The sequence below is a fragment of the Notothenia rossii genome (genome assembly GCF_949606895.1).
Source record: "Notothenia rossii genome assembly, chromosome: 9".
In the NCBI taxonomy this organism is placed as follows: Eukaryota; Metazoa; Chordata; class Actinopteri; order Perciformes; family Nototheniidae; genus Notothenia; species Notothenia rossii.
Genome location: NC_136907.1, coordinates 44405495 through 44548231, shown reverse-complemented (window position 1 = coordinate 44548231; position 142737 = coordinate 44405495). Strand labels below are relative to the sequence as shown.

General features: G+C 42.3%; 11 protein-coding genes and 1 long non-coding RNA gene across 30 annotated transcripts in view; 6 read left to right on the top strand and 6 right to left on the bottom strand.

Moving 5' to 3' along the window:
• The first annotated feature begins 4898 nt into the window (after positions 1-4898).
• On the top strand, positions 4899-8382 carry LOC307018903. 7 transcript variants are annotated; one of them, XR_013802528.1, is made up of 4 exons: positions 4899-6130; positions 6526-6581; positions 6682-7238; positions 7418-8382. It is a non-coding gene; the product is annotated as an uncharacterized lncRNA (long non-coding RNA). The 7 variants fall into 7 exon arrangements; XR_013802529.1 differs by having other exon boundaries at positions 6664-7238; XR_013802530.1 differs by having other exon boundaries at positions 6521-6581.
• Positions 8383-14651: 6269 nt separating this feature from the next.
• On the bottom strand, positions 14652-16430 carry LOC307019880 (general transcription factor II-I repeat domain-containing protein 2-like; the record flags this gene model as incomplete). The annotated part of the gene is made up of 1 exon (XM_079650983.1): positions 14652-16430. One exon carries the CDS (start codon positions 16428-16430, stop codon positions 14652-14654), a length of 1779 nt encoding a protein of 592 aa, XP_079507109.1.
• Positions 16431-17549: 1119 nt separating this feature from the next.
• On the bottom strand, positions 17550-20140 carry LOC307017966 (zinc finger MYM-type protein 1-like). The gene is made up of 2 exons (XM_079647956.1): positions 20073-20140; positions 17550-19832 (listed from the first exon to the last, which is right to left on the bottom strand). The coding sequence occupies exon 2, from the start codon at positions 19738-19740 to the stop codon at positions 17557-17559; it is 2184 nt and encodes a 727-aa protein (XP_079504082.1). The 5' UTR covers positions 19741-19832; positions 20073-20140; the 3' UTR covers positions 17550-17556.
• A 45228-nt stretch (positions 20141-65368) lies between these two features.
• LOC307018744 (uncharacterized protein) lies at positions 65369-72852 on the top strand. Of its 2 annotated transcripts, none has more exons than XM_079649141.1 (7): positions 65369-66298; positions 67820-68014; positions 69379-69539; positions 69944-70742; positions 71004-71071; positions 71573-71616; positions 72500-72852. In XM_079649141.1, the coding sequence occupies exons 4-7, from the start codon at positions 70409-70411 to the stop codon at positions 72549-72551; spliced, it is 498 nt and encodes a 165-aa protein (XP_079505267.1). In that variant the 5' UTR covers positions 65369-66298; positions 67820-68014; positions 69379-69539; positions 69944-70408; the 3' UTR covers positions 72552-72852. The 2 variants fall into 2 exon arrangements, with proteins under 2 accessions (XP_079505267.1, XP_079505266.1); XM_079649140.1 differs by having other exon boundaries at positions 65819-66298; positions 70362-70742; positions 72500-72786.
• Positions 72853-73812: 960 nt separating this feature from the next.
• LOC307018565 (G2/M phase-specific E3 ubiquitin-protein ligase-like) lies at positions 73813-81397 on the top strand. Of its 8 annotated transcripts, none has more exons than XM_079648863.1 (15): positions 73813-73937; positions 75471-75546; positions 75894-76060; positions 76240-76394; positions 76598-77222; positions 77303-77353; positions 77443-77496; positions 77787-77858; positions 78116-78321; positions 78506-78602; positions 78692-78854; positions 79016-79119; positions 79278-79422; positions 80324-80450; positions 80757-81397. In XM_079648863.1, exons 6-15 carry the CDS (start codon positions 77322-77324, stop codon positions 81155-81157), a joined length of 1401 nt encoding a protein of 466 aa, XP_079504989.1. In that variant the 5' UTR covers positions 73813-73937; positions 75471-75546; positions 75894-76060; positions 76240-76394; positions 76598-77222; positions 77303-77321; the 3' UTR covers positions 81158-81397. The 8 variants fall into 8 exon arrangements, with proteins under 8 accessions (XP_079504989.1, XP_079504990.1, XP_079504987.1 ...); XM_079648864.1 differs by having other exon boundaries at positions 75894-76065; XM_079648861.1 differs by having other exon boundaries at positions 75894-76394; positions 76598-76673; positions 76942-77222.
• Positions 81398-81538: 141 nt separating this feature from the next.
• On the bottom strand, positions 81539-85924 carry LOC307018567 (uncharacterized protein). 2 transcript variants are annotated; one of them, XM_079648872.1, is made up of 7 exons: positions 84571-85924; positions 83332-83992; positions 83167-83212; positions 82682-82774; positions 82465-82575; positions 82040-82316; positions 81539-81734 (listed from the first exon to the last, which is right to left on the bottom strand). In XM_079648872.1, exons 5-7 carry the CDS (start codon positions 82527-82529, stop codon positions 81645-81647), a joined length of 432 nt encoding a protein of 143 aa, XP_079504998.1. In that variant the 5' UTR covers positions 82530-82575; positions 82682-82774; positions 83167-83212; positions 83332-83992; positions 84571-85924; the 3' UTR covers positions 81539-81644. The 2 variants fall into 2 exon arrangements, with proteins under 2 accessions (XP_079504998.1, XP_079504997.1); XM_079648871.1 differs by lacking the exons at positions 82682-82774; positions 83167-83212; positions 83332-83992; positions 84571-85924 and having other exon boundaries at positions 82465-82638.
• A 3040-nt stretch (positions 85925-88964) lies between these two features.
• LOC307017962 (uncharacterized protein) lies at positions 88965-98735 on the bottom strand. Of its 4 annotated transcripts, none has more exons than XM_079647950.1 (17): positions 95259-98735; positions 95014-95137; positions 94838-94912; positions 94274-94669; positions 93982-94086; positions 93641-93873; positions 93383-93561; positions 92700-92793; positions 92383-92618; positions 92051-92165; positions 91532-91649; positions 91360-91451; positions 90810-90927; positions 90611-90712; positions 90339-90512; positions 89696-89872; positions 88965-89470 (listed from the first exon to the last, which is right to left on the bottom strand). In XM_079647950.1, exons 1-17 carry the CDS (start codon positions 95325-95327, stop codon positions 89349-89351), a joined length of 2529 nt encoding a protein of 842 aa, XP_079504076.1. In that variant the 5' UTR covers positions 95328-98735; the 3' UTR covers positions 88965-89348. The 4 variants fall into 4 exon arrangements, with proteins under 4 accessions (XP_079504076.1, XP_079504075.1, XP_079504074.1 ...); XM_079647949.1 differs by having other exon boundaries at positions 93641-94086; positions 95259-95517; positions 96294-98735; XM_079647948.1 differs by having other exon boundaries at positions 93641-94086; positions 95259-97544; positions 98072-98735.
• Positions 98736-98955: 220 nt separating this feature from the next.
• LOC307017965 (uncharacterized protein) lies at positions 98956-103828 on the top strand (the record flags this gene model as incomplete). The annotated part of the gene is made up of 4 exons (XM_079647955.1): positions 98956-101978; positions 102159-102252; positions 102383-102477; positions 102810-103828. Exons 1-4 carry the CDS (start codon positions 101786-101788, stop codon positions 103826-103828), a joined length of 1401 nt encoding a protein of 466 aa, XP_079504081.1. The 5' UTR covers positions 98956-101785.
• On the bottom strand, positions 103016-106898 carry LOC307017964 (uncharacterized protein; the record flags this gene model as incomplete). Its single annotated transcript, XM_079647954.1, has 3 exons — positions 103016-105473; positions 105861-106039; positions 106462-106898. The coding sequence occupies 3 exons, from the start codon at positions 106896-106898 to the stop codon at positions 104419-104421; spliced, it is 1671 nt and encodes a 556-aa protein (XP_079504080.1). The 3' UTR covers positions 103016-104418.
• Positions 106899-123916: 17018 nt separating this feature from the next.
• On the top strand, positions 123917-126008 carry LOC307020519 (phosducin-like; the record flags this gene model as incomplete). The annotated part of the gene is made up of 5 exons (XM_079651932.1): positions 123917-123962; positions 124208-124344; positions 124627-124846; positions 125097-125209; positions 125820-126008. 5 exons carry the CDS (start codon positions 123917-123919, stop codon positions 126006-126008), a joined length of 705 nt encoding a protein of 234 aa, XP_079508058.1.
• Positions 126009-128264: 2256 nt separating this feature from the next.
• Positions 128265-142737, top strand: part of LOC307019879 (kinesin-associated protein 3-like) — a 68368-nt gene continuing 53895 nt past the window's right edge. Inside the window, exons 1-3 of the mRNA XM_079650982.1 lie at positions 128265-128423; positions 131562-131693; positions 132178-132335. Of these exons, the coding sequence (XP_079507108.1) occupies positions 128395-128423; positions 131562-131693; positions 132178-132335 (319 nt within the window). The 5' untranslated portion in view covers positions 128265-128394. The remainder of the gene's footprint in view (positions 128424-131561; positions 131694-132177; positions 132336-142737) is intronic.
• Positions 133474-136526, bottom strand: LOC307018283 (uncharacterized protein). Its single transcript, XM_079648445.1, has 2 exons — positions 134490-136526; positions 133474-134081 (listed from the first exon to the last, which is right to left on the bottom strand). The coding sequence occupies exons 1-2, from the start codon at positions 135942-135944 to the stop codon at positions 134061-134063; spliced, it is 1476 nt and encodes a 491-aa protein (XP_079504571.1). The 5' UTR covers positions 135945-136526; the 3' UTR covers positions 133474-134060.

The window sequence follows — 142737 nt, the reverse complement described above, 5'->3', positions numbered from 1 at the left end:
CCGGAGCGCGTGTGAAGTTTGTTACAACCTTTCACGCTTCCGTCCACCGGGGATCAGCCCACTGTCTTTTGTGAACTTTCACCCTCACCCAATCACCTGGCCGAACAGGAGTCTCTTCTGGTGTCTCGTCTGGTATCTCTGTAGTTTTCCTAGCCTGCTGTGTAGACAAAACTTGCATAATATTACTCAGAGTTCTGACATATTCATCCACTTCTATTTGTCTAATATCTAAAACTGGACCACTCCCTCCTTGGAGAAGGCCCGAGCTTCGGCATACCTCTTGTTGACTACATGTTATTATTTATTAACTACAACGTCACTGACATCAACATATCTGTATAATCATGACACTCCCTCCTTTGAGCATAAAATGCTCAATTAATATTGCAATGATTACCCTATTCTGAACAGGACATGTAAAACCCATAACGTTGCATTAAAGAAATATAACTTCTCCGTGTACCCACAAGGGGTACAAAAATATCGTATGATTTATGGTTTTCTGATGGTATAAATGCATATTCACTATAAAAAAAAAAATCAGCAATTAGCACTTCTAATAGTTTACTTGTTTCAATAATGGCTTTTGTAATGGTATTATGCATCATCGTTGCTGCGAAAAACAATACCTCTGGTGTCGCTAATGCGTCTCGATAACTCTAGGATTAGAGGATTGGTTGACACTGCTGAACTAACATATGATAAAATAATCTGTCTCCAAACTGGAGGGAAAATATGAACTATTCTCACAGAGAGTGACCTGCATGAAGGGCTGGTGCCCCTCACTCAAATGAGATATTGCCTTACACACAACACTATAAATCAGTAAAGTTACTCAAGAATAAATAAAGACTGATTCTTGAAACTGTTGTAAAAACCCTACAACTTCTTCATCCAAGCTCTCAATCAGTATTATGTTATTTAATCTGCAGCTCACGCCTTAAAACAGATACTTCAGACCGATTATAAAATTGTGTTTATGAGAAAAATGTAATCTGACTCCATAAATCACATAATTGTTTGATTAAAAACTGCACTTCTGGCTAACAATAAATGAAGTTCCCCTTTAAACACAGCCCCGGTCTTTTGTCGGGGTCCATTTATGTACTGGCTGGAAAATGTTGGGCCAGTCTCCGTCGCTCCGTCACTGTTCTCCCGTTAACAGTCACTCTAGTTCAGCTGGGTTCTTGTTGACTTCTTCACTGGTTTGAGACAAGCGACCCTATCGGACACCTCCCTTTGTCTTTCGGCAATAATGTCATTATGGGCTTCAACTGCCTTTCGTCTCTCTTCAATAATGTCATTGTGGGCTTCATCTGCTTTTCGTCTCTCTTCCATTCCTCTGTTGAGCTGCTCTTCCATTCTTCTGTTGAGTTCCTTTTCCATTCTTCTGCCGAGTTCTTCTATTCTTCTGTTGGATTCTTCCTCTCTTCTGCAGAGTTCTGCTTCCATTCTTCTGCTGAGTTCTTCCATTCTTCTGTTGGTCTCCTCTTCCATTCTTCTGCTGAGTTCTACCACATGTAAGCTGTTTGTCAATCCTTGGCTGGCATCTTCCAGATGGAATACCAGACTTGCAACCATAGCTTTTCTTTTTTCAGCTCTGTTCATAGCAATGTTTTCAGGTCCATACCAAGAGGGTTGTCCGGCTTTGATCCATGCTTGTTGTTCTCGCAGGTATTCTCCATTTTCATGGTCAATTACTGCTTTTCTATGGGCTTTCGTTGGTTCAGGCTGATTATCTGCTGGAAGCAGTCCTCTCGTTTGCCACTGTTCCAACAGTTTCTTATATTGGGTCCATGTCTTCCATCTAAGATTTGGAACTGTTGTAGCATCTGATCTGATTTTTACCCTTTCCTTAATAACTGCAGTTGTGCATGGTTCTGCGTCTGGTCTCAACTTAGTGTCTTTAAGTGACATGTTCTCTTCTTATTCGAATGAAATTATGAAGTTTATCAAGGATTGAAGCACTAATCCTCCGACTAGCACCTTTGTTCCTGATTTTAATATCCTATGTCATCCGATCTTAACTTTAAATCAGGTTGTTTTTTTTTATTTTATTTTTTTTTTATTTTTTTTTTATATTATTAAAATAAATTAAAATATAAAAAATTTGCAAATTCTAAATTGTTTAAAAAATAAAAATTTGTGCAAATTTTAAATTGTTAAAAATAAAAATTGTACAGTGTACAGTATAGTTTTGACTTTGAAATATGAATTTGGTTCAAATTCACAATGTTATGGTGTTTCTGCTATTTGGGTAATAATTCTGTACTACCACCAGAGTGCGCTATTTTAAATTCCAGCTTAATCCACTAGGGAATAGCTGTTTCAAAACTGACTCGTTTTTAACAAGGAGAAACTTAGTTTCCTCAAAAATATCTTTAAAATAGGAATTTACACTATGGTTAAACAACACAACACATAACCGCCAAAACACATTTGCAAAGAAGAATATTCACAATGTTATGGTGTTTCCGCTATTTGGGTAATCATTCTGTACTACCACCAGAGTGCGCTATTTTAAATTCCAGCTTGTTCCACTAGGGAATAGCTGTTTCAAAACTGACTCGTTTTTAACAAGGAGAAACGTAGTTTCCTCAAAAATATCTTTAAAATAGGAATTTACACTATGGTTAAACACACATAACACACATAACCGCCAAAACACATTTGCAAAGAAGAATATTTCAAAAACCGCCAAAACACATTTGCCAGCAGCAATACTTCAAAAACGGCCAAAACACATTTGCCAGCAGCAATACTTCAAATCTTTGGAAATACAACAATCCTTCTCTCTAATATCCAAAAATTGATTCAGCCTTCTAGTTCCAACTGTGACAAGAAGTATTATTCGTTCTTCACAAGATGGAGGTCAGGAAAATGCCTCATTGGAGTGAAACCAGCTGCATAAGAACAAAGAAAGGAGTGCTTTGAATTAGCATTTCACGAAATGGCGATTGCCCTGTCTTTGTTTTTCCACATGTGGGGTGTAAACAAGATGGCACCCGATTATTTCGCACTCTGACCTGTAGACAAAGAGATTTGTCCATGCGGCTCCCAGGTGGGAGTTTAAACAATGGCTAGGTGATCTTTAAACGAACAGTAACAAAGTAAACCACTGGTGTGGTATCATAAACCCTGAAATACAAGCCAAAACAACACTTAGTTTAAAATAACCACATTTCTATCTAGTTTACTATGAAAAAATGGGCTTTATCTTATTGATATCATCACTTAAAGTTAGGAACCCTTACGCACTAGCTATAAACCTGTTCACGTAATATTTGACTTTATAGTCGACTATGGGCTTTATCTTATTGATATCATCACTTAAAGTTAGGAACCCTTACGCACTAGCTATAAACCTGTTCACGTAATATTTGACTTTATAGTCGACTGTTGCTATTTGGACACGCCAAACTGGGACTAATATGGAGACCTATCAGCCACTGATAATAGACCGTCGTCTTATTACTGCACTGCTGCTGTAACTCCGATTACCGTAACCCACCCGCAATATCTTTTTTTTTAAACAGAACAGTTTTAACCACTGATAAAGGCCTAGACCTTAACCAAGCCTTTCTTGAAAAGGACTTTCTTCACTGACTTCGGTCTTAGCCCTTAACTGATTCACTATGCCCCGCTACTTTTCACTTTCTCGGCCCTTAACCGATTCGCTATGTCTCCAGATCTTAACAAAAAGTCGTTAAATGGGCTATATACCCTTACGTCATAGGCTAAATAACTATTAACGTAACAAGAGACACCCATGTGAAAGCAGCAAGTGTTAGAAATTAAAATCAATGTTTTAATGGGGAAATGTAGTTTAAACATGCCGTCAGTTTTAATGCTCTTTTATACTGAAAAACCAGAAATTCTTGTGCACAAGCAGTTAAGCTTTTAAGCTTTTATTCTGAAAATCCTTCATCTCCGGTTAGCATTTAGCATGTGGCTAATATACGATTTCCTGAAGAGGTGAATTTAGTAGCGAAATGATATGGAGTGGTGCAAACCGAAGCCTACTGATTTAACACTACAACTATAGATGTCGAGATACTATCATGCTGAATATTAAATGAAGGTACAGTTTATTTGAATACATTGTTTACAGACGAGAGTAGCATGTGACAACATCCGGAATGACCGGAAACCAAACGAGCCGAGAAGTATTGTTTAGAGTATTGATTACAGCGTTTAGAATGTGTTAAATGAAAAGTGATGAAAGAGAATATGAGGAGAAACGGCGTGTTAAGCATATATTGAATGTGAAAAGAACCTATCCTCTGTTTAAATGCAATAACGGACATTGGAGACGAGGTGAGCCGGCTGGCGGGGAGGAGCCAGCAGAGGATATATATAGCAGCGCCGGGGGAGAGATCCGCTGTCTTCTTGCTCAGGAGAACCGGACCACAGCTGTTTGTCTGACGGAACAATATTCTGTCTGTAACACAACCGCGCCTTTTTTAATTAAAGTATCCCATTTGAATCTTTTCAGAGACTCCATTTAGTCTCATTTTAAAGCTTCTCTCCTGGACGCGAGAATAAAGAACATATTTAACACAAGGCACCTATCCGAAGTACAATGTCCACACACTATATATTTAAAATTCAACACCCACACGTGGTTAATAGCATGCAGGGTTAATGGAACAAAAGAAAGTGTGAACTCACCCTGCTTGTGACAAAACAACGCCTCGTGGTTTTAGAGTGATTATTTTATGAATTTGGGTTGTTTTAACATTAAAATGCACAGCTATTTTCAGGATCAGCCGGCTGCCATCAAACACACAAATCTAACTTTGCCTAGTTTAACTTGTGAAGAATCTTTGTCATAACAGGCATCTTCTTACCGATTGATTTGAGCTCTTGTGTGTCGAATGGCTGCAAGCGTCTCCAGAAAACAGCCGGTTGGTTTTCTCTCCTCGGTCGGCGAGATCACGTCAGGGACCTCACCAGATTGTTAACTGTGTTCGTTATTCTCCCGACCAGGAGAGAAGCTTTAAAATAGGAGACTAAATGGAGTCTCTGTGAAAGTTCAATTGGGTACTTTAATTTAAAAAGGCGCGGTAGTGTTACAGACAGAATATTGTTCAGTCAGACAAACAGCTGTGATCCGCTCCTCGATAGGGAAGACAAGAGCCTGGATCTCTCCTCCGTGGCTGTTTATATATGGTGTGCTGGCTCCTCCCCGCCAGCCGGCTCGCCTCGTCTCCAATGTCCGTTATTGCATTTAAACAGAGGATAGGTTCTTTTCACATTCAATATATGCTTAACACGCCGTTTCTCCTCATATTCTCTTTCATCACTTTTCATTTAACACATTCTAAACGCTGTAATCAATACTCTAAACAATACTTCTCGGCTCGTTTGGTTTCCGGTCATTCCGGATGTTGTCACATGCTACTCTCGTCTGTAAACAATGTATTCAAATAAACTGTACCTTCATTTAATATTCAGCATGGTAGTATCTCGACATCTATAGTTGTAGTGTTAAATCAGTAGGCTTCGGTTTGCACCACTCCATATCATTTCGCTACTAAATTCACCTCTTCAGGAAATCGTATATTAGCCACATGCTAAATGCTAACCGGAGATGAAGGATTTTCAGAATAAAAGCTTAAAAGCTTAACTGCTTGTGCACAAGAATTTCTGGTTTTTCAGTATAAAAGAGGATTAAAACTGACGGCATGTTTAAACTACATTTCCCCATTAAAACATTGATTTTAATTTCTAACACCATGTAACTAAAGATTGTAGTGTTAAATATGTTCTTTATTCTCGCGTCCAGGAGAGAAGCTTTAAAACGAGACTAAATGGAGTCTCTGAAAAGATTCAAATGGGATACTTTAATTAAAAAAGGCGCGGTAGTGTTACAGACAGAATATTGTTCCGGCAGAAAACAGCTTTGATCTGGCTCTCCTGAGCAAGAAGAGAAGGGCCAATCCCCCGTTCGGTGCCGTCAGCGCCGTATAGACTGAGAGTTACGTCATCTCCGTTCACTCCAATGGACCACTTTTTTACAGCAATGGCGGATCGTGGAGCCTCTCAATCGTTCCCCGGAAGTTAGCGCCAAGGCTAGCAGAGCTGTAGAGTTGCAGCATAATAGACCGTTCGTGACGGACTTTTAAAGGTAAGAAGAAGTTTAAAGATTTATATTGCGGATATTATCAGTACATCTGATTCAAATTAACATGTGTATTAAAGGATGTCAGTGGATTATCCCTAAATTAGTAGATTTAGGGAACGTTTACAGATAACAGATAAAGCTAGGATTCCGGATCAAGTTAGCAACCCACGTTGAACAGCCTTTTAATTGTAAATTCCGTTCTCTTAATGTCATTTCGTCCAACGTTGTTGAATTAGAGAAGAGGGGCTTCTAAAAGGGATTGTATGTGGGGGTGGAGGGAGTTAAATATTAGATAAATATAACTTTGGTGCGTGTAAGAGTGAGTGTTTTTAGCAGAGCCATATTGTGTCCTTGTGATTATGTTGATTATTACCTGTCTGTATAATGTTGCAGCTCAGCTGATTTTGGATTGATGGCAAAGGGAGAGGGACTTAAGTGAGAGTGAAAACACAAGGTAAGTTTAATACTACTGTTTTATATAAGTAAGCATACTAAACATGTATTCTATCACTGTATTATATAAGTAATCTTGTTAGTAACCTACTGTATGGCAGGTGGAGGGGCAGTGATGTTACAGGTGGAGGAGCAAAACTGCAAGACTGCAAACTCACAAGACAGAGAAATCAAAGTTTGTTCTCCAGAGAAGAGGTTGATTTCACTTCATTTATTTCATATTTTCTAAAGATTTGGAAATGGCAACAAAAAAAAACTTGAGAGCTGCAACCAAGACAACTGTAACAACATGAGTAGAGAGCGACCAAGGTTTTTCAAGTCCATCTCTTACTCCATTTTGCCAACCCAAACTTCCAGGTACATGACGGGACACCTTGCTTGTTTTTGTTGTTTGCGCTCCTCTGGCTGGGTGCTGGCAGGTGGAGGGCAGTGATGTTGGCAGGTGGAGGGGCATTGATGTTACGGGTGGAGGGGCATTGATGTTAGCTGTTACACACCAGGCTCAAACTTAACACATTGCATCCTTCTTTGCAGTGTCCTTAATCCTGGAAGGGGAATCTGCAATTCCTGCAGAGTTTTGTAACCCGTTGGTCCGCACGCAAAGCGAATTTTTAAAGCCTTCTTAATTGTCTCATTGCTCCATTTCATCCCATTTGTGGTGAGTCTGCCTAATGCCTTAGGTTGGTCTTTTTAAAACGTTTTCTTATATTTGTTGTCCCTAATTTTCATTGTGATCTTGAGAGCTGCATTTTCCTTCCTGATTTTTCTTAGTGCAGACTTTGCTTTTTTGGTGATTCCTTCTTGGCTCTTTAATTTTCTCTTTAATTTTTTTAATAGATCTGTTTGACTGGCTGCTGGTTCGCTCGTATGCTGACTGGCTGCTGGCTGAGTGGGTGGTGTCCACCCTCCCTGTCTCTCCTCACTAGCCATGTCCTCTCTTTCTTCACCCTCACTTTCCTTTCTCTCAGTCTCCTCATCCCTTCTTCCCTCAATCTTTGAGACTAATGTAAGTAGAAGACATGGCACTGTAGATTTTCGAACATTTAAAATATTATACCACTTAAAAATAAGAAATATGACTTTTGTTACTAAGAGTTCATACTTATTATACCTGTGTCACCTTTCACACTATAGCTGTGATCATGAGCTATGGGCTTTGTAGATACAGGTCCCGGGGTGAATCGTGGTGCAGGGGCCCTTCTCTTTTTGACCACAGGGCGATGCACGAAGATGGTGGGTATAGCCTCTGCTCTCAGCCTAGTCTTGCCCTTTTTTGTCTTGACAAACTGGTCTGCATCAAAATGTGCCTGCGGAGTGACTTGAGGTTACTTCACACACAGAACAACTCAGTTTTGTCTGCCCACATACATATTCCATAGTGGTTGAATACACAGTATTAGGAAACACTTTATACTTACTGGACATGTTATACTCATTACATACTGTATATAAAATATGACCAAGAATGTGAGACAACTTTATAGAAATTCATATCACATCTGTTACTGATGCCATTTGTCATACTTTGTTAAACTCACAAATAATAATGTTCCATAACTTCAGTTGGGAACAAAGACCACACCTTATCTCCCCAAGGCAATTTCCCATCCAATAGGTGTGCTATATAGGTGTGTATAACCCTTTCTCCTGTCTGTTACTCCCTCTTTCAGCACAAGAACCAGAGGGGGATTCAATGGAGCCTGAATACCTGCATTGAGAGCCTCACCCTGCACCCTGATTCTCAGCTCTGTGTTTTTCAAGCCTTTCCCTGTTTTTTTGTATTAAACAAAACATTAAGCTTTCCCAATGGTGTGGTTTTCGTTTTGTGAAAAAGTGCAAATGCAGTGTTTGTATATAATATCCTCACATATTTTTTTAAACATATTGATGTAAATACATACACATATCGATTTGTTTTATAAATATTGCAAATCAAAACCTTTATTCACTAATAATTACCAAAAATCGTAGTTCTATCTCCTGTTATCAATGCATTCACATTGCCTGCCATGAACTTCCGGGGAACGAACCTCGTCTGCATGAACCACGTGACGATAACCGTTTTTGGACTTCCGCTGTCGTAACTCTTCTATCTATACGGTGCTGGGTGCCGTTATATATCCTCTGCTGGCTCCTCCCCGCCAGCCGGCTCGCCTCGCCTCTAATGTCCGTTGTTGCATTTAAACAGAGGATTGGTACTTTTCACCTTCAACATATGCTTAACACGCCTTTTCTCCTCATATTCTCTTTCATCACTTTCATGTAACACATTCTAAACGCTGTAATCAATACTCTAAAACATACAGAAAATGCTTCACGGCTGGTTTGGTTTCCGGTCATTCCGGATGTTGTCACATGCTACTCTCGTCTGTAAACAATAGTGTATTCAAATAAACTGTACTTTCATTTAATATTCAGCATGGTAGTATCTCGACATCTATAGTTGTAGTGTTAAATCAGTAGGTTTCGGTTTTCACCACACCACGTCATTTCGCTACTCAATTCACCTCTTTAGGAACTCGTATATTAGCCACATGCTAAATGCTAACCGTAGATGAAGGATTTTCAGAATAAAAGCGTAACTGCTTGTGCACAAGAATTTCTGGTTTTTCAGTATAAAAGAGCGTTTAAACTGACGGTATGTTTAAGCTACATTATAACATCAAAACATTGATTTTAATTTCTAACAGTAGTCAGGGAAATCAGTTTGACATATTGATCTAATAACAAATCCCCTCTGGCTGGCAGAGAACTCTCTGCTCCATACAATGTAAAAAAAAAAACGTCGAAAAACGGACAAAGTGCCGGTAATTTGCTGCCAGGACATTGTCCGTTATTCTACAGACAGTTCCGTCAACCCTTTAACGGATATTTCTGTAGATTTACAAGACTTTGTCTGTACCATATACGGACACTTCTGTCAACCTTATAACGGATATTTCTGTAGATTAACAACACTTTGTCCATAATGTTTACAGACACTTCTGTTAATCCTAATACGGATAATTCCGTATTTTAACAGTCCTTAGTATGTACTATTTACAGACACTTCCGTCAATCCTAATATCTTTTTTTTTTAATCGTGGGATACATTTTTTTTTTTAAATCCTAATATCCTAATCCTAAATAAATAACAATCATTACACTTTCAAGCAAACTGAATAAAGCACAATATATATAAATTGAACAAAATGTATTTATTTTTTTCAATAAAAGTGCATTCATTTCCTTTTTGCTAATGTATAAAGTGCATTTAATGATGAAATGAAAAAACAGAACCTTTCTCCCACTGCTGTTGCACCCTACTGGCTCACCTGTCAGTGAGGAATGAGGAGCCCCCTCCAGGAGGATGTAGCAACTCCGCCCTACACCCCCCACTCAACATTCCCCACTGACAGGCGCTATCCCAACCTGTAGGAGAACATGCAGTGACAAATAAAAAAAAGGAAACTTTTTTTTTTTAAGTGTGTGTGTGTGTTCAGTCCAAAAGTCCAGTCCAAAAAGTTCTGTTTTGAGCTTTGAGGAAAGCTCACATGTGCCAGTCAAATTCCTTCAGCTCAGTCACGAGCTTCGACAGTTTTGGAGGAATGTGGTGCTGTTTCTTCCCCTTCATCTCAGCCTTGGACCCTCGGTCAGGATTCATTCCAAAGAAAACTCTAAGGAAACAGAAATATGTTTAATATATAAAATATATAATTTACATGAGCCGTCAAAAATGGCCGGCGAGTCTGTTGTAAACAGTTCTGTCCGGGAAGATTGTTTCACTGACAGTGGGACATCTGTCTGGTCCTGCTGAACCCGTTCTGGATCACCACTCCTCGGTGGTGGTAATAGGTTTGCATTTGAGAATACAAACATTATGCAACTTTATTATTAATAAAGGTGCATAATGTTTGTATTCTATTATTTTGTGCTGACAAACTAGGCTATATAGTGTATTTAGTGACTTTTGTCATAATCACCACTGTGACATAGCCTACAGCAGGGGTTCCCAAAGTGGGGGTCGCGGGATGATTACAACAACAAAAAAAAGGAAAATTAAAAAAAAAAAATTGTAAAAAAGAATTGATTTTTATTTTTTTATTTTATTTAATTTTTTTTTTATTAATAATAACGTTTGCAGTACTAGCGCAGTGTTTCTCAAACGTTTTCTTCTTTTTTTCTGAAATTAATTAACTAGCACCGCCCCCTGAAGTTATATGAAAGAGCATGGGCCTTCAACAGGAAGATGCAAAATGTGCTGCCTCTGTTATAGGAACATTTATTAAGTATTGAGGGTTTAAGTGATTATATGTTTGATAATAATCATGTGTAAGCAAACAACTTTACACAACACTGGCGATAGTGCTGTCAAACAGGTCTATGAACTCTATGAAAAAGTTGAATCTGCATTTGGGTCCCTGGTTCATCTCTCTCAGCTAAGGGGTCCTTGGACTGAACCACATTGAAGACCCCTGTCAAAGAGCAATGGCTATCTTGGCTCGATTGTAGAGTGTCAATGGGATCAAAACATAGAATATATATTATATTTAATAATCATGATCCCATAAGCATCCTGGAATTGAGCACAACTATGCTAGTAATCTAAGGGAAGATGAGTGGATACCTGTTTACATGCTTTGTCTGGTGGGAAGCCCTCAGTCTCAGAATTTGAATACCGCAGCTTATACATTTCAAAACAATGAGCTGCTTACCTTTGCATGAATTCCAGGGTAAGAGACATCTCCTTTGGATATTAAATGTTAGTAGTAATATTCATCCCGCTTTCGTCTCATTAGTATGCATAAAAAGTGACAGGTCACACCTCCCCCCATTATGCAAATGAGCTAAGTCCCGCCTCCCCTTTGATCGAGGTGTGAGATCTCAAGTAGGTGTGATATCCCAAGTAGGTGTGAGATCCGTCGATAGGAGGGGGGTGATGTTTATTCACAGGTGTGAAAAGCCCCCACTGTTGCGCCTTATGGTGTATAATAAAAAATGTTTCAATCACATTAGTATGCATAAAAAGTGACAGGTGGGCCCGCCCCCCAAGTGTGTGTGTGTGTGTGTGTGTGTGTGTGTGTGTGTGTGTGTGTGTGTGTGTGTGTGTGTGTGTGTGTGTGTGTGTGTGTGTGTGTGTGTGTGTGTGTGTGTGTGTGTGTGTGTGTGTGTGTGTGTGTGTGTGTGTGTGTGTGTGAGAGAGCCTGGCCCTGCCCCCTCCTCCCCCCTTCCTGCCATCTTATCACTAGACAGAGGGGGGAGGGATTTTAAAAACACTTACCTTACACTTGTATTTGTTCTCTCTAAAACACAGTGTCTGTAAAGGTGGGGGAGACCGTCTCCCCCCTTCCTGCCATCTCTCTCTGTTTCTGCTGATGTGTAAAATATACAAAATAACGTTTTATATACTTACTCTCTTGTTAAAAGGTGATGAAGTTTGCAGCGTAAGCCAGCCATCAGTGTTCTAGTTTTAAGGTTTTGCATACCTCAAAGTGTGTCTAAAAGTATCTTGGCAAGAGAAAAAAGCCAAAATCCGCCTAGGCCATTGAAAAGAAACCGAATTCCACGTTTTACAAATGAACAGACACAAATGCAGACTTGACTACTTGGCAGTTGATTAAAGCAGATTTGTCCTTTTTCATCTCTCAAAGGTTTGGGTCCTGTTCAACACTGGGTACAGAAATATATTCAATATACAGTCATTTGTACGTAAAGATTTTTTAAGTTGTAAGCATTTAGAAATATACATTTGATTGCATTTAAAGTGGCTGTAGACAACTTATCATAATGAAGTAGTTGATTGGACAAATTTGTAATGGATGTAGAATAAAGACGACATTAGCATTTAAATTGGCTCCCTATAAGACTCGCTTTCTCTATGAAATGATGTCTGGTTCTGAGTAGTGTTCTCCCTTTCACAATAAAAAGCCCAAACACAATACTTTCTGAATCACTGCAGGAAGTAATGTGCTAAAATGCAAATACAAATAGCTTACAGTAGCTCCCAATTAGTTGAACAATTGGAAAACCGCAAGGACTGTGGAAACACCTACTGGCAAAGGATTGTGGATGCAAATTATACAAAGAGGAAGAAAAAACATTATATCTAAAGCTATATAACACAATCTACGTATTGACAGTATGAGTACAACAAAAACAGTATGCATGTTGATGCAAACGACGATGTTCAGTATACGATCAATCACAATCGAAGGATCCAATATATTTTTAAATGGAGCAGAAATAGCACTAGTCTCCCAGTTCAAGTATCTTGAACAGGGAGTGTCATATTGGACTCGCACTTGACTTTTTAAGAAACATATCCAGAAAGTATCCAATACCATTAAATTCAACTTGCAACATTTTAAACAAATTAGACCTTTTCTTAACTGTCAATGCTGCAAAGTTATACCTCCATATGATTCTATCCCACATTGAATACTGTTTTACAAACTGGTCGTTTGCTTGTGCTACACACCTGAAACCCATAGAACAGCTGTTCAAGAGAGCTATCGAGGTGTTTGACAGAAAGCCACAGTCATACCACCACTGTACCATCCTTGAAAATCACAATTTCTTGAGTTTTTGACAATTTTATGTCTTTTAAAAGTATGTGTTTTTTTAAAATAATATTTTCATGGGCTGGCCCCCCTCCACTTGGGGGAATTCATCCACAGAAAACACACTTGACGCAGCACTAGCTCAGAAACCAGAAGAGACTGTAAAGTCCACCACAGACGGACCACCTTTGGACAAAATGTCCTCTCCATTAAAGGCAGCTCATTGTGGAATAGCCCCCCAACTGAGATACGGGATTGTCCCACTCTCAATAGTTTTAAAGGTCAACTTAAAGAATGGTTGAGCAACAAACAGACGTGTAATCACCGCTAAATAAATGCACTTTAACACAGGGGTATCTCCTCTTGCACTTTTATGTAGCGCTTTTTATCTTATCTTGCACTTTATATATCATAGCTGCTACATTGTACTGCCATGTGGTAAATGCTTGTATGCTGCTCATGCTCTTTCTGCATATCATGTATTTTATTTTTGCTGTATATATATACATTTCATGTTCTTATATGCTGTATGTGACGGGACTACAGATGGAAATTAGCTCAAAGCTAAAATCCGGCTCATTTACACTTGTAAGCATTATTTTTGTTTTAAAGTGTTCATCAATGTGCACTACGGTGGCCCTGAAGAAAATTAAACATTAAAATATGTTATCGATGTCCCCATTCCCAGTTTGTTTTGGGAATAATTGCGATGTTTTCTATGTTTTGGTAGCTCTTAACAAAACAGAATTTTTGTAAAAGACTGCGACTCTAAAAGGCAAGTTTGTGATTTTAACACTGTTTCGATGAAACAATGCAGTCTTGATAACTTGACTTGAATAACATTCCTTTTCTAAATATTTGTTTTTAGATGCTTTACTTTGATTTCTTTCATGTTATTTTAACACAACATTACTTTTTTCCTATTTTTCAACATACTGTGATATTCTGTTTTTGTCTTTCTCTCCTTTTTCCATTATATTTTTGAAAAACTACATAGTGGTTTTTAGCAAAATACAACATGCAACTAATACATTATACAATATTACGACTTTTAGCAATATTTTCAACACAATATACTTGTACCTTTTTTGTGGTTGTAGGGCTTCAAGATATGTTGCATGTCATGCATAAACACGGAGTCATCTTTTCCTTGAAACTGACGTGCTGTCCGTTTTACAAAACAAGTTCTTTTTCTGCTTCTTCATCCTCTGAATTTTCCTCCCCCGTCCCTCTTCCTTCAGCCAGCACAACAAGAATCAAGGTGGATCTGTGAAATGAAACACCTCTTCCCAAAGCGTGACTTCCCTATTGAGAGCATGCGTCTAGGGCACTAGGGTCTAAACCAGGGGTGCTCACACTTTTTCAGGATGAGAGCTACTTATAAAATGATCAAGTCAAAATGATCTACCTACTACAAAAAATGCAAAACATATATTTATTTATAAATATATTGAGGATTCTTTATATCGCATGAGCCAATATTGCACAACACAACACAATTAACTATGTACATTTTTTGTCATTACCCGAGTTTACTCTGATGACTTGCACTGAATTGAATCAGCCAGGGATGCATAATCCGGACGGTAACTGCTGACAGCCAGCCTCAAGCACACTTCCAAATGTTCATCAGTCATGGTGGAACGGTACTTGGACTTGATGATCTTCATGTGGGAAAAGGCTGACTCACATAAATAAGTGGAGCCGAATAATGCTGTCAAGGAGGTAGCACATTTCCTCATGTTGGGGTACTTTACCTCTGTGAGTAAGTTCCAGAACTGTCCATGAGCTCTGGACTTCAGCTCAATGTCAGCTTGTAGTGTCAAAATCTCATCTTCCACTACAGAAGAGTTCAGGTGAAACAGTGTTGCAATTTTTGATGCGAGTGAATCAACCTCAGCATCTTCCCGAAAAGGATAGCACATGAATGTAGCGACTGGCTCGAGCAAAGAAAAGTCTTGAAAGCGTTTGTCAAACTCTGACAGACATTTGTCAATCTGCTCTGTGTAGCGTGCAGTGTCAAGTTGCACACAGGCCTTCCTTTGCATCTCCAGCTCTGACGCCAGGTTCTGGAAGTTTGCCAAATCATGGCGCTGCAGCTTTGAGGAGAGATGTTGCATCTTTCGTTTGAAAGCATTAACCGAGCTGATCATATTGATCACTGTTTTGTCTTTTCCTTGCAGCTGTAGATTAAGGTCATTCAACATGTTGGTCAGATCGGTTAAAAATGCCAAGTCTAACAGCCACTGACCGTCATTTAGTTGCGTGTATTCTGCATGTCCAGCTACACGGAAAAACTCCTTAATCTCCGGACAGAGCTCTCGAAATCTTTGCAGGAATTTCCCTCGACTAAGCCATCTCACGTCAGTGTGTAGCAACAACTCAGAGTGGTCGCAGTCAGCATTCTCCAGATGTGCACGGAATAGCCTTCTTTGAAGAGATCTGGCGCGAATAGAACAGGCGATCTTCGTTGCAACATCCATGATCTCTTTCATGTTGAGCATTTTAGCGCATAACGCTTGTTGGTGGATTATGCAATGGTAATTTAGGAAGTCCGGGAAAGCATCGTCCTGCCTGCACTTTGCAATAAATCCATTCAAGCGGCCAACCATTGCGGGTGCTCCATCCGTGGTGATAGACATCAATTTGTACACTGGGAGCTGAGTTTTCGCGATAAAGTTTTTAAACGACTGAAATATGTCCTCTCCTCGCGTCTGTTCTTTCATGGGCAGTACTGTTAATAGCTCTTCTTTTGTAGTGATATCACTAAACACCATACGAATGAAAATGCACATCTGGGCTGTGTCACTCACGTCCGTTGATTCGTCCAACTGCAGTGAGAAACACTCGCAATCTCCAATGTCCTTCCAAAGTTGCTGGGTTAAATCCTCAGCCATGGCTTCACAGCGCCGTGTAACTGTGCTTCTTGACAGCTGGAGAGCTTTGATCGAAGATAATATTTCTGCCTTATTTTTAAAGTCTCGGAACAATGAGTCAGCTGCTTCAACGAATGCCTCTTTTACCATCTCTCCGTCTTGGAAGGACTTCTTGTTATTGACGATGATGTGACTCACCCGGAACGATGCTTCGGTGGCGGCTTTCGCTTTTGAAGTTTGTTGCGTGAAAAATGACTGCTGTCCGGACAACTGGGATTTCAGTTCCTTCACTTTTCTCTTTCTCAGCTCGCTTTTCGGCGGGAAGTCGGTGTCGTATTTTCCATGAACAGTCCGAAAATGCCGCTCCACATTCCCCTTCTTTGGTATTGCTATGGTAGACTGGCAGATGAGGCAAACGCACTTGGAAAATGTCATCGTGAAAAAAAAGTCCTCCTCCCATTCCGTATGAAAGTTATACGTTTTTTTCTTCTTACTTGGTCCAGCTACCTCACTCATTTTTATACCCTTCCATAGGCTTGAGAGAAAAAACCAAAGGCTGAAAACTGGCCGTAACTCGCTGACAAGCTTGCTAGTTAGTTAGCACTTAGCGCAGTTGTTTGCTCATGCGCAGTGACCTAAGTGTCAGACAAAATTCAGATGTCATCTGACTGGCTGCCCTGTATATCAATCAAAAGACGGGATGGATGATAGGTTGACGTCAATTTTTTTAATGTCACGCGATCTACCAATAATACCTTTGGGATCGACTGGTAGATCGCGATCGACGTTTTGAGCACCCCTGGTCTAAACCAATTGGCCAGATATACTAACATCAGGGCCGGCCCTAGACTTTTGGGGGCCCTAAGCAAGATTTTGTTTGGGGGCCCCCCTCACTCTAGCGCGTTCTCACTACACACAACACGGAACCAACTTTTGTCTTATGATGTTAGTATGAGCACACATATTGTACAAATAAGCATGTAAACACTAAAGTGGGACCTGAGAAGAGCAGCACAGTCTTTAAATTGACTACAAATAACTACCTAGGCTATAACTAATGACTATATAAACTCAGTGAACAGAAATATAGAAACTCCTCAGTCCTCAGTGACATATGTTTTGTTGTTGTGGCTCTGAGTCTGTACTCCAGCACATTAGATTTGAAATGAAACAAGGACTATGAGGTTAAAGTGCATACTGTGACCAAGTATTAAATATGACTACTTTGTTGAAGTGTATGTTAATTTGTCCAATATTACATTTGATCCCCCATTTTAGGGGATCAAAAGTACTCTGACAAATGAACATAAACTTGAATAAAGTAGTCATATCAGATAGCACTGATGAACTGACAGTACAGAATAAAAAGACTGACAAAGTGACCATCACTGTTCAAAGATAGATATTTTTAATAAAAAACACTCAACACTAAATAGAATATATAAATAGATCCAAAAATACCTTTAAAGGATTAAATAATATGTGCAAAACAAACTGCTTAACAATGAAATGAAATGTAAAAAAACAAATGCAAATACAAATGTTCCTCTCGTACGTACAGTTAGAATTGTTCTCTTCTTGCTTTCCTGGAGGCAAAGTCATTGATGACCTGATCATAGGAGATCTGGCTGCCAATCTGGTGGTTTATGCTGATTATTGCCATTCCACTCAGGCGATCCTGGGCCATGGAGGACCTCAAGTATGTTTTTATCAGTTTGAGCTTCGAGAAGCATCTCTCTGCGGACGCCACTGTCACTGGAAGGGTACAGGCTATTCTCCGCGCTATCCAAAGATTTGGATAGATCTCACACAGCTCGTTTTCATTTAAGAAGGTGAGCATCTCCAATGTGGTCATATCTTCTTTGGGAAGCTCTGGAAGGCTTTGCATCTCCATGGCTAGCTCTCTCCAGTCAACGTCTGCCTCTTCGCCACAGGTCAATGTTTTTCCCAGCAGGGCACATTGGTCTGTAAGTGACTCATCATCCAGATTATGGAAGTTGTGAAGCACTCCAAACTTGTCTCTTACTTCCCCCAGGGACTTGAATCTGTCCTCCAAAGACTGGATGCCACAGTCCACCACAACATTAAAGAATCCTGTTTCCAGTCTCGTCATGGCATCAGCCACTGCCTCGTCAGCTGCCTCGTAGGCAAAATGCCTCTTTTTGCTCCGCAGCCTCTTTTCTTGCAGCACTGCCTCAACATTCATATTTCCACAGAGCTCTTTTGCTGTGGCCTGAGCATCTGTGAACCCAGTGGCCCTGTAGGTTACCAGCGATGCTTTGGTTTTGTCTAAGAGACTGACCGCAACATCCAGCTGCATGTTGACAGACTGAAGGAGCTTGCTAACTGTATTGATCTTTGACAGAATATCATACCAGACAACAGTGCAGATTTGGAATCTAAATGATCCAATTTCTTCTGCCAGGGATTGGGCCTCAATTCTGACCATGAGATCATTTGCGTTTTCCCTCACCTCTAGCAAAGCCTCCCTGACCTTATCCGTTTGGTAGCGCAACGGCTCGATGCTATTCACTCTGCTCTCCCACCGCGTCTCACTCCAGGACTTGAGAGTGATGTCCACATGTTTTTTCAGGATGGTCCACCTCTGGGGAGAACCTGAAAACAAGGTGTACAGCTTCTGAACATTACCAAAGAAGCAAGTAGCATCTATTGATCCTTTGGCTGAATCCGCCACCATCAAATTCAGTGTGTGGGCTGCACAAGGAACATACAGAGCTCGAGGATTCTTCTCCAACAGCCCGGCCTGCACCCCTTTATTTCTGCCCTTCATGTTTGCACCATTGTCATAGGATTGTCCTCTGCAGTCCTCAAAGGGGATCTTCAGCTCCTCCAGCCTGTTCAAAATGAGTGTAGACAAACCAAGCCCTGTGGATGCAGGGGCTATGATGAACCCCAGAAAGTGCTCCCTGATCTCAGTCCTTTTCTTCACACTCACTGTTCGAATCACAACAGTCATCTGCTCCTGGTGGCTGACGTCTGGGGTGCAATCCAAAATGATGGCAAAATACTTGGACTCTTTGATTTCAGCCACCATTGCTGCAAGTATTGTGTCACTGATACAGGACATGAGTTCATTTTGGATTGTTTTACCCAAGTATGTAGTGTAATTTCCTCCACTGTCAATGCGTCTGATGTGTTCTTTCAGAACAGGGTCAAACTTGGCAATTAGCTCAACTTCTTTGAGGAAATTCCCGTTGTTGTGGTTATGCAGGGTGTCAACAGTCCCTCTAAGTCCCAGGTTCCTCTCTGCTAGAGATTGGATGATGGAAACCAACCGAATGAGCACCTCTCTCCACCTCTTCTTCTCTGCCTCCAGGAGGTACAACTCTGTTTTGTCTATTGTCTTCCCTTTTCTAAGACGGAGCTCTAGTTCCTTCCAAGTCAACACACTTTTCACATGATCTGGGCTGTTGTCGTGTAGCTTCAGTAATGCGCCAATATTCACCCAGTCCTGTTGTCCCTCTGTTATGAGCTTTAATGATTTCTTGGAAAACAACTTGCAGCAAAAGCAGTAGACTGAATCATTGTTCTTGGAGTATATTAACCAGCTTCGCTTAACTTTCTCACCATTTACAAGTGTTCTAAACATGTAATGATAATGAAAGCTTCTGTTGTTTGGTGTTTTCGGGAATACAAAATCTCTGTCCACCTGTACTGGCCCCCTAATCACCAGATCTGTACGTACGTGATCGTTAAGTACTGATGGCCACCCAGTTGGATCCATTGGTGAACCAGAGAGAAAAGGAGTAGAAGTTACAGAGGTAGGTGTAGTAGGCGTAATGGTACTGCTCTCAACTTCAATGGGTACAGAAATACCTATAGGGAAATTAATTTTAAAAAATAAGTTTTTGTTACTTGACATGTTTACAAGTTGATGTTCCTGGCAATGAACAACACAGTTGAATGATTGAACACAATAGTAATAATAATATTCATAATAATAATAATAATAATAATAATAATAATAATAATAATACCATGATTGATTGGACATATAGTGCTTTGCTTTTCTTGACAAACAAAGTTAAGGTCTCTTTGATGTAGGCCTAAACTTACCAGCATTGTCAGAGGTGGTTTCTTCAGTGATGGAAGTTGATGGAACTGCTATGGAATAAAGAAGTATATCATTGCCTCTCTGAAGAACCAGCACCTTACCGTGGTAGAGAGGTTTGTGTGCCCTGATGAACCTGGGGGCTGTGTTGTCTGGAACCTTGTGTTCCTGGTAGGGTCTCCCATGGCAAATTGGTCTCAGGCAAGGGGCCAGACTAAGATTGGTTCAAAAGACCTCATGAAAGACGACACACGAAGTGAGGATACCCGGCCCGGAGGAAGCCCGGGGTCCCCTTCTGGAGCCAGGCCCAGAAGGAGGACTCGTCGGCGAGCGTCTGGTGGCCGGGCTTGCCACGGAGCCCGGCCGGGCACAGCCCGAAAAGGCGACGTGGGCAACACCTCCGCTTCTCCGTCCCGCGGGCCCACCACCTACGGGAAACAGCGATGGGGTCGGGTGCGCTGCCAGAAGGGTGGCAGTGAAGGCAGAGGGTCTCGACGGACCAGACCCGGGCGACAGAAGCTGGCTTTGGGGACGTGGAACGTCACCTCTCTGGGGGGGAAGGAGTCGGAGCTTGTGCGGGAGGTGGAGCGTTACCAGTTGGATCTGGTTGGGCTCACCTCTACGCACAGCGTCGGCTCTGGAACCTTACTTCTGGATAGGGGTTGGACTCTATTCTTCTCCGGAGTTGCTCAAGGTGTGAGGCGCCGGGCGGGTGTGGGGATACTCACAAGTCCCCGGTTGGGTGCTTCGTTGTTGGAGTCTACCCCAGTGGACGAGAGGGTTGCCTCCCTACGCCTGCGGGTTATGGGGGGGAAAACTCTGACTGTTGTGTGTGCTTATGCACCCAACAGCAGTTCAGAGTATACGGCCTTCTTGGAGACCCTGGAAAGAGTCCTGTATGGGGCTCCTGAAGGGGACTCTTTAATCTTGCTGGGAGACTTCAACGCACATGTGGGCAATGATGGAGACACTTGGAGGGGAGTGATTGGGAGGAACGGCCCCCCTGATCTGAACCGGAGTGGTGGTTTGTTACTGGACTTCTGTGCTAGTCATGGATTGGCCATAACAAACACCATGTTCGAACATAAGGATGCTCATAAGTGTACGTGGTACCAGAGCACCCTAGGCAGAAGGTCCATGATCGATTTGGTTATCGTATCATCGGACCTGAGGCCGTATGTTTTGGACACTCGGGTAAAGAGAGGGGCGGAGTTGTCAACTGATCACCATCTGGTGGTGAGTTGGGTCGAGTGGCGGGGGAAGCCTCTGGATAGACCTGGTAAGCCCAAACGTGTAGTTCGGGTGAACTGGGAACGTCTGGAGGAGGCCCAAGTTCAGGAGGCCTTCAACTCACACCTCCGGCGGAGCTTTTCGGGCATTCCTGTGGAGGTTGGGGACATTGAACCAGAGTGGTCGGTGTTCAAAGCCTCTATTGCCGAAGCCGCGGCGGGGAGCTGTGGTCTCAAGGTCCTAGGTGCCTCAAGGGGCGGTAACCCTCGAACCTCCTGGTGGACACCGGTGGTCAGGGAAGCCGTCCGACTGAAGAAGGAGGCCTTCAGGGATTTGTTATCTCGGGGGACTCCCGAGGCAGTTGCAAGGTACCGACAGGCCCGAAGGGCAGCAGCCTCAGCCGTGGCCGAGGCAAAGCAGCGGGTGTGGGAGAAGTTCGGAGAAGACATGGAAAAAGACTTTCGGGCGGCACCAAAGTTGTTCTGGAAAACTGTCCGACACCTCAGGAGGGGGAAGCAGGGAACCATCCAAGCTGTGTACAGTAAGGATGGGACGTTGTTGACCTCAACTGATGGAGTGTTAGGGCGTTGGAAGGAGCACTTTGAGGAACTCCTGAACCCGACAACTCCGCCCTCTATGTTAGAGGCAGAGCTGGAGTATGAAGGGGGATCGACACCAATCTCCCGGGGGGAGGTCACTGAGGTCGTCAAACAACTTCACAGTGGCAAAGCCCCGGGGGTGGATGAGATCCGCCCAGAAATGCTGAAGGCTCTGGGTGTTGAGGGACTGTCATGGTTGACACGTCTCATCAACGTTGCGTGGAAGTCGGAAACAGTACCGAAGGAGTGGCAGACCGGAGTGGTGGTTCCCCTTTTCAAAAAGGGGGATCAGAGGGTGTGTGCCAATTACCGAGGCATCACACTACTCAGCCTCCCCGGGAAAGTTTACTCTAAGGTACTCGAAAGGAGGGTCAGGCCGATTGTCGAACCTCAGATTGAGGAGGAACAATGCGGATTCCGTCCTGGTCGTGGAACGACGGATCAGCTTTTTACTCTCGCAAGGATCCTGGAGGGGGCCTGGGAGTATGCTTATCCAGTCTACATGTGTTTTGTAGACTTGGAGAAGGCGTATGACCGGGTTCCCAGGGAGTCACTGTGGGAGGTGCTGCGGGAGTATGGGGTGAGGGGGTCTCTACTCAGGGCCATCCAATCTCTGTACTCCCAAAGCGAGAGCTGTGTCCGTGTCCTCGGCAGTAAGTCGGACCCATTTCAGGTGAGGGTTGGCCTCCGCCAGGGCTGCGCTTTGTCACCAATCCTGTTTGTAATATACATGGATCGGATTTCGAGGCGTAGTCGTGGGGGAGGGGGTCTGCAGTTCGGTGGACTAAGGATTGCACCACTGCTTTTTGCAGATGATGTGGTTCTGATGGCTTCATCGGTCTGCGACCTTCAGCACTCACTGGATCGGTTCGCAACCGAGTGTGAAGCGGCTGGGATGAGGATCAGCACCTCCAAATCTGAGGCCATGGTTCTCAGCAGGAAACCGATGGACTGTCCACTCCAAGTAGGGAATGAGTCCTTACCCCAAGTGAAGGAGTTCAAGTATCTCGGGGTCTTGTTCTCGAGTGAGGGAACAATGGAGCGTGAGATGGGTCGGAGAATCGGAGCAGCGGGAGCGGTACTGCAGTCTCTTTACCGCACCGTTGTGACGAAAAGGGAGCTGAGCCAGAAGGCAAAGCTCTCTGTCTACCGGGCCATTTTCGTTCCTACCCTCACCTATGGTCATGAAGGATGGGTCATGACCGAAAGAACGAGATCGCGGGTACAAGCGGCCGAGATGGGTTTTCTCCGCAGGGTGGCTGGTGTCTCCCTTAGGGATAAGGTGAGAAGTTCGGTCATCCGGGAGGGACTCGGAGTTGAACCGCTCCTCCTTCGCGTCGAAAGGAGCCAGTTGAGGTGGTTCGGGCACCTAGTTAGGATGCCACCTGGGCGCCTCCCTAGGGAGGTGTTCCAGGCACGTCCAGCTGGGAAGAGACCAAGGGGTAGACCTAGAACCAGATGGAGGGATTATATCTCTTCTCTGGCCTGGGAGCGCCTTGGGATCCCCCAGTCAGAGCTGGTTGATGTGGCCAGGGAAAAGAAAGTTTGGGGCTCTCTGCTGGAACTGCTACCTCCGCGACCCGACCACGGATAAGCGGGAGAAGATGGATGGATGGATGGATCATTGTTTAATATATGACTATAGGACTGTCTCTAGATCAGCTGTCTTTTCACCACTATGGCGCTGCTTTTGAGATAGCTCCAAAGTGCTGATCCAGAATCAGTCCTTAAAAACAGGTATCATCAAACTCCTGCCCCATGCATGACAGATATTTATTATAAGCAATGAACAGCGAGCTTGCTCAATAGAACTTCGACAAATGGCAATTGTAGCTAGCTCTATGGACTTAATCTATACACTTAACACATCATTTACCAGCATTGTCTGAGGCGGTTTCTTGGATGACATCGGAGTCACTGGTGCCAACAGCTGACCTTGTGGTTTCACATTCACCAACAGCAGCGGTGGAGGTTGATTGACCTGCTATGGAATAAAGAAATATATGATTCGTAATGTAATGACTTAATATTCCAAATTCAGAAAGCTCTCACTTTGGGCCCATTTGAACTCACCAACAGTGTCCTCAGTGGACGTTGTGGTGTGTGCTGGCACCTGCTGTGGGCTTCCAAAGTACTTCAGAAGTGCTCCTGAGGAGAGTATGTTACAGAGTTAAGCTTTATGGAAACAGACTTGAAATGGAACATCAAATGGAACATACTAGCTTTATATAGCTAATTCAATATTCAGCCAATGAATACTTGCATTTACATGAACTTAGAACCCACACAATGATGTTTGGATAGTTCGATAGATAGATAGATAGATAGATAGATAGATAGATAGATAGATAGATAGATAGATAGATAGATAGATAGATAGATAGATAGTACTTTATTAACCCCAGGGGAAATTGGTTTACTTGGTCAAAATATGAAACAAGCACATATACCTAGCTAACATTAGCTACGAGTGTGACTTGCTGCCTGAGCTAAACTTTTCTAAAGTAAATTAATCAGTAACGTTAATAGCATCGCATTATTCTACAGAAAGGCTGAGATAATAATGATAACTTGGCTAGTTAGCTAGCTGTAACGTTAGCTAGAAAGTAAGTAGTAGTAGTAAGTAAGTTAGAATACTCCCAAATCCAAGTTATCCAACTATTGTTAGTGGGACACAGGACAGGAGACAGAGCCATAATATGAAGTTACATACCTTTATTGTCTTGCCTTTTTTCTTCATTAAGTTTTCTATTTTTTCGTTTTTGATCACCAGAGGCGTATGTCCTTTTTTTGCCAGACATCATGCAAACTGAAGGCACCACAGTTGAGCGCTCAGCTTTGCCTGCCTGCTCGCTCAAGTTGTCACAGCGTTACAAATGTGCCACAAAACCAACCAATCGGAGAACTCGAGAAGGTCAATTCTGATTGGCTGGTCGTCTCCAATCATATCTTCTATCTGAGATAGATGAGAGTAACACCTACGCCACGACGATTGTTTTTGTACTCCAAATATTAAGCAAAATATGTCACATTATATAATGACTGTTACAGAGTCATCATTTTGAGAAAAAGGCCTTCAAAGTTTCCTCTTCTCTGGATCGATCTGATTGATTATTAGCGGAGCAAATTATCAAAATAGTACGGAGGGAAGATATTTTCGTTTGGATTACTGGTCTGGGGGACCGCGAGTGTGTGTGTGTGTGTGTGTGTGTGTGTGTGTGTGTGTGTGTGTGTGTGTGTGTGTGTGTGTGTGTGTTTGTGTATTTTTGCATTTGTGTGTATTGTGGGAAAACACTCGAGAAACACCGGCTGTTGTTATGCCTGCTGTGACGTCAAGTTACTCCGTTCTCCGCTTTTAATTATGCCGTTACAAGCTTCAAAGTTGTATTTATCATCTGAATTTGCCGAAACAAGTCTAATATTCTGAAAGCCAATACTTTGTTTATTTGAAATCAGATGAAAACAAACTGTAACGGACCCTGCCGTGTTATCTATGATTACTATACACCTTACATTCATCATTTCAGCGGAGGGAGGGGAAGCGGCGCTGCGGAACAGCAGAGTGGCGAGTGAGAGCTGTCATCCTCCCTTTACAAGCTTCAAATGCCTGTAGCTAATGAGATTGAATCAGTGTTCGAATTACCCATTTGCTTTCGGGGGAGCCCTATTTATTTATTTTATTGCTAATCATATAGGCAGACCTGAAAGATCTATATGTTTCCTGCATTAGGTCAACATTGATCGCCAATAGCTTGTTTGGTAGGACATCTTTTTTTCTCCTCTCCGAAATCTCGATCGCTTTTTCGTTTGCCTGGCCCTTATGGTGATTATAAATCTTTTTCCGCAGGTTATTCTTTTAATCACTGCTGACTTTTCCCTGAATCCTTTCTTGTGAAAGGTGCACTCCGGTGGATTTTTCTGCGAGCGGCAGAGAGATCAATATACTTTTTGCCTCTTTGCAAATCTCATATCCACATTCATCAGAAAAGATGGAGTGAGTCGAATGAAAAGCCATGGATAGCTTTCATTCCACTCACTCCATCTTTTCTGTGTCCAGTTAAAAGGCAGGTCATGGGCATCGTCAGGTTTGCTAGTGCAGGTGGCGCCGGCGGCTTTGGCCGTTGTTGAAGCCTCTTCAGGCTCCGCATCGGCAAGCCTCTCCCTCGGTGTGGAGCTGTCAAACGCGACCCTAACGCCGCTTACAGCCGGCTAGCTAAAAGTTGTTCCGTTCACGTTGTCATTTTTAGAATCCTTCGCTTCTTTGCTTGTGAATCCAAAAGCTGCGAGGCTTGGCTGATTTCGTTTCGCCATATTTTTTATGAACATTTCAAATACGCCGCCGGCATCGCCGCCGTAACCATAGCAACGTAAGTAGCGTAAAGAATGCAGCGCCGCCACGTACAGATGGCAACACCCAGAAATATTCACAAATATAAAACAAATATTCAGAAACTGTAATGAACAATGACTATTATTTATTTCAAGAACTTTTATTTACAGAAACTCAACATTTCTAATCTGTGTGACACAAATATGCAGCTCCCCCTATTTATCTCAAAGTCGGCCTTCAGGGGAGCTCCCTCCCTCTTCGGGGGAGCCAAGCTCCCCCTTGGCTCCCCCCCATTTCGAACACTGGATTGAATATAACAATCAAAAATAACAAAATATACACAGTTAGATCAGATCGCGTTTTAGATGCGACTTTAGAGTAGAGCAACGGTGTACTGAGATAAAAAAAAAAATTAATTTAAAAAAAAAAAAATTTTTTGCTAGGGGGCCCCTCAGTGGCTGCGGGGCCCTAAGCGGCCGCTTATGTCGCTTAATGGGTTGGGCCGGCCCTGACTAACATGCAGAACGTACGGTATGTTTGAAGACTAACCATTTATCCAGTTCAAGCTGTCTTTAAGATGTGACATTGCGCTCTGACTATTTCCCGTAAAATGGTGACAAACTATTACTTATTCTTAAATTTGACCTCTTGCTGCTTGGTTGAAAATGATAGATGAAAAATAACTTTAAAAAAAAAAGACTCAAACAGTGAGGGACATTATACTGGTGAAATAACTCTCAATTCTACAGATGACTCCCCCCATTCAACGCAATAAGTCCCTCCCTCCACTCAGCAAAGCATATAAAACTAAGGATCCCCACTAAGACGACAGTTTGAAAACTAGCCATGGATCTGAGAAAAACCAAGTCTGATGTAGCCTACCCTTATTATCACCAGGATAACGGATATGGGCTTAATGAATGGATGTTACAAAGTAGGGGAGAGGAAGTTCCCGAAGAAGAGCTCTCCTCTATATCATAACCATGTAAGGTCTTTAGGACAAAAGAGGACTATGATAACATGACATATGAAGAATATCTTTCTTTAAAAGATGGTATTATAGATAACCTGAAACAATATACCTCATACCACTCGCCAAGATCGCAAACGACATTTAGCAGATAAGAAAAGCAAAAGTAAAGAAAACCGAAGAAAAAGAAAAAGCTAAATGAAAAGGAGAAGAAAAATGAAAAGCAAACGCAGAATGCGAATGAAAAGAAAAGGGACTATAGGACGGAAAACGAAAAAGACAAAAAGAAGGAAGGTGAAAAGAAAAAGGAACAAAGTGAAGAAATGTCAACTAACTATAGAGGATGGTGTTGTAGACCCATTACCGGATCATAATAATCTTATAGATCAGCTACCGCTAACCGACTGCTGCGAATGTGTTGAACAAATACCAAAAGCAATGGCAGAGCTTTGCTTCAATATAATGAGAGAAAAAGCACGATACTACGGAATTGCCCAAATTGGCGACAGTGCCAGAGCATGTATTAAAAGACTGTTGGAGGATCTCTATTCTAGTATCGGTTGCCATTACATCGAAGGATATGCCAAAACGTGTGACGACATAGACAAAGCTTTTGAAGACAATTATATGGTACCTGTCCTTACAGCTAAACAAATCCTATGCCAGGTATTCAACAGACCACAAGGAGCACAAGAAGCCCTAGAAAGGATTACATTCAGAGCTAATAATGGTGAAACTGAAGAAGAAGCAAAGCAGATTATAATCGTTGCGGGTGAAAGGATAGAGAATTTGCAAGTGATGTTAATGCATTTATCTGATATAAAAAATGCATTTGTTTACTTCCAAGAGACCCCTAAACATCTACTTGGGCAATGTGAATTGAACGATAAACCGATCACTGTAAATGAAACGCGGAGAGAAGCAGCAGTGCAAATCGTTAAGTCTATTACCTTGTATGCACTACGACATTAACTTGGTAAAATGTAATATGTTTTTCTGAAAATGGAGTGAATGTTGTGTTTTCAATTAAACAACCAAAACAAATGAAAATGTGTTTTATTTTTGCTTTCATGTATAGTAATAGTATTGTAAACGAAACATTTAAAGTGGTCCTGGAATCTTCATTTTCCGAAACATTCTGTAACATTACCGAATAAATGAAACAAACACCAGAAGTGTATCATGTGCTCATTGTATGCTCTGTTTGTAGATGTAATGCATCTTTGTATCAAAAACAGCATACACATGAATATTTTGACTGAAGTGAAAAACCTCCATCATGATATTTCCAGTAATCTGGGGAATTCTAAGATGGAGACGGTCCTGGGGATGTTACAATCAGTATAACTATTGAATTTGTGTGTGAAAAAATAAAAATGTAAATAGGAAATAAAAAATAAAAAGTTTTTACACTTTAAAAACTGTTGTCTTCATTATAGCAAGGGGAGCGTGTCTGATACATGTGTATTACATTCCTTCACATGCACTGTTGTCTTCATTATAACAAGGGCAGGGTAACAGGGAAGATGTATGATACAAGTGTATTGAAACGTGCGTATTATACCCCCACAGAAACACAGAAACACGGAAACACAGAAACACAAAAACACAGAAAAAACACTGAAACACTGAAACAACACAGAAACACTGAAATACACAGAAACACTGAAACACAGAGACACAGAACCACAGAGACACAGAAACACAAAAACACAAAACACAAAAACACAGAAACACAGAAAAAACAGAAACACAGAAACACAAAAACACAAAAAGACTGAAACACCGACACACCGAAACACAGAACCACAGAAACACAGAAACACAAAAACACAGAAAAACACTGAAACACTGAAACAACACAGAAACACTGAAAAACACAGAAACACTGAAACACCGACACACAGAAACACAGAAACACAGAACCACAGAACCACAGAAACACAAAAACATAGAAAACACAGAAACACAAAAAAACAAAAACACTGAAACACAGAAAAACCAACACACTGAAACACCGACACACAGAAACACAGAATCACAGAAACACAGAACCACTGAAACACAGAAACACAAAAACACAGAAAACACAGAAACACAGAAACACAAAAAAACTGAAACACAGAAACACAAAAACACAAAAACACAAAAACACTGAAACACCGACACACAGAAACACCGAAAACACTGAAAACACAAAAAACAGGCTTGTGTGCTAGTATGGTTTTTGAATAAACACATCAGTATTTTAAAAAGTCGATGGGCGGCTGATACTATTTGACTTTTTAAAATACTGATAGTATCAGCCTCCCATCGACTTTTTAAAATACTGATGTGTTTATTCAAAAACCATACTAACAAAAAAGCCTGTTTTTTGTGTTTTCAGTGTTTTCCGTGTTTCTGTGTGTCGGTGTTTCAGTGTTTCAGTGTTTTTGTGTTTCAGTGTTTCAGTGTTTTTGTGTTTCTGTGTTTCAGTGTTTTTGTGTTTTTGTGTGCCCTGATGAACCTGGGGGCTGTGTTGTCTGGAACCTTGTGTTCCTGGTAGGGTCTCCCATGGCAAATTGGTCTCAGGCAAGGGGCCAGACTAAGATTGGTTCACAAGACCTCATGAAAGACGACACACGAAGTGAGGATACCCGGCCCGGAGGAAGCCCGGGGTCCCCTTCTTGAGCCAGACCCAGAAGGAGGACTCGTCGGCGAGCGTCTGGTGGCCGGGCTTGCCACGGAGCCCGGCCGGGCACAGCCCGAAAAGGCGACGTGGGCAACACCTCCGCTTCTCCGTCCCGCGGGCCCACCACCTACGGGAAACAGCGATGGGGTCGGGTGCGCTGCCAGAAGGGTGGCAGTGAAGGCAGAGGGTCTCGACGGACCAGACCAGGGCGACAGAAGCTGGCTTTGGGGACGTGGAACGTCACCTCTCTGGGGGGGAAGGAGTTGGAGCTTGTGCGGGAGGTGGAGCGTTACCAGTTGGATCTGGTTGGGCTCACCTCTACGCACAGCGTCGGCTCTGGAACCTTACTTCTGGATAGGGGTTGGACTCTATTCTTCTCCGGAGTTGCTCAAGGTGTGAGGCGCCGGGCGGGTGTGGGGATACTCACAAGTCCCCGGTTGGGTGCTTCGTTGTTGGAGTCTACCCCAGTGGACGAGAGGGTTGCCTCCCTACGCCTGCGGGTTATGGGGGGGAAAACTCTGACTGTTGTGTGTGCTTATGCACCCAACAGCAGTTCAGAGTATACGGCCTTCTTGGAGACCCTGGAAAGAGTCCTGTATGGGGCTCCTGAAGGGGACTCTTTAATCTTGCTGGGAGACTTCAACGCACATGTGGGCAATGATGGAGACACTTGGAGGGGAGTGATTGGGAGGAACGGCCCCCCTGATCTGAACCGGAGTGGTGGTTTGTTACTGGACTTCTGTGCTAGTCATGGATTGGCCATAACAAACACCATGTTCGAACATAAGGATGCTCATAAGTGTACGTGGTACCAGAGCATAGGCAGAAGGTCCATGATCGATTTTGGTATCGTATCATCGGACCTGAGGCCGTATGTTTTGGACACTCGGGTAAAGAGAGGGGCGGAGTTGTCAACTGATCACCATCTGGTGGTGAGTTGGGTCGAGTGGCGGGGGAAGCCTCTGGATAGACCTGGTAAGCACAAACGTGTATTTCGGGTGAACTGGGAACGTCTGGAGGAGGCCCAAGTTCAGGAGGCCTTCAACTCACACCTCCGGCGGAGCTTTTCGGGCATTCCTGTGGAGGTTGGGGACATTGAACCAGAGTGGTCGGTGTTCAGAGCCTCTATTGCCGAAGCCGCGGCGGGGAGCTGTGGTCTCAAGGTCCTAGGTGCCTCAAGGGGCGGTAACCCTCGAACCTCCTGGTGGACACCGGTGGTTAGGGAATGTTCCGGTATTTGGACAAAATTAACATGGGATCACTCCGGTCAATGTACGTACTTCGTCTCACTGGAATATTAATGGCCAGATTGAATACAACATCGACCCAAATTCTCCGGTCAATGACAGGAGAGTTTTGAAAGTGACAAAACACTGTTCCACACATTTAAAAACACTTAATCAATGTTTACCCAGGATCCATGCACCTTTCCTGGCTTGTAAAATGTGGTGATGCGCCCTGGAGGTAGCGGGCAGGCTCTGTGCGTGGTGCTGAACCCCAGCCTGTCTATGTGGAATACAAAAACAAACAAAGACAAACACCTTTAAGGTCAGCAGGGTCGTGAGGTTCTGGTTCTGGCGGTGTGCATGGAGGGATTTGACCTGGCTCCCTGACACAATGCACATAGTCTGGAGCTCGCGGGGGTCCCGCATATGCTTTAATCCCACTTTTGTCCATTTGCCTATCAGTTTGTTAACGAAGTGGACAGAGACTGTTTTTCGCCCCTAAAAGTGACTTTTAATGGTGGTTTTTGCATTTAAATGATGGGTCTTATCATTGTGGAGGGTCCCCGACACAATGCACATAGTCTGGAGCTCGCTGGGGTCCCGAAAATTGCTTTAATCACACTTTTGTCCATTTGCCTATCAGTTTGTTAACGAAGTGGACAGAGGCTGTTTTTTCCCCCTAAAAGTGACTTTTAATGGTGGTTTTTGCATTTAAATGATGGGTCTTATCATTCTCCAGGGTCCCCGACACAATGCAACTAGTCTGGAGCTCGCGGGGGTCCCGCATATGCTTTAATCACACTTTTGTCCATTTGCCTATCAGTTTGTTAACGAAGTGGACAGAGGCTGTTTTTCGCCCCTAAAAGTGACTTTTAATGGTGGTTTTTGCATTTAAATGATGGGTCTTATCATTGTGGAGGGTCCCCGACACAATGCACATAGTCTGGAGCTCGCGGGGGTCCCGCATATGCTTTAATCACACTTTTGTCCATTTGCCTATCAGTTTGTTAACGAAGTGGACAGAGGCTGTTTTTTCCCCCTAAAAGTGACTTTTAATGGTGGTTTTTGCATTTAAATGATGGGTCTTATCATTCTCCAGGGTCCCCGACACAATGCAACTAGTCTGGAGCTCGCGGGGGTCCCGCATATGCTTTAATCACACTTTTGTCCATTTGCCTATCAGTTTGTTAACGAAGTGGACAGAGGCTGTTTTTCGCCCCTAAAAGTGACTTTTAATGGTGGTTTTTGCATTTAAATGATGGGTCTTATCATTGTGGAGGGTCCCCGACACAATGCACATAGTCTGGAGCTCGCGGGGGTCCCGCATATGCTTTAATCACACTTTTGTCCATTTGCCTATCAGTTTGTTAACGAAGTGGACAGAGGCTGTTTTTTGCCCCTAAAAGTGACTTTTAATGGTGGGTTTTGCATTTAAATGATGGGTCTTATCATTGTGGAGGGTCCCCGACACAATGCACATAGTCTGGAGCTCGCGGGGGTCCCGCATATGCTTTAATCACACTTTTGTCCATTTGCCTATCAGTTTGCGAAGTGGACAGAGGCTGTTTCTTCCCCCTAAAAGTGAATTTTAATGGTGGTTTTTGCATTTAAATGATCGGTCTTATCATTCTCCAGGGTCCCCGACACAATGCAACTAGTCTGGAGCTCGCTGGGGTCCCGCATATGCTTTAATCACACTTTTGTCCATTTGCCTATCAGTTTGTTAACGAAGTGGACAGAGGCTGTTTTTTGCCCCTAAAAGTGACTTTTAATGGTGGGTTTTGCATTTAAATGATGGGTCTTATCATTGTGGAGGGTCCCCGACACAATGCACATAGTCTGGAGCTCGCTGGGGTCCCGAAAATTGCTTTAATCACACTTTTGTCCATTTGCCTATCAGTTTGTTAACGAAGTGGACAGAGGCTGTTTTTTCCCCCTAAAAGTGACTTTTAATGGTGGTTTTTGCATTTAAATGATGGGTCTTATCATTCTCCAGGGTCCCCGACACAATGCAACTAGTCTGGAGCTCGCGGGGGTCCCGCATATGCTTTAATCACACTTTTGTCCATTTGCCTATCAGTTTGTTAACGAAGTGGACAGAGGCTGTTTTTCGCCCCTAAAAGTGACTTTTAATGGTGGTTTTTGCATTTAAATGATGGGTCTTATCATTGTGGAGGTTCCCCGACACAATGCACATAGTCTGGAGCTCGCGGGGGTCCCGCATATGCTTTAATCACACTTTTGTCCATTTGCCTATCAGTTTGTTAACGAAGTGGACAGAGGCTGTTTTTTGCCCCTAAAAGTGACTTTTAATGGTGGGTTTTGCATTTAAATGATCGGTCTTATCATTGTGGAGGGTCCCTGACACAATGCACATAGTCTGGAGCTCACGGGGGTCCCTTATATGCTTTAATCACACTTTTGTCCATTTGCCTATCAGTTTGTTAACGAAGTGGACAGAGGCTGTTTTTTGCCCCTAAAAGTGACTTTTAATGGTGGGTTTTGCATTTAAATGATGGGTCTTATCATTGTGGAGGGTCCCCGACACAATGCACATAGTCTGGAGCTCGCGGGAGTCCCGCATATGCTTTAATCACACTTTTGTCCATTTGCCTATCAGTTTGTTAACGAAGTGGACAGAGGCTGTTTTTTCCCCCTAAAAGTGACTTTTAATGGTGGTTTTTGCATTTAAATGATGGGTCTTATCATTCTCCAGGGTCCCCGACACAATGCAACTAGTCTGGAGCTCGCGGGGGTCCCGCATATGCTTTAATCACACTTTTGTCCATTTGCCTATCAGTTTGTTAACGAAGTGGACAGAGGCTGTTTTTCGCCCCTAAAAGTGACTTTTAATGGTGGTTTTTGCATTTAAATGATGGGTCTTATCATTGTGGAGGGTCCCCGACACAATGCACATAGTCTGGAGCTCGCGGGGGTCCCGCATATGCTTTAATCACACTTTTGTCCATTTGCCTATCAGTTTGTTAACGAAGTGGACAGAGGCTGTTTTTTGCCCCTAAAAGTGACTTTTAATGGTGGGTTTTGCATTTAAATGATGGGTCTTATCATTGTGGAGGGTCCCCGACACAATGCACATAGTCTGGAGCTCGCGGGGGTCCCGCATATGCTTTAATCACACTTTTGTCCATTTGCCTATCAGTTTGTTAACGAAGTGGACAGAGGCTGTTTTTTCCCCCTAAAAGTGACTTTTAATGGTAGTTTTTGCATTTAAATGATCGGTCTTATCATTCTCCAGGGTCCCCGACACAATGCAACTAGTCTGGAGCTCGCTGGGGTCCCGCATATGCTTTAATCACACTTTTGTCCATTTGCCTATCAGTTTGTTAACGAAGTGGACAGAGGCTGTTTTTCGCCCCTAAAAGTGACTTTTAATGGTGGTTTTTGCATTTAAATGATGGGTCTTATCATTGTGGAGGGTCCCCGACACAATGCACATAGTCTGGAGCTCGCTGGGGTCCCGAAAATTGCTTTAATCACACTTTTGTCCATTATCCTATCAGTTTGTTAACGAAGTGGACAGAGGCTGTTTTTCGCCCCTAAAAGTGACTTTTAACGGTGGTTTTTGCATTTAAATGATGGGTCTTATCATTGTGGAGGGTCCCCGACACAATGCACATAGTCTGAAGCTCGCGGGGGTCCCGCATAGCTTTAATCACACTTTTGTCCATTTGCCTATCAGTTTGTTAACGAAGTGGACAGAGGCTGTTTTTTGCCCCTAAAAGTGATTTTTAATGGTGGGTTTTGCATTTAAATGATGGGTCTTATCATTGTGGAGGGTCCCCGACACAATGCACATAGTCTGGAGCTCGCGGGGGTCCCGCTTATGCTTTAATCACACTTTTGTCCATTTGCCTATCAGTTTGTTAACGAAGTGGACAGAGGCTGTTTTTTCCCCCTAAAAGTGACTTTTAATGGTGGTTTTTGCATTTAAATGATGGGTCTTATCATTCTCCAGGGTCCCCGACACAATGCAACTAGTCTGGAGCTCGCGGGGGTCCCGCATATGCTTTAATCACACTTTTGTCCATTTGCCTATCAGTTTGTTAACGAAGTGGACAGAGGCTGTTTTTCGCCCCTAAAAGTGACTTTTAATGGTGGTTTTTGCATTTAAATGATGGGTCTTATCATTGTGGAGGGTCCCCGACACAATGCACATAGTCTGGAGCTCACGGGGGTCCCGCATATGCTTTAATCACACTTTTGTCCATTTGCCTATCAGTTTGTTAACGAAGTGGACAGAGGCTGTTTTTTCCCCCTAAAAGTGACTTTTAATGGTGGTTTTTGCATTTAAATGATGGGTCTTATCATTCTCCAGGGTCCCCGACACAATGCAACTAGTCTGGAGCTCGCGGGGGTCCCGCATATGCTTTAATCACACTTTTGTCCATTTGCCTATCAGTTTGTTAACGAAGTGGACAGAGGCTTTTTTTCCCCCCTAAAAGTGACTTTTAATGGTGGTTTTTGCATTTAAATGATGGGTCTTATCATTCTCCAGGGTCCCCGACACAATGCAACTAGTCTGGAGCTCGCGGGGGTCCCGCATATGCTTTAATCACACTTTTGTCCATTTGCCTATCAGTTTGTTAACGAAGTGGACAGAGGCTGTTTTTTCCCCCTAAAAGTGACTTTTAATGGTGGTTTTTGCATTTAAATGATCGGTCTTATCATTCTCCAGGGTCCCCGACACAATGCACATAGTCTGGAGCTCGCGGGGGTCCCGCATATGCTTTAATCACACTTTTGTCCATTTGCCTATCAGTTTGTTAACGAAGTGGACAGAGGCTGTTTTTTCCCCCTAAAAGTGACTTTTAATGGTGGGTGTTGCATTTAAATGATGGGTCTTATCATTGTGGAGGGTCCCCGACACAATGCAACTAGTCTGGAGCTCGCGGGGGTCCCGCATATGCTTTAATCACACTTTTGTCCATTTGCCTATCAGTTTGTAACGAAGTGGACAGAGGCTGTTTTTCGCCCCTAAAAGTGACTTTTAATGGTGGTTTTTGCATTTAAATGATGGGTCTTATCATTGTGGAGGGTCCCCGACACAATGCACATAGTCTGGAGCTCGCGGGGGTCCCGCATATGCTTTAATCACACTTTTGTCCATTTGCCTATCAGTTTGTTAACGAAGTGGACAGAGGCTGTTTTTTCCCCCTAAAAGTGACTTTTAATGGTGGGTTTTGCATTTAAATAATGGGTCTTATCATTGTGGAGGGTCCCCGACACAATGCAACTAGTCTGGAGCTCGCGGGGGTCCCGCATATGCTTTAATCACACTTTTGTCCATTTGCCTATCAGTTTGTTAACGAAGTGGACAGAGGCTGTTTTTCGCCCCTAAAAGTGACTTTTAATGGTGGTTTTTGCATTTAAATGATGGGTCTTATCATTGTGGAGGGTCCCTGACACAATGCACATAGTCTGGAGCTCGCGGGGGTCCCGCATATGCTTTAATCACACTTTTGTCCATTTGCCTATCAGTTTGTAAACGAAGTGGACAGAGGCTTTTTTTCCCCCCTAAAAGTGACTTTTAATGGTGGTTTTTGCATTTAAATGATGGGTCTTATCATTCTCCAGGGTCCCCGACACAATGCAACTAGTCTGGAGCTCGCGGGGGTCCCGCATATGCTTTAATCACACTTTTGTCCATTTGCCTATCAGTTTGTTAACGAAGTGGACAGAGGCTGTTTTTCGCCCCTAAAAGTGACTTTTAATGGTGGTTTTTGCATTTAAATGATGGGTCTTATCATTGTGGAGGGTCCCCGACACAATGCACATAGTCTGGAGCTCGCGGGGGTCCCGCATATGCTTTAATCACACTTTTGTCCATTTGCCTATCAGTTTGTTAACGAAGTGGACAGAGGCTGTTTTTTCCCCCTAAAAGTGACTTTTAATGGTGGTTTTTGCATTTAAATGATCGGTCTTATCATTCTCCAGGGTCCCCGACACGATGCAACTAGTCTGGAGCTCGCTGGGGTCCCGCATATGCTTTAATCACACTTTTGTCCATTTGCCTATCAGTTTGTTAACGAAGTGGACAGAGGCTGTTTTTCGCCCCTAAAAGTGACTTTTAATGTTGGTTTTTGCATTTAAATGATGGGTCTTATCATTGTGGAGGGTCCCCGACATAATGCACATAGTCTGGAGCTCGCTGGGGTCCCGAAAATTGCTTTAATCACACTTTTGTCCATTTGCCTATCAGTTTGTTAACGAAGTGGACAGAGGCTGTTTTTCGCCCCTAAAAGTGACTTTTAACGGTGGTTTTTGCATTTAAATGATGGGTCTTATCATTGTGGAGGGTCCCCGACACAATGCACATAGTCTGGAGCTCGCGGGGGTCCCGCATATGCTTTAATCACACTTTTGTCCATTTGCCTATCAGTTTGTTAACGAAGTGGACAGAGGCTGTTTTTCGCCCCTAAAAGTGACTTTTAACGGTGGTTTTTGCATTTAAATGATGGGTCTTATCATTGTGGAGGGTCCCCGACACAATGCACATAGTCTGAAGCTCGCGGGGGTCCCGCATATGCTTTAATCACACTTTTGTCCATTTGCCTATCAGTTTGTTAACGAAGTGGACAGAGGCTGTTTTTTGCCCCAAAAAGTGATTTTTAATGGTGGGTTTTGCATTTAAATGATGGGTCTTATCATTGTGGAGGGTCCCCGACACAATGCACATAGTCTGGAGCTCGCTGAGGTCCCGAAAATTGCTTTAATCACACTTTTGTCCATTTGCCTATCAGTTTGTTAACGAAGTGGACAGAGGCTGTTTTTCGCCCCTAAAAGTGACTTTTAACGGTGGTTTTTGCATTTAAATGATGGGTCTTATCATTGTGGAGGGTCCCCGACACAATGCACATAGTCTGAAGCTCGCGGGGGTCCCGCATATGCTTTAATCACACTTTTGTCCATTTGCCTATCAGTTTGTTAACGAAGTGGACAGAGGCTGTTTTTTGCCCCTAAAAGTGATTTTTAATGGTGGGTTTTGCATTTAAATGATGGGTCTTATCATTGTGGAGGGTCCCCGACACAATGCACATAGTCTGGAGCTCACGGGGGTCCCGCATATGCTTTAATCACACTTTTGTCCATTTGCCTATCAGTTTGTTAACGAAGTGGACAGAGGCTGTTTTTTGCCCCTAAAAGTGACTTTTAATGGTGGGTTTTGCATTTAAATGATGGCTCTTATCATTGTGGAGGGTCCCCGACACAATGCACATAGTCTGGAGCTCGCGGGGGTCCTGCATATGCTTTAATCACACTTTTGTCCATTTGCCTATCAGTTTGTTAACGAAGTGGACAGAGGCTGTTTTTTCCCCCTAAAAGTGACTTTTAATGGTGGTTTTTGCATTTAAATGATGGGTCTTATCATTCTCCAGGGTCCCCGACACAATGCAACTAGTCTGGAGCTCGCGGGGGTCCCGCATATGCTTTAATCACACTTTTGTCCATTTGCCTATCAGTTTGTTAACGAAGTGGACAGAGGCTGTTTTTCGCCCCTAAAAGTGACTTTTAATGGTGGTTTTTGCATTTAAATGATGGGTCTTATCATTGTGGAGGGTCCCCGACACAATGCACATAGTCTGGAGCTCGCGGGGGTCCCGCATATGCTTTAATCACACTTTTGTCCATTTGCCTATCAGTTTGTTAACGAAGTGGACAGAGGCTGTTTTTTGCCCCTAAAAGTGACTTTTAATGGTGGGTTTTGCATTTAAATGATGGGTCTTATCATTGTGGAGGGTCCCCGACACAATGCACATAGTCTGGAGCTCGCGGGGGTCCCGCATATGCTTTAATCACACTTTTGTCCATTTGCCTATCAGTTTGTTAACGAAGTGGACAGAGGCTGTTTTTTGCCCCTAAAAGTGACTTTTAATGGTGGGTTTTGCATTTAAATGATGGGTCTTATCATTGTGGAGGGTCCCCGACACAATGCACATAGTCTGGAGCTCGCGGGGGTCCCGCATATGCTTTAATCACACTTTTGTCCATTTGCCTATCAGTTTGTTAACGAAGTGGACAGAGGCTGTTTTTTCCCCCTAAAAGTGACTTTTAATGGTGGTTTTTGCATTTAAATGATCGGTCTTATCATTCTCCAGGGTCCCCGACACAATGCAACTAGTCTGGAGCTCGCTGGGGTCCCGCATATGCTTTAATCACACTTTTGTCCATTTGCCTATCAGTTTGTTAACGAAGTGGACAGAGGCTGTTTTTCGCCCCTAAAAGTGACTTTTAATGGTGGGTTTTGCATTTAAATGATGGGTCTTATCATTGTGGAGGGTCCCCGACACAATGCACATAGTCTGGAGCTCGCTGGGGTCCCGAAAATTGCTTTAATCACACTTTTGTCCATTTGCCTATCAGTTTGTTAACGAAGTGGACAGAGGCTGTTTTTTGCCCCTAAAAGTGACTTTTAATGGTGGGTTTTGCATTTAAATGATGGGTCTTATCATTGTGGAGGGTCCCCGACACAATGCACATAGTCTGGAGCTCGCGGGGGTCCCGCATATGCTTTAATCACACTTTTGTCCATTTGCCTATCAGTTTGTTAACGAAGTGGACAGAGGCTGTTTTTTCCCCCTAAAAGTGACTTTTAATGGTAGTTTTTGCATTTAAATGATCGGTCTTATCATTCTCCAGGGTCCCCGACACAATGCAACTAGTCTGGAGCTCGCTGGGGTCCCGCATATGCTTTAATCACACTTTTGTCCATTTGCCTATCAGTTTGTTAACGAAGTGGACAGAGGCTGTTTTTCGCCCCTAAAAGTGACTTTTAATGGTGGTTTTTGCATTTAAATGATGGGTCTTATCATTGTGGAGGGTCCCCGACACAATGCACATAGTCTGGAGCTCGCTGGGGTCCCGAAAATTGCTTTAATCACACTTTTGTCCATTATCCTATCAGTTTGTTAACGAAGTGGACAGAGGCTGTTTTTCGCCCCTAAAAGTGACTTTTAACCGTGGTTTTTGCATTTAAATGATGGGTCTTATCATTGTGGAGGGTCCCCGACACAATGCACATAGTCTGGAGCTCGCGGGGGTCCCGCTTATGCTTTAATCACACTTTTGTCCATTTGCCTATCAGTTTGTTAACGAAGTGGACAGAGGCTGTTTTTTCCCCCTAAAAGTGACTTTTAATGGTGGTTTTTGCATTTAAATGATGGGTCTTATCATTCTCCAGGGTCCCCGACACAATGCAACTAGTCTGGAGCTCGCGGGGGTCCCGCATATGCTTTAATCACACTTTTGTCCATTTGCCTATCAGTTTGTTAACGAAGTGGACAGAGGCTGTTTTTCGCCCCTAAAAGTGACTTTTAATGGTGGTTTTTGCATTTAAATGATGGGTCTTATCATTGTGGAGGGTCCCCGACACAATGCACATAGTCTGGAGCTCGCGGGGGTCCCGCATATGCTTTAATCACACTTTTGTCCATTTGCCTATCAGTTTGTTAACGAAGTGGACAGAGGCTGTTTTTTCCCCCTAAAAGTGACTTTTAATGGTGGGTTTTGCATTTAAATAATGGGTCTTATCATTGTGGAGGGTCCCCGACACAATGCAACTAGTCTGGAGCTCGCGGGGGTCCCGCATATGCTTTAATCACACTTTTGTCCATTTGCCTATCAGTTTGTTAACGAAGTGGACAGAGGCTGTTTTTCGCCCCTAAAAGTGACTTTTAATGGTGGTTTTTGCATTTAAATGATGGGTCTTATCATTGTGGAGGGTCCCTGACACAATGCACATAGTCTGGAGCTCGCGGGGGTCCCGCATATGCTTTAATCACACTTTTGTCCATTTGCCTATCAGTTTGTTAACGAAGTGGACAGAGGCTGTTTTTTGCCCCTAAAAGTGACTTTTAATGGTGGTTTTTGCATTTAAATGATGGGTCTTATCATTCTCCAGGGTCCCCGACACAATGCAACTAGTCTGGAGCTCGCGGGGGTCCCGCATATGCTTTAATCACACTTTTGTCCATTTGCCTATCAGTTTGTTAACGAAGTGGACAGAGGCTGTTTTTCGCCCCTAAAAGTGACTTTTAATGGTGGTTTTTGCATTTAAATGATGGGTCTTATCATTGTGGAGGGTCCCCGACACAATGCACATAGTCTGGAGCTCGCGGGGGTCCCGCATATGCTTTAATCACACTTTTGTCCATTTGCCTATCAGTTTGTTAACGAAGTGGACAGAGGCTGTTTTTTCCCCCTAAAAGTGACTTTTAATGGTGGTTTTTGCATTTAAATGATCGGTCTTATCATTCTCCAGGGTCCCCGACACGATGCAACTAGTCTGGAGCTCGCTGGGGTCCCGCATATGCTTTAATCACACTTTTGTCCATTTGCCTATCAGTTTGTTAACGAAGTGGACAGAGGCTGTTTTTCGCCCCTAAAAGTGACTTTTAATGTTGGTTTTTGCATTTAAATGATGGGTCTTATCATTGTGGAGGGTCCCCGACATAATGCACATAGTCTGGAGCTCGCTGGGGTCCCGAAAATTGCTTTAATCACACTTTTGTCCATTTGCCTATCAGTTTGTTAACGAAGTGGACAGAGGCTGTTTTTCGCCCCTAAAAGTGACTTTTAACGGTGGTTTTTGCATTTAAATGATGGGTCTTATCATTGTGGAGGGTCCCCGACACAATGCACATAGTCTGGAGCTCGCGGGGGTCCCGCATATGCTTTAATCACACTTTTGTCCATTTGCCTATCAGTTTGTTAACGAAGTGGACAGAGGCTTTTTCCCCCCCCTAAAAGTGACTTTTAATGGTGGTTTTTGCATTTAAATGATGGGTCTTATCATTCTCCAGGGTCCCCGACACAATGCAACTAGTCTGGAGCTCGCGGGGGTCCCGCATATGCTTTAATCACACTTTTGTCCATTTGCCTATCAGTTTGTTAACGAAGTGGACAGAGGCTGTTTTTCGCCCCTAAAAGTGACTTTTAACGGTGGTTTTTGCATTTAAATGATGGGTCTTATCATTGTGGAGGGTCCCCGACACAATGCACATAGTCTGAAGCTCGCGGGGGTCCCGCATATGCTTTAATCACACTTTTGTCCATTTGCCTATCAGTTTGTTAACGAAGTGGACAGAGGCTGTTTTTTGCCCCAAAAAGTGATTTTTAATGGTGGGTTTTGCATTTAAATGATGGGTCTTATCATTGTGGAGGGTCCCCGACACAATGCACATAGTCTGGAGCTCGCTGAGGTCCCGAAAATTGCTTTAATCACACTTTTGTCCATTTGCCTATCAGTTTGTTAACGAAGTGGACAGAGGCTGTTTTTCGCCCCTAAAAGTGACTTTTAACGGTGGTTTTTGCATTTAAATGATGGGTCTTATCATTGTGGAGGGTCCCCGACACAATGCACATAGTCTGAAGCTCGCGGGGGTCCCGCATATGCTTTAATCACACTTTTGTCCATTTGCCTATCAGTTTGTTAACGAAGTGGACAGAGGCTGTTTTTTGCCCCTAAAAGTGATTTTTAATGGTGGGTTTTGCATTTAAATGATGGGTCTTATCATTGTGGAGGGTCCCCGACACAATGCACATAGTCTGGAGCTCACGGGGGTCCCGCATATGCTTTAATCACACTTTTGTCCATTTGCCTATCAGTTTGTTAACGAAGTGGACAGAGGCTGTTTTTTGCCCCTAAAAGTGACTTTTAATGGTGGGTTTTGCATTTAAATGATGGCTCTTATCATTGTGGAGGGTCCCCGACACAATGCACATAGTCTGGAGCTCGCGGGGGTCCCGCATATGCTTTAATCACACTTTTGTCCATTTGCCTATCAGTTTGTTAACGAAGTGGACAGAGGCTGTTTTTTGCCCCTAAAAGTGACTTTTAATGGTGGGTTTTGCATTTAAATGATGGGTCTTATCATTGTGGAGGGTCCCCGACACAATGCACATAGTCTGGAGCTCGCGGGGGTCCCGCATATGCTTTAATCACACTTTTGTCCATTTGCCTATCAGTTTGTTAACGAAGTGGACAGAGGCTGTTTTTTCCCCCTAAAAGTGACTTTTAATGGTGGTTTTTGCATTTAAATGATCGGTCTTATCATTCTCCAGGGTCCCCGACACAATGCAACTAGTCTGGAGCTCGCTGGGGTCCCGCATATGCTTTAATCACACTTTTGTCCATTTGCCTATCAGTTTGTTAACGAAGTGGACAGAGGCTGTTTTTCGCCCCTAAAAGTGACTTTTAATGGTGGGTTTTGCATTTAAATGATGGGTCTTATCATTGTGGAGGGTCCCCGACACAATGCACATAGTCTGGAGCTCGCTGGGGTCCCGAAAATTGCTTTAATCACACTTTTGTCCATTTGCCTATCAGTTTGTTAACGAAGTGGACAGAGGCTGTTTTTTGCCCCTAAAAGTGACTTTTAACGGTGGTTTTTGCATTTAAATGATGGGTCTTATCATTCTCCAGGGTCCCCGACACAATGCACATAGTCTGGAGCTCGCTGGGGTCCATACATTTCAACACTTTTAGCCATTTTTGATGGTTCTCCAAAAAATAACTGACTTTTTCAGAGTGTGGAGGAATGCGAGGGGAGTTCACAGGGGACTTTACCCGCCTTATGGGGCACTATTCTCGGATACATTTCAACACTTTTAGCCATTTTTGATGGTTCTCCAAAAAATAACTCTGACTTTTTCAGAGTGTGGAGGAATGCAAGGGGAGTTGACAGGGGACTTTACCCGCCTTATGGGGCACTATTCTCGTATACATTTTTTCATTTTCACCCATTTTTTATGGAACCCCAAAAAGACAAGTTAGTCTTTTTTTTCCCTTCCTCTTCTGATTTCTCACTGATTGAATGGCAAACGCGACCCGCCATCGGAGGGCCTCCGCCGGCCCGGCCTCGTGCCGGTGCTCTGGCGGTCGGTTCCTCCGAACTGCGGGTTCGACTCTGATGGCCGGGAGGGACGAGGGAAACGTCGGGGGGTTCTGCTGGAGGCTCCTGCTGGAGTCTTGCGTTCACTGGGACCTGGCTCGAAAAACTCGAAACCCTGACTCCAGTGCGGTGTTGCGGCCATGCGCCTCCGGGTACCAGACTCCCCTGCCTCCTCCGTGTTGCGTGGGCTGCGTGGGGGTAACCCTGCGTGTCCGTTACCCTGCGTGTCTCTTACCTCCCAGGCCGACCGATATGAAGCGTTTCCAAGACGAACCGTCTGACTCAGGGGTCCCACCACGGGTTCCGTAGCGGGGTGGAAGTTCCACCTCCCCACTTCACCGCGGAATGCAAGACAAACACCTGTTTCTCTCATCCTCCACTGTGGCATAGCGGCCTTAGTCGGCTGCGGCATTCAGCAATTGGCCTTGCTCCGGGCACAGGACCCTACTTCATCAAACTACCTGTTTGATCCTGCGTAACAACCACATATATGCTTGTCTGCAAAGACATTGATCGAATGGCAAACGTGACCCGCCATCGGAAGGCCTCCGCCGGCCCGGCTTCGTGCCGGTGCTCTGGCGGTCGGTTCATCCAAACTGTGGGTTTGACTCTGCTCCTGGGAGCGCATATATGCTTGTCTGCAAAGAGGGACATGCCTGGTCCCGCCCAGGTGTTCTTTTACGGCTAGTGTCCAGCCAGCTGCGGTATCATCAAATTTGACCCGCCATCGGAGGGCCTCCTCCCCGGGTCCAGCTTCCGGTGCTTGGCGGTCGGTTCATCCAAACTGCGGGTTTGACTCTGCTCCTGGGAGCGCATATATGCTTGTCTGCAAAGAGGGACATGCCTGGTCCCGCCCAGGTGTTCTTCTACGGCTAGTGTCCAGCCAGCTGCGGTATCATCAAATTTGACCCGCCATCGGAGGGCCTCCTCCCCGGGTCCAGCTTCCGGTGCTTGGCGGTCGGTTCATCCAAACTACGGGTAATCCTGGAGCGGACAAAGATATGTGTATTTGCCTGAAGGATGGAAATAAACAAAGAATGATATTTTACAGGACATGATGGATATGTGTTTTTTCCAGGCTTTTTGGAAATAAACCAAATGTGATTTTGCAGTGCATTATATAGCTCATTTTACCCATGTGATGTTGTGCAGTACATTACTGAGCTCATTTAACGATATGGTCTACCAGGCGAAGTGGGATGCTGCCATGTCCCAACTGGTCTCCGGAGGAATATAAGGAGAGTTGACAGGGGACTCTGCCCAGTGCTCATGAACCAAATGAGGGGTGTGTTAGAGGGGAAGGCTCTGGCTGTTTCTGCAGCCTCTGCATCTACCTTCTCTCCCCACCCCGATACCAGCGCATGCCTGCTGTAAAAGGCAGGTGCACGGGCTCTCACTGCCACTAACTCTGAGCCTGGCTCCCGAGCAGCACGTTCTCCCCGGCAGTCCGCCAGCAGATGAAAAACACCCACCTCTCCGCCTCTTCCGAGGGACGAGGGAACCGCGAGGGGGGGTCTGCTGGAGGTTCCTGCCGGGTGCTCCGTACTGTGTTTCACCGGGACCTGGCTCGAAAAACTCGGAACTCTGACTCCAGTGCGGTGTGGCGGTCTCGCCCTGGCCGTCCACCGTGCGCCTCCGGGTACCTGACTCCTCCGGGGCAGGTGCGAGGGGTTCAATTCACCAAATGAGGGGTGTGTTAGAGGGAAAGGCTCTGGCTGTTTCTGCAGCCTCTGAATCTACCTTCTCTCCCCACCCCGATACCAGCGCGTGCCTGCTGTAAAAGGCAGGTGCACGGGCTCTCACTGCCACTAACTCTGAGCCTGGCTCCCGAGCAGCACGTTCTCCCCGGCAGTCCGCCAGCAGATGAAAAACACCCACCTCTCCGCCTCTTCCGAGGGACGAGGGAACCGCGCGGGGGGGTCTGCTGGAGGTTCCTGTCGGGTGCTCCGTACTGCGTTTCACCGGGACCTGGCTCGAAAAACTCGGAACTCTGACTCCAGTGCGGTGTGGCGGTCTCGCCCTGGCCGTCCACCGTGCGCCTCCGGGTACCTGACTCCCCTGCCTCCTCCGGGGGCAGGTGCGAGGGGTTCAATGCCTCCTCCCCCCGCTGCGGCGAAAGCCGGAGCGGGACGGAGCGCCCGGAGGTACTGTTATCCCCACGTTTTTGTACCCAAAACTGTCTTGTGAGCTCGTGGCAGAACCATGAAACAAAAAACAATCAATGTATCGGACCCATCACCAGCCCCGCGTTGGTGCGGAGGTGGGACCATTTTAACCAGGTGGTAACCCAAGTCCTCCCCTTGGTCCGTGTTCCCTGCATTGAAGCATCGGACCCATGGTTGCAATCACCAGTTGGCTAACGCATATAAACGGAGAAACAGAAAACCATTTAAATAGAATTCATTGTGTGTGTTTTTGGAAGGATGTTGACCGAATGCCCGGTGTGCAGTCTCCGCTATCTGGCTTTGAATAAGCACCTTAAGCACAAACATGCAGTGCGGAACCTGGAGGAAAGAGGCATCATTCTTAAAATGGCCAGCGGTAGAATAAATGTTCGGACCAAACCCTGTCCCATCACAGGGTGTTCGTATGCTGGGAAGAAACTACACCGTCATGTAACTCGTGACCACCCTGAGTTCTCCCGAGATGAGGCACATCAGGTCATGGCAAGGCTGAAGCATAGTGTGGCCATGCAGTTGCTCCATGACCTCCAAGAGACTAATCCCATCATTGGAATGGCTACATTATTGGATATAGACAATGAGGAGGAATACCCGGTGCACCCTCCACCCTTCTCCCCACATACCGAGTGTGACGAAGAGGACTGCATGCAGGTGAGGCTGGACAATGTGGCATTGAGGGCTCAGAAGGATGCCCTCATTGATGAGGTGAAGACCCTGCGCTCCAGGCTAAAACAGGGTCTAAAACCCAGGAAGCAGAATGCCACTGCTGCTCTGCTTGAGGAAGACGAAGAATGTATATGATTTAAGGGCGTAGCAATCCCAAGTACCCCCGACATGAACTCAGTAGCCTCCGGCAGCAATACCCCTCTCAAGACCCCGGTGAAGACTGTCATGCGGTCCATAGAAGCCTCTGCGAGTGAGACCCCTCTCAAGTCTGTGATGCGGTCCCCAGAAGCCTCCGGAAGCAAGACCCCGGTGAAGACTGTCATGCGGTCCGACAAAGCCTCCGGTAGTGAGACCCCGGTGAAGACTGTCATGCGGTCCCCAGAAGCCTCCGGAAGCAAGACCCCGGTGAAGACTGTCATGCGGTCCGACAAAGCCTCCGGTAGTGAGACCCCGGTGAAGACTGTCATGCGGTCCCCAGAAGCCTCCGGAAGCAAGACCCCGGTGAAGACTGTCATGCGGTCCCCAGAAGCCTCCGGAAGCAAGACCCCGGTGAAGACTGTCATGCGGACCCCAGAAGCCTCCGGAAGCAAGACCCCGGTGAAGACTGTCATGCGGTCCCCAGAAGCCTCCGGAAGCAAGACCCCGGTGAAGACTGTCATGCGGTCCCCAGAAGCCTCCGGAAGCAAGACCCCGGTGAAGACTGTCATGCGGTCCCCAGAAGCCTCCGGAAGCAAGACCCCGGTGAAGACTGTCATGCGGTCCATAGAAGCCTCTGCGAGTGAGACCCCTCTCAAGTCTGTGATGCGGTCCCCAGAAGCCTCCGGAAGCAAGACCCCGATGAAGACTGTCATGCGGTCCGTAGAAGCCTCCTGTAGTGAGACCCCTGTATGCCAGAAGACCCGTGCGTCTGTCTCCAATAAGCTGAAAGCTAATCTGGCTAAGGACTGGCCCTCTCCCCAAAATCAATGGTCCACTGGGAAGGGACGGGGGAATACCATGCGTGAAATCACGTTGCCTAAAAGCATGGAGACGTACATTCAGACATACAGAGGTCATTGTGAGGGTCTCGCACCGACAGTAAAACGGAAAGAGAATTGTATGTCCAATGTCAGCCGGATAAAGAACTTCATAGTATTCATGGCCCATGGTGTTGACCGGCTGTCAGACTGGCTGTTTCTAAAAGACACAAAGAGGGTCCGTGGCTGGAGCAAGTATATTTCAGAGTCGGGCCGGACAGTCACAACATCGCTGTTGTTCCTGAAGACTGTGAACCATTTCCTGAGGTACTTGTCTGCATCAAAGCTCCGGGGGTGCAGGCTCACCCAGTCTGATATGACCCACATCATCAGAGAGGTGAAAGCCAACATTAACGATTTGAAAAAGTCTGTCACTCTCCACCAGTTTAAGGTGAAGAGGGACAAGCTGGATCGTCTGCCGAGCCAGGCGGAGCTTCTCGCCGCCATGGCGGCCGCTGAGAAGCGCATCCCTGATCTCCTTGACCTGATGGCTAGCAATCCGACCTCAATCACCCAGTACCTGCTATATGGCTATCTAACCCTCCATTGGAGCCTCCTGTATGGCCACCGTCCGGGTGTGTACGCAAACATGACCAACACGGAGGTCTTTGAGGCGGACAGAAGGGGCACTGCTGAGGGCTACATCATCCACGTGCAGGATCACAAGACTGCCAAGACATTTGGTGAAGCACAGCTGGTGCTTACAATAAAGGAGTTTAGCTGGGTCATGCGGTGGATGGGGATAAAAGAGGGGTTGTCGGGTCCTCAGAGTGAATTCTTCCTTTTCACATCGGGGAAGCAGGCTTCCAAGAACCTGAACGCTCACTTGAAGAGGGCTTGGGCTGATGCTGGGCTAGAAACAGCCGTCACCTTCACCATCTTGCGCACTGCCCTGGCTGACAATATCAAGCATCACCAAGATCCAGAAAGCAGGTCGATTCTGGCTAGGTTTATGTGCCACGACGTAAGCACTGCAGACCGGTTCTACGCGAATACGCCTGGAATAAAGGAGGTATTGAAGATCCGCTCCATGTTCAGGGCGGCGGCAGCAGCTGCAGCAGCATCATCATCATCATCAGAAGGAGGTCTACCACCGTCAGCTACCTCCGAAGAGGACTCAGGGGCGGAGAGCAGCGATACCTCTTCTTCAGGACCGATTGATACTCCTGATGAGGGGAAAGGGGCCGTGGACTCAACCTTTTTTCCCCAGTGCACTGTACAAGTTAGACGGCTAATATGGCCCCCAGGCCCCTGTTAATCATGTTGTAATCATGTTGTAATCATGTTGTTATTATGTTTATTTTGTATACTGTTTTTGTAAAAATGGTGTGATAATTAAATAAAAAAAATAAAAAAACATTAGCATAGGGGCAAATACAGTGCCAGGTATCAGACTATTTAAACAATGTGTACCAATGATTAAGACACCTTCCCTGGCTTGTAAAATGCGGTGATGCGCCCTGGACGTATCAGACTATTTTAAACAACTTTTCCCTGCCTTTCAAACACGTATCCCTGGGTGTTTTAGCCTGTCATTTTGCAGGATATAATTTAACATGGAACCTCTCCTGGAAATTGACATATTCTGTGCATTTCCAGGAGAGGTTCCATGTTAAATTATATCCTGCAAAATGACAGGTTACAACTCTCTTCCATACGTTTAAAAACACTTTTCCGACTATTTTAAACAACTTTTCCCCGCCTTTCAAACACTTGTTCCTGGGTTATAGCCTGTCATTTTGCAGGATATCATTTAACATGGAATCTCTCCTGGAAATGGACATATTCTGTGCATTTCTAGGAGATGTTCAATGTTAAATGATATCCTGCAAAATGACAGGCTACAACTCTCTTCCATGTGTTTAAAAACACTTTTCCCGACCATTTAAACATTATTTCTGGCTTGTAAAGTGCGGTGATGAGCCCTGACAGTATCAGACTATTTAAAGGGTTACCAGGAGCATGAGAATATCCTCCAAAGAAGGGGTGGTAGTGTCGTGAATAAGGCCGAATATGTATGCCGATGTGCGGACGGTAAAGCACCGCAAAATCCACCCCCTTTAGGGTAACCAGGGGCATGAATTTCTGTAGGGTGTGAACATCTGGGTTTAGTCCGTGGGGGAGTGCTTAAGTCCGGGGGCCCGGGGTCTCACGGTGCACGAGGTTATGGAAGTACCACTGTTGCCGGAGGTCCTCAGTCCGTCCTTTGGGGCTCTTTCAGGGGCTACAGAGAGGTGGTTTTCCCGGTCCCTCTCCTGGAGGTATGAAATAACCTGAGCTCCATGTGAGGGAGCCGTGCTGGAGCTGCTTAGTCCGTCCTTTGGGGCTCTGTGAGGGGCTAAAAAGAGGTGTTTTTCCCGGTCTATTTTAATGTAAGTCTGACATGAGCAGAGTGTGCATGTGAGGGAGCCGTGCTGGAGCTGCTTAGTCCGTCCTTTGGGGCTCTGTGAGGGGCTAAAAAGAGGTGTTTTTCCCGGTCTATTTTAATGGAAGACTGACATGAGCAGAGTGTGCATGCTTTGAAACTAATCCACCCACGCTTAGTATGCTATTTTAGGGTATAAATCGTACCTTGTCACCATGCATGTAGCTGCATTTAAAAAAAGCTTACAGCACCGGGTATTCCCAGGCGGTCTCTCATCCAAGCACTGACACGGCCCGACCCTGCATTACTATGGGTCTCTGAAACAATCTGACTTTTACCACACTGTGAGCAGGGTTTAATCCGATTTTCAGCACTCTTTCCCCCGCAGAAACTAGTTTAAATCACCGTGGTCACCATGGTGGGGATTTAGGAATGTACCTGTGTGTGGTGCGGAGCTTCCCTGCACTTTAAATCCATTGATTTGCCCTGTTTTTGTTGTATTTTTTACTATTAATGCACTGTGCTCCCTGGGACGACGCGCCTTCCTGTGGGGACACATGAGAACTGCACTCAAATCACTTTGTGCTTTTTAAACAGTTTAACATATTTTTTTCCACATTTAAAAACCGCTTTCTGCCCTGGAAATCATTTCTAATCATTATTACCGTTATGGAGGGGCTGCAGGAACACTTTCCCCGCCTTGTAAACATTTATTCCTGGTTAAAATAATCAATTTGTTCCGCCTGCTTTCCGTCAGCACCTCTGCGGCTGTCGGATTAACACAGATGAATGCACTTTTAACACTCACGCAGCCAGAATTCCTGCTCTTTTCCTGGGTTACAAAGTGAGGTGACGCAGCCTGTCCTCTGAGTCTCCCCGCCTCTCAGAGACTTATTTCTGGGTAAAAAAAGCCATGTGCTCCGCCCCCTGGATCTCTGGATGTGTGTGTGCCTGTGACTCTCTGGCTACTGTCCACATGCACGCATTATGAGGCACTATTTTCGGATACATTTTCTCATTTTCACCACTTTTCATGTTTTTATTATGTATATTGTTATATTATTATTATTGTATATATGTATACTGTGTATACTGTTTTTGTAAAAATCATGTGATTATTAAATAAATAGTAAAACATGAATATAACCTTGAAGGTTCCTAGGGGCAAATACAGTGCCAGGTGTCAGACTATTTAAACAATGTTTACCCAGGATTCAGACACCTTCCCTGGCTTGTAAAATGCGGTGATGCGCCCTGGAGGTATCAGACTATTTTAAACAACTTTTCCCCGCCTTTCAAATACTTGTTCCTGGGTTATAGCCTGTCATTTTGCAGGATATAATTTAACATGGAATCTCTCCTGGAAATGGACATATTCTGTGCATTTCCAGGAGAGGTTACATGTTAAATTATATCCTGCAAAATGACAGGCTACAACTCTCTTCCATACGTTTAAAAACACTTTTCCGACTATTTTAAACAACTTTCCCCCGCCTTTCAAACACTTGTTCCTGGGTTATAGCCTGTCATTTTGCAGGATATAATTTAACATGGAATCTCTCCTGGAAATGGACATATTCGGTGCATTTCCAGGAGAGGTTACATGTTAAATTATATCCTGCAAAATGACAGGCTACAACTCTCTTCCATACGTTTAAAAACACTTTCCCGACTATTTTAAACAACTTTTCCCCGCCTTTCAAACACTTGTTCCTGGGTTATAGCCTGTCATTTTGCAGGATATCATTTAACATGGAATCTCTCCTGGAAATGGACATATTCTGTGCATTTCCAGGAGAGGTTACATGTTAAATTATATCCTGCAAAATGACAGGCTACAACTCTCTTCCAGACGTTTAAAAACACTTTCCCCGACCATTTAAACATTATTTCTGGCTTGTAAAGTGCGGTGATGAGCCCTGACAGTATCAGACTATTTAAAGGGTTACCAGGAGCATGAGAATATCCTCCACAGAAGGGGTGGTGGTGCCGTGAATAAGGCCGAATATGGATACCGATGTGCGGACGGTAAAGCACAGAAAAATGCTTAAGTCCGGGAGTCCGGGGACTCACGGTGTGCAAGGTTATGGAGGTGCCCATGTCAGGTACACATGCTGGAGGTCTGTGGTCCGTCCTTTGGGGGTCTTGGAGGGGCCACAGAGAGGAGATTTCCCCGGTCTCTGTCCTGGATGAGTGAAATAAACAGAGTCTCCATTTCAGGGACACATGCTGGAGGTCTCTCTCCCGAGAGTGGGCGTCCATTGCCTGTAAATAGGTCTAACATTAGGTCTGTCACTTTGGCTAACCGCACCACTGTCTGTCGTCTCCCGCGAGTGGACATCCATTGCCCCTAAATAGGGTCAGGGAAGCCGTCCGACTGAAGAAGGAGGCCTTCAGGGATTTGTTATCCCGGGGGACTCCCGAGGCAGTTGCAAGGTACCGACAGGCCCGAAGGGCAGCAGCCTCAGCCGTGGCCGAGGCAAAGCAGCGGGTGTGGGAGAAGTTCAGAGAAGACATGGAAAAAGACTTTCGGGCGGCACCAAAGTTGTTCTGGAAAACTGTCCGACACCTCAGGAGGGGGAAGCAGGGAACCATCCAAGCTGTGTACAGTAAGGATGGGATGTTGTTGACCTCAACTGATGGAGTGTTAGGGCGTTGGAAGGAGCACTTTGAGGAACTCCTGAACCCGACAACTCCGCCCTCTATGTTAGAGGCAGAGCTGGAGTATGACAGGGGATCGACACCAATCTCCCGGGGGGAGGTCACTGAGGTCGTCAAACAACTTCACGGTGGCAAAGCCCCGGGGGTGGATGAGATCCGCCCAGAAATGCTGAAGGCTCTGGGTGTTGAGGGACTGTTATGGTTGACACGTCTCATCAACGTTGCGTGGAAGTCGGAAACAGTACCGAAGGAGTGGCAGACCGGGGTGGTGGTTCCCCTTTTCAAAAAGGGGGATCAGAGGGTGTGTGCCAATTACAGAGGCATCACACTACTCAGCCTCCCCGGGAAAGTTTACTCTAAGGTACTCGAAAGGAGGGTCAGGCCGATTGTCGAACCTCAGATTGAGGAGGAACAATGCGGATTCCGTCCTGGTCGTGGAACGACAGATCAGCTTTTTACTCTCGCAAGGATCCTGGAGGGGGCCTGGGAGTACGCTCATCCAGTCTACATGTGTTTTGTAGACTTGGAGAAGGAGTATGACCGGGTTCCCAGGGAGTCACTGTGGGAGGTGCTGCGGGAGTATGGGGTGAGGGGGTCTCTACTCAGGGCCATCCAATCTCTGTACTCCCAAAGCGAGAGCTGTGTCCGTGTCCTCGGCAGTAAGTCGGACCCATTTCAGGTGAGGGTTGGCCTCCGCCAGGGCTGCGCTTTGTCACTAATCCTGTTTGTAATATACATGGATCGGATTTCGAGGCGTAGTCGTGGGGGAGGGGGTCTGCAGTTCGGTGGACTAAGGATTGCACCACTGCTTTTTGCAGATGATGTGGTTCTGATGGCTTCATCGGTCTGCGACCTTCAGCACTCACTGGATCGGTTCGCAACCGAGTGTGAAGCGGCTGGGATGAGGATCAGCACCTCCAAATCTGAGGCCATGGTTCTCAGCAGGAAACCGATGGACTGTCCACTCCAAGTAGGGAATGAGTCCTTACCCCAAGTGAAGGAGTTCAAGTATCTCGGGGTCTTGTTCTCGAGTGAGGGAACAATGGAGCGTGAGATGGGTCGGAGAATCGGAGCAGCGGGAGCGGTACTGCAGTCTCTTTACCGCACCGTTGTGACGAAAAGGGAGCTGAGCCAGAAGGCAAAGCTCTCTGTCTACCGGGCCATTTTCGTTCCTACCCTCACCTATGGTCATGAAGGATGGGTCATGACCGAAAGAACGAGATCGCGGGTACAAGCGACCGAGATGGGTTTTCTCCGCAGGGTGGCTGGTGTCTCCCTTAGGGATAAGGTGAGAAGTTCGGTCATCCGGGAGGGACTCGGAGTTGAACCGCTCCTCCTTCGCGTCGAAAGGAGCCAGTTGAGGTGGTTCGGGCACCTAGTTAGGATGCCACCTGGGCGCCTCCCTAGGGAGGTGTTCCAGGCATGTCCAGCTGGGAAGAGACCAAGGGGTAGACCTAGAACCAGATGGAGGGATTATATCTCTTCTCTGGCCTGGGAGCGCCTTGGGATCCCCCAGTCAGAGCTGGTTGATGTGGCCAGGGAAAATAAAGTTTGGGGCTCTCTGCTGGAACTGCTACCTCCGCGACCCGACCACGGATAAGCGGGAGAAGATGGATGGATGGATGGATGGTGTTTTTGTATTTTTGTGTTTTTGTGTTTCTGTGTTTCTGTGTTTTCTGTGTTTTTGTGTTTTTGTGTTTTCTGTGTTTCTGTGTTTCTGTGGTTCTGTGTTTCTGTGGTTCTGTGTTTCTGTGTGTCGGTGTTTCAGTGTGTCGGTGTTTCAGTGTTTTTGTGTTTTTGTGTTTCTGTGTTTTCTTTGTTTTTGTGTTTCTGTGTTTCTGTGTTTCTGTGTGTCGGTGTTTCAGTGTTTCTGTGTTTTTCAGTGTTTCTGTGTTTCTGTGGTTCTGTGTTTCGGTGTTTCTGTGTTTTCTGTGTTTTTGTGTTTCTGTGTCTCTGTGGTTCTGTGTCTCGGTGTTTCAGTGTTTCTGTGTATTTCAGTGTTTCTGTGTTGTTTCAGTGTTTCAGTGTTTTTTCTGTGTTTTTTTGTTTCTGTGTTTCCGTGTTTCTGTGTTTCAGTGGGGGTATAATACGCACGTTTCAATACACTTGTATCATACATCTTCCCTGTTACCCTCCCCTTGTTATAATGAAGACAACAGTGCATGTGAAGGACTGTAATACACATGTATCAGACACGCTCCCCTTGCTATAATGAAGACAACAGTTTTTAAAATGTAAAAACCTTTTTTTTTTTATTTCCTACTTACATTTTTTTTTTTTCACACACAAATTCAATAGTTATACTGATTGTAACATCCCCAGGACCGTCTCCAGCTTAGAATTCCCCAGATTACTGGAAATATCATGATGGAGTTTTTTCACTTCAGTCAAAATATTCATGTGTATGCTGTTTTTGACACAAAGCTGCATTACATCTACAAACAGAGCATACAATGAGCACATGATACACTTCTGGTGTTTGTTTCATTTATTCGGTAATGTTACAGAATGTTTCGGAAAATTAAGATTCCAGGACCACTTTAAATGTTTCGTTTACAATACTATTACTATACATGAAAGCAGAAATAAAACACATTTTCATTTGTTTTGGTTGTTTAATTGAAAACACAACATTCACCCCATTTTCAGAAAAACATATTACATTTTACCAAGTTAATGTCGTAGTGCATACAAGGTAATAGACTTAACGATTTGCACTGCTGCTTCTCTCCGCGTTTCATTCACAGTGATCGGTTTATCGTTCAATTCACATTGCCCAAGTAGATGTTTAGGGGTCTCTTGGAAGTAAACGAATGCATTTTTTATATCAGATAAATGCATTAACATCACTTGCAAATTCTCTATCCTTTCACCCGCAACGATTATAATCTGCTTTGCTTGTTCTTCGGTTTCATCATTATTAGCTCTGAATGTAATCCTTTCTGTGTTACGGTATCTGAGAGGACCCAAACGCAGGACACGGCAGAGTGTTCAAAAAGGGTTTATTAGTGAACAAAAGGTGCGGGAAGGATAATCCGGCAGGAGTGGCGAGGAAGTGGAGGCTGGTGACGACAACACGGCGGTCAGAGAATGATCCTGGAGCACAGGAAGAAAACACGTTAGCGTCAGAACATCCAGAAATAAGGTAGCTGATAATGCTGAGTAGCCTGGAGGTTTACCACTGTGGTTTAACAACGATCTGGCGCCGACAGGTTGTGGAGCCTCTGCTGATATGCCGTTGTAGATGGCTGATGAGAATCAGGTGTGAGGGTGAACAGCTGATTGCAGCAGGTGAGCCGGGAGCCAGAGTGACAGCCACCACGCCCACACAACAGGCAAAGGGAAAACATCCCCAAGGAGGCGGCTGGAAATGGACAGCCACCACAGTACCCCCCCCTTAAGGGACGCCTCCAGGCGGCCTACCTGGTCTACCAGGTCTACCAGGGTTATCCCGGTGGAAGTCCCGTACCAGGGACGCGTCGTCGATGTTTCGCCGGGGAACCCAAGACCTCTCCTCCAGGCCATAGCCCTCCCAATCCACGAGATATTGGAATCCCCTTCCACGGCGACGAACGTCCAACAATCGCCTGACGGTGTAGGTTGGGTGACTATCGATGATGCGGGGGGGTGGGGGAAGAGTCACTGGAGGAGACAAGGGGCTGCTGGCAACAGGTTTTAGCAGAGAAACATGAAAAGTAGGGTGAACCTTCATGTGTGGGGGAAGCTTGAGCTTGACTGCAGATGGGTTAACAACAGAGTCGATGATGAAGGGGCCGACATAACGTGGCGTGAGTTCTTTAGACTCTGTCTTGAGTGGGAGGTCTTTGGAGGAAAGCCAAACACTCTGACCTGGTAAGTAGTTGGGGGCCGGGGTCCTGTGACGGTCTGCGATGAGGCGGTTGCGGGCAGCGGAATGGAGCAGGGCGGCTCGGGTGTCCTTCCACACCTTACGACAGCGTCGAAGGTGGGTCTGAATGGAAGGAACAGCAACTTCCTCTTCCTGTGCTGGAAACAGGGGTGGTTGAAAACCCATGGCACAATGAAAAGGTGAAATACCTGTGGCTGCATTTGACAGGGAGTTGTGGGCATATTCGATCCATGGCAGATGTGGGCACCATGAAGAGGGGTTCCTGAAAGCCACACAGCGGAGAGCCGCTCCCAGGTCCTGGTTGGCCCGTTCCGTTTGCCCGTTTGTTTGAGGATGATAACCCGACGACAGGCTCACCGATGCTCCCAGAACCCGACAGAAGACTTTCCAAACGTGGGAAATGAACTGGGGACCCCGGTCAGAAACGATGTCGGTGGGGATTCCATGTAGTCGAACAACGTGGTTGACCAGAAGATCTGCAGTCTCTCGGGCTGTGGGAAGCTTGGGGAGAGCAACAAAGTGTACCATCTTGGAAAATCTGTCCACAATAGTTAGGATGATGTTATTACCTTGTGAGAGTGGAAGTCCAGTAACAAAATCCAAGGCCACATGCGACCAAGGGCGACTAGGTACTGGCAGCGGGCGAAGCAGACCAGAGGGAGGTTGGTGGGAGGACTTGGCGCGGGCAGATACTGTACAGGCAGCAACAAAGACCCTGGTGTCTTGAGCCATGGAAGGCCACCAGAACCGCTGTCTGAGGATAAACAGTGTGCGATGGACACCAGGATGACACGAGAGACGGGAGGCGTGTGCCCACTGCAGGACCTTGGAGCGGACAGAGATAGTCACAAAGAGATTATTAGCTGGGCAGTTACCTGGGTTAGGCTGCACCCGCTGAGCCTCCTTAACAAGTGACTCAATCTCCCAAGTAACAGCCGCTACCACGCAGGAGGCAGGCAGGATGGTGTCTGGACCGGCAGCTGGTTCTTCTGAAGCAAACTGGCGAGAGAGAGCGTCCGGCTTGAGGTTCCGTGACCCTGGGCGGTAGGTAAGGGTGAATGAGAAGCGACCGAAATACAGAGCCCATCGAGCCTGACGGGAGTTAAGGCGCTTGGCAGTTTGGATGTAAACCAAGTTTTTGTGGTCTGTCCATACAATAAAAGGGAGCTCAGCTCCCTCCAGCCAGTGTCTCCACTCCTCTAGGGCAAGTTTGACAGCCAGCAGTTCTCTGTTACCCACGTCATAGTTTTTCTCAGCTGGAGTGAGGCGGCGGGAGAAAAATGCACAAGGGTGTAATTTTTGGTCTCTTTCCGAGCGCTGGGAAAGAACTGCGCCTACCCCGGTGTTGGAGGCATCAACCTCCACAACGAACTGGCGAGAGGAATCAGGGTGGATGAGCACAGGGGCAGTGGTGAAGAGTCTCTTTAGCTCCGAGAAGGCTGCATCGCACTCTGGGGTCCAGGAAAAGCCAGTTGTAGGGGAAGTGAGTCTGGTTAAAGGGCCCGCCACTCTGCTGTAGTCTCTGATGAAGCGCCGATAGAAATTGGCGAAACCAAGAAACTGTTGAAGCTGTTTCACTGAGGTTGGTTTTGGCCACCCTGCCACTGCTTGGATCTTCTCAGGGTCGGCCCTAATCTTTCCTCCCTCAACGATGTAGCCCAGGAATGAGACTGTGTTGACATGGAATGCGCATTTCTCCGCCTTCACAAAGAGTCTGTTTTCCAGGAGTCTCTGCAGCACCTGCCTGACATGGATAATGTGTTCCTCCTGGTTACGAGAGAATATAAGGATGTCATCCAAGTAGACGAAAACTGATCGGTTGAGGAGGTCACGGAGCACATCGTTAACCATCGACTGGAAAACTGCTGGGGCATTCATCAGTCCAAAAGGCATTACCAGATACTCGAAGTGACCGAGTGGTGTGTTAAAGGCCGTCTTCCACTCGTCCCCTTCTCGGATTCTGACGAGGTGGTAGGCATTGCGGAGATCCAGTTTGGAAAAAATGGTGGCTTCCTGGAGGGGTTCAAAGGCAGAGTTGATGAGGGGTAATGGATATCTGTTTTTTACAGTGATGGTATTAAGACCCCTGTAATCAATGCAGGGCCGCAGTGAGCGGTCCTTCTTGGACACGAAGAAAAAACCAGCTCCGACCGGGGAGGAGGATGGGCGGATGACACCGGCAGCCAGGGAGTCATGGATGTAACTCTCCATGGATTTCCTCTCAGGGCGAGACAGGTTGAACAGACGGGAGGAAGGCAGAGGGGCCCCGGGAAGAAGGTCAATGGGACAGTCGTAGGGTCGATGAGGGGGAAGAGAAAGAGCTCGCTGTTTACTGAACACTTCTCCCAGGTCATGATATTCAGTGGGGACAGATGACATGTCAGGCGGCTCGATCTTGGGTGGTGGAGTGGCGGTCTCTGCAGGCGGTAGGGCAGACTGCAGGCATGAGGATAGACAAAAACAACTCCAACTAAGGATTTTGCCAGTTACCCAATTAATCTGGGGGTTGTGTGTTCTTAACCAGGGATGGCCCAACACTATGGGGGCATGAGGTGAGGAAATTAGGTGAAACTGAATAACCTCACGATGGTTTCCAGACAGAATGAGGTTTACTGGCAAGGTGCGTTGAGTGACTTGGGCCAGGAATTTACCATTAAGAGCATTAGCATTAAGAGGTGAATCTAACACTTCGGAGGGAATTCCTGCCTGAACTGCAATATTAATGTCCAAAAAATTCTCGTCCGCCCCCGAGTCCACTAAAGCGAGCAGAGGTAGGAACTGTTGGTTGCAGCAAAGCACGGCTTCTAGCTGCGTTCTGGGTCGGGGGTTGAGAGAGGAGGAAGGGCTCGCCAGAATCCCCACACCTACTGACGAGCCTGACCTTTTGGCAGATTAGGACAGGAGGAAACGAGATGGTTGGTTTGGCTGCAATAAACACATTCCCCAGCCTGGATCCTTCTAGCACGCTCAGATGGTGAGAGGCGGGCCCTTCCCACTTGCATGGGCTCGTCTTCTGGGGGTGAGGCCGTGTAAGGAATCGGGAAGGATCTGGAGATTGGGGCAGTGGCAGTCCCAATTTGGGGATCAGGTGAGGAGTAGCTGGGATTGGGGTGACGGCTATTCCTATCCCTATGTCTCTCTCTGAGGCGATTATCAATCTTGATAGCTGTGGCAATTAAATTATCCAAGCTAACTGGATCATCCCTAGCAGCTAGCTCGTCTTTAATTGCTTCGTTCAGCCCCTGAAGAAAAATATCCTGCAATGACTCGTTATTCCAGCCTGAGTCTGCAGCAACTGTTCTAAACTCAACTGAAAATTCGGCTACACTACGGGAGCCCTGCCGGAGAGAAAGAAGGCGACTGGAAGCGTCCCTCCCTCGTACCGGGTGATCAAAAACTTTTTTCATTTCGGAAATGAAAGTATCAAATGATAAGCAAATGTGTGGCTGGCTCTCCCTAACAGCTGTAGCCCAATCTAAAGCACTCCCCTTCAACAGACTCATTACGTATGCTACCCTAGCCCCATCTGTATGATAAGTACTGGGCTGCTGCTCAAAAACTAACGTACACTGGAACAAAAAGGCTCTACAAATCCCCAAATTTCCAGCGTATCGCTCCGGTGTGGGAATGACGGCCTCTCGTAGCTGATAGAGAGGTGCGGCAGGAGCGGGAGGAGGGGCTGCCGGCTGTGCAGCGGGCTGCGGAGGAGAATACTGTGTGGTGAGCAGTTCTACTTGCGTGCCGATCCTTTGCACGTTAGCGGAGAGGTTCCGGAGAGTCTCCACTACCTCACGGAGAACCACAGCGTGATGCCCCACGAGAGCGCCTTGACTGGCCAGGGCTTGGCTGAGTTCGTCCGCAGTCTTGGATTGGTGGCCTGTGTCCGCTGGGTCCATGCTGGCCAGATCGTTCTGTTACGGTATCTGAGAGGACCCAAACGCAGGACACGGCAGAGTGTTCAAAAAGGGTTTATTAGTGAACAAAAGGTGCGGGAAGGATAATCCGGCAGGAGTGGCGAGGAAGTGGAGGCTGGTGACGACAACACGGCGGTCAGAGAATGATCCTGGAGCACAGGAAGAAAACACGTTAGCGTCAGAACATCCAGAAATAAGGTAGCTGATAATGCTGAGTAGCCTGGAGGTTTACCACTGTGGTTTAACAACGATCTGGCGCCGACAGGTTGTGGAGCCTCTGCTGATATGCCGTTGTAGATGGCTGATGAGAATCAGGTGTGAAGGTGAACAGCTGATTGCAGCAGGTGAGCCGGGAGCCAGAGTGACAGCCACCACGCCCACACAACAGGCAAAGGGAAAACATCCCCAAGGAGGCGGCTGGAAATGGACAGCCACCACATTCTGGGGCTTCTTGTGCTCCTTGTGGTCTGTTGAATACCTGGCATAGGATTTGTTTAGCTGTAAGGACAGGTACCATATAATTGTCTTCAAAAGCTTTGTCTATGTCGTCACACGTTTTGGCATATCCTTCGATGTAATGGCAACCGATACTAGAATAGAGATCCTCCAACAGTCTTTTAATACATGCTCTGGCACTGTCGCCAATTTGGGCAATTCCGTAGTATCGTGCTTTTTCTCTCATTATATTGAAGCAAAGCTCTGCCATTGCTTTTGGTATTTGTTCAACACATTCGCAGCAGTCGGTTAGCGGTAGCTGATCTATAAGATTATTATGATCCGGTAATGGATCTACAACACCATCCTCTATAGTTAATTGACATTTCTTCACTTTGTTCTTTTTTCTTTTCACCTTCCTTCTTTTTGTCTTTTTCGTTTTCCGTCCTATAGTCCCTTTTCTTTTCATTCGCATTCTGCGTTTGCTTTTCATTTTTCTTCTCCTTTTCATTTTGCTTTTTCTTTTTCTTCGGTTTTCTTTACTTTTGCTTTTCTTATCTGCTAAATGTCGTTTGCGATCTTGGCGAGTGGTATGAGATATATTGTTTCTATAGAGGTTATCTATAATACCATCTTTTAAAGAAAGATATTCTTCATATGTCATGTTATCATAGTCCTCTTTTGTCCTAAAGACCTTACATGGATATGATATAGAGGAGAGCTCTTCTTCGGGAACTTCCTCTCCCCTACTTTGTAACATCCATTCATTAAGCCCATATCCGTTATCCTGGTGATAATAAGGGTTGGTTACATCAGACTTGGTTTTTTTACTCAGATCCATGGCTAGTTTTCAAACTGTCGTCTTAGTGGGGATCCTTAGTTTTAGATGCTTTGCTGAGTGGAGGGAGGGACTTATTGCGTTGAATGGGGGGAGTCATCTGTAGAATTGAGAGTTATTTCACCAGTATAATGTCCCTCACTGTTTGAGTCTTTTTTTTTTAAAGTTATTTTTCATCTATCATTTTCAACCAAGCAGCAAGAGGTCAAATTTAAGAATAAGTAATAGTTTGTCACCATTTTACGGGAAATAGTCAGAGCGCAATTTCACATCTTAAAGACAGCTTGAACTGGATAAATGGTTAGTCTTCAAACATACCGTACGTTCTGCATGTTAGTATATCTGGCCAATTGGTTTAGACCCTAGTGCCCTAGACGCATGCTCTCAATAGGGAAGTCACGCTTTGGGAAGAGGTGTTTCATTTCACAGATCCACCTTGATTCTTGTTGTGCTGGCTGAAGGAAGAGGGACGGGGGAGGAAAATTCAGAGGATGAAGAAGCAGAAAAAGAACTTGTTTTGTAAAACGGACAGCACGTCAGTTTCAAGGAAAAGATGACTCCGTGTTTATGCATGACATGCAACATATCTTGAAGCCCTACAACCACAAAAAAGGTACAAGTATATTATGTTGAAAATATCGCAAAAAGTCGTAATATTGTATAATGTATTAGTTGCATGTTGTATTTTGCTAAAAACCACTATGTAGTTTTTCAAAAATATAATGGAAAAAGGAGAGAAAGACAAAAACAGAATATCACAGTATGTTGAAAAATAGGAAAAAAGTAATGTTGTGTTAAAATAACATGAAAGAAATCAAAATAAAGCATCTAAAAACATATATTTAGAAAAGGAATGTTATTCGAGTCAAGTTATCAAGACTGCATTGTTTCATCGAAACAGTGTTAAAATCACAAACTTGCCTTTTAGAGTTGCAGTCTTTTACAAAAATGCTGTTTTGTTAAGAGCTACCAAAACATAGAAAACATCGCAATTATTCCCAAAACAAACTGGGAATGGGGACATACAGGACTGTCTCAGAAAATTAGAATATTGTGATAAAGTTCTTTATTTTCTGTAATGCAATTAAAAAAACAAAAATGTCATACATTCTGGATTCATTACAAATCAACTGAAATATTGCAAGCCTTTTATTATTTTAATATTGCTGATTATGGCATACAGCTTAAGAAAACTCAAATATCCTATCTCTAAATATTAGAATATCATGAAAAAGTATACTAGTAGGGTGTTCAACGAATCACTTGAATCGTCTAATTAACTCGAAACACCTGCAAGGGTTTCCTGAGCCTTGAAAAACACTCAGCTTGGTTCAGTAAACTAAATCACAAGTATGGGGAAGACTGCTGGTCTGACTGCTGTCCAGAGGACCGTCATTGACACCCTCCATCAGGAGGGTAAGACACAAAAAGAAATTTCTCAAAGAGCAAGCTGTTCACAGAGTGCAGTTTCAAAGCACATCCACAAAAAGTCTGTTGGAAGGGGGAAATGTGGCAGGAAACGCTGCACAACCAAGAGAGATGACCGCAGCCTTAACAGCATTGTGAAGAAGAGTCGCTTCCAGAATTTGGGGGAGCTTCAAAGACAGTGGACTGAAGCTGGAGTCCAGGTATCAAAAGTCACTGTTCACAGACGTGTCCGGGAAATGGGCTACAATAGCCGTATTCCCATGGTCAAGCCACTTCTGAACTCAAGACAACGGAAGAGGCGTCTGACTTGGGCTAAGGAAAAGAAGCACTGGACAGTTGCACAGTGGTCCAAAGTCCTCTTTTCAGACGAAAGCAAGTTTTGTATTTCATTTGGAAGTCAAGGCGCCAGAGTCTGGAGAAAGGCTGGAGAGGAGCAAAATCCAAGTTGCTTGAAATCCAGTGTGAAGTTCCCACAGTCAGCGATGGTTTGGGGAGCCATGTCAGCTGCTGGTGTTGGTCCACTGTGTTTCATCAAGCCCAGAGTAAATGCAGCTGTGTACCAAGAGATTTTAGAGCACTACATGCTTCCGTCTGCTGAAAAGCTCTATGGAGATGAGGAATTCATTTTCCAGCATGATCTGGCACCTGCCCACAGTGCCAAAACCACCAGTAACTGGTGTACTGACCATGGCATTACTGTCCTCGATTGGCCTGCAAATTCCCCTGACCTGAACCCCATAGAGAATATGTGGGGTATTGTGAAGAAGAAGCTGAAAGACACCAGACCCAACAATGCTAATGAGCTAAAGGCCGCTATTGAAGCATCCTGGGCATCCATAACACCTCAGCAATGCCACAGGCTGATTGCCTCCATGCCACGCCGCATTGATGCAGTAATCCGTGCAAAAGGATTCCCAACCAAGTACTGAGTGCATTAATGGACATTTTCAAATGTTTGATTGTGTTTTGCTGTTATAAATCTTTTTTTTTTACTTGGTCTGAGGAACTATTCTAATTTTTTGAGATAGGATTTTTGAGTTTTCTTCAGCTGTATGCCATAATCAGCAATATTAAAATAATAAAAGGCTTGCAATATTTCAGTTGATTTGTAATGAATCCAGAATGTATGACATTTTTGTTTTTTTAATTGCATTACAGAAAATAAAGAACTTTATCACAATATTCTAATTTTCTGAGACAGTCCTGTAGATAACATATTTTAATGTTTAATTTTCTTCAGGGCCACCGTAGTGCACATTGATGAACACTTTAAAACAAAAATAATGCTTACAAGTGTAAATGAGCCGGATTTTAGCTTTGAGCTCATTTCCATCTGTAGTCCCGTCACATACAGCATATAAGAACATGACATTTATATATATACAGCAAAAATAAATACATGATATGCAGAAAGAGCATGAGCAGCATACAAGCATTTACCACATGGCAGTACAATGTAGCAGCTATGATATATAAAGTGCAAGATAAGATAAAAAGCGCTACATAAAAGTACAAGAGGAGATACCCCTGTGTCAAAGTGCATTTATTTAGCGGTGATTACACGTCTGTTTGTTGCTCAACCCTTCTTTAAGTTGACCTTTAAAACTATTGAGAGTGGGACAATCCCGTATCTCAGTTGGGGGGCTATTCCACAATGAGCTGCCTTTAATGGAGAGGACATTTTGTCCAAAGGTGGTCCGTCTGTGGTGGACTTTACAGTCTCTTCTGGTTTCTGACCTAGTGCTGCGTCCAGTGTGTTTTCTGTGGATGAATTCCCCCAAGTGGAGGGGGGCCAGCCGATGAAAATATTATTTTAAAAAAACACATACTTTTAAAAGACATAAAATTGTCAAAAACTCAAGAAATTGTGATTTTCAAGGATGGTACAGTGGTGGTACAGTATGACTGTGGCTTTCTGTCAAACACCTCGATAGCTCTCTTGAACAGCTGTTCTATGGGTTTCAGGTGTGTGGCACAAGCAAACGACCAGTTTGTAAAACAGTATTCAATGTGGGATAGAATCATACAGTGGAGGTATGACTTTGCAGCATTGACAGTTAAGAAAAGGTCTAATTTGTTTAAAATGTTGCAAGTTGAATTTAATGGTATTGGATACTTTCTGGATATGTTTCTTAAAAAGTCAAGTGCGAGTCCAATATGACACTCCCTGTTCAAGATACTTGCACTGGGAGACTAGTTCTATTTCTGCTCCATTTAAAAATACATTTGATCCTTCGATTTTGATTGATCGTTTACTGAACATCGTCGTTTGCATCAACATGCATACTGTTTTTGTTGTACTCATACTGTCAATACGTAGATTGTGTTATATAGCTTTAGATAGAATGTTTTTTCTTCCTCTTTGCATAATTTGCATCCACAATCCTTTGCCAGTAGGTGTTTCCACAGTCCTTGCGGTTTTCCAATTGTTCAACTAATTGGGAGCTACTGTAAGCTATTTGTATTTGCATTTTAGCCAACAAGTCCTCCAACTAATACGACCAAATAGGTCGATTGTTTTCCTCGTTTTCCGACCCATTAATACGACCCAGAGCAGCGTTTTCAATCAACGGGTGCGTCAGCCTGTATACCTTTACGACCCACGGGCGCGTTTTAAATCAACGGGAGGCGGCGTAATGACGTACAACGTCCTCGACAACTTCAGTTAACAACCATCGTTTTTCAGACACGTACACTCTTCAAAAATCACGGCTGTCTGTCGTAGAACAAAACGTGATCCGTCTCTTAAATTTGTGTCGACCACAGACCTTATTTCGAGCTATTTTCCCAAATCCTATGGAGAAATCTCATTGGTTCTGACGCGAGGGAACCGGAAGTGGTCAAATGCTAACTTACCGGGGTTTTGGACTCGTCACTGCATCAGACAACATCCATTTATTTCCCAGACAAGCTAATAAACGTGAGTAGTCAGATATCAAAAGTATATTCATTTTGGGATATGTATTATGTTGTTTTATTTTGTCGTCTAGTACAGTGACTAAGATTACTATGTTTACCTAGGAATAATGATAGCAAAGCTAAATTAGCCAAAAGTAGAATCAGCTAACGTTAACGTGAGCATGGAAGTTATGTGATCCATCGGTTCATGCGGTTGATCCAAATGTTATCAAACGTCACATTCTTTATAACTATATTAAATACTATTTATCTATTAAGTGAAGAGTGACCAGGGGTGTAATACTGCCGGAACACCGCTCCGGCACCTAAAACGGGGATGGTTGTTAGCATCTGGTGCTAGCTAGCCATGATAACGGATAGGCTAAGAGGCTAATGTACCTAATGTAATGTTTACACAGTTAACTTTAGTCTAAGTTATCTCAGTGGGTCTGAAACAGTTTGGTCACCATATATGGAAATACATATTTCCAAGGCACACTTTTATATTATTGTAATGTTCCACAATAGGAGTCGGAAATTCAAGTTCTTAGGTTCAATAGCTCCTTTGGTAGTATACAAATACAGGTTCATAGGTCACAGGTTGCAGGTCGCAGGTTCAACGTCACACAGCACCCTAAAAAAAATCGAATGAATCTAAAACATCGATGAAATCATTACAATTCATACTATTGGACATACAACAAATGCATAAAAAAACAAAACAGTAAATAGTTAAATATGCACAAAGATACATTTAAAAAAAGTATTATTCTTATCATTTTTTTTATTATTGAAATGTATACAGTTAAGTTTCATATGGGTGTTGACAGATGTATCCATAGATTTAGTTAATTTTGCCCTCAAGTGCACAAGATTGATGCATTTAACTTCACGGGGGCCTCCGGACCCCCCTAGAGGACATGAGGTCCACCCCCACTTAAAACATATTCACATGGATAGGATACTAAATACATGTGCACACTTTTTATATAGTAACCTTTGTACCTCAGCAGGAGGGAGTTAGTTTATAAAGGTCCTTCACTGATCACTTAACTATCACGCAGCTGTGTGCAGCATTTACTGTAAGAATCACACATTTATTCAATAATGCAGACTTAATAAATGACCATTCTTTGTTGATTCTGGCTGGAGTGTTAATTGACAGTAGTTACATAAGCTTCAAAACAAGCCACAACTGCGCGTGCACACGTGCAGAACTTATAGAATTAGCAATACACCCCTGGTAATGATGATTTTAGTATTATTTTCTGTGATGATGGAGCATCAACTTTTGGATCAACCAGATATTGACAGATTAGGGTTGTTCATAACAGTCACTTTAAACATGTGACTGACTCTGTATAACATTGTTTTCCTTACTCTTGTGATTTTTGTTCATCCTATCTAAAAGATAAAAAAACATGAGTTCATTGTTTTAACAAGATTTTTCACGATATAATAAAATACATGAATCCTGTAAACATTTGTAGTATAGTATTCTTATTTTTGGTATTCCCTGACATTATCTTTGTTTCTGTTACAGACGCCTACTCAAAAAGTGTGCCAGACATGCAGGCAAAGCATAGGAGTAGCAAGTAAAAAATGCAAACAATGTGGTGCCATCCAACCCTACAAAGAGAAACTCTCCAAGCAAAAAGAAAAGGTTGCACAGGAGTGGAAGGCCACGCAAAAGAAAAACCACAGTGTCAACAAAGTGTATGACTCGACACATTTACTGGTAAGCTTTTTTCTCTTGCAGATGTCAGTTATCATAAAAAAGTGTGTAAATAATCCCTGATCTTAATCTTTTTATACAAATTGTTAAATTACTGAATTGATTTATACTTTCCAACAGTCGCCCTCATTTACTTTTTAAAAATAATCCTAATTTCTTAAGTAAGTTTATGTGAGAAGTACAGACTAGTGCACGATTACTGCACTTCATGTAATGTGTTAAGCAAAATTGTTGTCACCGTTGTATTTAAAGCTGTAAAGGCATAACACATTTTTTCGAACTGATGTTAGATAGTGTTTGTACTTGCAAGCACCCAGTTTTAGTAAAACATTATTTCTTAACCAGAAGTAACATAGTTCAGGCCAGTGGTAATTCCTAGAATCAGAGCTTCAATGTACATGTTTTTCTAATTATATCTTACAAAAAAACCTGCATTTTGGTGTTTTATATTTTATTTTGGAACTTCATAGTATAGAAAACACATAATTATGTGACTATGGTTTCCAAAAGTAAAATAAATGAAATATCATATACATTTTTGAATAAATGGTAAAACCAAGAATGTCAGTGAATCAAAACCAGCCCATATTAATATAGTGCTTGAAAGACAATCAAGACCTGGAAAGAGTTAGTATTAATAAAGAGGCCCTTAAAAGCACTTTCATTAAGCTTACCAGAGTCTCTGACTTTGAGCCGTGTTCGCACAGTCATTTCAAAATTCCCCTGTAACACCAGCTTTACATCTGAAGTGCTGTTAATGCAGAACTTTGAACCTGAAATGATATAGGTTATAGCTTGCTGACATGTTTCAAAGCTAAATGTAGCTTATTCAGATATCTGAATGTGAGAATTAAATGGACAAATATTAGGCATGCCAGAAACTGACCATGATCAAAATCGGACAGCCCTGGCGAATATTAATTGATTATTCGCCGCCGAATTGAAACTAAGCCAGGAAAAAAAAGAAATACATAAATAATAATAAAAATATATATAAATAAAATCGAATTTTAAAAATAATTTTCGATTATGGAGACTGTAACGAATATTCGAAAAATAGAATAATCGCTGGCATCCCTAACCCATATAAAAATAACTATGCCCATGTAAAAAAAACTCAAAGTGAACCCGAGCTCGATAAACTTCTTTTTTTTTTTACAGTTCTTTTTTAGGGGCTCCCCTAAAAGGGGTCTAAAATCACACCTGGTTAATTGTGGGGTGCCTTCCTCAATGTGCACACGTATCACATCAGTGCATTTTTCACTTATGCAAAATAAATGGAGTTATAATGGCTTTAGGTGTGTGAAAATGTTTAGAACTGTTGTGTACATAATATTTCTTGTTTTTTTGTGTCCATTGTGTTCCAGCTCCACAAATGGAAAATGTTAGATCGGCGTCCCATCCTCCTTCTTGCCAAGAGAGGCACAAATGGTTTTTGCCGATTGCATCTGTCCATGGCAAATCGAGACAGAAGATGGTAACAATGCACTTGTTACCATAAAGAGGATTTACGAAAGCCTTATTAATGGTAAAGTATACAAATCTGCATGCTATATTTCAGCAATTTATCTGTTAACATTTTTTGTAAATTAGTTGCCCAGTTATCTGGTTTTAAATGTAAAAAAATGTGAATCACTGTTTACCAAGTAGTACAAATATGTCGTTATGTCTTGTTTTGTCAGTTAAAGGGCCCATGTCATGCTTTTCTGGTTATTACCCGTCCCCTTGTGTGTTATGAAGCTTTTCCTGCATGTAAACGGTCTGCAGAGTCACAAACCCTCAAAGTACACCCTGTAGCGAGTAAAACTCTAACACAGAAAATACCTGTCTATGCTGCTCTTTTTCAAAAAAAAATCTTCCTGAGTATAGTGACGTAACGGGCATAGTGACGTACCGGCTCACACACACTCACTCAGCCTTATCTTTTCTCAGCCGAGGCTCCGTGGATCTCCTCACGCACACACGCACTCACACTCACAGCCTGGATGTGAGTGTGTGTGTGTGTGTGTGCGCTCAGGCTGAGTTCCTCGCTGTCTCGCAGACCCCACACAGCAACCAGGAAACAACACCAGTAATCCAGCTCACACTGTCTGCTCCTCGAGCCTCAAAGGGCGGAGCAGCGAGCCCCCCAACGTCCCGCCAACACGGCACCCAGACCCCACGCAGCATTCTCATCTGTTTGTCCTTAGTGGTGTCATTTCCTGGTTGCTAACAAACGCCATTGTAACACAGAATCACTGATGTTCCGCTGTTTCATTTTTAGCTGTAATTACTCAGATTATAAATGTATATGGCGGATTATACTTGGTCATTTACTCACCATGCGTCTACTTTTTTTTCTTCTCAATAGTGACTTTGGCAGTTGAACCTGAGGGCCCTTGTACCACACAGGCAGAAATGGCCGCAGACCCAGGATCAGACTTGTCTGTACCTCTTACCACCGAGACTGACACTGAGTTCACTCTCTTCCTCACTCCTGTGTCCTCCGGCCTGACTCCTGCTCTCTCCTCCGGGCTGACTCCTGCTCTCTCCTCCGGGCTGACTCCTGCTCTCTCCTCCGGCCTGACTCCTGCTCTCTCCTCCGGCCTGACTCCTGCTCTCTCCTCCGGGCTGACTCCTGCTCTCTCCTCCGGCCTGACTCCTGCTCTCTCCTCCGGCCTGACTCCTGCTCTCTCCTCAGTGTCTTCCTCACAGAAAAGAAGACCAACGAGGAATAAAGTGGCAATTAATGGTATGTGCGGGTTAATTAGTAATTATCTTATTTACATCGACTGAAACTGTGTTTGATTTTGCACATTGAATTAGTTAAAGAGAGAGAAAACAATCATCGGTACAATTAGAATACACCACCTTTTGTTTTGTTTAAGACTTTGCAGTATCAAAAGTCTCAGTGCCATTTTGAACAGTTTAATTGAGCACAATGTGATGTTAGGCAATGTTTAGGAGGTTATTGCTGAACTTCAACTTATTACCATCTTTTAATTCCTTGCAGAATGTCCCATTCATCAAGGGTCAGACACTTTCCCCTACAAAAAACTACTGAGGGAACGAATGAGGGAGGTTTGTTTAGAAAATATTTTTAAATAAATAAACAATGACAATAATGTTTCCGTGGAACCAAGTCTTATCTTATTGGATTTTCGTATACTTTGTTTAAAAGGAGTGTTTCAGTCTTAAGCATGACTGCTAATGTAAATATTGAAATTACAGTAACAATAATTTATTATTAATTTAAGGTTGAGGTACTTGTGTAATGCTTCATGTCGCATTAATGCATCATGTCCAGCCATTTATTTGTATATTACATTTTTTCTTGTAATCCTTTGTAGGTGAATTCCTATTCTTGGCAGTACAAATATTTTTTTAAATAATAATAGTATTCCAAAATATTAAACTGATGGGGAAAATGCTATTGACCATGTTACAGTCCTTCATATGTTTGAGTTAATCGTACCTACTATTATTTCAAATTATCATTTGATTTCACTGGACTTTTTGTATTTACATGTATGACATTTGAAAAAAATGAAGTTTACCTAAAATCTGTGTTTCTTTACTCAGGGCCATACCGAGGTGTTGGTGCAGTGGCAGTCTTGCTCTGGATGGTATGTATCTAATCTGAAGTTTCCTTCAGTGTAGCTGATGGGTCTGGCAGAACAGGGGCCACAAAGTAGTCTTACCAACCAACTTCATCAACCCTGAGATCACTAACTTAAACATTTTGGGTTCCTCAGCAGTAAATTGAATTTAGTTGATCACATGGGGGTGGGGAGCCATGTCATCAATGGCTCTATCAGACGTTTGCGCCATAAAGTAAGACATCCAAGTTCTCTGCCCTTCGTCATTCAGACATCGCGCCCTAGAAACGTTGTCTGATTGTAACACATAAGCAGGGAAGTAGCCTACATTGAAATAGAAATTAAAATATACAATAGAGTTTATCATTGATCAATATCACTAAAGGTTAAATGATTGATATGTGAGGCTGGATGGTATTTGATCTCTTTTGTAATTACTGACTTGTTACATTTGTTCTTAACAATTATACTATAAGTATAGTTAGTAGTAATAAGTAGTATTATTTCTGTGTGCAGTCTTGCAGGCAGTTGTCTAAGTTTAGTGCTGTATGTTTGGGCATTGATAAGACAGCAAATTCAAAGAATTGGTCAAATTAAACATTGACTTTGAAATAAAAAATGTACCTTGTATTATATATGATGTACGTGTTATATATAAATATATACATTATACTGCACTTTCATCATGATATTTTTGAGTGACTTAGTATATCTTCTCATTTGAAATAGCATTGTCAACATACTGTAGAACTACATATTCCAAAAAGTAATACTTTTTGCTGTGTCAGTATTGTCATACTGATATTCTGTACAAACTGTGAAGTCCATTGAGACAAATGTAACATTTGTGATATTGGGCTATATAAATAAACATTGATTGATTGATTGATTGACTGTTTCTGTTTTACAGTGGGGCGAAGTGGAAAAATTCCTGGGAGCCAAAGGAAAACTTTTCCAGTTAAATATGGCTGACTTTTTTTTTTCTATTTTGGAGTAATAAAATACATATAAAAAAAACATCTATGTAAGTGTTGTGCCTATTTGTGTTCTTATGTTATCAGTGAGCTGAAGCCAAGACAAATACAAATATGTTTTAAGTGTATCCATACAAACTCATTCTCTAAAACTGTCATGATTGGTCTGTTGTGAATGACACCCATGAGGAAAAAGGTCCTATACATTATATCACATCGGCAGGGCTGTGATGTGATGAGGCCCTCGCGAGCGTCGACGGGGGGGTGGTGTGTAAACCCTGGACACACCAAGCCGATTACAGCTAGTGGAGCCTCGCAGCAGAAACTGTGGCGCGCTCAATTGCGCCGCATTTGCGCATCAGATGAGGCTCCCTCCACAAGATGAGGGCGAGAGGCAGACGCAGTCTGTGTGATCGGCGTGTATGGAGGGGCGGGCCTGCACATCGGCATATCACAGACTGGTGCATACATTGTACAGGCGGCAATTTGAAATGGAACGCAGCCCACACACGGCAGACAAACCCAAACACTTTTGGAACACGCCACCTCCAGACACATTAACATGCACTCCCCTAACTTTCCCCTAATCTGACATTGTATTTCATTCCATAACATATAAATATACTGTTCACCCATGTGAAACACACACACTGAAACCAAAATAATTTACAAACATGTGAAAATCTTTCATATGCGATGGAAACTTCTGAAGCAATGGAAACAGGAGTCAGAGAGACACGAGGAGAGCAGGAACTTTGATGGCAAACTGATGGTTTATTCACAAGACATGTTGTGTGCCACGAATTGACACAAAAGATGCCAAACCAATTCTGAAGATCTCTACCCCAGACCCATATTTAGCTAGTTCTGAGAGAAGAATCAACATTGTGCATAACAAGATAAAACCAACACCTCTATCAGCTGACGCCAATAGGCAGGAACAGGGAGACAAAACACTGAGAGCACAGTAGTATGGCGGCAAATCTCTGTCATAAATCGCGAGGGCATATGAGATCCACGCGAGCACAAGTCAAGCAGCCGCGGACATATATTATTTTCGCGAGCACTAAAACGGCACTCGCGCGAGAGCAATATTGAAGCCTGCAGGGGAGAAACATGCCTTGAGCATGTGCAGCATCTACATGAGCTCTCCTTGGTCTCCTGCGCTCTCGTGAGCAATTCCTGCTCTTCTGCTCGTGAAAATCTGGCCTGCTCTCGCGCGCGGAGAAATGTTAGGAAGTGGGCGTACCGTGTCCCAGTAACGCCAAATCTAATTGGTTACACCCCTCCTCTTTTATGATTGGCCGTTTTGAAATGAAGAGGGATATCGGAGCGGGAAAGCCCCGCAGAAGAAGAATGGCTGACGACAAGGAGGTACGTACAAAAACCGGTACTTTTAGCTATGCATATAGAAAACAACGGTTTAACATAACTATCATTGTATCTGCTTGACGGGCATTTAAGATATTTACATTGCATTATTTACAAGCCACGGTATAAGAAGAAACTGACACAGCTGTCTGCCCGCAAAAATAAAAGTTAGCTAAAGTGAACTGTTAGCAGATCTGGATAAACAAGACGACATGTCTTTGCACTGTGATTGTGACAATTAATTTGAATATTTCTTGTTTGTGTCTGTTTTAGATAGATAGATAGATAGATAGATAGATAGATACTTTATTTGTCATTGTAACAAGTACAGCAAAATTACATCGACTCAAAGTCAAAGTGCCAGTGCGCAACAACAAGACAATAATTTAAAAACAGCAAGACAGTATAGACCAGGGCTTGGCAACCCCTGGCATGCGTGCCAGCATTGGCACGCGGCACCGTAACCAGTGGCACACTAGGAATAAGTGTGACAAATATTTAAATTGTATTTTCGGATCCTGAACGAGACCGCCGCCAGAGCGCGTCTCCCCGTTACCTGCAGAAGGAAGCCATGCACGCAACGCAGCCCCGTTCTCTTTATCTCCAGGTGACTTTCTGCCGCTTTCCTCCGTGGTGCAGTGCTGATCGTTTCACCACGGAGGAAAGCACTTCACTAATTGCAGTACCCATAAGGAGCTGTACAAATGCCGCAGTTTTTGCTTGGCTGTGTATTTAGTTGAAAGCCCAGTGGCGATCTGCTCATCTCTCATCGAAATAATATGCTACAAAGGGCCATCTGTGTGTTGAACTTTCCTGTCGGCTCCCAGACCGTAGTCGAGGAGGGAAGAAGCAACAAGCTTCAGGTTCAATAACCCACTTTAGCTTAAATGACTGGAGAGAGGCGAGCTCTTCTTAGGAGGCCTTGCATTTATTTAGCTGTTCTTCTGTTTCACAAAATACATCACAGACCTCTGTTTTTCTGCTGCCTCGTTTCACTTCCAGAAACAAACACACGTTCCCTCACTGTCGCTCTACCATCCACAAACACACATGCACAAGCCACACCCCTCTTTCTCTCTCTCTTAAAGGGACAGCGATCTCATCTCACTCTGCATGACCCTAATATCATAACATGTGTGTTCTGGAGAATCACAGAACGGACGATCGTCCTTATTATTATGCCGTTTAAACCAATTATTTAAATGTGTTTGTTAAATGTATGTAAGTTGCGCTGACAGGTCCACACACTGCTTCCCCGCAGCGAGGCTCCCCCCGCCCTCCTGCTGATAGTTCACGAGGGTCAAGCTCCTCTACCCCCCCCCCCCACGTTGGTAATTCTCGATCGTTGGCACGCTGATAAAATTTTTTTTTTTAAATGGCACTCCATATCAAAAAGGTTGCCGACCCCTGGTATAGACAGTATAGGAAGACATGATCCATTTACACTTGAAGCGTTATTTGTCTAAAGTGTTCATTTATGTGCATTGTCCCTATTGAAATAAATGATTAAATGAAAAATGCTATCTATTTTAACAGATAGAGTTACAAAATGCTACCAGGCGTGTCGTTGAGTTGCTGAGAAGTGCCTTGGCTGAACCAACTTCTCAAAGTCGTAAGTGAAACTAGGGGGAGATCACTTGTCTTCACAGATTCATCTAATGGTCAGTCGTTTACAAAAAATTACAGCTGCAGTCTTGGCCGGCGGAAGCACGCCGAGGTGTTTCAGTGACAGTTTTACCAACCTATATTAAAACCAGAGTGAAAAACTGAATTTCCCCATGGGGGATAATTAAAGGTTCATCTTCTTGTTGTTCTTCTTCTATTTATTTTCAGGCCTTGTGACTATCTGGGTAATGTTTAATTAATGAAGCCTTTATATATTCTACCTACTTTACGTATTTAGTACTCAGTTTATTTAGATTCTAGGGAATCATAGACATCTTTAAATTGTGTTCACAGATGAAGTACAGGTTCAGGGAGAGCAGGTGGAGGTGGGCAACAGACAGCCTACTATACAGGGACAGCAGCAGGCTGGGACAAGGCAGCGTCAGGCAGTCCAGGGGCAGAAGCAACAAAGGACCCCTGGCTTTCCTTCTACAGCAGGAAATACAGTGGACCAAAATATGGTCAGGTTTGGATCCGTTAGGAAATAAAGATAGTTCTGAACTGAATTGCCATTGTAATAACTCGGCAATTGACTATAATTCAGGGTATTTTTTCATAGAAATTAACGCTCTTCAGATTGTTTAGAATGAATATATTGCTTCTTAAATGCCTCTCTTACACATTGTTTTCAACTCCTCAGGGCTTTCCCCGGCCTATTCAAATCGGGTAAAAGTTATACCCCATCTCCCAAAAGAAGGGCTGTTAGGTCAACCCCAATCCAGTTCTTTCTGCTCAATAAGAGCACAGAAAGAACACCAAAGTCATCGGATGAAATGGGATGCTGACCACTCCCAGGTAAGATAGAACAAATAATGAGGGAAGGAGTCAAGATAATATAAGAAGCACTTTATTGATCCCAATTTGGGGACATTTTTTATGTATTACTGTAGTTTCCCAATCCACTAAAGTACTACTGGTCACAAATCAGCTTCAACAGTGGTGACATGTGTGGAGGGTTATAGTTCTAACTGCACACTTGTTTTGCTCTTCTCACATAGATATCATATATACTTATGGTATCATATTCCAAAATGGTACCATTGGAAGGGGCCTGGATGCTACATAAAGCTGCTGGCAAGATACAATCTCCCTTATTAAATTCAACTGTGGTCTAGTATTTCTGCAGTTAAATCCTATTTATACCCTCTTTCTTCTCCTACAATAGCTGCTCTTATAATAGCTCATTAATGCCCTTGATGGTTAGCATATTTACCTACCCTCTTGTTTTTAGCAATCCATGAGAAAGCCTAACACTGCAAGTGTGCATCTTGTTAAAATCAACTGCCTCCCCTAGAACATTCTGTGCATTAAATAACATCAACTTGTTTGTATTCCCACATAGGAGGATCAGGTCAGCGGAAATTAAGTGTTTTGGCACCTGAGGCAGAGGGTTACACGGGGGCCTACCTTGCCAAAGCTTAAGGTGGAAAAGGCTGTCTCTATATAATGCCCATCCAGGACACTTTGGACACCTCCCCCTTGCCCTACTCATCGAAGGAGTTCGAAAATATGCCAAAAGCCAGATGTGCCACGTGTCATCTAAGCATGCCTGTCCAGCTGTTGGCTTTACATGCACAAGAGTGTGAACCAAGCAGCTGTTCTGACCGCATGGATCTGGAACCGGTAATGTTATTCCACAAATAACTATGCAGGATCATTATCATCTTGAATCGACAGCTTTTTTAACTGGTTCCGATTTTCAGGATCTGGACCCAGATTTAAATGAGTCTCCAGCTACAAGCAATCCTGGGAATGTAAGCTCACTAATATTGTAGGTGTTTGTTTCTGAACAATTTTCATTGTATGTGTCATTAATTGGCAGTCTTTCTACATTTTATTATAGGCTTCTCCAAGTGTGCTCCCGTGTAGGACCTCCTGTTCTAAAATCGATATTAAGGTAAAATCAGGGCATTATTTATCAATTACATTATTGCAGATGATGAAGGTTTCTGCGTCTCAGTAATTCACTTGAATATTTGCTCTGCTTTTCTGTATTTTTAAAGGTGGCCTGTCCATTGTGCTCAGTTATTTCCTGAGTATTTGGTTGAAATACATGCCAGCACTTGTAGAGAAAAGTTTTTTTTTCTCCTATTATGCACATTCTTTATATACTTTTTTCTTGCAGTGTTAGATATTGTAAACCATGATTAAGGCATGCCCCATTGAAATATTTTTTTCCCTCATCAGTACATTGCAGTCGACACAAATTATCAATTTGGAAGAACATGCCAGTGAAGAACTGACAGGGCGAGATAAAAGGTAATATGCTTAAAATGCACCTGCAATTGCTTATTTTAAACAAAAACGTCCTGCAGTTATTGTGTTCACTATTTGTGTTAATTGTACTGTTCATCAGTTGCCCTGCATTGTTATTGTTAATCCTTGAATATCATTTAAAAGACGCCACTTTACATCAGTCAGGGGTCGTCAGTTTACTCAATGATACAAAAGGGGTCTCTTAAGGGAAAACGTTTTGGATCCAGTTGTCTAATCAACTTCTAATTGTTTCCTTCAAGTCTTGCTGAAGCCATCGAAACACTTAGTGGACGAGTGGACACAACGACACTCTTTAATGTTAGTGTCACTAGGGAGGACATGTTTGAAAGGGGTTTAGGGCAGTGGAGACGTCAGAATAGGTCTTCTCCCAAAAAAAAACTCCGAGTGTCTTTCATTGGAGAGTCTGGAATTGACCATGGGGCTCTCAGGAAAGAATTCTTAACAGGTATATGTTTACCTCCTTATAATAAATTAAAAATATTCCTAAGTGTGTGGCGGTTCTCTGGTTGCATGCAATTTCTGTGCTTGCACAGGTTAAGGGCTTTGCATGACGCGTGCTGTTCTTTAACATATACAGTGGTCTAATTGAGATTATCAATGTATTGATCCACTTTTCCTTTCAATTATAGAAATGATGGCAGGTGTTGAAAGGAAGTTTTTTCAGGGAGGGAGTACAGGGAAAACCCCCAAGTACTCAATTACTGACTACCACAAAGAGCATTTCAAGTATGTAGAATTGTGTTCTGCAATGTCTTTTCGATGTTTATTTCATTTATTAATAATGTCTATGCATTGATTAAACTTTGTTAATGCAGGACAGCTGGAGAGATTATGGCAGTCAGTATAGTACAAGGTGGTCCTCCACCTAACTTTTTCAGAGAGTGGTGCTATGGATACATATCCACTGGGGAGATTGATAGAGATTCCATTGCCAAGGAAGATGTGACTGATCCAGAGCTCAGCCAGCTTATGGAAGAGGTAATATTTGTCTTCTCCTCAGATACTCCTTCATATAACATGACGTTTGTTTTAGTATGGTTGACACACACACCTCTTTGTAGTGTGAATATTTTCTAATTCTTAAAATAAGCTAAGGCTCCCATGACTTACTGTGTGATACTGTTTTTCTAATTGCAAAGGTTGAGATAGCTGAACCTGAAGCTATGTACGACCTTCTGGATCGGATAACAGCATGCGGGTACAGTGGTCCTGCAACGTGGGAGAGGAAGGAAGACATAATAAAGTATGTACATATGCTAAGTGATTTAACCCATAACAACCCATGTTTAAAACCAATCAATTATTCCTTTACACTCATACTTCATATTGAGTGTGCAGTCACTCTTTCCCTTTTTTATGTATGATTTTATATTATTGCTGTTATCTGTTACTGAATTATAGGGCAATTATCTTGCACTCATCGGTCCGCACTCTACCAATGCTGCAGCAGATATGCTCAGGCATGAAGCTGTATGGCTTGTGTGAGATGATAGTACAACAACCACAGCATTTCAGGGATCTGTTCGTCGCTGGCCTTCATGAAGAGGTCAGTATTATGTCTAGCTGATTTTACCACTGAATTTCAAACCTTAACCCTTTAACAGCCAGCGCCACCATTTGGTAGAGCACATTTTGTGTCTTGATATCCTGTTGAAAAAATGTTTTAAAAGTTTAACTCTACCTGATTCAGCCATCTCTACCATTTGGTTGACATGTTATGCACAAAACAACCTCTAGATGTCACTGTGGTTAGAACAGAAAGCCATTCAGCTTTCCACTGAGAAAGTTGGCATGCTAAAAAATCACTGCTGAAGAAATCACTCTTTTTGGTCAACTTTTGTAAGGTAACCATATCATTTTTGACAGACCATATCATTAATGTCAGAGCACTGACTGAACATAATTAGATAACTTGATGCACAAAAAAGGTTTTAACAAACTAAACTAGCAATATAACTTTTTCAGAGTTTCAGAGATTTTTTCCAATACAATATGGTAAATAGATAGATTCATTGTAATATTACGAAATCTTATATTACATTATTACTACATCTATACTGCCTTATGAGTCTCAGAGTGAAAGAGTGATAATAATTTATATAGCAGCTTTCATGCATGGCATACAGCCCAAAGTTGCACACAGATGAGCAAGTTAGGCCAACACAGAATATAGACATTTGCTGTTAGGCCAGTGGTTTCCTGTTAGGCCAATTCAGCATCTACAGTAAGATGAGCTCGTTTTTTTTATTATTATGAAAAACATTTAACATTACTTTTTATATCAATATCAATATTGATACCTTTTTTTTTTATGTGCTATGTGTGTCCCATTTGATAAAAAAAAGCAAACAAATAATTTTTCCATAGTTTTTTTTCTTGGTCTGGCAATTAAAGGGTTAAGCTCATCCAACTTTGAGCATACATCATTGTTTTTTCCTCTCTCCAAGCCGGATGCTGAATCCCTGATGGGAGCCATATCTCCAGTCTTCAGCGAGCTGGGCTCCCTGCGACGCCAGAGGGAATCGAAGATTGTTAACTTTTTACAAGACTTCATCCAACACATTGAAGAAGAAGGTGATACTACTGCCCTGACATTTTATAAACGTATTTGTTCTTGAATTTCACCCCCGATTACGACAGGCAACTCAATGACAGCTTTGCATACCCTTTTTATTCATGTTTACATGTCTCAGTTTAAACACAACTTTGCATCATGATGGTTGCGATGAAACAATGATAACTAAAGCAGGACTGTCTAATGAGGTTTTCTTCTTCAAAATATCCACATAAAAAAACAATTTAAAAACAATAGCCATATTTATTGACATTGCTTAGGTGAATATATGCATTTCTTTGTATTCATTTTCAACTTGTTTTTAGAGGAAGAAAAGAGCTTCGTGGTTGAAGAGAGGGGGACCCCTGTGAAGATAACAGAGAGTGATGAAAGAGACTCAAGAGAGACAGAGTCTACAGGTGAAGCAGCAAAAGATGAAGAGGAGATGAAGGAAAAACCCAAGATCACTGTTGGTTGCTTCCTTCAATGGCTTACGGGGCAGGCACACGTCCCCATCACCTCAACAGAGAGAGAGATGTTTAAAATCTTAATTGAGTCCGACCATGATTGCAGCGTGCACTATGGTACACACACGCTATGCTTTCCCGTAGTGAATGCATGCTCCAACTCCATTACCTTTCCGACAAGGCACCTCGGCTCATATCCAGAGTTCCTGAGCATCATAACACAGGCTGTTATGAATAGCAGGGAGTTTAGCCACTCATAAGAGTCATAGAATCAATGTTTTCTGGGTTAGGGTTAGACAGTCTTTATTGCACTTTATTTGACAAAGTTTTCATTTGTTTTCATTTGTTCAAGATGAGAATACAGTCAAACTTTCAAGTGACATACTGTTCTAGTCAAAATGTTTTGGAAACAAATGGTGAAGTTGGGGAACCATTATAGTTTTGAGCTGTATTTTGTGTCAATTGTTTCAATTTAATGGAATAAAAACCCAGTCACCAGTTGTGCCAAGTAACTTTACTCTATCCTGAAATCGGCATCATGACTTATTTTACTCTTGGTACTGAAGTAACACTTTGAACACAGGAATTTTACTTTTACCTCATCTGTGTCATTCAAGGGAGCTGTATTTCTTAAGAGCCACATCTTTCAGCTACATACTCACGGCAGAGTAAGTACAGTTCCTTGACCGGAGTGTTTGGGTCAATTTGCTGAAATACTGATTGAAGTTCAGTTGTGTCTTCTGGACTCTAAGGGCAGTCGAATTCGGGGACGACAATCCCTGCATCCTCTTCTTCTCCATCGTGGTCAGCAGCAATTTCCCAGTCAACATCTGGCTCCTAATAACCATAACAGAGGTTTTGAACACTGGTGAAATAAATGTCTTAAAACAATGTGGAACAATGACATCAAGTAATAGTTTGTTATTTTTGTAGTTAAAATAACACAAACTGAATAAAATGCCCAGAAAATGGTCATGCCAAGAGTAGGGAAAGAAAGTAATCTTTTGACAATGTATATTACACAAAGTAAATGGTAAGTAATTACTATCGTGGGATTGCCCACAGTACTGAGTATGTAAGTCGCTTTGGATAAAAGCGTCTAACAAGTGACATGTAATGTAATACTGAAACGAGATCAATACCTCTGGGCTCTCCGGCTGATCAATGTTTGTCTGCATCAGTCCAAGTTGCCATAACTGCTCTGGACATTGGTTCCGTTCAGTGCTGAGTGGATGATGGTTCCAGCCTTCTGTAAAAATCCCCAAGTCCATCTGAAGTCGGGGAAGAATGATGTAGTGCACACAGAAGAGGTCGTCTGTTGATGAGATGTTGAGCAGACCATCCTCTTCGAGGGAAAGCAGTATCGCAGAGTACTTGTTGATGACAATGACTCGTACATCACGCCAAAGACGCTCAATCCTATGGATGAAAATAAATGGTTTAGGGAAAACCAGTTCAAGTGATCTATTTTCATGCTGGCCTAGCATGCGCTAAGTGCAAGGTGCTTGGTCTACACATCAGATAAGTTCACCTCACTAATTGAGTTACTAAAGATGCTGCAATTTACCTCTGGTTATGAACACTTTTACCAGAGATGAAGCTTCCACGGTCGGTGCCGCGAACCGAAAACATGAATCTCGCGATCTGTACGTTTTCTACTCCTTGGTCTCCTCTGACCCTGAAATGTACACCGTTGACCAAAGGACTGTCAAAGAAAATACTCATCCAAAAGTTTCACAGTATTGATCTAGTTGTCCAAAGAGTGCTTTTTTCTGTGAATTCACCTTAAAGGCACTCCATGTCTTTGTGTTGCCTCTAAGAAGAAGCCATAGGCTGTTGACGCACGGTTGTTAGGTCGAAGCACCCAAGCAGATTAGCTGCAGAAAAGCAGAGAATATTTAAGAATAGGGCAATTACACACAATAACTAGGCAAAATTCTGTTAAACTGTGTATTACAGGGGAAAAAAGGCAGAGATTAAAGAATTCCTGTTGCAATAGAAATAAGCAAACAATACTAACATACAGTATACTGACTCATAATACTTGTGCAGCAAAAATAGACAATGCACAAAATCTCCTTTATATCTACTTTGACTTTGCTGCTTCCTTTTTAGTCCATACACTTTCTCCATTTGGACCAAATTCCTTAAGCAAAGCCAGGACACAGCGTTGGGACCTCTTTTGTGGTTATAAGTAGCTAGTCGTAAACTCGTACAAAAAATACATGTTTGTTTAATGTGTGTCTACTGAAGTGAAATGCAGTCTTACCTTTCTCGAATACCCGTCCACTCCACCAAATAAGACAATTTTATAACTGGAAAACCAAAGAACAAACTGTTATAGCACTCTGGAATTGAAACACTGATTCTCCAAAACTGGGACATTACAAAGAGATTATTTCTTAATCACTTAGCGAAATATAAATACCACTACCGTATCAATTTTTGGGTGGTATCCACGTGCACAAGCGACAGAGGCCCTCGCAATGAATATGTTCTCCTCACAACACAGCCCAGACTAGCCAGTCTGGAGAGGATGCCTATGGAATCCACTCGATGCATTGAGGCAGCCATTCTTGTCCATTGTACACGTAGACCAATGGATAACAACCGTCCTTTGACCATTCGGTATCCAGCAGTGGGCATGTCATTCTTGATGGATATGACCACGTTATCCAACTCCTCATCACTGATGGAGCTATACATTTCTGAAACAGAACTCTCATCCTTCTAAAGACTGTGCTGGAAGAAACACCTAGTAGCTTAGCAATGCAAGGCACCAATAGGTTTGTCCCCAACATCTCAACCAACTGCTGCCTCTCAATTTCAAACTTAGGACGTCCTCTTAGACCAATAACTGATCCCACTGCTGTATTTGGGGCTTCTGAATCTAAATATTGCCTAAGTAGTCCAAACAGCTCTTGAAGAGCTTGGATTATTCCTTGCGGTATGTCAACATGTCTCGAAAGTGCTTGCAGGAGGTACAGCTCCTGGCGACATGCAAACTCCAGGAAATCCAGGTCAAGTGATGCTCGAATGAGTGCAAGCTCAAACTTAGACAGGAGTCTCTCCAGGATCTGCCGTTTCAGAATATGCTGTGAAGAAAAATAAAGTATTAAATAGTATTTAATTATATTTTTAAGAAATGTGGTAAATCTTTATTGAAACAATTATGTCAAATACAGAATAAGGCATATAAACATCATAAACATTCCAAAAAATAAGCTGAGGGCATTTGAACAGAAAAAAAAGAGGTCATTCAGAAATGAAAGTGCCAAGAAACTTGCAAAATTCTTGGGCTTTTTTACATTTGCATCATTTTATATTTTTTTTGTATAGTATTATTTATTTGAGAAAGGCAATAAAAACTGTGGACATTTTGAAAAAGCGACATTTGTGAATAAAATATTTTGCTAAAGTAATCAAAATTATTAATTCCAAATTCTGTTTTTGAAAGCTACATTTTATATTATCATATGTCAAGACCGAAAAGTTAATTGGTTCTTATCTTTATAATAGAATTGTTTGAATACTTTTGAAAAACGTGTATAAAAATGTATTATCTAAAAAAATCAATCCATTTATAAGTAAGGACGGCTCTTGTGGAATAACCACAGAATACAGAAGCATGCCTTTTATTAAAAACAATCATTAGTAAAGTAAAGTAACATACGTGAGACGTTTCCACAGCCATATTTCATCACGTTGGAGGTTGGAGGGACTTCCTGGTTTAGGTTTAAATCCAGACAACGGCCAATCATAAAAGAGGAGGGGTGTAACCAATTAGATTTGGCGTTACTGGGACACGGTACGCCCACTTCCTAACATTTCTCCGCGCGCGAGAGCAGGCCAGAGTTTCACGAGCAGAAGAGCAGGAATTGCTCACGAGAGCGCAGGAGACCAAGGAGAGCTCATGTAGATGCTGCACATGCTCAAGGCATGTTTCTCCCCTGCAGGCTTCAATATTGCTCTCGCGCGAGTGCCGTTTTAGTGCTCGCGAAAATAATATATGTCCGCTCCTGCTTGACTTGTGCTCGCGTGGATCTCATATGCCCTCGCGATTTATGACAGAGATTTGCCGCCATACAGTAGCCAAGGCTACAGGTGCCTGTGCTCAGTCAGGACAAGACCTGGGGGGTATACCACGAAACTGGTTCAACCTAACCTGGATATGTTTGAGTTAGCCGGTTGGCCTAATCCAAAACATACGCCCTCTCGCTAAACGGCACTACGACACGGGTTATCAAGTGGATCGCTCAAGCCAGCCGTGCCTATCTAGTTAGGTGCGCGTTCACATAAAAGGGGTAGTATTTGGAGCATTCGACCAATCACAAACATGGAGAAGCGTACTGACAGCGCAGCGCGTATACTTCCTGAATGAAAAGTCAACTATATAATTAGACAAATATGAAGACTTTAAACATCCATGACTCAAACACTTTATCCAGGATAAAAGCCACATAGCTGCACCTGCAAGGTGAACACAGCTGGTAAAAGAAAAAGTGTTTGAATGCGTACATTAACAGGTTTATGATATGCCCCGTCTAAGACACGATCTGACTTTAATTACATTTGACTCGAGTGTTTCGTAATGTGTTGCTTAAAATAATACTTCTGCATACAGTATGTGACACTGTAAGTGTTGCACGGCCAGATACGGCTCAGCTGACTCAGATAAGGAGATATATGATACATTATGATGTGATGCCGCGGACTGTACTGTGACTTTGATCCAGTTACTTATGTTGAGGCAGATATTTAATTAAGCTTTCTTAACGCTAATGTTATAATAGTCAGATTGCTCTGAAGATGGGAGGTGATATTCTATTAATGTTCACATTCACACGTGAACACGTTTGGTTCTATGCAAACTCAGTAATATCCATTGTGATACAGTTATAAGGCCTTCACAAGAGACTGTCAGTGGAGATTAAAGGGGATCAGGAGCTCACGTCTTCTCAGAGTCCTTGGTATCTGGCTTGATGATTGTCTCACATTTCTAAACTTCATGTCAATAACCTGCTTAAAAAGCTGAGGGTTAGGCTAGGTTTCTTCTACAGGAACAAGTCCTGTTTCTCTGCTTGAGGCCAGGAAAAGGCTAGTCACTGTGACCTTTTGACCTGTGCTGGACTATGGTGATTTGATCTATATGAATGCACCTGCCAATTGCCTGGTCAAGTTAGATGCTGCGTATCACAGTGCACTGAGATTTGTGACAAACTGTAAAGCATTAACCCATCACTGTACCCTGTATGCAAGGGCTGGTTTGCTTTCACTAACTGTACGGAGGCTCAGTCACTGGTACATTTTTATATACAAAGCCATGTTAGGGAAACTTCCATCTTATATCTGCTCCCTGATCTCACGGAAAATTGTAAGTGGCTACTGCCTGAGATCGAATGCTGTGGTTTTATTAAATGTGCCAACTGCTAGGACTGTCTTAGGGAAGACAGCTTTTAGATGCGCAGCTCCTCTGTCTTGGAATAGTCTGCAAATTAAATGGAAACTGAGCAATCTGGTGCCACTAAATGTTTTTAAAGCTCGGTTGGATGCTACTCAATCGGAAGCTATTGGTACCTGTTTATGTGGATAGTTATGTAAATGGTGCTGTATGATGTCCTTTTGTTGTTCTGTTTATGTTTTTATGTTTCGTGTGGAACCTACTTGAGCAGGTCTCCCTTGAAAAAGAAATCAATGATCTCAATGGGATACACCTGTATAAATAAAGGTTTGAAATTAAATGAAATGAGAGTCATCATCATCATGTTCTCTCTGCTGCTGCTGCTGCTGCTGGCAGCTGGAAGTGAGTCAACACTTATTATACTGCTGTTTAACAGGATAATCTGTCATATAACTTTTTTTTGTATTTGTACAGGTGTGAAGTGTGAACAGTTGACACAGCCAGCTTCTGTGACTGTGCAGCCAGGTCAACGTCTGACCATCACCTGTCAGGTCTCTTATTCTGTTAGTTAATAATAATAATAAAATTCAATAACATGCTTTAACCACTAGGTGCCCGTTTATCAGCTGTGCGCCGTTATGGTGTAAATACTGCCTATCTACCAATTGGATCCAATATAAAAGTCAGCCGAATTACTGTTGATATTGCGGGGAGACATATTGTGTGAAAATAAATCTAAGATGTTGTTAAATGGCTGATATATTTGTGATCCACGTCACGTTTTCAGTTTTGGCGGCAGTTCTTCCTGTTTGTATAGAAGTCTTCTCATCAGGGCTCTATAGATAGATAACTACGGCAGATATGTAATATGTAATGCAGCCGAACCATGTATTACAATGCCGTTATGTGATTAGCTCCAAAGAGAAAAGCAAGCAAACTCGGAATAAAGTATTATTTTATTTTTTTTAAATGTTTTCGGATTTCACATCGCATAAACACCATTTCCCAACGTGCATTGCGGCTAAACCATGAATCACCGAGCTGAGGATCTTGGTTATGGCTAGAAAGGATCCGTCTTGTGTAAAACTCTCGCGAGAGTTCGGCTGAATGTCACGTGGCTGAATGTTTACGTTTGGCAGGCAGCCTTTCAGTTAGGATCGTTAACATCAGTTGGCCACAGCAAATGATGGTGAGAAGCTAAGCTATCTATTAATTATGTCAATGACAGGGAGTGTGATCGTTGAAAAGCGGTCTTGCTGGTGTTCAAAGAAGAATGACAACACTGTAGATCACCAACACTATGGTTTATTTTTTATTCACAGGCAAGTCAACGTTGTCGCAGTAAAAGTCCCAAGATAGCTCCTGGTGCAATAAAATGTTCCCTTGCAGTGTTTTACTATTATGTCTGATGTTTCTCTATTAATATTGCTGCTGCATTAATGTGTATGTTGCATCATGTTACTGCTGTAGATGTGTTTCCGAGCCGCTCCGATTACAACGAGAGTTACAACGAGAACGTGACGTCATATTTACAATAGAAGGATCCTTTCTAGCCATAACCGAGGATCTTGCCTACGTCTGTTTCCTGTATTGTTTTTGACGGATGTATTTTGTTATACACACATTCCTTCACATTTAATTTAAAATGTACATTAAAATATTTCATGAGGCTTTCTAAAATGTTTTAAAATATAACTACGGTTCGAGTTGAAGAGTTTATAAATTAACATGAACCGAAGCTGTTGCCTGGTAACGCAATCGTGCAACGTCACGTCCGTTAATTCCACATCCACACACATCGATTTAATAAATGAATATAGCCTTTGTATCTGCTAAAAGAGGTGCCGACCAGCTGGGGCAACAGAAAATTAGCGAAATTGAGTGTGACTATTACAAATGAAATCATTATTATATTAATATTGATAATAATAACAACCGACCGTCGGGGTAGCATTTGCTTGGCATTTCCGGGTATATCTCCACTGGTTGGGCCACGTTAACAATACTGTGTAAATGTCACGTTTGAAGGGACGAAATCGTGACAGCTTCACGTCTCCCATCATGGTAAATCGTCACATGTTCACGTCTTGCCGTGATACCGGGTTGTGCTGACCATGTCCATGCCTTTATGACAACAGTGTACCAATCTTCTGATGGCTACTTCCAGCAGGATAACTCACCGTGTCACAAAGCTCAAATATTCTCCAACTGGTTTCTTGAACATGACAATGAATTTTACTCAAATGTCACAGTCCACAGTCATCAGATCCAAATCCTACAGTGCACCATTGGGATATGGTGAACGAGAGATTTGCGTCATGGATGTGCAGCCGACAAATCTGCAGAAACTGTGATGCGATCAGGTCAATATTGAGTGAAATCTCTGAGGAATGCTTCCAGTACCTTGTTTAATCTATGCCATGAAGACTTAACGCAGTTCTGAAAGCAGATGGGGGTCCAACCCATCCTAGCAAGGTGTACCTAATTAAGTGGCTCGTGAGTGTATTACTTAGCTCAATTTGTATTGTTAGTGTGTGTCTGTAGGAGTAAAGTCTAGACACATTCTTTGGATGTAAGCATTGGCTAATTAAACAGATCATGATTAAATGACATGATGATAATAAGGGTGATCACCAAAACCTTATACCAGGGGTGGGGAACCTCTGGCCCTTGAGGTAACTCGGATCTGAAGGTGACTGATAACTGCTAATGGCATTTACTTGGATACCAGACATAGTAAATGCAAAGCAGGATCATATAAAAAAAAAGGTAATAAACAAGCCATTCAATCGTAATACTCGTTTTAATACGTTGACATGCATACAACACAATAGACTTGTTAAGTCCTGTTCGTTGTCCTGTTTGTTGTCCTTATCACCGTCCTGTTAGTTTTCCTCATCACCGTCCTCATCACCGTCTTGTTCGTTGTCCTCATCACCGTCCTCATCACCGTCTTGTTCGTTGTCCTCATCACCGTCCTCATCACCGTCCTGTTCGTCGTCCTCATTTCCGTCTTCAATGTCTTCCTCCATCATGAGAAAAGACGAGTCCTAGCCAATACAGCTGTAGGTGCTGGTGACTCTGCTCAGTTTCTGCTCCAGAAGATATTGATGGTGTAAAATACAGCAGTGCAGTCCCCTGTATCCCTCTTCTGTTATATCGCTTGGAGAAACTAAAATAAAAAGACAAAATGACAGTCTATGTAAGGCAACTTTTAATTGATTGATGTTGGTTCCATATAAGCAATTTGAATGTTTAACTCCGAGGCTGTATATTAGCTAAAAAGATTTGTGATTCAGAAAAAATGCAATCATTACAGATGCTATTCAGTGATAGACATTTGACACTGGGAGGGGGGCAGTGGCAAATATTATAAATCGGTATTTGTGGAACATACTTTGGTTCCTGATGTCGTCTTTTGTCTGATGAAGGAGGCGGTCCAGTTTGTCCAGTGCCTGCCTCAGATTTTGACAATGCTGGGTCATCTCCTTCACAATGATGACTTTCTCCTCTTCCATACGCCTGACCAGCATAACCTGGTCAAAAAGTCGCCTCTTTGTGCGCAGGTTCACCACTATAATGGAAAAAACACAAAATATAACAACCACAATGGTAAGGCTAATAAAACAAATAATATCAGTTTGTATTCAATCTTTTTTAATTAAATTGACCAAAACCTTAAAATCTGGTAAAAAAAAAATTCAACCTCGCCGCTTGCTGAATTTTTTCAATTCTGTCTATGTTGGCAGAATTACATTCAGTATGTCTTGAGATTCAACATTAGTATGCAGTTCAGGGTGGTCAGGAAGGGTTTTACTGTTTCCATAGATATGCCTGTCCCAGTGAGACTAGACTATTAAGACTTGATAGGGCAACATCATACAGACCTTTCAATATAATTATTTTAAAATGATTTGTTGTGATCATGATGATTTGTGACACCTATGTTGATAGCTCTGTGTTACATTGGTGATTGTATTCTAGTACTTCAACTGAATTTATGGAATATCTAGGGCAAACAAAAACAAGTTGTTTCTTACCATCTCCTTGCGCCTCCCAGGGCAGAATGACATCCTCAGACAGACCGCATGCTGCTTCTGTGTCAATTTTCTCTGAACAGGCATCAATGGTGTTGTACTGCTGTATCCTCTCTCTGAGTTTCTTCTTGAGCTCTGTCAGTCTTCTCCGTTTGCGTTGCCTTGTTTGGTTGCTGTCTGTAAAGTAAAACAAAATACAAATAAACTAATATTAATAATACAAACAACAACAACAAGAAACAAATATTGTTTCTAGATAACGTAATAATAAATACCATTTTGTCGATAGAGGTCGTGTTTCTTTCTTCGGAGGGAATAAATAATTTCATCTATTTCTCTCTGGAGCTCCTCTTGGCTACTCTGGGCTCCATGTTTCTCTTGAAAACAGAAACAACAAGGTGTAATCATAAAACATGAAGCCAAATGTTTGGAAATATGGAACCAAATCTATACCACAGTGATCATATAACATACCAGTGGCTGCCCATTGCTTGACCTCCAACACCCACTGCTCCGTGTCCTCCAGGGAGATGTTCAGCTCTTGCTTGAGACTCTCAAGATTGTCCACTTCAGTTTGTGCTCTCTGTGTAGTCTGGTTAGAATGTTTCAAAGGAAAAAGTGAATATGCGTTCCAGTTGGTTGAGAAGGTTGTTTTTTACTGAATTCCTTTATGCACATTAACTGACCAGACAACAATATGAAATGCTAAACACCTTCTCTTCAAGGTTGGCAAGTATCACCTTAGTGTCCCTTTTTTTTCAAGATCAAGCAGGATTAACATTATTATTATTATTATTATTATTATCCAGAAATTCAGATGAATCAACCTATAGTGCTTTATTAAAAACAAACAGAACAGAGACTCTCTTGGCAGAACAGTGTGCCATGGCAGCACCATCATAATGAAATGATTGCAGAATACATTCAATTCAACAACATGTAGCTAAGGATGGTGTTAAATTACTACAACAACAAACTCGGATAGTCTTAATATACATTTTGAAATGCAGCATGGACGTCTTACTTTGACAAATCTCTTTGAGAGTGTCTTGTGGAGATTCTCCACCTTCCTGTGGTTCCATTGCATAGCCAGCACGGTTATCATATCTGCTCTAGCTGTAAACACAAAAACATGAACATTCATATGAGCTTTACAATGTGGCACTACTTAAAACTATTTGTTTTCCTCTACCAACCTGATTTGGTCATGTATTTTGTTGTCAGAGCTGCCCTTGAGAGGAAGCTGTTAACCTGTTCCACTTCCTCGCCGACAGTATTTCCAGCACCTTCCTGGCTTCTGCCACCCCACTTCACCTGCTCAGAATCATAAACAATGAGATCTAGCTATTTAGTTCAATATTATAATTTCTTGTACTGTACATCTTTAGTTATCATCAGTGTCAGGAGCAATTTCAGAAAGTTAAAATGTTCTGATATTGAATTATGCTTTGAACTACAATGTCACAACTGCAGTTATTTGAAGCTCTATTCATTCATTATTTCTACAGTGCGGATATATTTACTAAAATAAACATAATGGGTTTTGGAAGCCTATCCTTGTGACAGTCTGTTTTGTAACAATTTTGTCAACATTTGTAACTATTACAATTATTCCACAGGCTTGAATAGAATATACTACATGATATTCTTATGTGCACTACAATTTCTAAAACATTTGAATCTAGTGACACAAATGTTTAATTTGCATACTGTACCTCGCATTTGCCTGTGTGGGCCTTGGCGTGCATTACAGAGAGAAAAGGTTTCATCTCTGTAAGTGGTTGGAGCTCAGGCAACTTTGCTGCCATCTTCTCCAAATAAGGCCAGTACCTGTAATGACAAAATCAATTAGCTTTTCCAGTTGCATGATGGCATAATAGTAAAAAGATAAACCAGGTCCTTAAAATTACCAGTACAATCCTTGTAACCAACATCAGCATTTATCCAAATGAATGTTTTTTTTGCTTTACATCTACTGGATGTGCAAGAATTAAATAGATAACACGTTTCCCACAAACACTTCCAATTTTGCAATAGTTATAACTACCTGCAGGCAACATCCATACAAAAGAATGTTGCATTCGCAACTTCAGCCAGCTCCTTCTGCAGGAACATTGGGTAGGCATTTATTTCACCACGGTAGTGATTTAGGCCTTGTAGTAAGATGCCATGTCTGCACACAGCTATTTGCAGTCCTTCCTCGTCCACCTTGGCCCTGGACTTGTGTGAGGTTTCTCTGCAAGCTGTGAATGTTGCCGGTCCACAAACATCACGACCACTTTTCTGAAATAGACACAATCTGTTACATTTAACCCTGTGCTAAGATAAATAAATAAAGGGTTAGGGGATTGAATAGATTCTTACAATCGTCATCTGGCTCCTGATTTTGTCGACAAAGGCAGACACTTTACTGTCCTGGGCAATGAACAGTGCATCAAATAGAGACGGTTCATCTGTCCTGCGAAATTCGAGAAAGACATTGTAAGCAACATTATCATACATACATAAGTTTGATTGTGTCCTCTATTTAATGTGGCCAATTTGCTTTTGCCATAACATTTTCATAAATGTGGAAAAGGTCTTTGTGAATTTGATCTGTAATTCTGTGTAAAGTCTTTTGCCACCATTATTTAACATTAGTGAAAAGTTTACTGACTTCTTGTAAAAAGGTAAAAATAAAAGTACATCCTTTATATTGATGGGCATGGAATAGGGCAGAGGAAGGCATAGAAAAAGGTTCCTGGGCAATTTAATACATTTTTCATGAAGCGATTATATCCAAAACTGGTTCTTAGCTCCAACATATCCAACTAACGTCAACCATTTAACATTTTAAAGTTGAGTTAACTTTACAGGCGTCATATATAATAATGTTTATGAATTGGATTTATATAATTATGTGTAATTTCACACCAACCATTGTTTTCTGATGGTCTACAAACTTTGGAAAAAGAAATTGCAGAGTTGGGGAAAGTTAGACATTTCAGCAAAGACATTCAGCTTAGTCAATAAAACAACAACTAAAATGAGAATATGATTTCACTGACCCTCTAGACTTCTTGAAGCGATAATGCTTTCTATTGCCATCTACAGCAATAGCCAGCATGTCAGGTGTGCATGCTGGGCATTTAAAGGGCTCCACCAGGCATAGATCTTCTTGTCTGTAATTACAGAAGGCAAACTCCCGAAAGACTCTGTGGAAGATATCGCTACAGATTCTGCCTGTCTGGAAAAAAGAATGGTATTCATTTGGTTAATTAAAAGTTTGGTATTCAAAAATCTTGAAAACCACATTTTATTCTTACCCTTCCTGTGGAAAACGATCGATGTTCAAGCATTTTTATAAATACTTGCTGGGATAATGCTGGGCTGGCCAATTTCATTTGCTCGAATGATGTGAACACATCAAACTTAAAAATAATTTTGCAGCTGTCGGTTGCTGGCCAGTATTTGTATCCCAGCAAGTCACCTATGCTCGGGGACCATTTGGCGGAACAAATTGGGCAGCACACAGAAGGCAGACGAACGTTGTATGGACCTGAGAAAAAATATAAATGTGCAATTTGACAGCTATCTATGCAATGTAGGACAAAAGTATAATAGTAATCCTGTATTTCTGCTTGATCGTCTTCTGGTGGCAACAAACCATTGATAGTCACCAACACGGTCTGCTTTCCTGGGATGATGGTGAAATCTTGGCTTGGACCACAGAAGCAGATTTGGGATGGCGGAGGAATTGGAAGCAGACACACTGCAGCAAAGACAATTTCAGAGATTCATATGCATGTTAGGACATGTTAGGAAATGTAGTCAATACAAATTGAGACATTTTAACTGTTAAAGCAAACTTCCGACATGGTGAAAATGATGCCGCTGTATATGTAGTGCACATTAGGAAACCATGGTAAGGGAATATGTAATACCTTATTTGAACCCACCTTGTTCACAGAGTCCATATTGGCCACTTTCATCCACAACCACTAAGGATGTGGGAGGAATAGGTCTGTAAAACCCATCAAACATGGCTTCCCTGTCATGGAAGACATGTTTACCATGGATAATAGGGTCACATGCCGGACAAAGAAAGGGAGTTCCTGGTGGAACACAGTCCAAGCACCGGACCACAGCATCAGCAGTTTTGCATTGGAGACAGGAACGTGTAGTGACAATCTCTGCAGCCAATTTCAAATTAAGGAGCTCTGGCATTGCAGCTCTGAATTTTTGTTCACGTTTCAACTGTCTTTGGGTCCATGTTGATGCAGTGGGTGTTTCTTCTGATGATGCAGGGACAGTGAGAGAACCCAACAGGTTTCTCAGTGTCTGAAGATGTTGATCTAAAATAACAAAATATAAAACAAATCATGGAATTTAGTTTAATTTAAAAAAGATATTCCATACATGGCTTTTCACTTTACAATGTATCATGAACAAAGCTATTACATACTACAAACAATTACCTACATTTCAAGTTGAAGGATAATTTAAGAATTCATTGTGCATACCAAGACTTGGGACCTGTAGAGGAATCTCATGTGTCTCCTCGACCTCTGGGGACTTCTGAGAGCTGGAAGGTTTAACTGCATAAAACAAAGTACGATGATATGGGAAACATTATTGAGGACCGACCAACGACATTAAAACTTAATGAAACACTAGAACTAGATTATATTTTACAGACCAGATCGATTCTTATTCCAATGTTGGGCTATAATGTTCCCATCCAGGTCCCTCTTCCTCCAGGAAACATTTGATCCTTGCGTTATTTTCTTTGGTATCTTCTGTATCTTCGGTTTCTTTGGTATCTTAATATATAAAAGAGATTATATATTTCCCTTAATTGTTGCACACACATCTTTGTAATGTGTGTGTCTGTTATCATTTGAGTAAATGTTATAATACATTTTTGGATAATGTTGTACTTGCCTTATTTGCCAACTCATCTGCGAGGGCATTCCCTATCTCTAGCCATTCATTCAGTTGCTTGGATGACATTTTTAAGTGAGGATAAAAAGGGCAACAACAAACAAAGGATGAACTGACATACAGGGAGGGAGAAAAACAAAACAAAAGACAAGAATACGAGAGGGGTGAAAGAGAGTAGGAAGAGGAATATGGCTCTGAAAAGAACCGTTGATTTTTTTATGATAATAGGCTACTTCATATAATTGAATTGATAGATGACCTGAAAAAAACCAAACAGATGAACTCAGATTAGCTGTGCTACCATGTAATTTAATTGTTGCTTCATAAATAAGCATTCGCCAAAATAAAACTACAGGCACCAAAATCAATCAAGTCCCAGGTAAATCAGTAATTACAGGGAAATATATTTCTCTTTTTAACTAGATGTGATGCTTTCACAAAACTTAAGTTGAATTAGCGAATGTTTAAAGTAGTAAAACAACTATGACCTGATGATATTCAAGTGTTGAACTTACCCTAACTATCATTAATGCAACATGTTAGGTGACATTTCGAAGAAAGAAAAAGTGTGTGCATTATAAAAAGCGCCATGTAAATGTCAACTATTATTATTATTATTATTAAAGTGCCATTTCCTTTCGCATTGTTTACGTTCATATCATGTCCTGGTCTGGTTAGCTGAATATACATACTTTTGCCATTGTTATGTGTTATGTCACGTGCTACCAAGGGTTTTGTTTTTAGGCAAGATTTTAGCTCCTTTTGTGCGAAGGAGAAAACTCTCCCTACAACTTGTTGTAGACGAACCTTCTTATATTGCAATACATATCCGTTAGCGCATATAAGCTAAGCGCTAAGCGCTAACCTTTACAGCCATGCTATTGCTAACAACATGCATTCGCCTATACTGCCTATGCCACGGGCCAGCCCTAAAACGTAAAACTGAAATATCGTGGTTAAACATGATTAGTAGAAAAACGACAGGATTAATTAAAAGCGTAAACAAATCAAATGAAATACAGAAATCAGATTTACCACTTGTAAAGCTCTGACGCTCTTTAACAATCCTTCTTCTTCTTCATCTTCTTCTTCATCTTCATCTTCATCTTCTTGGCTCGTCGCACTTTTATTGATGCGCAAGGTTAAAGTTCACGGGATTACGATCGTGACAAAACGTGACAAAAGGTTGTAATAAACTGCTGCTAGAAATGAATAATGGGAAAGCTACGTGGCTATGGGTCGTAATATCGTGATCAACACTGCTTAAACAATCGACCTATTTGGTCGTTTTTTGTAGGAGGACAGGCTGATTTTAGCACATTACTTCCTGCAGTGATTCAGAAAATATTGTGTTTGGGCTTTTATTGTGAAAGGGAGAACACTACTCAGAGCCAGACATAATTTCATAGAGAAAGCGAGTCTTATAGGGAGCCAATTTAAATGCTAATGTCGTCTTTATTCTACATCCATTACAAATTTGTGCAATCAACTACTTCATTATGATAAGTTGTCTACAGCCACTTTAAATGCAATCAAATGTATATTTCTAAGTGCTTACAACTTAAAAAATCTTTACGTACAAATGACTGTATATTGAATATATTTCTGTACCCAGTGTTGAACAGGACCCAAACCTTTGAGAGATGAAAAAGGACAAATCTGCTTTAATCAACTGCCAAGTAGTCAAGTCTGCATTTGTGTCTGTTCATTTGTAAAACGTGGAATTCGGTTTCTTTTCAATGGCCTAGGCGGATTTTGGCTTTTTTCTCTTGCCAAGATACTTTTAGACACACTTTGAGGTATGCAAAACCTTAAAACTAGAACACTGATGGCTGGCTTACGCTGCAAACTTCATCACCTTTTAACAAGAGACTAAGTATATAAAACGTTATTTTGTATATTTTACACATCAGCAGAAACAGAGAGAGATGGCAGGAAGGGGGGAGACGGTCTCCCCCACCTTTACAGACACTGTGTTTTAGAGAGAACAAATACAAGTGTAAGGTAAGTGTTTTTAAAATCCCTCTCCCCTCTGTCTAGTGATAAGATGGCAGGCAGGGGCAGGCACAGGCACAGGCACACACACACACACACACACACACACACACACACACACACACACACACACACACACACACACACACACACACACACACACACACACACACACACACACACACACACACACACACACACACACACACACACACACACACACACACACACACACACACACACACACACACACACACACACACACACACACACACACACACACCAAAAGGCCTGACAGCCATAGGAAGAGGTAAGGGTGACAGTAAGGGAGTGTGTGCAGACTAATTTAATCAACACTTTTGACTAGGAAGGCAAAAGGTGCTTTCTTTGTTCTGATCAGCCCCAATCTGCATACTCTGTCTGAATACATTGAGAGTTACTTTTGACTCTAACCGTGTACCACTGGAGTCATAGCTTTCTGAACTTATTTCTTAGCAGCAATTCGGTTTCTTTTTAATGGCCTAGGCGAATTTTAGCTTTTTTTTCTCTTGCCAAGATACTTTTAGACACACTTTGAGATATGCAAATCCTTAAAACTAGAACACTGATGGCTGGCTTACGCTAGGGGTTTCACAACTACCAATATTTACTAGTCGACTAGTTTTTCAAAATAGTAGTCGACTAGTCGTTACGTCATAATATAGACACACAAAGAGAGGTTTACAACTGTATTTTCTATTGGAACTCATACAGTAACATTAAACACTGCATTTTAATTTGTGTTACATGGCTGAGTAAATAACAAACACTGGACTCACCAAAATCGACAGCAAAAAACTCTTGTTTACATAAATGCCACGTAAATCCAGTACGCAACACTTTATTCGCTGTCCTCCACGATAACGTCCACCTTTCCATATTTTTGGTTTGAACACCAACGCATCGACATGTGAGGGAAGGAGGCTTGATCGCTTTCGGGTGACAATGTTGCCTGCCAGGGAAAAAACCCTCTCACTCGGGGTGCTTGGCTGGAATAGCCAGGTAGCTCCTCGAAAGCGGGGGAAGCGGTGCACGTTTTCTGCCCACCACTCCAGTGGATTATCCATTGTGGGGATATGCGGTGTCCGCTGGCAGTAATCCCGTAGCTCATCATCCGCATCACTGTTGACCCGTGTTTTCTTGCTGTTCGTTTGCCTCTGTTCAGTGCTGACGCCGGTCCGTTGCTCACTGGTGCTAGCATTACTGCTAGTGCTAGCTGTCGGCAGCGGGTGTTTCATCTTCAGATGGTTGCGCATAGCAGATGCATTTGTATTGTACTTCTGTACATCTGTACACAACTGACACTTCACTGTGGAGTTGGTTACATCTTCGTTGAAGTACTGCCATACATAAGAATGTCGGACGTGTTTTGGAGCATTTTGCAGCACCTCGTTTACCTCCATTTTTTTCCACGACTAGTCGACTAGGGCCTACAGCGCCGACTAGTGGTAAAGGTAGTCGACTAGTCGACTAGTCGATCAGTTGGTGAAACCCCTAGCTTACGCTGCAAACTTCATCACCTTTTAACAAGAGAGTAAGTATATAAAACGTTATTTGGTATATTTTACACATCAGCAGAAACAGAGAGAGATGGCAAGAAGGGGGGAGACAGTCTCCCCCACCTTTACAGACACTGTGTGTTTTAGAGAGAACAAATACAAATGTAAGGTAAGTGTTTTTTATTTATTTATTATATTTATTGGGTTTTTCAACATAGAAAGAACATACAGTCATACATACATACATTGACACATGGAAAAATAACCCTTCCCTCCCCCCATCCTCAACATGGGACATTCAGGGAAACCTCACAGATTGAAATAAAACATGAGTAAATACAATCAGATATAAGTAAAGGATGTGAAACAATAATACAAAAAATGTATATGAAAGAATAATTAGTTTCTATATTTAGATATAATTACTATCGTTGATATTATTATAAGCAGCATTGTTATTATTCCTTATTATCTATCAGTGTTTGATAGCGATATCCATCAATTTCACTCATCACTTTCAGTTTGATCATTTTCAAGGAAGTGCATGAATGTGTCCCATATTTCCTTAAACTTATTTACTTTCTTTTTGATCACATTTTTCCAAAGCGAGGCAGGAAGCCATTTCCCGCAGCTACAATGCAGGTGTAGGACCATCCGTATTTTTCCACCTCAGTGCAATTACTCTCCTAGCCTGAAGTAGGCAAATATTAATCAAGGGCACTGCTTTACGGCTTGGTACAAATTGGTCAGGATATATACCTAATATATAGAGCTTTGCGTCGAGAGGAATCTGTATAGCAGTTACACGTACAATCAGGTTAACTATATCTTTCCAGAATGATTGGATTTTTTGGCATTCCCACATACAGTGCAGCAGAGTACCAACATTATCGTCACATTTGGAACAGTTATCAGGAATGTTAGGATTATACAGATTCAGTTTAACAGGTGTAACATAGGTTCTGAACAGCCATTTATATTGTATCAGTTTCAGTGCAGTGTTTATAGTCTGGGTTTGTGCCTTTAAACAAGCATTTTCCCACTCAGTCTCTGTAATGTCTACTTTCAAATCATCTCTCCAAGCATTGAGTCTTGAGTGTGAGTTGTCCTTTGATTTGGACCGCAGCAGAACATAAATGACTGATAGTTGGCCTCGAGCATCCATATAATTTAGAGTGGCTCTCTCCACAACTGACAAGGGTGGCTCATCTAAGCATTTAGTCTGCGCTGATATGAAGCTCCTTAACTGCAGGAATTTAAAGAAGTGACTTCTAGGGATGGCATATCTATGAATCAACTGATCAAAGGACATAAGTTTTCCTTCTGTATACAAGTCTTTTATTCTACTCAGACCCTTGGCAGCCCATTGTTTGAATCCCCCATCCGCTCTTCCGGGGACAAAGTTGTCCTTACCCCATATTGGGGAGAACTGGGATAGTTTGGGAGCATCTCCTATATAGACATGTGCTTCATGCCCAACAGAAACAGTATTTTTAACAAATGGGTTTTTTGTCTGTTGTTTTTGTTTTTTAAAAATGAGCAGAATAGATATATGACTGGAGGGATAGGCCCGGTGCTGTATTGCGTTCAATGTCTAGCCATGCTGGAGGGTCAGAGGAGGAGAAGTAAAACATGGCTGTGCGCAGCTGCGCTGCCCAATAATACAATTGTAGATTAGGTACTTGAAGTCCCCCTCTATCATAAGGCAGATGTAAAAGGGAGAGCCGTAGTCTTGCACGCCTGTTGTTCCATATGAATTTTGAGAAGAGCTGCCTGAGCTTACAAAAAAATGATTGTGAAAGAGGGAGAGGAATAGACTGAAACAGGTAAATACATTTTGGAAGAATAGACATTTTAAGAATATTAATACGGCCTAACATGGAGACGGGCATTGGCATCCATCTATTCAGAGATTCTGTTACTGATTGTATTATGGGGTCATAATTGGAGGGGACAATATTCTCAATTTCCGGGACGATTCTTATTCCTAGGTATATAAAACCCTCCCGAGTAGCTGAAAAGGGGGTGGGTATCCCTGGGTTTTGTCTCTCATTTTTATTTAAAAACAATATAGTGGATTTAGAATTATTGACCTTATATCCAGAGAATTCCCCAAATGAATTGATTAGGCTAACAAGTGTTGGGATAGATGTTCTCAACTTGGACAGAAAAATAATAATATCATCCGCAAATAAGGAAATCATATGCTCAGATTCACCTATCCTCACACCCGAAATGCTCTGATGTTGCCGGATAGCCAAAGCTAGTGGTTCAATAGCAAACAGAAATAAAAGAGGGGATAGGGGGCATCCTTGTCTTGTGCCTCTGTGTAGACTAAATGGTTTGGATATCATGTCATTTGTTAATACCTCAGCTGTTGGATCTGAATACAGAAGTCTCAACCATTTGAGATATTTTCCACCCATCCCAAATCTCCTCAAGACTTCCATCAGGTATTTCCATTCAATCCTGTCAAAGGCTTTTTCAGCATCCAACGACAGGATTGCAGTGTCTTTAGCATCACTCCTTTCATGAAGTATATTAAGCACTCCGCGAATATTATGAAAAGCTTGACGCCCTTGAACGAAGCCATTCTGGTCATTGGAGATTAAGGATGGTACATATTATTCTAGCCTTCTTGCCAAAGTTTTACACAGAATTTTTGTGTCACAACACATTAAGGATATAGGACGATAGGACCCCCTTTCTGTTGGTGGTTTACCAGGCTTTGGGACCAAGGTGATAATTGCAGACCGTAAAGATGGTGGCAGAGTACCCAACTCATATGCCTCTTCAAACATATCTAATAGAGGGGGGAATAGTTTGTCTGGAAACAATTTATAAATCTCTATAGACCCTTTTACAGCCGACGTCATCAAAAAGTTGCGCGCGCATGTGGGCAACGGAAGTGGTGTTGTTTTCAAGCAGTTCTGAATGACAAAGACGAGGTAGCAACTGGTTAGCAAGCATTTACAAACTGTACCCAGCATCAACATGTCTGGTTGTTGCGTATACGGTTGTACGAATCGCTATTCCACCGGCGGACTAAAGTTTTATAGGATTCCGAGAGGACCACGACCATTTCAGAGCAACCGGCGGCGTCTGTGGCTGCAGGCGATTAAACGTGTGGACTGGAATGAGGACATAATCAAAAATGCTCGCATCTGCAGCGCCAACTTTATATCAGGTAATGAGGTTATCTAGCCTACTCTTTGATTTTACGGGAGAGCCTTGTTTACATTTACATAGTGATTGTCTGTATGATGTAGAATAATAATCAAATGCAGCTAAAGTTTGATAAGCTGGTGTTAGATTTGCCTAGTAGCTTGCTAGGCTAAACAAACGTGTTTGTGTTTTATTTTTGCAGACGAGGCATCATTGGACTCTAGTAGTCCTGATTTTGTGCCATCTGTGTTCATGTACACAAAACAAAGCCAGAACCCAAATGCAAAGATGGACAGGTAAGATTAGAGTTGACATCCTCTCAGTCGTTTTTTGTTTTGTTTTCCTCTCTTGCATAAGCTTTGGTGCCTACAGCTGCTGTTTTGAGATATGGATTAGTCTAACTATGAATTTCTGCTGTTACTGTAGGTACCATAGGAAAAGGAGGAGAGCTGACACTGCAGTAAATCAACGTGTTACTTCTGAAACTCCAGAACAAGAATGCAGCATGGATCATTGTCCTGGTATGAATATATGAATATATCATCTTAGAATTAACTGATTGATTGTCAGGGTTCCCACCCTCACTGAAAGAGTCAATGTGCTCCTAGTGTGTGTGTGCTCCTGCCAGGCCCACTGCTCCAATTGCTATGTATGTCTGTGTGTGACGTGTACACTGGCCCCTGGATGGGTCAAATGCAGAGGAAAAATCTCCCCCTGGGATCGATAATGTATCTTCTCTTCTGTCATGGAAAAGTTTTGAATTCATTGGTAAAAATGTGTGAGAACCCCTGAATTGTAAACTTGTTTGCATTGGTTGCAGCACATGCTAATTTTTCACTTTTCTATATTTAAGCTGAAGAGGATATCCCAGTTCCAAAGAGAGAGTACGATGATCTGAACCTGAGATACAGTCAACTTCAGGAGGAATATGTCAACCTGCAACAGGAGTTTGACACACTACGAGCAGAAAATGTAAAGCTGAAAGAGGAGCTGCAAAAATCTACATTCTCCTACACCACTGTTAAGTGCAACATTGGACAATTGATTTTTCTCACAGGACTGACCTCTGTGGTCTTTGAGTGGCTGATTACAAAAATGATGGGCAGCGTAGAAAGAATTCACAACAAACTTACAGTAGAGGACCACCTATTGATTATATTGATGAAATTAAGGTTGGGCCTATGTAATACTGACTTGGCTTATAGATTTCAGGTATCAAAAACCACCTTATCAAATATTTTGCGGAGCTGGGTCCCTGCTATGGCCTTGGTCCTCAAGTCACTTATTAAATGGCCAAGTAAGGGTGCAGTACTTAAAAATATGCCAAAAATATTCAAGCGCAACTTTAGAAGATGCCGGTGCATAATAGATTGCACAGAAATGTTTATAGCTAGACCCAGTAATCTGACTTCCAGGGCCCAGACATGGTCAAACTATAAACACAACAACACCATTAAATATTTGATCGGCATCACTCCAGCTGGTGCAATTTCCTTTCTGTCTCCTGGGTGGGGTGGACGGGTTTCAGACAAGCAGATCACTAAGGAGTCAGGTTTCCTCAAACCTTTGGAGCCTAGGGATGAGGTTTTAGCAGACAGAGGATTTCTCATCAGAGATGAGCTTGCGGCCTATGGTGCAACCCTTCGTATCCCTCATTTCACAAAAGGAAAGAAGCAGCTTTCTGCACAGGAAGTGGACACATCTAGACAACTTTCTCGTGTGAGGATCCATGTAGAGCGAGTTATTGGTCGGTGGAAAAACTTTAAGATTTTACAAACAGTTATTCCTTTGTCGCAGGTTGACATACTAGATGATGTTGTTATTGTATGTGGTGCCCTCACAAACCTCTGTAAGAGTGTTGTTCCCAAATGAGTTACACATAACCATGTATGACTTATAAAGAGATTTTACATTTGTAAAACATGTATATAGGCCTACTGTACTTAAAACTGAATGCATTTTAATAAACCTCCCCACATTGGCTGCCACTGGTGTGTCTAATGGTCCTTTCCCCCCCAGATTATCTCAACAATTCAGAGTGCAGTATCACATTTGTTTGTAATGCTGTTACTAACAGAGTTTCATTCCATTCAGGTGCCATTAAAGTGCCACTAAACATTAACAACATAAAAAGTAGGAGTATGTACAATATATTAGAATCAAACTGGTTCTGTATGTTGTAAACAGTAAATAATAATTTTAGGTCGCAAATTATCTCTATGGATACATATATAGCATTACAGAATAAAACTTAAAATATCTTGTTGCACTGAAGTGCATCTAGACACAGCTGTCAATAACAACATCAAATGTAAAGAAAAGGCTGATGATGAATTCATTGTTTCAACTGTAATGCAACTTTAACAACCAGGGAAAGACAATCCATAACCGACATCTAACACCATATCTGGTCTCCTATCACAATACAATACATTATATTGCCCACTCCTACATGAAGGCATTCAAGCCTCAACTCTCAGACATTTCCTACATAACCATGTTGCTGGCTTCCTTTTTATGTGTGCACAACTGTAGTGAATGTGGTTGTTGCATTTGACACAGATGATCATTTTACCAAAATCTGGTCTTTCACAGTATTCGCAGGCTCTCTGTGACACCAAGACAGGATCATGTCTTCTTGTCAGTAATTCAGGCAACACACTCGAGCTAAAGAACTCATGTGCTTTTGGCAAAGCCTCCTGCAGAAACTCTTCATTTCTTAGGATACGTTGCACAATGAACTTCTCCTTAGTCCACAACACAAAGTCACAGTAGCTAACACCACACACAAACATGTGAAGTTGAGTTTGATAGTAGTATGTGTGTGAATGTTTCAAAGAGAATGACTTGTCCAGACAAAACTGCTTGTCTTCTGTACATCCTTGAAGGCTATTCCTGTATTTGTAGGGACATTTGATCTCTACCACCCCTTTGCCACAGCAGGTACATCTTGCTATCCCATCTGGCGATGATCCAAGGTGTGGCTCAGAAGGTTGCACTACTAAGCCACATGAGCTGATGCTGAAATCTGGATGGCTTTGCAACATAAATGCAGTGTAGGCTTGTCTTGCCGTTTCCTCCATGTTTTGACCCCAGAGCACAGATGGGACACTTAACTCTGTTTTGTTGTACTGCATTATACCATTTAGGTATGTTTTGCTGATCTTGTCAGTTGTGGCTGCATGGTGAAATTTGGTACTTGTGATCCGACCAGCCCTATAGGTCTGCCACTCATTTGACCTTGACTGTTTCCGTGTCACAAATTCCAGTTTCTCACATTGTTGAGGTTGTAGTGTAGTTTTTAGTTTGTGAAATGTATCCTCACATGTCACCTTCATTTCCTGTGGTGAGAGTTCCCGGAGTGTTGCATCAAATAAAGCAGTCAAGGGCTCAGGTAAGTCTGGATGCTCCTCTGAATCAGTGTCAGACGATGCAGTGTCACTGTTTTCCAGGCTCGTCAGCACTGCAGCACCTGGGTTCACATCCAGCAGTTCCCGGATGTCATCATCTGTCAACACTGATAATAGAGCAACAAAAAGACACAATTAGTGTGCTGCATAATGTTCACATTTTAAGAATAATGACTGAATTATTCTAAAATCAGACCAGCTAAGCTGTAGATAACAAACAATCGAATTTCTAGAATCAGTAATCTGAAGACAAAAGGACAGACATATTCAAACTAACATAAAAAATGATACTGAAACTATTCAAACTGAGCGTGTATGTTTACAAAAAGTCATGATGCCACGTTGGTCTGTAGGCCTTTTCATCTCTGCATCACCAAGTAACACCTTTCTCAGGCTACATTATGGTGTCAAGACACTGAGGAGAAATCCTGAGAATTAATTAAATGCACTATGGCAAAAGGAAACTTATCTAGGCTCTGTCAACTATTACATGCCTCTGGGTGTGATACTATTCTTCCTAGCAGATGTTGAAGCTGCTGGAAGTTGCCTGCCAAGCCTCTTTGGTTTGTGGAAGCTGATTTCCCTCAATGGAGCTGGTCTGACTTCTTTCCTGCTGATGTCTTTCCACATGCACACTCCAGAAGTAACCGCTGCTTTCTCTGTCCTTCCCATCCTAACATAGAGCTCAACTTTGAATAATATTGCAGCTGCATGGCTGCAGCATGACCCAAGCCTGACATTTCACAAAATCATAATAAACATACTGGGCTTGAAAGTAACATTTGCTCTCAGACAAATCTCGGCTCTGGCTATGAAGTAGGTAAACATTAACTTACTAGACATGTGAGTATCCTAAGCTTAATCAGGTTTTGAATGTAACCGAATGATATTGGCTGCTGACATTTTGAACCCTGTTGTCACTGTGTTGTTGTTCATGAACATGTTAGTTTCAAACCCTGGTTATGATGAGAAAGTTACAGGGCAAGGCATACGATTTTTGATATGGAAAGGAGAGTAATAGCCAGCTGAAAGGACAGTAACACACCCCTGAACTGTTAACTACAAGCCCACAACACCAAATAATAGGCTACTCACCCCGCCATACAGGTGCAATTCGCTGTGAGGACGTAGTTTTCTCGTTGGTTGATTATGACCCAAGCCTCATACATCGTTGTCTTGTGTCCTTGTCTTTGACTAGGGAGAATTTCTGATCTCAAAATACAAAACTCTGAGTCTATGTCATGGTATTTTACGTTCTGTACATGACCACAGACAACGTATTCGTAAGCATCCACTGATTTATAGGCTCGTAATTTCTCTCTGGTGTACACGCTCGGTTTCTCAATTAAATAGGTATATATATCTGGCCACTGTATATTCGGCAACTTGCTAACGTCTTCAACCCACTCATCAATAGAACACGGATCTGGAAATCGGACACCATTTGTCAAAGTCAACTTGTTAAGGTAACATTCACGATCTTTAATAGATAATCCCCTTGCGTAGCTTGACAAGCTGTTTATCTCTGTCATCCTTCTGTTGCCACAATGCGCGCGCATACGTTCTACGTCATCATTCTGTACAAACACAAAAAGGGTCTATAGGGATCCCATCTGGTCCTGGTGTCTTCCCGCTTCTCATATTCCGCAAGGCTTCCGACATTTCCTTAACAGTTAAATATGTATCCAATTCAGTCTTATCTTGCTCTGTCATAGTTGGGATTTCTAACTGATCTAGGAATTCAGATTGTAACTGAGTATTATCTGGGTATTCTGAACTATAAAGTGATTTGTAGAATATTCTAAAGGAGGAGTTTATTTCAGCTGGATCTACAGTATTGTTTCCGTTATCTAATTTGATTGAGTTTATAGCTCTATCCGATTGCATTTTCTTTATTCTCCATGCAAGAAGCTTGCCAGCTTTGTCACCTTGGTCATAGTAAGATTGCTTTAACCAAAGGAGGTTTGCTGCAATTTTACTAGCAGATAGCTCTTTATACTTAGCTCTCAACAGAAGGAGCTCTTTATGTTTCTCTGGTATATCATTTTGGTATAGGTTTGATATCAAGTTCCAGAGTTTTAATTTGAGCCTCAAGGTTGGTTAACTCTTTATAGTGAGCTTTTGATTTAAAGCTTGTATAGCTAATCATCATGCCCCTAATGAAGGCTTTAAATGCTTCCCATCTTATGCCTGCACTAGTCTGATCTGTGTTCATACAAAAATAATTATCAATATTATTACCAAGAAATTCTACAAATGTTGGGTCTTGTAACCATTTGGTTTGGAGGCGCCACCTAGAAGGACACCAAACAAGCCTCGGTATATGGAGGGTTAATGAGATGGGTGCATGATCGGACAATACTATGCTGTCATAACTGCATTCATTCACATGTGATAATAAGGCCATGGAGATCAGAAAGTAGTCAATACGTGATGACTTCTTATAAGTACCTGAATAACATGAGAAATTTTTTTTTGTAGGATGTAGCTTTCTCCAGACTTTATTTAAATTAAGATCGTTTATGGATTGAAGCAGCACCTTTCTAGCTTGCGGATGAGAAACATCAATGCCTGAGGAGCGATCCTTCTCTGGGTCCAGCACACAGTTATAGTCTCCGCCTATTATATATTGTCCAGGAGTAGAGGATACAGTAAGAAATAAATTCCTAAAAAATGCATGATTATCCTCGTTAGGTCCGTAAACATTGACCAGTGTAATTTGAGTCTCTAATATTTTTCCGTGCAAAATAATGTATCTTCCTGCCGGGTCAATTATTTCATGGCTAAGTCTGAACGGGATTGATTTGTGGACCAAAATAATAACCCCTCTGGCCTGTGAGTTAAATGGGGCTGCAAAGACTTGTCCAGGCTATCTTTTTTTTACTTTAGTAATATCAGTTAAATGGGACTCTTGAATAAAAACGATCTGTGATTTTAGAAGTCTAATTCTGCCTAATACCTGTTTTAGCTTAACAAGCTTGTTCAAATCCTCTCACATTCCAGGATGTGATCTTTATGTCTGTTTTACCTGTCATTTAGTGTGGAGTGAATTGTATAGTTTAACACCACAGGGATATCTCTATTAGCTACTGCTCTTTTATCAAAATAGAGAAACAAAAAGGAAAAGAAAGTAATACCAACAACAGTAGAATAATTATACCATATATACAATAAGCAAGACACCATGAGAATCCCCCCTGAACTTCCCTAAAACCCCCTAGGTAACTAAAGACTTTGGTTACTCTACATGCTTGATCCTCATAGCGAGGAGCAGCGTAGCGCAGAGACGTGGAGACTCCCATACTTCCGTAGGCTCCAGCTTAAACATTTAGACCACTTGCCAATCTTTCAGAACAAGAGAGCAGAGGAATACAAATAAAATAGCCTCTTATTGGATAGAACCATGAACATTCTTTTTTGTTGTTGTTGTAATTAATAATAATAATAGTATATATATATATATATCCATACATACATATATATATCCATATATACATCCATACACAAGATCATCTGTAGTTAGAGAATTAACCGAACAACTATGATCCCGTCACAAACAGACAAACCTCGTTGTAGCAAGTCCATGGTGTCAAAGCCTCTGTTTAGCTAAACGTTCTAGTTTGTCACTGGCGTGGGCCTGGCATCCTTCTGTAGCTTTTGGACAAACTTATCTGCGTCGGGGACCGTGTTGAAGGAGTGTCGCTGTCCGTTGTGTGTTACTACCAAGATAGCCGGGTAGAACATCCCGTTGCGGAGCCCCATGGATTGTAGCTGCTTTTTCACTGCCTCGAAGAGTTTCTGTTGCCGGTGAGTCTCCGCTGAGTGGTCTGGATATAATCTGACGTTGTGATTCTCAAAACGCACTGTTCCTTGTCTCCGGGCTGCTCGCATAGCGTTTTCCTTGTCTCTGTAGTTAAGGAACCTCAAAATTACCGCTCTTGGTTTCGGGTCTTGGCCAGCAGCGATTAGACGTCCTATTCGGTGTGCTCTCTCAATAACGGGCGGTTTGGAAAAAGTGTCGGTGCCCAGGGCTCTAGGTAGCCATTGCTTCAAAAACGCACACACGTCTTGACCCTCATCTTTTTCAGGCAAGCCGATGAGCCTCAGGTTGTTGCGGCGGTCCCTATTTTCATGGTCTTCCACCTTCATTTCCAATGTGGCGCATTTATCCTGTAGCTTTTTGATAGCGCTGTGCATGGAATTTAAGTCGTCCTCGGTCTTTCCAATTCTTTCCTCTGCTTCTGTGATCCTGTTAGCTTGGTGTTGCAGCTCACCCTTGAGTCCGCCTATTCCCTCAAGCACATCGTCAAGTTTCTTTGAAAAGTCGCTTTGCATAGCATGTATGGCGCCGAGGATTTCCACCTTCTCGGCCATTGCCTCTGTGTTTTGGCTAGCGTTAGCTTGCAACGTTGACGTTTTCGATGCTGCAGGGGTCTGTGGATCTGTTTTCTGAGGTCTTCCTGGCATAATGTTGACAGGTAATCTATTGTTTAAGATCATGTGTATTTAAAGGGAGTTGTGGTCTTCTGAATAATTAATTCAATATATTAGCTTCGGAGCCTCATGGAGATGCGTCTCACCAGCACTGCGCCATAACTGGAAGTCAGGTAAGTGTTTTTAAATTACATCCCCCCTCTGTCTAGTGATAAGATGGCAGGAAGGGGGGAGGAGGGGGCAGGGCCAGGCTCACACAGTCACCCCGCTGTCTGATGAAGAAGGAAAGTGGTAACATACATCAATACTATTTTTAATTATTATGTTTATGGTGGGCTTTTCTTTAGGGGCTAAAATAAGATTTGATGTAGCCCCGGTCCACAGCAGGTTTTAGGACACACACACACACACACACACACACACACACACACACACACACACACACACACACACTTTATGCATACTAATGTGATTGAAACATTTTTTATTATACACCATAAGGCGCAACAGTGGGGGCTTTTCACATCAACCCCCTCCTATCGACGGATCTCACACCTACTTGGGATATCACACCTACTTGAGGGGAGGCGGGACTTAGCTCATTTGCATAGTGGGGGGAGGTGTGACCTGTCACTTTTTATGCATACTAATGAGACGAAAGCGGGATGAATATTACTACTAATGTTGCAGACATAAAACAAGCAGAAAGCATAGCTCAGGGCCACAATGGGGGAGGTGATGTGGTCATTCACAACTTCCTGATCAACATCAATCTCGAATAGATGGTCACCTTACACATAGATCACAAAAACAATATGTATTAGTAATTTTTTTTAAATAATAACGTAAACACGCGCCAAATCTTCCATACTCAGTCCAAACACAGGTTATGGTAAGAACAAGCAACAAATACTTTGAAAAGGGATTCTGCATTTAGTTTGTCAGACTTTACATACAAGTGTACTTACATTTAAAGATTTTGGCCCTAATCAACATAGTTCTGAGCACCATTTACAAAACAAAATCAACCAACTCTATACCTTTTCATCACAACAAATCGTCTCATCAGTAAACCTAAGAACAAATGGAGAACATATCTCCAAGCTTGCTGGGATGCAAAAATGATTCAACTACAAACCTCTGATTAGGATGCATGGGGTACAGGGGGGGCTGAGTTAAGCATCCGCGGAGTCCTGTTTTCAGAAAATGAAACAACAAAGACACACATATGAATGTGATGATTTGATGTTTCCAATAGGGATGTACCGAATATTCGGCCACCGGAAATTATCGGCCGAAAATGGTTTAAAAAGGCCCTTTCGGCCGAAAGGGTTTTAGCACCGAAAAAATATCACCGAATGTCAGAGAACAGGGTTACGTTGATCATACATATTTGTCCGGGTGTTTTGATTTCAAGTGGGGGAGTAATCCCGAAGTGGTGAAAGTCTTTGCAGTTACACCCCCTCGAGAAATGTCAGCTGAACACGTTTTACAAATCGCAATACGCGCCTCTCTCTCTCTGATATTTGGAAATATCGCCGCGCTTTTCGCCGCGTTTTGATTACGTCATCACAACAACTTGACTTGGAATGAATGTACTGTATGCATTCAAAATTGCTGAATAAATGTTTTATGGACCCATAATAGTGATTATTATTTAAGTTAAGTTTTGCCATAATCATGTCTTTTTCCATAATCAGGTAGCTGAACAACATTGGTAAAAAACGTATACATGATATATATATATATATATATATATATATATATATTTCTATTAATCATTTTCGGCATTCGATTTTCGGCCAACTGTTTCCTATTTTCGGTATCGGTTTCGGCCAAGAATTTCCCATTCGGTGCACCCCTAGTTTCCAATGTACACAAACACACAGTCAGGCAGGCAAATAGACCATCGACCAGTGTCTGTATCAGAGTTAGCGGCTAACCATAGACAATAATGTTAATAGTAGTTATAAAAAAATATTATTTACACAAACATAATCGATTAATGTTAGAATCAGAATCCTTTTCGGTCAGGGGGGGAAAGTCTGTCCTTACAAGACCTTGTTCTACAGGGACAGAGGAGCTCTGTCGGGATGGAAGTGTATAATTATATGAGGGATTCTCTCCTGGTCGGGAAAATAAATCAAGGATTTGACTGATTTCCTTTTATCTTCGTTTCCAGGAGAGATGGTTTACCAATTTCGATATTATCAGCAGCGCAAAGTGGGGTTTTAAATCCATAAAATGTACCTCATTTTTGCAGAAAGGTGATCAGGGTTTTCCTTGAAGTATCTCACAATGCCACAGATCAGCTGTACTGGACCTTCACCTATCTTCATCCCTTTGGTGTCAAGGAACTTGTTGATGCCCGGTTCTTTTTTGGAAAGCTCCTGTGCCAGCTTGTTTTGTACCGAAAAGCCAAGGAGTCTAGATGCATGATCAAGTAGGTGAGCAGCTTCAAATAGAAATGGCCACTCTTCCTTTAGGACCTTTACATTGGTTCCATCGTTGATGGTTTCACGCTGGATGGGATATGTTTCAGCCATCAGTTTTCGAACAGATGACTCCTAAAGATATGAGGCAACAGTTAATCAAACTAATCAATTCAATCAATAATAAAACAAATGATCAATATAAATACAGATCAATTGATTTCGGGTGAAAATAGCTGATATACAAGCGCACAACGAGTCCCATTGTGAACTTGTAGATGAGTTGTTTTTTGTTAATTATACAAAACCAATTTGAATTGATATACCAAAAATAAATCAAACTCAAATATTAGCTTCTCTGTTACTCAATCAAAAAGTAATCCATACATACACAAGAACATAATGGAAGGTTGCAGCCCTACCTGAGGATCATGGGTTTTGAAGGCACTTTTCAATTCATTTCGTTTTGACAGCAGTTCTGCTCTACTCTCAGTTCCCTCGACAGCAACATCCCACTCCACACATCCATAACGATCGGAATCTCTTGACTTTTTATTCCGCTGAACTTCACCCTCTCCACCCTCTGCTCGCCTCTTTCCTGGGGTTAATGTTCTCTTCATATTTTCAACTCGGTTTTCTAGCTGGGTAAAGAGAGGACCAGAACCATCTTTTGCAAACGGCATATTTCCAAAGGGCTCTGTCTGTTTGAAAGACAGAGGATATTGTCCTACAATGTTCTTGGCAATTTCCATCCGCTTGGATCTACCAGGTCTTCCAGTGTGTTTATGGAGGTAATCATCAACAACGATCCGAACTATCTGTAGTCTTTCTTTCGACTTTACCCATTTCTTTTCACCCAACAAATCCATGAGCTTTGAGGGCATTTTGTGCCATGGTATGGAATATGGCTCACAGGATGGGGAGTGGGCAGATGGGGTATGGGCGGGTGGTGTTGGGGGCAGATCATCACTCTGAAGCAGAGGTGTAGATGTAGGGCCAGGGCTTCTGAACTGTGGTGCAGCTTGTGAATCTATGGATGACATACCCCATAAATTAACCACATCACCAATGATACTAATTCATTAATACACTGGTTTTCAATGTCTGTTGGAGACCACCAGGGGTACAAATGGACAATTAAGGGTCTGTGAATTTATATACAGACAGTATACTGGGTTGGGCAATATATTGATATATCATATGAGATTATTGAATAGGATTTTGTCATATTGTGATACCTGTTGTGTTTTCCTGATTTTAAAGAATGAACTGAACTTACCCAACTGTTAACATAACATAGTCATAAATACATAATAGTGATATTTGATTTTGTCGGTGTTGTCCACCCCTCAGTACTGTGCAGATTAGGCTTACAAATAAAAAAAACTTACCTCCTTGGAAAGCTTTAACGAGTCTTCTGCACTGAACGAGTGGCAGACTGTCCTGAATGTCCGGGGCCTCCACAAGGATCAGGTCATCTTCACATTGAACTCCTAATTCTACCAGTCTAGCCATGAGTGCATCCATCTTATCACTACTGAGCGATGGTATGGCCTTCTTAACCAACTCTTTCACAAGCTCCATATTGGCATGTGTTTAAGAGGAATGAGCAACCTCGCACCTCTCTGGTAAGAAGAAAGTGGATATTAATCATTAAGTTTTTCCAGATTTTGGCAGCTGAACATATCAGACATATTTTCATCAACTTCATAGACTCCAAGCTGAGGAACCCAGCTGGCAGTTTTCCCCCGAAGCAAAAGTAGGACACTCATTTCATTTTTTATAATAATGCTCGCTATTTGTCCTAACTGTAGTTGTCCTTTAGTATATCTCAGTAAGACAAGCATACCATTTCCATATGGCGTGCCTTTAACCTGGACCTTCTCTGTGACAACTGAGTTACTCGAGTCAAGTCCAAATTCTTCAACTGCTGTCCTTATGCTTTGGTCATAGAGCTCAGGATAGAACCTGGTGGAGTCTGGAACTTGAACCTGGGGGTTAAATAAACTACCGCAAGACTGATAGGCCTGAAACAACTGATGTCTATCAGCAAGTGACTTACATTTCTGAAGTTTTGACTTGCCCTAATACACCTTTTAAAATAAGAATGTTTCGATTCAAAGCGCATCGTCCAAGTATGTATGAGTGGGCCAAACTGTAAACTCAAGTGAGCATAGTGAAGCAGATAGTGGTGTTTCGGTCTAAGTTTAACTCTTGGGAATAACTCTTGCCTCGATTCCACATACAGATCCTTCATATAAGCAATCTGCGACTCTGAAAGACAAATTCAACTAGCTCCCTCAGAAGAAGTACCAGTTCCCATACTGCATTGTCAGCATCTTTAATACGGTCATGCACTAAAATAGGCAAGAATCTCAAAAGCCACCTGTTTTGGGCTGCATAGCCTCCAAGCTTTGCTCCTTTAATGGGAATAGCGCTTAACTTGTTGCTGCTTTCACCAGGAAATGATTTGAGTCTGGCATTAAGGACCTCATAACTGAACCACTTTTCTGTTTTGATTAAGAACTGCAAACACATTGCTAAATCAGTCAACCACACGCTCAAACAGGTCAAGTGCAAGACATGGCGGCAGTCCAGGCTGACACACGTGAAAGTGAGACAGTTTGTTGAAAACACTTTCACCGTTAATACCGTGATGCGTTTTCATTTCAGGGTTACTTTCCAGTAACTGCACAGACTCATTATAATCAGAGGGATTTCGATGAGTGAAAACCGTGAGAGGGTTAGAATGAAATTCATTTCTTGTCGCTAAACAGTATCTACAAATATATTCAGCTGAGCTGACATTTTCTGTAAACCCACCAATCGTGTGAGAGCCCAGATTATCTCCCATTATGCATGCAACAGTACCTTTATAGATCTCTCCTTCAAAAGATATGCCCCTTTCCTCAAGCTCACACAAGTCTGACACAAGCTTACTGAAAATCGTATCCACTGTAAAATCTTTGCAATCTTTCTCTATACAGAGTAGTGCCAACTGTATTTGATCAACAGTTGATCGCTGGTGTGGATGGAAATTTGCCAGAGTGAAGTAGACAGCTAATACCTTGTGCTTTTGCTTGGCAGATCCAAGTGGATTAGCCACCTCAAATGCATCCTGAAATAGCATCACCTTTAAAGACCCTGGATCTGAGGAAAACATGGCATTCGATTTCATTGCCCACCCATCAGTGACATCACTGAGTACATCATCTTCAACATGAGGAATAGAACTGTGCTGAGCTGCACCTCCCTGTTTCAGAATTGCTCTGAGGGTTTCCAGTATTGGAATGTAATGATAGTGCCTCTTCTGACCTGAAGATTGACTTCAACAGGCTGAACATATACAGGACTGTCTCAGAAAATTAGAATATTGTGATAAAGTTCTTTATTTTCTGTAATGCAATTAAAAAAACAAAAATGTCATACATTCTGGATTCATTACAAATCAACTGAAATATTGCAAGCCTTTTATTATTTTAATATTGCTGATTATGGCATACAGCTTAAGAAAACTCAAATATCCTATCTCTAAATATTAGAATATCATGAAAAAGTATACTAGTAGGGTGTTCAACGAATCACTTGAATCGTCTAATTAACTCGAAACACCTGCAAGGGTTTCCTGAGCCTTGAAAAACACTCAGCTTGGTTCAGTAAACTAAATCACAAGTATGGGGAAGACTGCTGATCTGACTGCTGTCCAGAGGACCGTCATTGACACCCTCCATCAGGAGGGTAAGACACAAAAAGAAATTTCTCAAAGAGCAAGCTGTTCACAGAATGCAGTTTCAAAGCACATCCACAAAAAGTCTGTTGGAAGGGGGAAATGTGGCAGGAAACGCTGCACAACCAAGAGAGATGACCGCAGCCTTAACAGCATTGTGAAGAAGAGTCGCTTCCAGAATTTGGGGGAGCTTCAAAGACAGTGGACTGAAGCTGGAGTCCAGGTATCAAAAGTCACTGTTCACAGACGTGTCCGGGAAATGGGCTACAATAGCCGTATTCCCATGGTCAAGCCACTTCTGAACTCAAGACAACGGAAGAGGCGTCTGACTTGGGCTAAGGAAAAGAAGCACTGGACAGTTGCACAGTGGTCCAAAGTCCTCTTTTCAGACGAAAGCAAGTTTTGTATTTCATTTGGAAGTCAAGGCGCCAGAGTCTGGAGAAAGGCTGGAGAGGAGCAAAATCCAAGTTGCTTGAAATCCAGTATGAAGTTCCCACAGTCAGCGATGGTTTGGGGAGCCATGTCAGCTGCTGGTGTTGGTCCACTGTGTTTCATCAAGCCCAGAGTAAATGCAGCTGTGTACCAAGAGATTTTAGAGCACTACATGCTTCCGTCTGCTGAAAAGCTCTATGGAGATGAGGAATTCATTTTCCAGCATGATCTGGCACCTGCCCACAGTGCCAAAACCACCAGTAACTGGTGTACTGACCATGGCATTACTGTCCTCGATTGGCCTGCAAATTCCCCTGACCTGAACCCCATAGAGAATATGTGGGGTATTGTGAAGAAGAAGCTGAAAGACACCAGACCCAACAATGCTAATGAGCTAAAGGCCGCTATTGAAGCATCCTGGGCATCCATAACACCTCAGCAATGCCACAGGCTGATTGCCTCCATGCCACGCCGCATTGATGCAGTAATCCGTGCAAAAGGATTCCCAACCAAGTACTGAGTGCATTAATGGACATTTTCAAATGTTTGATTGTGTTTTGCTGTTATAAATCTTTTTTTTTTACTTGGTCTGAGGAACTATTCTAATTTTTTGAGATAGGATTTTTGAGTTTTCTTAAGCTGTATGCCATAATCAGCAATATTAAAATAATAAAAGGCTTGCAATATTTCAGTTGATTTGTAATGAATCCAGAATGTATGACATTTTTGTTTTTTTAATTGCATTACAGAAAATAAAGAACTTTATCACAATATTCTAATTTTCTGAGACAGCCCTGTATATGAGACTTCAAAGGTCTTTTATTTTGAAACTGTACTTCAGAATGTCCTGATTTTTTCTGAGTGACGACATGGGGTGTCCTGCTATCACCCTGGAGTGAGATGGATCTATGATACTGGACAGTCTTTGTTTTATTCTCATCCAAAAACAGGGATGATAGCTCATAAATGAGACTTCAAAGGTCTTTTATTTTGAAACTCTACATCAGAATGTCCTATTTTTTCTGAGTGACTAGATGGGGTGTCCTGCTATCACCCTGGAGTGAGATGGATCTATGATACTGGACAGTTTTTGTTTTATTCTCATCTAAAAACAGGGATGATAGCTCATACAATAGAGATTTCAAAGGTCTTTTATTTTGAAACTCTACATCAGAATGTCCTGATTTTTTCTGAGTGACTAGATGGGATGTCCTGCTATCACCCTGAAGTGAAATGAGTCTTTGATACTGGACAGTTTTGGTTTTATTCTCATCTAAACACAGAGGGATGATTTTTTTTTACTCTACCGTAATGCATAGGATATTCGCGCACCGCAATATCACGTGAGGGCTGGCTTGACTAGGTTTTCCCGAGTGGAGGCTGGCTTGACCGCAGTTAGTTTAGCATACTCAGCCCGACTCAGCCTGGTTGTTCCTGGCCCTAAAACCACGATTTTATGGGGCCATTACATCACCAGAAGTCCCAATTTAAGGGGTAATTTCTCTCAAAGAAAATGTTTTACTCACTATATCAACAGCCCCACCAAAAATATTTTCCACCAGCCGCCACTGATAGTAACTACCCCAGTTCCTAAACTGTAATGTGAGCGCAGCATTAAAGTGAGCCGGGCCTAATAAGGCCTAACCAAACCGAGCGAGGCCTGCAGTGTAAATGCGCCATAAGTGGGCCTGTCTGTCAATTAATCCCCGGGCCACTTTTCCCCCCCAGTCCGCCCCTGAAGTGGACCCTTGTTTCAGTGAAAGTATACTGTGGAGCTCAGTGTTTCCCGAATCCAACTTAAAGGCGTACCTTGTTGGGCCACCCAGGTACACTTACAGCAGCCCAAGTATGTTTGCGACTCCATTCAGGTATCATATTTCACTTTAGTGCTGGTTTAGTGCTGGTTTACTCAAGTACTGTACTTAGTAGAATTTTGAGATACTTGTACTTCACTTGAGTGTTTCCATATTTTTTTACTGTGTACTTCTACTCCACTACAATTCAGAGGTAAATGGTGCACTTTTACTCCACTACTATGTGTTTAATAGCTTACCTTTAGTTACTTTACAGATTTGGTTAAGATGCCTATTGGTTACTGGTGGCGTTTCATGAGTTTATGTTTATCAGTTTATTTGTTCATATAGACACCTAAAGTATATCATATATTATATGATATAAATATCTTTATGTGAGATAAGGGATCGTTGCTCACTATGATATGATCAATTGTGTTATATGCTCCAGGAAGGATACAGTATATTGTTGAATATATATTCAAGATAGCGATATACTGTATATAACATTACATTAATTGTAATTCAATATACATACATCAATCATTTATGGATAAAAGGATAACTTCACCGTTTATGAACAAGATGTGTGTTTATACATGATTATATGTGTAGATAACCTGTATAAATAATGGTTAACATGGTGTCAGTGTTGTTCGCTTTGCAGTGTAGTTCTCTCTAAAACTTGCATTGTTATTTTACTTAAAGTTTAGATGATCACTAAACCTATAAGCCATAAAGAAATGGGAGATGCGGAATGGACGGGCTTTGGCCTTCAGGAGGGATAAACCCGCTCCAAGGAAACGGAAGTTACGTGACCTCCGTCAGAAGGTACAGTATAGAAACATATGTAGCTATTACTTATTATTCACATATGATAAGTATATTACTGAACATTTACAATTTACTGGTGCAAATATTATCAATCAAAGGATTTACACTGAGTGTCTCACTCCAGACTAAAACATAATGATGATAGTTTCAGATTAAGAAATGCCTCATGCATATATCACACCCCCAGTAGTTACCCCCAGAGCCCAGCATCTTCCCTGTGGTCTGCCAGGAGCCCCCAGAGCCCAGCCTCCTCCCTGTGGTCTGCCAGGAGCCCCCAGAGCCCAGCCTCCTCCCAAGCAGTCTTTGGGTGCTGTCCATGTACGGCAGGGATATCCTCTCCCACATGGACCATATCAAGGCCAGCATCACCTCCACATTTGGTTCCATCTTAAAGATGGACTCAACCAAAAAGGTCAAATAGAACGTGACTGTGTATTTGATTTCCATGTTTGTTAAACTCTCCTATAAATAATAGTTGATCGCACTCATAACATTACATATATCATTTTTATTATAAATGTGTTCGATGAAATAGTCTGTTGTCACATTTCAGATCACAAAGCATCAGGCCGGCCACAGCAAAGGGACAGCGGCAGATCTTCCCTGCTCCACCCTCAGGCCCTCAGATGGTGATGCAGCTCTTCCCTGCTCCACCCATAGGCCCTCAGGTAGTGATGCAGCTCCTCCCTGCTCCACCCTCTGGCCCTCAGGTAGTGATGCAGCTCTTCCCTGCTCCACCTTCAGGCCCTCAGGTGGTGATGCAGCTCTTCCCTGCTCCACCATCAGGTCCTCAAGTGGTGATATAGCTCTTCCTTGCTCCACCCTCTGGCCCTCAGGTGGTGATGCAGCTCTTCCCTGCTCCACCTTCTGGCCCTCAGGTAGTGATGCAGCTCTTCCCTGCTCCACCTTCTGGCCCTCAGGTAGTGATGTAGCTCTTCCCTGCTCCACCATCAGGTCCTCAGGTAGTGATGCAGCTCTTCCCTGCTCCACCTTCTGGCCCTCAGGTAGTGATGTAGCTCTTCCCTGCTCCACCCTCTGGCCCTCAGGTGGTGATGTAGCTCTTCCCTGCTCCACCCTCTGGCCCTCAGGTAGTGATGTAGCTCTTCCCTGCTCCACCCTCTGGTCCTCAGGTGGTGATGTAGCTCTTCCCTGATCCACCCTCTGGCCCTCAGGTGGTGATGCAGAGTTTCCCGGCACCACATCTGAGCTCTCAGATGGAGCTGCAGCTCTTCCCTGCCCCACCTTTGGGCTCCATGATATGTTGTCCAGTGGCCTCACAGGTTCCTGTCCTGGTCGCTGCTCCACAGGCCCTGAATGCCAGCCTCTCTCTGCTTTTCCTGCTCCTGCTCCATACAGCCAAAAACTGACCAGTGCAGAAAGTTTGGGACTGTGGATACTGGACACAGCCTGTTCGGCCCCCTTAGGTCATAAGTGTAATGTTTAATGAAGGTTTCACATTGTTCATTGTTGTTATAGGACTTTTATTTTGACGCTTTAAGTTAGACAGGAAACCGGGTACAGGAAGTAGGAGAAAGTGAACTGAAGAGTAAAAGGGTCAAGTCCGTCAGAAAGCAATGACTGAAAGTGTAAGGATTAGTAACATGTATTGTGTGTATTTATGTGATGACATTTGGAGATGTTTAAGCTTGTGTGGAGTTTATTTTGATATAACATTACAAGGTTGATTCTTATTATTAAATTATATGCTTATTGTGCTCATGAGATGTTGCTATGACTATGGAATAAATAGACACAGTCACCAATCAGGTTCTGAATGGTTGGATACGAAACGAAGGGAATAGTCATAGAAGAAAGTTCAGCTTGACCCGGTGTCTGCTTACATAAGCATTGTTGCTGTCTGCATCACCGCAGAATGATACAGAGTACTGTCATAAGGAAATTGATATTGATCCCACCAGGGAACGTCAGTTAGAGAAACTAAAATAAATAATAAATGAGAGATCCCAAAACGTTGTTCTTTAAATGTTGTTTTGTGTTTTCTATTGGTTTTTGCTACTGAGAGGCTCAAATGCTATAGTTATACAGTTGTTTCTGAAAAATGATAAATATAATAACTTAAATAAATGTTATTGAATCTTTTCACGTGATGTCTATATTTTTTGCAGAAAATTCTGGATGAAAGTATTGATAAGAGTATCGATATATACCAGTAACGATAAGCAGTATGAAACCGATACCAATCCCCACTTATTAAACAGCCACCACTGGAATCTTATTATATTGGGTTAGATAACCTTTATCTGCAACTGAACATACTGATTTGAACAGAATGAATAAGCGTGCAAATAATACAGACAATACAAGTCATTTAAAATGTCAATGTCAACGTTTGAATTGAAGCTTGGCACTTTGTGGTACGATCCTCCTTACTTGTGTGTACTTGGATGGCATTAGTCCACACCACTGAGCCTGGTATCACACCTAATCATATTAGACACTGTTGCCTAATATGATTATATATTAATATGATATTAAAGTGACCATGAAGGTGACAGTGGAGATAAAGCTTATTCCTTTATCTGTGCCCCGTCCTTTTCTAAACTTGTGTTCCCCTCTCCTGTCAGTCATAATGTTCCACACACTACTCAGTGACCGATTGACAGAAGATAAATAACAACAAATAATTACTCAAGACCAAAAGGTAAGAATTTCAGGCTGTATTAGTTTGGTGTCATTAGAAATGGGTTAAACATAACTCTACCTCTTCACTGTTAAGTGGCGATCAATTGGTTTGCAACACATTTACATTCAGATATTTTCTTTGTATATTTATTAATGCAATACAATTTTACAAGAAATGCTTAATGTTTTAGGTGGCATTTGGTGGTATATATGATTATATCCTTTAATCAAATCATTTGTTGATAGATATATTATAAAGTTGTATGTCTGTTCAAGTCATGTTATTCCACGTTTGAAGTCAACTTTGATCTTCATTTTAATTTCTTAAAACTAACCATGCATTAAATGAATTGCTTTGATAAGAAGAAGGATTTCACTGATTGAGATTAAAGGGTATTATCAATTTCTGTTGGATGCAGTTTTGATTAGGATCCAGCTGTGTCAGCACGATAGCTTTTAACCCTTAGATGCATAAGTGGGCCTTTTTTGACCCGGTGAGGTGGTTTTCTTAAAGTATCTTTGTAATTACATTTTTTTATCATTTAATATTCCAGCTATTCCTCAAAAAACATGTTTTGGATATCATACCATTCACATTTTAAATTTACATTTTAAGAAATTGTAGTTTTTGTATTAGTACCCCAAGCTTCCATAAGTGGGTCAAAAATGACCCCCATGCTTTTCCTATGGGATCCTATGGGAACCTTTGATTCTTATCACCTGTGGCTGTCAGGACTACATTCACTGTGGACCACACAGACTACATCACAAGTGACACCTCTCAGGAAGATTATTGTACACAGCAAGATCTGATACATGTCAGTATAATAATAATAATAATAATAATAATAATAATAATAATACATTATATTTGTATAGAGCTTTTCAAGGACTCAAAATCGCTTTACAATATAAGGGGAGGTTAGGGTGGGGGGTATAGGACTATCAAACTCCGCCATGGATTGATGCGGGGGGGGGGGCTACGAGTAGACAAGAGGAGAAGAGATGAGTTTTGAAAAGGGACTGGAATACTGTGAGGGTCTCAGAATAGCGGAGATCTTTGCATCAATATGTTCAAAACGATTTTTTTCAAAAAGTAAAAAAAATGTTTAAAATTATAAATAGTGAAATATTAAATATAAAACATTTCAAGTGTGAACCAAAATATAATACTGAATATTATACAAGTGATTTTTTTCTTAACCAAAATGACAGAAATGTCATAAAAACTCATATTATTCTAATACGGGTCCTTTTTGACCCACTTATGGAAGAGTGTAGGGTCCAGTCACTCGTGCATCTAAGGGTTAATGTAGCTTCCTCCTGAGTGCATTACATGATACTTTTTTGAGCACCAGTCATCAAAGTTGGCATCGAACAACATTTAATTTATTGGAAGAATTCATGCCATTTGGTTCATTTGACTCAAATGAACCGAAATATAATGATTCGACATCACAGATGAGAAATATATATTCAATAAAATGAATTCTGTATAGTCCTAACCCTTCATTCATAAGTGAATATGCTGCCATCCAAATAGTTTTAAAATAAAAAGTTACATCTGTAGCTTTTCTCTAATTCTACATTTTTAGAATCACAGCAATAGAATAAAATAAAAAGTAGCTTGGGTTATAAAAAGGTACGCAGAAAAACATTTTTAGTTAGCAGAACATGTCAAATCACTCACATGCCACTACTTACTAAAATGCATTTGTAGACGTCAGACTTCTGGTAATCTCAGTATGATCTGATAAGTAGACATCAGCCTGGATCCCAGTAACTGATTGTGATGACAACATGTTGCTGATAGTTAGGTCTGCAAGTGTCACAGTGATGAGTGCTGCGTATTCAAGTTAGGGCTATGTTAGGCTATACTAAAATGCCTGAATTAAAGACAATCATTTTCTCAGTATGTTTGCCTTTTGTCCAGACTAAATGTCTGGTGGTATCTTATTCTTTTGACAAAACATAGACAATAAATTATCTTTTATATCATACAGTTAAGCTTGAATCATGTATAAATAAAACTGCTTCAAACAAGATACAATAAAATATAGTGAACTCACAAAGTCTGAGCTAACTATTTACTAACAATGTACAAGCAATACGATCAAAACAAAAACTCAACTTGGTATTTCAGGGGTTTATTTGGGATGGAATTGTAAGATGTTCTTTCCTAACGACATGTGTTCACCTGCGCTCTGTGACCGGTGAGATGATCCAGTGTGTGTGTTCTCTGTTAGACTGCTAGCATGATGTCCGGCCAGGAGGAGGAGGAGCTACCTGTCAATCACACAGGTCAGAGGCATGAGTCAGAGAGATGCAGCAGACATGAATTGCTATATTGTCTACATTCACTCTCAGTATTATACGTTTTCAAAATCATCATATCATCATTAACACTTTGACATAAAACCGATACATATGTATTTTATTGAGGTATCATGCAATTATATTTCTAATGACTTCATGCAGTTTCATTTATACGTTATATTTAAGTGCGTTTTCATGTTTTTATTTGTGGTCTTTCTCTGTATCTGCAGGTCCAAAGGGTGTAATAAATGACTGGCGGAGGTTTAAGTTGGACAGCTTGGATCCGACTGTCCCTCAAAGCAAGAGAGAGCTGCTCAGACAAATGTCCAGCCCAAGAGAGGATGACAAGGAGAGACTCAACAGAAAGGTGGATGGAAACACTCATTGAACCTCACACAAAGGAAAGCATGACATTGATAGATATTAAAGTAAATTAGAGGATGACAATAGACTAGAACTGTACAGTATGTGCCAATGAAATGCTTTCTACAGAGATTTAGAATCCAAATGACAGCCTGAGTCTTCCACACACAAAGAAACAGACATACACAAGACAGACTTAATCATACAACTAAGGTGCAGAATATTCTACTGCAGCTTTTTTTGGTTCCTCAGTATGTAGCTGTAACAACATATTCCTCACCCCCAGATGAGTGTTCAGGAGTACGAAATGATCCAAGAGGAGGATGAAGGTAGCCTGAAGCGCTACAGAACTCAGTCCATGCAGGAGATGCACGAGCGCCTGAGCTTCGGACCCGCGTTTGAAGAAGTCAAAGAACTTGAGTCTGGAGACGCCTTCCTAGAAGTCATAGAGAAGGAACATCAGATGACTCTCGTGATAGTCCACATTTACCAGCACGGTCTCAAAGGTTGGTTTTATAGGTTTAGCTCATCGACTCATGTTACAATTAGGGCTGCCCTCAACTCAGGATTTTTCTAGACGACCGATCGTCTTCAATTAGATTAGTCGACTAATTGTTGCACGTTTATGATATATTTATTGTAAGGCACTTTGGATAAAAGCGTCAGCTAAATGCTATGTAATTCAATGTAATGTAATATTTGTTTCCACTGCTGTACTGTTTGCTAACAGTTCTGCCTTGTTTCCTCCTGTGTTAGGCTGCGAGCAGCTGAACTCATGTCTGGACTGCCTGGCTCTGGAGTACTCCAGCATTAGATTCTGCCGTATTGATGCTGTGGCTACAGGCGCTGCTGAGCGCTTCACCCCTGAGGTTAGTAAACTCTCTAAAGTAAAGCAGCAGAGAAAGTAATAATAATGGTAATATTATTAAGACATGACCTATGACCAATTACACACATTTGATTGAATCACAATATTCCCTATCAGGTATATGTAGCAGTGTTTGTAGTCACACTTTTAAGAATAACTGTGAGGTAATGAGAAGCAAATTGACGTTAAACACCTCACATGACCATTATTTGTCCAATTTGAGTGTGTGGCACTAAAGACCAACACCTTTTAAAAAACCAGAACCAAAGAGCACAATCAAATTATTGACAAGACAAAATTGCTTTTGTCCTCTTATCATTGTGAACTAAATCATGCCTGAATGCAAAGCTTGACATGCAAAGCTTGACATGCATAGCGAAAATAACTAAATTGCTGATTTTTTTTGTCATATTTAACGGCTAAAACAAATCAAATTGTTGGTTTAGCATTTTCAACAGTTTAACTGAAATTGGAGTTGCATTGATCTCCTTGTTATGGTAAAAAGGTTAAAATGATTGTTCTAAGAGAATAAGTAGTGACTATAAAAGCAGTGTCACTTCCACTGAGCAGCCTCAGCCTGCAGGTTCATTTTCCTGTTCATGTGCTTCCAGGTACTTCCTGCCCTGCTAGTGTACAAAGCTGGTGAGTTACTGGGTCATTTCCTGACTGTTACCAAACACTTCAATGAAGACTTCTTCGCAACAGATGTGGAAGGTTTTCTCAATGAATATGGCCTGTTACCGAAGAAGGAGTTCACAGCATGGGCTGATGATGAGGACGAAGGAGGGGATGTGGAATAGTAACAGAAGGAAAGAGAAACAGATGGAGGAGAAGGGGGGAGTTTGGAGAAAGGCAGAACTGGAGTAAACAGAGAGGGAATATAACAATAAAGGAGCATGGGAATAGAGAGTTGAGGAAAGGGATTGGGGAAGAACTGGAGGAAAACAGTGGCGGGGAAATGTTGCAGTCATGACACTAGAGTTAGAAAAACCTATACATGGCACGTGCAAATAAATACACAACAGTCAAATATGCCAGACACTGAATGCTGGTTATATAAACAGAGTAAGCTGCCGTTGTTGTGAGAAAGTCTGTGCTGAAATATTGCTTTGCATCAACATCATAGCTCTACAATAAAAGGCAACTTAACCAAATGCTCTCTGTCTGTCTCTGTTTGGATCACAATACAGATATTCAGCAGGTCAGCTGTCAGACTTCTTTTGTGGTAATATTTGTACTTGCCACAATAGTACGTGGTGTGTGTGGGTAACATGCGTTTTTAAGTTGTTGAGATTTCACCCATCCACATCCACACAGCAAACAATGTGTAAGAATTAAGTGTGACATCATTGAGGGACACACAAGTTACACATATTTGAAAAAGCAGTTTTAATAGAAAGATCCAATTTCAGAGACAAGTCCCCTGTTTTGCAAATCCATAATTTTAAAGTATTATAAACGATTGTTGCGGGAAAATACAGTTTAACATGTTATCTCATACTGTTGGAGCTGTGTGATTTTGCAGCTCCTCCTGGGAGACCGGAGGAGCCAAGACTGGATTAATTTGTTTCTACACAGAAAATATAGACTGTTCTCTCCTGCATTTCTTTAGAGTTGACTCTTTTAAGGGCAAAGAGCAACATTCACTACCGTAAAGGGAACATATGTAACAGGTCACACTACTGTCTACTTGCATTGGTTGCCAACCTGATTTACGAATATTATGCTGAATGCCGTGAAAACTATATTAGTGTAACATTACTTTCTGCCAGGGGCGGACTGGCCATTGGGAATACCGGGAGTTTTCCCGGTGGGCCGGTGCTGTGTTTTTTGGGGGGGTTGGCAGGGAAACGGGGTTCAGGAGGGGTGGCTGTACCCGTAGGATAGAAAAGAGGGAAGTGACGCCTGACTCAGAGGTTGCACGGCTGTGGAGAAGAACGTGTTGCCCACATTCTGTTAATGAGTTTAGGCTACTTAGCTAGCAGGTTTATTGTTTTGTGTGCAGTCACTTTTGCCTCCACTTGCTGTTCAAATACATGTTCCCGGGGGAGCATGCCCGCGGACTCCCCTAGAGGAGGTGAGGTCCACCACCTGCCCACACCCCCTGTTAAATTGTCTCACCCACATTGAGGATGCTTCATACGCCCATGTTTTATTCCATGCGTTAAGTCAGGCAAATTAGGTCCAAATGTTATTGCATCAATGATCTGTTAACATTAAAATCACTAAATATATGCTGTAACTATTTTTGCTCTAGGCAACTCAAGGGCTCAGGTAATGTGATTACTATAAGAATAATGGTCCAAAATAACATAAAATGCATCGGGTTTTTTGTTAAGTAAAATACTTTCGTCGCCGGCTGGCCGATACATGCCGCGCATTAAGTGGGCCTGTCTGTCAATTAATCCCCGGGCCACTTTCCCCCCCCAGTCCGCCCCTGCTTTCTGCTCCTTTTAGCAGCATACCTCGTGTGTGTGAGTTGAACCATATCTCTGTATGTGATTTAACTCCTTCTTGCAATAATAAATTGGGACCTGATCATTGATTCTCAAGCCATGAGAAAAGCCTTTTAAGTTATAAAATCTATGGCAATAAACAATCCCCATAACCAATGGTTGATGTGTAATGCGTTAACTACACGAGGGTACAAAGGTGACAGAATTAAGGATTAGGCCTACAGTGTTTTAAGGTTGTACGTTATTTGGACGGTCTTTCATGTTAATTGAAGCTCCAATGAGCTGTATTTAGTCCGATAGTTCAAATTGGATGGATCAGTTCAACTTTCAACGCTGCTCTGGTGGAGCAAACATCCCCGAGTTCAGCCTCTCAGGTGCTTGCTTCCTCTCAGTCTCAACTGTTCCCAAAATGCTATACAAATCAAACGGTGTTGTTTTCTACATGATCAGGTGTTATGGTAAACCTTGATAACATATTTGGTTAGCTATATATCTGTCAATATGTTTTATTGGAGCAGTTATTATGCTTAGCACGAACATAAATGCTGCCTGGTAGTCTGAACTTTGGGAAATATATCTTCCATTTCCCATGTTTGTAGTCCATTCTCACTGTTTTGACAGTGGGGCTAGCGATTAGCACAAGGATTCTATGGTCGTGATTTGTGTGATCCAATAAATGTTAGCGAGCAATTACATTAATTAATAAAGTGAAACCTCACATTTGAAGAAGATGCAGGATGACGCGCGCTACCTCAAACGGTGAGTCATAGAGCTAACATGAATCCAACAGCGTTAGTTAAATATGTTTTTTTGTGAAAGTAACGTAAGCTAGCTAGCATTACTACCATTCTTTCTGCAATATATCTGTTATTATAATTAAAATATGCCAACATACTACGTCAGCTGCAACTATAGACGTTTGCCAAGCACCGAGGGTTGATAAGACTAGTGTTAGTTATTGAAATCCAATCGTATCTAATTAGCCTTGTTAACGTGTTATTACCTGGAGAGAAGCTCACACCAATGACTGCTATAATTTCGGGTAATTTTATGTTTTCGTGGTCTTCGGGCAAAGGGAGCACCTAATGTTGGTGGTCCTAAGAGATTTTTTTTATTCGCGTTAACCTCCCAAACAATTCGGCATACATGTAAACAACAAATAAAACACCTAGGTGGAGAAACATCTTACATTTGTCATGCTTGCAGCTGATCTTTGTGAATCGGTACACCGAACAAACTTGTGTTGTGTGGTGGATTTTCACAGTGCCGAATCTACCACAATACCATACAAACACTACATATGTATTTCATTTCCAACCGACCAATTATTTTTTGCCGCTAAGCACAACGCCATTAAACCAACAGATAATTGAACGGGGTTCGCCATTACGTTCCCTTAATAAAGGGGGCTGGGGTATCTTCGTTACAGCTTACATAGCTAGCAAGCTACTGTGAAACATGGAGCGATAAACTGACTATCAAACGAGCTGTCTTCTGTTGAGCTGTCTTACACTGAGTTGAGCTAGCTTTTCTTATGGTTCAGCTCTTTATGTTATGAAACATACGTTAGTCGGTTAACAGGCCTCTGCTGTACAGTATCTCGCTCTCTGGGTGTGTCTTCCATTACACTAGGCACTATCATATGTTTGTTTTGATGGATGCTTACATAGATGGTTTAATGTGTTTGAATGTTACTGGCTTGACAGCCGAGGACCATAACAGGATATACCAATATCTTTATGCATTTATTTTGCTTGTTTCCTTAATCAACATTTAAAGTCATTTAGATTAGATTACACTTTATTGTCGTTGCACAGAGTACAGATACTAAGACAACGAAATGTAGTTAGCATCTCACAAGAAGTGCAAAACAAGCAGAAAGTGCAGAATTATTCATGCTATCATATACATACAGTGGGGCAAAAAAGTATTTAGTCAGCCACCAATTGTGCAAGTTCTCCCACTTAAAAAGATGACAGAGGCCTGTAATGTTCATCCTAGGTATACTTCAACTATGAGAGAGAAAAATGAGAATTAAAAAAAAAAAAAAATCCAGAAAATCACATTGTCTGATTTTTAAAGAATTTATTTGCAAATTATGGTGGAAAATAAGTATTTGATCAATAACAAAAGTTCATCTCAATACTTTGTTATATACCCTTTGTTGGCAATTACAGAGGTCAAACGTTTTCTGTAAGTCTTCAAAAGGTTTTCACACACTGTTGCTGGTATTTTGGCCCATTCCTCCATGCAGATCTCCTCTAGAGCAGTGATGTTTCGGGGCTGTCGCTGGGCAACACAGACTTTCAACTCCCTCCAAAGATTTTCTATGGGGTTGAGATCTGGAGACTGGCTAGGCCACTCCAGGACCTTGAAATGCTTCTTACGAAGCCACTCCTTCGTTGCCCGGGCGGTGTGTTTGGGATCATTGTCATGCTGAAAGACCTAGCCACGTTTCATCTTCAATGCCCTTGCTGATGGAAGGAGGTTGTCACTCAAAATATCACGATACATGGCCCCATTCATTCTTTCCTTTACACGGATCAGTCGTCCTGGTCCCTTTGCAGAAAAACAGCCCCAAAGCATGATGTTTCCACCCCCATGTTTCACAGTAGGTATGGTGTTCTTTGGATGCAACTCAGCATTCTTTCTCCTCCAAACACGTCTAGTTGAGTTTTTACCAAAAAGTTATATTTTGGTTTAATCTGACCATATGACATTCTCCTAATCCTCTTCTGGATCATGCTCTCTAGCAAACTTCAGACGGGCCTGGACATGTACTGGCTTAAGCAGGGGGAAACTTCTGGCACTGCAGGATTTGAGTCCCTGGCGGCGTAGTGTGTTACTTTGGTCCCAGCTCTCTGGAGGTCATTGACAAGGTCCCTCCGTGTGGTTCTGGGATTTTTGCTCACCGTTCTTGTGATCATTTTGACCCCACGGGGTGAGATCTTGCGTGGAGCCCCAGATCGAGGGAGATTATCAGTGGTCTTGTATGTCTTCCATTTTCTAATAATTGCTCCCACAGTTGATTTCTTCACACCAAGCTGCTTACCTATGGCAGATTCAGTCTTCCCAGCCTGGTGCAGGTCTACAATTTTGTTTCTGGTGTCCTTTGACAGCTCTTTGGTCTTGGCCATAGTGGAGTTTGGAGTGTGACTGTTTGAGGTTGTGGACAGGTGTCTTTTATACTGATAACGAGTTCAAACAGGTGCCATTAATACAGTTAACAAGTGGAGGACAGAGGAGGCTCTTAAAGAAGAAGTTACAGGTCTGAGAGCCAGAAATCTTGTTTGTTTGTAGGTGACCAAATACTTATTTTCCACCATAATTTGAAAATAAATTCTTAAAAAAATCAGACAATGTGATTTTCTGGATTTTTTTTTTCTCATTTTGTCTTATAGTTGAGGTATACCTAGGGTGAAAATTACAGGCCTCTCTCATCTTTTTAAGTGGGAGAACTTGCACAATTGGTGGCTGACTAAATACTTTTTTGCCCCACTGTATATACATGTGGAAGATACAAACTATGAGAGACTTTACATAGACTTTACATCTATGAACACTATAAGGAATTATAAACAGCAATATCATTATATACACTATAGATCAGGTATACAAATAGACAGTGTAATAAACTAGAAATAATAAATATGAATACACTTTAGCAGAACTCTTTGAAAGAGATATGACATCTTATTATGGACATTTAGAAATGTGGAAATGGAGCCACATTTGCTTGTTAGTTTTGAGAGAGACATTGATTCATTTATGGAATCTAAAACTTAAGCCAAATGCAAGGGTTTGTAAAAATGTATTTAAACTGGAGTTTTACAAAGTTATGGAACAACAATGTTTTTAGTCATTGTTTTCACATCTGCTGTTCATCTTCACCCAAAGCAAAGTGACTGCGGGCAGTCTGGATGTGCACCCTACAGAGAAGGCCCTGGTGGTCCACTACGAGGTGGAAGCCTCTATACTGGCCGAGGGAGGAGGGCATATGCTGGGTGAGCGGAAGGAGGGACAAAAAATGTGAGTTTACTCTTGATTCCCACACAGAACCCTATTCTTTACCATAAGATCTGAGGCTGAAGTCTCTCTTTTTTTCTTCCTCTATTTGAATTGAAATTAAAGGAAGTTTAAGTTTCAGCTAAATACCTATTATCATCTCCTTTATCTCGCCATCCACTCCAGATTGTATTCACATCTTTCTCTACCTCTTCCTCATTATTGTTTTTTAACCAACCTGAGTGAATAGGATTAGATAACCATATAAGCAGCCATCTGTTTGGTATGCTAACATGGAATGGACTAGTGTCATTTATCAGCTTGTTCCTAAAATATCTGGAAACATTGTAAATAATGATGTTAGAAGTATTTTTTCACCATAATTATAGGTTGGTAATGGTTTATCATCATGTTACATGTACTTCAGTTAAGTATTACGTTTCAAATGACTCATGCCTGCATTCTTATAAACATATTTAACACTTCCTTCTCTTTGTCCTCACTCCAGTATCCGAGTGAAGAGTCTGTCTCCGAGTACAGATGTGGGGGCTTTGGCAAAGAAAGTGGTGGAGGAGTGTAAACTCATCCCTGCTTCCCGTTTGCCCCAGGTGGAGCAGCTCCTCTACTACCTGCAGAACAGGAAGTCAACTCCTGTGGAGGGCAAAAGTCAGTCATGTCTTCTTTTTTCCAACCTTGCTGTTGAGTCTCAACATATCCCATAGTTCACCATCAAAGTTAGATGCAAACCCAATAGACAAATTCAGTTTACTTGAAGCATCTACCGTGGCACAGATGAAGGTTGTGTCTTGTTTTTCCAACCCAGTTTAGATTCAACCACGGCAACTTCCGCATTAACGTAGCTCTGCGTAAAGAGAAAGTCGCCATTAACGCTGAAGTAATATCACGTCTACTCTAGCTTGATAAAAAACGACATGGGCTGTATATCAGTCAGTGCTTCATAGAAGATGAAAACGCGCTTTTTTAATATGAAAGAAGATCAAAGTTATGCATAGCTGAGTAAATGTTAATATTATTTTTTATATTAATTCACCATGGATTTTAAAATGATAAGCTAGAGCAGTGGTTCTCAACTGGTCAGGCCTCGGGACCCACTTTTTCCTTAGTCAATAGATCGCGACCAGAAATTTTTAACCACTCAAATCTTTTCAACAAAAAAATCATGCAGTAATATATACGCTTTTCAGCATACATTATTAGTTACAGTGAAGTACAGTGCATATATCCATTATATCCCTTCACAGAACTAAAGTATGCTTTTAAATAAGGTTTAATGAGATGATGGAATCAAAGCTGAACTGTATAACACAAAAAGGCACAGATGCTGACAACCCAACTGTTTTGTCAGAGCTTGAGAAGTGCAATTCGCATCTGGCTCCAGTCCAGCAGGTGGAGACAGGGAGCCTAGGGTCTGTGATTCCAGTGAGAATGGGGCTCAAAGGAAGAGTGTGAGCTTCCTATTTAATGAGCTAAATGCAACACACCTGGGAATAGGTTCGGTCGACGAACAACCCGGAAGTGGAAGTGAAGTCGGAGACGCGTGACAGAAAGCTCAGAGAGAATCGGAAAACTCGGATACATACAGAAACGGTAGCATTGGACTGTTATTGTTTGGCGGATTTGCATAAACTGTACATTGAGTGTTTCATCATGTCAACCAGCTCAGATGGTAGCCAAAGAGACGATATGGAATGGATGATATCCAAAGCTGCGAGGAAGAAAAGATCTTTGAAAGAAAGAGCTAGAAGGTGGTCGGATTGGTCGGGTGAAGCCGACAAGGCTAATGTTACGTCCCAACTAGGGGAAGAGGAATGCAACACACACCAGTATGGAATTGGTATTAATTATAAGTGTTTATTTAAAAACAGCTGTGAACAAAATGGCAGGCAAGCAGCCTGAAACAAACAAAGGCGCCAAAAGGGCACAGGTTGACAAATAACCAACTAAAGGAGGACTCAAAAAGGGAGTCTTAAGACATACAGGGAAAATACATAATATACTAAATAAGGAACGAAACAAAACCTCACTCTAAAAGTGGTACAACTAACACAAATAATCTATACAGAAACACAGCTAAACTACAGGCAACAGTCACAAATCCTAACTATACTCTAAACACTAACTAAGCTACTCTACACTCTAACTAATCACACAAGTTTTAACCCCAGAACAAAGAGCAAGTAGCGAGAGGCATCTGTCCACCTACAGAGCCTCCAGAATGAGGATTGTCCCCAAGCTTTGTAGTCATCTCCAGCAGGTGTGCGCCGGCTGTGCGCTGCGATTGGAGTGCGTCGGGCCCGGCGTGCTCCAATCGCAATCTTCAGGAGGCGGACCAGGAGATGGGAGCCAATACCGGGAGGGCAACCGCACAGCTCATTTACATAGAACACACAGCTGAAAACACTCAAACGATCAGGAAGGCAGCAGCCGTAACACTCCCCCCCTTAAGACACAAACCCACAGGTTTTGTGAACCTAAGCACTCTAACGAAATTCCTAATAACACACATTCATCACAAACTCAACCTGACACACTAACATCACAAACTCAACCTGGACAAGCATCGGCCAACACATTCTCTGAACCCTTTAATGACGGGTGTCTACTGCTGTAGTCCCGCACAATCCGAGCCCATTGCAGGAGACGCTGATTGTGCGTGGACACGCTAGGGCAGAATATGAATGGATCGTAACACGTACACATCACAATTGGCCAAAGGCTGGGTCCAACATCAATATTAGCATGTTGTAGAGCCAACACTAACACTAAGATCCGATACACGAGCTGACTCTCTTGGGTTACCGGGAGTGTCGAGAAGTCTAGAGGCTTGTCTGAGCCGGCGTGTTGCGCCAGTCTCGCGACATCCTCACGAGGAGGAGGGGGAGCCACAATTTCTGGCTTCTCCTCGGACACAGCTTCCTCTGAAGGCACAGGCACAATCACAGGATCAGCTAATGAAACATCAGGGTCACATTTACTTGCCTGTTCGCGTGCGCGTGTAGCCAGGCCAATGCCTTTAGGCGGGGATATATTCTGCCGCTGTTCCTTGCGTTTCAGAGCTGCGCAATTGGCGATGACATGTCCAGGTTTATGACAGTAAAAACACTCCCTCTCTTCTCTGTTCACGTTACACACATTTGCTGGCTGAGTAAATGGTGCGGCTGACACACGGCGGGATCTCTCCGTAGAGACAGGGGAAAACACAGTTTTATGCATCAGCACATACTCATCAGCTAACACAGCGGCAGCAGAGAGAGAGTTTACCCTTTGTTTGTTCACGTACTCCGCAATGCGATCAGGCAAACACTTCTTAAACTCCTCCAACATGATCAATTCTCTCAGAGAAGAATAATCCGTAGCATTACATGAAGCAATCCACTTAGCAAAACACATTCCCTTTTTCCTAGCGAACTCTACGTGCGTTTGATCAGGACTCTTCCTATCGTGTCTAAACTTTTGCCGGTAAGCTTCAGGAACTAACTCATACGCTCCGAGGATGGCACCTTTTACTGAGTCATACTGCAGGCTGTCCTCTAACGTGAGAGCCACAACTGCTTCCCGAGCTTTTCCATGTAATTTGCACGTTACCATCAGAGCCCAAACTTCAACCGGCCACCGCAATGCTGTAGCAATGCTCTCGAATGCGCCAAAATAGGCATCCACCTCAGTCTCACAGAATGTTGGCACTAGCGAAATATGGTTACTCACGTCAAAGGCAGGTAGAGGAGGTGGAGATGACAAGTTTCTTCCGGCAGAGTCAAAAGCACCGGATGCGCGCAGTTGGGAGTCTAGCTCCAGCTGACGAATCCGTATCTGGACTTCCTTATCTGCCTCGATTTTCTTTAGCTCCAACTGAAACTGCCTGTCTTGCTCCCTGTCTTTTGCCTCCAACTGAAGTCGGGCGAGGCGGACTTTAAGTTTATTCCCTTCCCGGGAATCTGTACTACCAACCGGAGAGGGTGGACATTTACGAGGCGGCCTGAGCAGTGCTTCACACGGCTCGCCCCCCTCGCTGCCACTACCCTCTGGTTTAGCACGGTCATTTGGCACAGTGAGCTCAGCTTGTGCAGGCCGCATCAGAAAACCCCTTTCCACCAACTCATCCACCACCAGAGCCTTTAACTCTTTTTTTAACAATTGTTTTGCCACTGGGAGACCGAAATGTTGCGCTATCTCATATAAGTCGTTTCTACGACACTGAACTAACTGCTCATGAGAAGGACAGACCAAAAACGACTCCAAATCAAAAGTTGCCATACTCAGCTAAAACTGCAATCAAACCTTACCAAATTGTTTTTAGCTATACACAACCACTTATAACCCCAGGAAAGTAGTTAATATCCCGGACGAGCCCCCCATGTATGTTACGTCCCAACTAGGGGAAGAGGAATGCAACACACACCAGTATGGAATTGGTATTAATTATAAGTGTTTATTTAAAACAGCTGTGAACAAAATGGCAGGCAAGCAGCCTGAAACAAACAAAGGCGCCAAAAGGGCACAGGTTGACAAATAACCAACTAAAGGAGGACTCAAAAAGGGAGTCTTAAGACATACAGGGAAAATACATACTAATATACTAAATAAGGAACGAAACAAAACCTCACTCTAAAAGTGGTACAACTAACACAAATAATCTATACAGAAACACAGCTAAACTACAGGCAACAGTCACAAATCCTAACTATACTCTAAACACTAACTAAGCTACTCTACACTCTAACTAATCACACAAGTTTTAACCCCAGAACAAAGAGCAAGTAGCGAGAGGCATCTGTCCACCTACAGAGCCTCCAGAATGAGGATTTTCCCCAAGCTTTGTAGTCATCTCCAGCAGGTGTGCGCCGGCTGTGCGCTGCGATTGGAGTGCGTCGGGCCCGGCGTGCTCCAATCGCAATCTTCAGGAGGCGGACCAGGAGATGGGAGCCATTACCGGGAGGGCAACCGCACAGCTCATTTACATAGAACACACAGCTGAAAACACTCAAACGATCAGGAAGGCAGCAGCCGTAACAGCTAATCAAAGCAAAAAATCAAAAATCAGTCAAAGTGTCAGCCAAGCAATGTTGGATAAAGAACTAGAAAAAGAGTGGAAAGTTGTAATAGAATTCAATCAGGATGGTGGGCATTACCACCCGATTAAACTTACCAAAGCAATTGAAAAAGAGATTGGAAAAATTAAATTGGCTATATTCATGAACAACAAGCGGGTTTTGATACATGCCAATAACAAACAGCAGCAGGAAAAGATTCTGGGAATGAACTCACTGAATGGGGAGAAAATGAAGGCGCATGTCCCAGGAGCAATGGCAAAACTGAGAGGAGTAATTTCAGGAGTACCATTGGACATGTCAGTGGAAGATATTAAAAGTGAATTAAAAGGAGGTAAAGTAGTGGAAGTCACAAGGCTTAAAAGCAAACGGGATGGCACATTCAAAGAAACACTATCAGTTCTCATTCAGTTTGAGAGAACATTACCTAAGGCAGTACAAATGGGATATTTGAACTTCACTGTTAGGGAGTACATTCCCAAACCTCTCAGGTGTTACGCATGTCAACGAATGGGGCACACAGCGCAGCAGTGTAAAGGGCAGCTAAGGTGTGCGAGATGCGGAGGAAAACATGAGTATGGAAAATGTGAAAAGGATGCAAAGGTTAAATGTTGTAACTGCGGAGGAGGAGGAGTGCTGCGTTTGGAGGATGTGAAGTGCAGAGAGAGGCCAGAGAGGTGCAGAGGGTTAAGATTACAAACAAAGTTTCATACGCAGAAGCAATAAAGAAAGTAAAGGGAACAATAACAATCAATAAGACCCCTATTGTAATGGAGCAGAGCATTACAATACAAAATGGCAGGAACACACCAAAAAGTAATCTTCAAATCCAACCCCACAGCGCCACCAAGAGTAAAGAGGATGATGATGTTCTAGGAGTGAAAAAGGTGAATCTTGTGGTATTCATATGCCATACTGTAAATGTTGCATTACAGTTAAAAAAGAAAAGTGATAGAATCAAAGCCATTGTGGAGGCAGCTGGAAAATTCCTAGACATGAAAGATATTAAAGCAGATCAGATACATGCAATGTTAGCTATAAATGGAGCTTGGGAAAATGAAAATCAGGATGAGGGTTAGATCCTTAATCATGGTTCTGCACATTCTACAGTGGAACGCAAGAAGCCTCATAGCTAATGGTCAAGAATTCAAGAAATATATATATGAGCTAGAGGTGGTCCCTGAGGTAATATGTGTGCAAGAAACCTGGTTACGACCTCAATTAGACTTTGTCATTCCAGGATTTAGCTGTATAAGGCATTATAGAGCTAATAGTCAAAATGGTGGAGGGTGTGCCACGTTTCTCAAAGATGGTGTGGTATATAGGGAGGTGCAATCTCCTGATGATATAGAGTGTATTATAGTGGAAATTTGCAACCCTAGGAAACAAGATAACATTAGGATAATCAATTTATACAACCCATGTAAAAATCTAACCACTGATATATTTAAAGAAATAGCAGGCAATAAACATAGGAAGGAAGTTTGGTGTGGTGATTTCAATGCACACAACAGTCTATGGGGCAGCAACCATACAGATAGTAACGGAAATATAGTGGAAGAAATGCTGGAGGAAAGAACACTAATATGCCTTAATCATGGACATGGCACAAGAGTAGATGTACACAGGGGGAAAGTCTCATGCCTGGATCTGACATTAGTGTCAAACTGTTTGGTTCATACATGCGAATGGTTTGTTTTGAATAGCTCCACTGTAGGAAGTGACCATTATCCAGTGCTTACTAAAATGAATACTAATGTATATATGCAGGAAGGAGGTGTAATAACCAGGTGGTGCTTTGCTAAAGCTGATTGGGGGAAATTTAGGATATGGTGTGAGGAGTCGGTACACCTGCTAACATCAGAGGGAAGCATAGAGTTCATTACAAGCCAAATAACGCAACATATACTGAATGCAGCAGAGAACAGTATACCCAAAACAACAATCAAGGGTAGGAAGAAAGTGGTGCCATGGTGGAATGAGGAATGCAGCAGGGCTATTAAAGAGCGAAATAATGCATTTAGAGAATTAAAGAAAAACATGACGCAAAATAATGTTATAGAGTTTCAAAGGAAAAGGGCATCTGCTCGAAGGACAATTAAATATACAAAAAAGAGAACATGGAGAGAATTTTGTTCTACCATTGGCAGAGGAGTTAAATTGGGTGATGTCTGGTCCATGTTTAAGCGGATGAGTGGGAAAAGGAAATCCATTAAAATTCCAGCCTTGGTGGATGGGGAGAGGCTGGCAGTGACAGATAAAGAGAAGGCAGATATGTTAGGAAGGACACTTGCAGCAGTACATAGTGGGGAGCATCTCAGTGATATGCATAGGCAGCAAAAACAGCAGTTACTAGCAGAGAATAAAAACGTGAAGGAGAAGAGACAGGATAATAGGTCGGCTCTGGACGTGGAATTTACAATGTCAGAACTCAAAATAGCCTTACAAGGTACAGGATATACAGCCCCAGGACAAGACCAGCTATGCTATGCTATGTTTAGACAATTACCTATAGAAACTATGAAAATGGTGTTGAGTCTTTTCAATAAAATCTGGAGAGAAGGAAATATGCCAAGTGTGTGGAAAACAGCAATCGTGCTACCATTCAATAAGCCAGGGAAAGATACAGCTAACCCTAGTAACTACAGACCAATAGCTCTTACATCACACCTATGTAAATGGATGGAAAAGATCAATGTCCGTAGGCTCTCACATGTACTGGAACAGAAAGGGCTGCTGAATAGTTTTCAGAGCGGATTTCGTAAAGGGCGTTCCACAATAGATGCGCTAGTAAGAGTGAGTAACGATGTGGAAAAAACATTGAAAATGAAAGAGATAATGGCAATAGTGTACTTTGACATTGAAAAGGCGTATGACTCTATGTGGAGGGATGGGTTACTGATCAAATTGGGTAGAATGGGTATTGGAGGGAGAATGTACAATTGGGTAAGGGCCTTTTTAACAGACAGGACATTTAGAGTAAAGGTTGGAGCAGATATTTCAAATTATTTTGAAATAGGAAATGGTATTCCCCAAGGGAGTGCAGTCAGTCCAATATTATTCAACATCATGATTAATGATATATTTACATGCTTAGACACATGCATACAATCGGCTCTGTACGCAGATGATGGGGCTATTTGGATGAGGGGAAGAAATGCCCCATACGTAATGGAGAATATAGCTAGAGCGATTACAAAAGTGGAGAGGTGGTCATATAACTGGGGATTCAAAATGTCAGAAAGCAAGTCATGCTACATGGTATTTACAAACAAACGCAAGATTGATGGCCAACAGCTAACACTATATGAGCGTCCAATGACAAAGGTGAATGAGTTCAAATACCTAGGACTGTGGTTTGATAGCAAATACACATGGAACATGCATATTAATCAAGTGGAAACAAAATGCAAAAAAGTGTAAAATGTATTGTGAGCTGTAGCTGGATGCAACTGGGGCGCAGATAAACAAGCATTAATAGACATTTACAGATCAATTACAAGGTCCACAATAGACTACGGTTGTATAGTATATGGAGCAGCAGCAAAAACATCGCTTTTAAAAATTGATAGAATACAATATAAAGCATTGCGGCTGTGTATTGGAGCAATAAAGTCATCCCCTATTAATGCAGTTCTGATAGAAGCAGGAGAGACACCTCTGGAGATCAGAAGAGAGAAACTTGCTCTGTCATACTGGGTCAGACTACAAGGTAGTGGAGAAGAAAATATTACAAACAGAATATTACAGGATTGCTGGGAATATGCAAAATTCCAGGGACGTGGGTTTGACTGGACGAGTAAGGAAAGAACGAGGGCATATGGAGTGGAGAATATCCCGTTTACCAAAGCAACTCCATTTAGCAGTGTTCCCCCATGGCTGTTCCCAGAAGCTAACATAGATATGAATATCATAGAAAGGAAAAAAGAGTGGCAAATAAATGAAGTGGGAATTAAAACAAGTATGTATCTGAACGAAAAGTACTACAATTACCTACAAATGTATACAGATGGCTCTAAGAACAAGGAAGAGCGTGTTGGAGTTGGCATATACATCCCAGACTTTAACATATCTATTTTAAAAAGAACATCTGATCAATTATCAGTGTATACAGCAGAAATGCTTGCTGTAATAATAGGATTGCAGTGGGTTGAAGAGGTCAGACCAGATAGGGTGGTTATATGTACAGATTCATTGTCCATATTACAAAGCATACAATCAACAACAACTACTAGAGAAGACATTCTCATAGAACTGAATCATAGCCTGTTAAGACTGCACAGAAGCGGCATAGATCTCTAGTTCTGCTGGGTGCCTGCACATGAAGGGGTGAAAGGGAACGAGTGTGCTGAAAGATTAGCAAAAACTGCACTACAAAAGCAAATAACACTACCAGTTCAACTTGGTAAAGGAGAAGGAAAAGCAGTCATTAAGAAGAAAGGGATGGAGATCTGGCAGAAAAGGTGGGAGAAAGACCAGAAAGGCAAGGACTATCACAAAGTACAAAATACAATTACAATTAATATTCATAAAGAAAGAAACAGAAGGGAGGAAATCATGATGGCTAGACTCCGAATAAATCACACGGCTTTGAATAGTACGCTGTATATCATGGGGAAAAGTGACAGTAACAAGTGTGGGAAATGTGCAGTAAAAGATGATGTAGAACATATATTGTTAAATTGTGACATCTATAAAGCGGAAAGAGAACAATTAAAGGCTAAAGTCTTAGAGGCAGAGAGGGAGTGGAGTGTGGTTGGTGTTTTGGGAACAAAAGGAGAGGGAGTAAAAGCTACCAGAAAGGCACTGTTTACATTTTTGAGTGAAACTGGGGTAGGAAAAATAATTTAACATTAGGTCAGGAAAGAACATAGATTTGTTTTGTTTTGTTTTATTTATTTAATGGTTTTATTAATTTATTTTTATTTTTATTTTGATTAGAACATAGGTTAATGAGTTGGAATGATGTGATGATGCATACTCAGTGCTTGAATTGGGCCGGTACTCACCGGTACGCAGTACCGGCATTTCTGATTTTTAGCCATGTGGTACCGGCACTTCTTACTGAGTACCGGCAAGGTGCCGGTACTCAGTAAAATGCCGGTACTCAGCCGACGGCAATATACGTATATATTGTAAACGCAACGCAGCGCAAATGTGGGTCTGACTCTGCCTCACAGAGGGTGACTGGCTGTCTACATGACGTGGCCTGCCGACATTGCCACTTTCATACAGATCATACTAATGCCCTCGATTGGTCTCTGTGTCATTCAAGCTCGGGAGGGTGTGTGTTGGTGTATGTGTGGCGCGAGCGAGCGAGAAAGCGCGCGCACCGGTTACGTGTATTGTTGTTAGCATCTGGTGCTAGCTAGCTGCGCTAACGGATATAAGGAGCTTTTTCAACAACAAGGTGGAGGGAGAGTCCTTTGCTCTCAGACTGAGAGGCTGAAACTACAGCTCTGGTGAGGTAAATTACTCTCTGAGTCTTTAGATAGTTAACTTAGTTTAAGTTATCTCAGTGGGTCTCAAACGGTTCGGTCACCATTTATGTAAACACATATTTCCATTTGAGGGGGTAGTGATTAGTAAAATATGCATGAATAATACAAACAAAATGTTAACTAGGTGAAAAAAGGTCAGATAAACTTTTTGAGAGCTAAAACTAGTCTTTGCTGTTGCCTCAAAGAGGAGCAGGGGGGAGAGGAGGGAGACAGGAGAGGCCGATTCAGGAGCCCAGACACACTCACAACTATAAATGAACCAAAAACAAATAAATAAACAAGTTTCAATGTTTTTTCATATTGGATATTGTATGTTATTGGTTATGGCCATGTACTTATGATTTTATGATTATTTAAATGTAAAATTTTTGTTTCATATGGGTGTAGTCTCTTTATTTCCCCCTCAAAATGCTCCAGATTGATGCATTTAAGTCCAACATTTAAAAGAAAATCTTACCGGGGGAGCATGCCCCCGGACCCCCCTATATGATTTGAGGC

Bases quoted from the DNA above. Each gene is read 5' to 3' on its own strand.
- LOC307017962 (XM_079647949.1), bottom strand. From the start codon at position 95,327: ATGTCATCCAAGCAACTGAATGAATGGCTAGAGATAGGGAATGCCCTC. The intron at 94,087-94,273 runs GTGGGTTCAAAT...TCTTTGCTGCAG, and splicing joins ATATGGACTCTGTGAACAAG to TGTGTCTGCTTCCAATTCCT. The intron at 91,650-92,050 runs GTACAGTATGCA...GATTCTGAGCAG, and splicing joins CCCACACAGGCAAATGCGAG to GTGAAGTGGGGTGGCAGAAG.
- LOC307017966 (XM_079647956.1), bottom strand. From the start codon at position 19,740: ATGGATCCAACTGGGTGGCCATCAGTACTTAACGATCACGTACGTACA.
- LOC307018565 (XM_079648865.1), top strand. From the start codon at position 77,322: ATGAGTCTCCAGCTACAAGCAATCCTGGGAAT. The intron at 78,855-79,015 runs GTAATATTTGTC...CTAATTGCAAAG, and splicing joins TCAGCCAGCTTATGGAAGAG to GTTGAGATAGCTGAACCTGA. The intron at 79,423-80,323 runs GTCAGTATTATG...CCTCTCTCCAAG, and splicing joins TCGCTGGCCTTCATGAAGAG to CCGGATGCTGAATCCCTGAT.
- LOC307018744 (XM_079649140.1), top strand. From the start codon at position 69,440: ATGGTTTTTGCCGATTGCATCTGTCCATGGCAAATCGAGACAGAAGAT. The intron at 69,540-70,361 runs GTAAAGTATACA...TCTTCTCAATAG, and splicing joins TTACGAAAGCCTTATTAATG to TGACTTTGGCAGTTGAACCT. The intron at 71,617-72,499 runs GTATGTATCTAA...TCTGTTTTACAG, and splicing joins TGGCAGTCTTGCTCTGGATG to TGGGGCGAAGTGGAAAAATT.
- LOC307018283 (XM_079648445.1), bottom strand. From the start codon at position 135,944: ATGGCAACTTTTGATTTGGAGTCGTTTTTGGTCTGTCCTTCTCATGAG. The intron at 134,082-134,489 runs GTAACCCAAGAG...GAGTGTTTTCAG, and splicing joins TAGACTTCTCGACACTCCCG to CTGTGTGTTCTATGTAAATG.
- LOC307018567 (XM_079648871.1), bottom strand. From the start codon at position 82,622: ATGAGTATTTTCTTTGACAGTCCTTTGGTCAACGGTGTACATTTCAGG. The intron at 82,317-82,464 runs GTAAATTGCAGC...TTTCATCCATAG, and splicing joins AAAAGTGTTCATAACCAGAG to GATTGAGCGTCTTTGGCGTG. The intron at 81,735-82,039 runs GTATTGATCTCG...TATGGTTATTAG, and splicing joins ATCAGCCGGAGAGCCCAGAG to GAGCCAGATGTTGACTGGGA.